Source organism: Grampus griseus (genome assembly GCF_964374135.1).
Source record: "Grampus griseus genome assembly, chromosome: 21".
NCBI lineage: Eukaryota > Metazoa > Chordata > Mammalia > Artiodactyla > Delphinidae > Grampus > Grampus griseus.
The window spans coordinates 28798824-28943002 of record NC_139015.1 but is presented as its reverse complement, the minus strand read 5'-3'; the positions used below and the strand labels follow the sequence as shown (position 1 = coordinate 28943002).

Here is a 144179-nt window from a genome sequence, read left to right as displayed (position 1 = left end):
GAGAGGCGCAGAAGAACACCAGAGTCCCTCTCATTTTAGGCATGTAGCTTACAGGGAAGCAAGGCAGCCACGTGCAAATGTCCTTGCTGGCTTTAGAGAAGGGGCCTGGAGCCTGGGGCAAAGGCAGAGGTGGCCGTGCAGGGCCTCAGCCTAGAGGAGATAGATGGTGCCTGAAGCCAGGAGAACAGATGCTATCTCTGCAGGGAGAAGGAGATTGCAACCCTGAGTCTGTGCAAGTGCAGCTTGAGCTGGGATGGCAAGTAGCATTGCACGCTGCCCTCAGTTCCTTGTTCGGTGATCATCTGAGGGTTTGCTGAGGTTGACCAGCTGCCCGGTGGGTCCTGAGCACAGAGAAGAGTGGAGGATAAAGAAGGGCCAGGGCGGGGCTACTAGCCTTCCCCCAACCCCAAGTGCACGATGAGACCTGTGGCCTTGCCGTCTGTGTGTGGTCCTGTCGGGGACAGGCTGGCTCTGACTCCCCTGGGCTTCAGGGAGGGCCCCTCCTTCCAAGGATCCAGGTGGTGAAGGAGAATTCTCTTTTGGCGGTGGGGGGGGGGGTCTTCTGAGAGCCACCCATCTCCCCTGCAGCTGAGTGGAAGTACCTTGTCTGACCCCAGGGCCAGCCCCATGTAGCGAGGCCTCGGTGATGTCAGACCTGAAAGGCAACCCGCTGGCCCTGTAGGCTCTGGAGCTGACAGGTGTCTGACAGGTATCCCAGCCAGAGCCTGGAGGTGAGGGAGATAGGCCGGTTAAGCTCCTTTCCTCCTGGAGAGGATAATTGCAGTGCAACAGCAGTGCTGTAATTGCTCAATAAAGCCCTGGCCCCCCCATGATAGACTGATGGCTGAAACACTTTATCTGAGCTGAGGATCCGTCATGTGCACGTACATGGGTGTGCGGAGGATAGGAAGGGAGAAAAGGCAGCTCCGAGAACATTTCCAGAGGTGCTCAGGAAATTCCTAGCCCTCCTCCCTTCCCTAAAGTATCATCTAGAAAGTCTTTCCAGAATTCATAGATCTATGGATCGCTTCCAGATATTAGCACAGCATAGACACCTCATGAAATATTTACCTGGGATGATGACAGTGATGATGAAGATGGGGGGGCCTGGAAGGGACTTTGTTTTTGCCAAGTTTAATTAATTCAATTCAGCAAATATTTAACAAGTACGCATTCTTGCCCAGGGCTAGGAAAGCTCTAATTATTATTTTGGGGGAGGAAGGAGGGAAAGGCACTGAAAATATAAATAAAGATGACACAGGCTCTTTTCTCTAGAACCCTGACCTATTTTGAGGGGCCAGGCCATGCACAAACTGGCTGGCTGGGAGTGAGTGCAGGCAGGTGGAGTTGGGACGTAACGACAGATGGTCCAGAGTGTAGCTTGAGGCACACACACCTAGTGGGATCCTTGCTCTGCCTCTTACTGTCTGTAGGATCGTGGGTGAGTTTCTTGTTTTTCGGGTTCCTCAATTTCCTCAGCTCTAAAATGGAGACAGTGATACTCCCCAACTCCCCAGGTTGACATGAAGGTTACATGATTTGGTGACTTAGCACCATCCCCGATCAGTAGCTCAGTAGGAAACATCGCCAGCATGGTTGTGATGGAGAATGGGATCCAGTGACAGAGCCAGGCTGCAGATGACCAGGAACCAAATGACTGTCACCTACTCAGGGCTCTGTGCATGCTGGCTATACCGATGGTTTCAATTTTTTTAAAAATTTAGAACCAGTGCATTTTTATTTTATTTTATTTATTTATTTTGGCCGCTCCGTGTGGCTTGCAGGACCTTAGTTCCCTGACCAGGGATCGAGCCTGTGCCCCCTGCAGGGGAAGCACGGTGTCTTACCACTGGACCGTCAGCGAATTCTCTAGAACCAGTTCATTTTAATAGGTAATATACATCCAAGTGGTTTAAAAGTTAAAAAGAACTGTGCATAGAAAAGGAAAATAGCTGCCTTCCCTGTCCCCTAAGCAGGCTTTTCCCTCTTCCCCGAGGCAACTTCTGTCACCAATTTGTGGGGTGTCAGCATATATTGATGGTGATGATGAACATAGCTAATACTCCTTAGGCTTACCATGTGCCCAGCATTATTTTAAGTGCTTATATTAATACTTCTAATTCATATGCACATTCATATTCATATTTATACATAACATATTGATTCACTTAATCATTACAGGAATGATTTATAAGGTAGGTACCGTTGTTATCACTAGTTGTCGGAACATATAACATATAATTAAATATTTTTACTCTATTTTTTTCCATTTGAGACATTTACTTATATCTTTCCAATCTCAATATATAAGAAAAATTCCCTAAACAACAGTGATAATTAGGGAAGCGGATGGGCCATGGTCATTGGAGAGACTTCATAAAGGAACAGGGCTGGGGAGGATGGTGAGAAAGATAGGTCGTGCTGTCAAACATCTACAGAAAACTTCACAAGAGTCTTGCAGCTCTTACTCCATTTTCCCCAAAACACGGCAGGGTGAGGTAGGGATGACCATCTCCATTTTCACAGATGAGAAGAGAAATCAGAGGAGCTAAGTGACTTGCCCCAAACCTTACAACTGATCCCAAGCTGGCAATTAGCCCTCTCTGGCCTCCTGGTCCTTAGCCTCACATTTTGCCATGGCAACATGGTGGGATGGGGGGATCAAGCATGAGTAGAGGTCGGGGAGTGAGAGAGCACTGCACGCCTTGTGGAGGCCAGACTGTTGAGTAGGAGTTCATGGGCAGGGAGAGTGGGAGAGAGATGGAGGTGAGACAGCGGGGGCTCCAGGGGGCTTCTCTTGAGCTTTAACCTTCTAGTAAGGAGAAGGTCTAAGCAGAGATGCCATCCTCTGGCCTCTTGTCCTTGGGGGTCCCTACCATCCAGACCCAACAGGGACCCAAGCGGGGTGGGAGTGGAGCTTCTCGACACACTTCTCAGATGGGCCTTGAAAGATTTTGGACTTCTTTTGTGGGATAGAGAAATGGTCCCCCCGCCTCACCCCACCGCCGTGTTTGTAAAGGCTACAGAGGAAAGGGCACACCAGGGTTAAAAATTGGAGAACTGCCTGCTTAGATCTGGCGAGCCAACCCCTGTGACACATGGGGTGACCCAAGATGTGTGCATAGAGATTTCACAGCAAAGTCTTCATTTCTGTAGCTATTTATTAAAACCTGCTTCTCAAATTTCCTTCCCTTCTGTGGGTTTCAGTTTCCTCATCCGTGGCATAGAGATAATAACGCTTGCCCGACTCACCTCCCAGGCTGGGGTGTAGGTTTAATGAGAAATCGTGTAAGTGCTTTGCCCTTGTTAGGGGTGGTGACGAAGGTGATGGCTGTTTCTCTCCCCACTCGGTTTGTAGGTACCCATCCCTGGTCTCACTCTGTCTTCAGGAGGAACGAAGGCTCTCCTGGAAACATGGGGGCAGCTGTCATGTGTGGCATCTGGGTCTCGTGCAGAGACCCTGAGTAGAGGCCAGATTTCTCCTATGAGTCTGATTCTCCTCATTAAGGAGAAAGCTCCAAAGCTCCAGCATCCCTTGGGCAGACAGTAAAGCATTTGTGCATCTGTGTCAATTTCCCCGCCGAGTCTTAATTTTTCTAAATTACAAACACAATAGTGTGTTTCATGGAAAAATTAGAAAATACAGACAAAACAAAAGAATTAAAAACTGTATTATTTCTACCATGGTCAACACCAAATGTATAGGTACTCTCGGTTTCTTTTCTTTGTGAGTAGGTGTGTGTATTTTTGCAAAATGAAACCCTGTTGTACATAATGTTTTGTAACCTATTTTTAAGATCGACAACATACCACAAACATCTTTCCATGTTGACCCAAATTCATCTCCATCACGCTGTTTAAGTTAAGACTTTGTTCTCATGGGCAGTTCCAGATACCCCTGGATGTGTGAGAAAAAGGGTTGGCGGAGAAGTGACTTCTCCCCAATGGCCAATGTTTATTCTCAGGTGTGTAGACACCTGGGTCTCCCTGGAGGCAGGTAAGGTTTGGAAAACACTGAACTTGGGGTCAGATAGGCCAGGAGTCCAGCTGCAGCTCTGCCATTTACAAGCTGTAATTGGGAAAGGAAAGGACCCTGGGTGACCAACTTACCATTTCCAGGCCTCCATAAAGGAGTAATGGCAGAATGTAAGTAAAAGAGCTTTGTAAACTGGCAGCAGCTATTAACAAAGTTATGGATGAACAAAGCCTACTTTGTTGCTTCTGCAGGAGAAATTCCAATGTTTTGAGGATCATAAAACACCAGGAACAAATGAGTCTCGCCTGTAGGAAGGAGGAGAGCTTGAGAGAGAAAAATCATATTTTAGTTTTGAGAAATGATTTGGACTTTGAAAACAGACTTCTTGGTAAGTAAAGAGGTGGGGAAGGAGAGAGGAAAAAGATGAATTTTTAGGAAGCCAGAAACAAGGGTTCCTAATAAACAGTAATAGGGATGATGACAATGATGGGGATGATAATGATTATGGTGATGATGATGATGATAATGATTGTGATGATGATGATGGTGGTGATAATGAAGGTGATGATGATGCTTATGGTGATGATGGTGATGATGACGATGGCCATGATGGTGATGATTATGCTTAGGGTGATGATGGTGATGGTGATGATGATGGTGGTGATGATCATAATGATGGTGATGATGATGGTGGTGATGATGATAGTGATGGTGATGATGATGATTGTGGTGATGATGATGGTGATGATGATGATGACCATGATGGTGATGTTTATGGTGATGATGATGGTGGCAGCTAACACAGAGCATGTACTCTGTGTCACTTTACAGAGACAAACTCAGCTGATCCCCTGAACATCCCTATGCGATAAGTATAATTATTGTCCCCATTTTACAGGTGAGGGCAACGAGGCACAGAAAGAAAGATGAACTAACTTAACCAGGTCACATAGCTGGTAAGCGAGAGATCCAGGATCTGAGCCCAAGGTCACAGGTTTCTGTAGACTCAACATACCTGGGACCAGACACGATGGGAAGGGCTGCAGAGCCGGCTCTAGATAGATGGACTTTGAAGACAAATGCTGTATCTATGAGTCATTGTCTATTTGGAGACAAGTTGCAGTGAGTGAGTAGTTTCACTTACAGTCAAGGGGACCAGCTGGAAAGCATTTTAGTCTGTGACAACTTGGGAAGTGGAGGGGTGGGGAAGGAAGGGGGAGGAGCCTGTGTTCATTATTTGTCCAGAGCCCTTGGGAGGTGACCAGTGGGAAGGAGTATCCGCTAGGATGCTGAGCCATGACATTCTTTTTTTTCCTGCTCCCTCCCCCCATGACATTCTTTATTGTCGGCCTCCGCCAGGAGGAACTGAGGTTGGTGAGAACTTCCCCTGTGCTTTTAGATGGACTCTGGTTCTCCTGGGGGTCTGCCCGTGGCTGGCGTCTCTTGGTTCACCCGGAGGCACAGGCTTCCCTTTCCCCTCCTCTCCTGCCCACCCACTCTCCCTCCCAAGCACGGCTTGGTGGGGGCAGCCATGGGATGGAGAGAGCGACCTCTCTGTGGGGTGCTTGGAGGACCCCGAGAGCTGTCCTGAAGCCCTGGAGAAGTTTGGAGGAAGTTCTGTGTTCCTTCCGTGGCATCGTCGACGTGGGGAGGAAAATACAGCAGCCATCGTCAGGGGGCTATTCGTCCGATTCTGCTGCACTCGGAACCTGTCCGGAGGGGCTGACAAGTAAAGGACCCATTGGCTGATGGCGGGCAGGCTGGGCTGTCTGTCAGAGTCACGTGTGCGTACTTGGCAAAAATGGGACCTGAAACCCTCCCAAGCCTCTGAGAAAGCTTAGTAGAGATGCTGGTCTCCTGTGGGTGGCTGGGCCTGAGGGGCTGCATTGCAGGGAAAGCCGCTGCAGGACAGAAGGTGCTGGAAGCGGGAGGGAGGCCTCAGCAGAGTAGCGGTGAGCAGTGCAATCGACGACGTGCTACGTGCTGTGCTGGATGCCTGGGACTGAGGTCCCCACCACACACTGCAGCCCATCCCTCCGAGGGCTGCAGGAGCCGGCAGGTAAATGATGAACTATCATCCCGAATGCTAAGTGTGAGCTGGGCACACGTGGAGAAAGTGGGATGGGCTCTGGGTGGAAGATTCTTCACCGCCGGGGAACCCCTGTGCAGAGAGCTCTGCCCTGTCCACTGATGATCCCTTTTCAGGAAACGGGCCCTTCCCTGGATGCTTGATAATCCATTTAAAAAACCAATAGTGTATCACAGACACCTTTTCATGTTGATCCAAATTCATCCGCATCCCCATTTTTTGGTTAAGACTCTGTTTCAATGCACAGTTCTGGGGATCCCTAAACGTGTGAGATGGGAAGGGTTCACTGGGAAATTACTTCTCCTCTCTGCATGTGGACGCGTGCGGGCATGCGTGCACACACACACACATACTTCATGTGCACACTCACACACACATACTCCTAAAACTTATTTACTTTATGGCTCAATGCATTTTGTTTAAAGAAATTTAGTTTAGAAAATTTCAAATATACACAAGGTTAGAGAGAAGAGCATGGTGAGTCCCCGTGTACTCATCTCCCAGCATCTGCAGTTATCAAAATTTTGCCAATGTTGTTTCCTCCATCTCCCCAGTGCATTATAAAAATAGTCACAATTCCCTGCATTCCATCAATGCTTCAGAATGCATCACCTCATGCCATCCTTATGACAGTCCTACTGAGTTAAGCAGAGTGGTTATTACTATCTTCATTTAAAAAAATATTTATTTATTTTTGGCTGTGTTGGGTCTTTGTTGCTGCGCGCGGGCTTCTCATTGTCGTGGCTTCTCTTGTTGCGGAGCATGGGCTCTAGGCGCACAGACTTCAGTATTTGTGGCACGTGGGCTCAGTAGTCGTAGCTTGAGGGCTCTAGAGCTCAGGCTCAGTAGTTGTGGCGCACGGGCTTAGTTGCTCCGTGGCATGTGGGATCTTCCTGGGCCAGGGCTCGAAACTGTGTCCCCTGCATTGGCAGGCAGATTCTTTACCACTGCGCCACCAGGGAAGCCCCTATCTTCATTTTATAAAGAGAAAACCAAAGCTCAGAGAGGTTAAGGAACTTTTCCAAGGTCACACAGCTAGACAGCCCAGGACTTCTGATGCCTAATCAGGTTCCATCTCATTGGATTATTCCAACTGCATTTTAGGATGCAGGCAGGGCAAGCAGGGGCGTAGCTTAGCTGGTGGAAGGTCTCTGAGACTCTCAGCCTACAGGGTTGCCCAGTCTAAGGCCTTCCTTTTAACCCCTTTGCTAGACCTGCCCCACTGCCTGGAGCAGCTAGAGCAGGGGAGGGCAAATTAAGCTCTCCCAGGTTTTTCACCGGTGGCTTCCTTGGATCGTGGCTGCAGGATGTTTATAATACTCGGAATCAATTTGAGGCGCAGAGATTTTCAATCAGGGAGGCAGGTTGCGCTGATAGGGTCAAAAGGCCTGTCGCCAGCGAGGATCACAGCATCTGACATATTAATTTGAGCTGTCAGAACCAATATGTGTAACGGAGGCGTGGAGACACAGGCCCTGTTTCGGAGAAAGAGTGGGAAAGGAACAAACGGGAGAAAGTACGACCCTGTGACAGACTAACGTTTCACAGACTCCTGTAGACCCAGTCCCGCCGCGGGTAGCCAGCGGGCCGCCCATTCCTGGGGAGGCATACGTGGACGGGAGGACGGGACTTCTCCGCGGGATGCTGGCCGCATCACAGCGGCCAGTTGGCCCTGTAATTAAATTCTCCCCGGCTTTTCCCCGACGCCCACTCGTTGTCTCTTTCCTTGCCTCCACGTCAGTTGAGCTCCAAAGCTCTGAGCCTCAGTGGGAAGTACATTTGTTACTGAGAACCCTTTGACACCTGCAGCTGGAGTCGGCTCCCGGCAAAAAATCACCGTGAGCCCTGCTTCTCCCGAGACTCTCACTCAGCCTGCCTCACGACTGGTACCCTGCCTCTCTCTCCTGCCCTCCCTGTTCCCGTTCTCCTTGTTGTCCCTCTCCATCTCATTCTCCCCACCCCCAGTTCCTTTGGGCAACCCTGCCATCCCCTCAAGACCCCATACCTTTCCCGAGACCTGGGAGCTGATGCTCTCAAATGAACCCTCGTGAACACACAACAGCGCAGGTCTGCACGGGTCCCGGGCGTGCAGGGTACACACTGTGTTCCCGGGGACCCCATCTTATTGGGTTGCACATGTAAACACGGTGGACACAGAAAAGCCCAGTAGTCTCCATGCTTCTTATACCAAGTGATCAGGAAAGAATGGGAACATACAATGTCATGGCCAAGACATCGTAAACTCCATTCCTGGAAGCCCCTGGGCCACGACTGGGGGGGTGGTCTATGTCAAGCAAAGGAAGAGTGATTCCCCATCCAGTGGGAGCAATGAACACAGGCAGACCTCATTTTACTGCACTTTATTGTGTTTCGCAGTTACTGTGTTTTTTACAAACTGGAGGTTTGCAGTAACCCTGTATCGAGCGAGCCTATCAGTGCCACTTTTCCAACGGCATGGGCTCATGTCGTGTCTCGATGTCACATTTTGGTAATTCTCACAATATTTCAAACTTTATTATTATAGTTGTCATGGGGATCTGTGATCAGTGATCTTTGATGTTACTACTACGACTCACTGAAGGCTCAGAGGATAGGCGGCATTTTTTAGCAATCAAGTAATTTTTAATTAAGGTATGTGCATTTTCCCACCAAAACCATGCATTTACATTTATTCTTGTAACTCGATATATGTTTCAAGCCATGAGTTCCCATGGTTATCTCCAGTTCCAATGCAACAACACAGGATTTATCCCAGCTTTTCCCCTTTTGATATTTCGACCTCCTCCTCTGATGAGAAAGCCCCACTGTCTCTATCTTCCTGTACAGACAGTGTTCTCCTTCTTGTGCACTGTTTTTTTTAGACAGAATGCTATTGCACCTTAATAGACTACAGTATAGTGTAAACATAACTTTTATGTGCACTGGGGAGCTAAAAAATTTGGGTGACTCGCTTTATTTGATACTCGCTTAATGGTGAGGGTCTGGAACCGAACCCATGATGTCTCTGAGCTCTGCCTGCACTTATGACGTTAGGCACCGTGGAGAGGTGAGCCTGAGAGGTGGACAGCAGCCCTATGTTAACACACAAGCGAATCCCACACGTCTGTCTGAGATTCCAAAGCTCACGGCCTCCTGGGCATCTCCTCTAGGCAGCGGTGCTGAAGGGGCTCCCTCGGGGACACAGGAGTTGACCCTCCAGCTCCCTTCCCAGACCGGATCACTTCTTCCCCCAACACACCCTCTGCCCCATCCTAAAACCCGTGTAGCACCCGGTGTGAAATATTCAGGAGCTTTTCTCTTTTCAAAACGTTTTGTGCAAAGGGAACAGCTCTTTGAAGAAACTAACAACTCCTGAAAAAAAATCTTTGAGTTGTGTGGAAGAACACAGATGTCCTTGCTCCGAGGGGAGACCCCAATCTTGAAGAGAAAGTAAATGAGGGACAATGATTATCAAAAAGGTGGGTGAGATTTATAGGAAGAGCTGCATTTCTTCTCCTGATCTGTCTTTCCCTCCACCTGTAATGTACAAGTCAAACCAATAAATGGTAGGGGGAGAGAGAGAGAGAGAAAATACACTTGTAAGAATCCTTTTTAGGGCGATAGCTAAAGGATATGGAGTTTCTTCTCGAGATGATGAAAATGTTCTAAAATTGACTGTGTAATGGTGGCACATATCTGAATATATTAAAAACCATTGAATTTTATACTTTAAACGGGTGACTGTATGGTATGTGAATTACATCTCAATAAAGCTGTTAAAAAGAAAAAACAAAGGACACGCTTCCTACTGGGGCCTGGCCTTGGATGTTAACTTGGAAGGGCACGGGTGTTCAATCCCCACCAGCATGGGTCCCAGGAGTGGGGTCACCCACAGAGTCCAGGAGGCAGTGGAAAGGCTGGAAAAGGGCCTCCGTCTCTAAACCCAGCCACGTCACAGGTCCAGTTAGAGACTTGTGGCAATCCGTTTGTAGGATGTCACTGCTGGTAGGAATGTTAGAGGCCACGAGGTTCAATTCCCGTTTCTCAGATGCAGAAACCGAGGCCCAGGAAGGGGAGGGACTTGTCCACAGAACACAGCTCGTTAGAGTCAAATCTGGGACCTGAGCCTCATCTTCTGATGCTTATTCTAACGTCTTTCCTTTTTCCTTCCACAAAGAACGACTGAAATATGTGCTGGGATCTATGTGTTCACAGTCAGCCTTAGAGAGTATAGAGGGGGCTGGCGGTGTGGGGTAAACAGGCCACTACACCACAGTCTGAGGCACTCTGATGGGGGGAGTAGAGGAGGCTATAGGTAGATCTAGAGAGGGACGACAACTGTGTGTGCGTGCGCGTTGCTCAGGGATGGTTTCCTAAAGAAGTTACTTTCCATCTGAGATCGAACTGATGAGTAGGAATCAGGTACAGCTTGGGGACGGGGGGAAGAGGGGGAGTGGGGGTGAGCTGGGGCATCTATGTTATTCAGGAGACATTCAGTCTGATACGGAAGACTGACTGGAGAGTGAGCAGAGAATGTGGAGAATGAGACTGAAGAGGTTCTAGATTCTCTGGGACCTTCTATAACTACCTATGGTGTTTGGGCTTTACCTCGAGGTTAACAAGAGCCCTTGATGAGTTCGCTGCACGTTGCTCTGGCGTCCACATCGTGCTAAGGGAGCTCTCCTCTGGTCCAACACCCCTCGCCGCCAACCCCCGGTTCTTGGGTCAGCTGCATAACAACCCTCTTTTACTGAGCACGTACTACATGGCTGGCTCGGGACTCAAGTGGGTATTTAACGCTGAGGAACTCATTTAATCTCCATGACAACCCAATAAATTATTGACCAAAATGATTCACATTTTATAGATGCTAGTAGCTGACACTTATTTAGATTAACTATGTGCCGGGCGTGTTCTAAGGACTTTACATATATCAACTAACTTATTCTTCATGGAAACCCCGTATGGTAGGTACCAGGATTACCTGCATACGATAAACTAGGAGACTGAAGCACGAGGAAGATAAATAACTTGCTCGACGAGCCGCTCACAGAGAGTCAGCCCCTGCTTGTCTCCATTTCTCTAGACCCCCCAACAGAAGAAAACTAAAAAAAAAGATGTAAAATTTAGAGAAAAATAAAGCATTTCCCCCTTATTGTTAAATTCCTGGCCCTCCTTCAAACAAACAAAGAAACAAACAACCCTCCCAAACTCAAGGTGGGAATCTTCTTGTCCAGGAAAGAGGGGAGGGGTGATAGGCAAAGGGCTAGGACATCACATAGGAAGGGCAGACCACACATCTTGTGGGAGGGGGTACAGGCAGAATTCCAAAACCACCCTATGGCCTTCACCCCCTGGGGTTACCCCCATGACTATGTTATGGGATGTGGCAAAAGGCGTTTTGCAGATGTAATTAAGGTTACTAATCAGATGACCTTAGAATTGGTAGATTATCCAGGGGGACCTAACCCAAACATGTCAGCCCTTTAAGAGCAGAGGATTTTCTCCAGAAAAGGTAGAAAAGGGCATCAAAGAGACCGAAGTGTGAGAAGGCTCTGATGCCAGGGAAGCTCTCTGTTGGTGATCTTTACATTTTATCATTCCTTCTGCACCTATTCATTGGAATCCTTCTGAGAAGGATTCTTTTCCTCATCAACTATGTGGTTGGCTTGATAAAGAGTTCATACAGGAAAGGCAGTGTAAACGTTTGATTTTTTTTCCCCCTTATTTAATCAATTTTCAAAAAAGTTTTTAAAATGCCATTATGCCAATCAAAGGGCTGAAGTCCAGAGAAGGGATAGGTTGCAGAGTGCTAGAGCCCAGATTTGAATTGAGGTTGTCCCAGGGTCCAACTGTGGGCTTAACCACTGCACCTCACTGCCTCCCAGAAGGAGGAAAATGGTCATGAGATAATGTCAAATTAAGCAGGCAGAATATGAGTCTAGTGAGATATTTATAGATGCATAGAAAAGATGGAGGGAAATACGCCAGAATTTTTACAGTGGTTATCCCTGAAAAGTTGAAAAACAAAAAGCACCCAGAACACTTGGGTTCCTCTGTTTCTGGTCCTTTCTCAAAGGCTGCTGAGAACCTATAGAGGGTATTAAGTTCTTTTTGTGCAATGAGCAGGGCACTTTTCTTGTTTATAAAGGTCCCTGTCATTGTCCTCGAATGCTGGCGAGTGTCCCATGGGAGAGCTTGGCAGTGTCTTTCTCTAAGGAGAGAGGGGCTGTATCACTTCAAGGATTCCTAGGCACTTTCTGTGGCTACTGTTGGTGTGGTTTAGTGGGGAAGAGGCTGACCTGGAGTCAGATCATTTAGGCTCACGCTTTGGCTTAGCCACTTCCTAGCTCTGTGACCTTGGGCAAGTTAACCTCTATGTTCCTCAGTTTACTCAACTCTGAAGTGGAGAGGGTCACAGTGCGGACCTCCTAGAGTTTGGGAGGGTTACAGGAGTTAATGCAAATCAGATGCAGGCCTTAAAAAGTACTCAAGGAGCGCTAGTTATTCTTATGCAGGAGAGCCTGGAAGAATCATTGGCTCCAGATAGTTTTGCTGTTACGAGAATGGAAGGTAGGACCGCTTCCCCAGGTGCCAGAAGGCTTGCAGCGAAGCCCAGGCTCTGCTTCTGTGACACACATTTTCCCTATCCAATTTACCTTGGCACAAAAGGATAATTCATTGGTATGTCCACATCCTGGTCCTTGACATACATCTTCCCTGCTCGTGCATGTGGTGACAGCTCCCCAGGTCCCCTGGACTTTCTTCTCTGAGTTTCCCATTAATGTTGTCTACACGAAGGAAGACCTGGTGTTTGCCTTTCCCCAAAACCATCCTTCTTTGGAGAACAGAGGGTAGGGTGAAAGGTGGGGGGCCTGAAGAGGAGGGAGGTGGGAGAAAGATCATCCCAAGACGTCAATGTGACCTTGAGATCCAGCAGCATGGCTTAGAAATACACAGGCCAGCTACCTCCCAGCAAGGCTTGCCGGCGCCAGCCCTGCCCTTCCTGGCAGCCAGGAGAAGGCACGTCTGGAATGAAACTGGTCCTGCCCTGGGGAAGGGGTGAATGGTTACTTGTGAAGCTAGTTCTTGGGTTTGATTTTCTCCTCAAGTACCTCAATTTCTTCCTCTTCACCAGACAAGTGCATGCAGCTTGGCGATTTCCAACCATTCCCAGCCCTAATAATTGACCCGATGGGCTTCTGTAAGTGATTGGGGTCCTGCCGAGGCCTGGATTCTCAGTTGGGATCCCCAGGAGTGAGGACAATCATTCTATTCCTTTCCCAAGTGTTTGGACTTTGGGTCAGAAGCCGCCATGGAAAGGGGAAAAAGAGAAAACACTTCTCGATGAAATGTTCTTCCTTTTGGACACGACTCCAGGCGTGTTAGGAATGGAAGTGACGTTTTCTCATTCATTCATCTCATTCACTTATTTATTCATTCATTGGAGAAATATGTATTGGTTCTTTTAGAGAGTGCTTTTCAGACTTTTGCTTTTAGCAGCAGAACCCCTATTTAATAAAATCTTCATGAAACCCAATATATGAGAGACTGAACTGAGTTCAGAGAGATGCAGGGACTTGCCCAAGGCATCCACACTCTTTAATGGCGGTGCTGGGTGGCATCCAGATATGCTCATTTCTAACCCTTCAGTCAGATATGCCCTTGTTATTTGGAGCATTTATAGACAAGTACAGGCAGTCCTAAACTTACGAGTGAGTTCTGTTCCAAAAGTTCATCAGGAAATCCGCTACCTGGACTTGGAATATATTTCCCTATAGAAACAGAGGTACGGATGGTGGTGAGGTGCCCAGACCGGCCCACAAAAGCAAGTTTAATCCACAATGTGTTGGAATTCTAGAACGAACAGTTCTTCTTTAGCTTTGTGCTTCTAAGAGCCCTGAGGAACTTGTGTACTTGGACAGTAAGACATCCTTTGTGGGGAACATGGCTTGAGTTCCCACCCATGTGGACACAGTAAGGGACTAGGCAGTGAGCAAAAATGGCCTTTGCATGTTTCGAAAGATGCCACTGTTTTCTTTGGTCCCAATAGAATGTCAAGCTCCCAAAGGAAGGGATTTTTGCTTATTTTGTTTCCTACCGTATTCCCAACATATAAGTGCCCATAAGAAGTGCTTGATAAATGCTTGTTGAATGAATAAATGCACTAAACTTTCATAGATTTCTTGAACACACATCTCCAGGAGGCTTGGTTATTTGTTTCCAAGAAACAAATATATTCTAAATATATTATATTTAGAAACAGCAAAGTAAAGGCTGATATAGACAGATCACACCAACAGCAGGGAGAGGTGACCAGCATTCAGGCAGGAGAAAAAAAAAACAACGTAAAAAGCTGATACAGGATCTCCAAAAGCAGAACAGCCTGGGATCATTCAGGTCAGGAACCTTGGGAGTCATTACTGTAAAGTACACATTAATTAATGCTTATAATTTATCACCCTTGTTTAAGGATGGAGGAAAGGTTGTGTGGAAATTGTTGAAATCATAATAAAAAGTTATGTTTCTTAAAGAAACAAACTCTTCTTTTATCTGGAAAAACATTCTAGGATTCCTCAAGTTCCAAGTGCCTAAGTGTTCTAGTCTGTAATATGAGAGAAACGTTGAATGTTACACTTTACAGTAGGGACTATTTGGGGCTTTGGTGGAGTGCTCAGCCTTTTTGGACTGCAAATATAATTGGGTAACAAATGAGAAACTTTGCTTTTAAAGCAAAAACGAAACTGAAAGAGGCATCTTAGCTGCTGCAGACAGCAGTTAATCGCAGGTGGTCCAGGGTGGCCTTCCAGGAGCCCAGGCAGGAGTAGCATTTCTGCAGAGTGTGCATCCTTGGGGGAATTTTGCTTGAAGACAGAGCGTGGGCTTCAGACTAAGACAGAACTTCACTCAGTGTAGGTGCTTCCACTTACTAGCTGTGTTACCTTGGACAACTCATTAACCACTCTGAGCCTTGGTTTTTTTTCTTCCTCCAGAAGGTAATGTCTTCCTTATAGAGTTGTGAGGTTTAACTGAAATAGCGTATTTAAAGGGCCAGGTATGGTGCTGTTACATGAAAGATACTCAACAAATGCAACTTCTTCTCTTACTATTTCCAGGAGATACCCTCCTCTACTTTCTATGATTGAATTTGAGTGAAGGGTGGTGTGTGTGTGTGTGTGTGTGTGTGTGTGTGTGTGTGTGTGTGTGTGTGTGTGTCTGCAAGTGGCTTGCTCACTCAACAAGTCTTCCCTCCAGCAGTTCTCCTCCTTTCTTGCCCTGCTCCATGTCTGGATGGGCTGTTGGGCCAATGACCATAGTCTAAGAACACTTTGCAAAGTTTTGGTAAATATTTGGCCCCTCTAGTTTAGGCAATGATTTGAGTTTGAGAACCAGTGACAGAGCATCATTTCCATGAACAGCTGTGCTTGCAATGGAAAGATGAAAACAAAACACATCCTTCCATCCCCCCACCTCCTTTCCTAAGACCACCGTATCCATGAGGGCAATGGCCTGCATGAGTCAAGATAGTCTGAACACACCTCTCCTTCCTCAAGCGTCAAACCCTGTTGCTTGGGAGTAGAGACCAAGAGTTTTATACAAAGGGTTCATAAACTTTCCTAATTTTGGGAGCGTGGGGTTGTAGTTAAATGTGAGCTGCCCCGATCCCCCCTGGGGACAAAGGCACTGATTTCTCCAGCTGTGGGAAGTGTTGCTGCTCATGTCACTTTGCTTGTCTCTCTCTGGGCATTGCCCCCAACTGAAGGGAGCTCCCTCACCTGAGCTGTGTCCCCTCTCCAGGGGCAGCCCATGTCCAAGGACTGGACAATGTGGTATGGAAAGATCTGGTCCTCTTGTCTCAATGTGGGACATCTCTGAAGGCCTGCCCAGCCACAGAGCTCTCCATGGGATTGGCTAAGGTCTCTGCTACAGCTGCATTGCCACTGAACTTCAGCTTCTGCCCCATCCTGCTTCCTTCACACACTCTCAAGGACACTTCCCAATAAATCACCTGCAGGCAGATCTTGATCTCAAGGCCTGTTTCTGGGGGAGAGGGACCTACAGCACTTGGTGTAAGAAGAGGTGCAAGGAAGCATGTGTTAAAATGGGGCCTGGTGGACTTCAGACTATACTACAAAGCTACAGTAATCAAGACAGTATGGTACCGGCACAAAAACAGAAATTAGATGAATGGAACAGGATAGAAAGCCCAGAGATAAACCCATGCACATATGGTCACCTTATTTTTGATAAAGGAGGCAAGAATATACAATGGAGAAAAGACAGCTTCTTCAATAAGTGGTGTTGGGAATACTGGACAGCTACGTGCAAAATAATGAAATTAGAACACTCCCTGACACCATACACAAAAATAAACTCAAAATGGATTAAAGACCTAAACATAAGGCCAGACACTATAAAAATCTTAGAGGAAAGCATAGGCAGAACCCTCTATGACATAAATCACAACAAGATCCTTTTTGACCCACCTCCTAGAGAAATGGAAGTAAAAACAAAAATAAACAAATGGGACCTAATGAAACTTAAAGTCTTCTGCACAGCAAAGGAAACCATAAACAAGACAAAAAGACAACTCTCAGAATGGGAGAAAATATTTGCAAATGAAGAAACTGACAAAGGATTAATCTCCAAAATTTACAAGCAGCTCATGCAGCTCAATATCAATAAAACAAACAACCCAACCCTAAAATGAGCAGAAGAGTTAAATAGACATTTCTCCAAAGAAGATATACAGACTGCCAACAAACACATGAAAGGATGCTCAACATCACTAATCATTAGAGAAATGCAAATCAAAACTACAATGAGGTATCACCTCACACCAGTCAGAATGGCCATCATCAAAAAATCTACAAACGATAAATGCTGGAGAGGGTGTGGAGAAAAGGGAACCCTCCTGCACTGTTGGTGGGAATGTAAATTGGTTCAGCCACTATGGAGAACAGTATGGAGGTTGCTTAAAAAACTAAAAATAGAACTACCATATGACCCAGCAATCCCACTACTGGGCATATGCCCTGAGAAAACCATAATTCAAAAAGAGTCATGTACCACAATGTTCACTGCAGCTCTATTTACAATAGCCAGGACATGAAGGCAACCTAAGTGTCCATCGACAGATAAATGGATAAAGAAGATGTGGCACATATATACAATGGAATATTACTCAGCTATAAAAAGAAACGAAATTGAGTTATTTGTAGTGAGGTGGATGGACCTAGAGTCTGTCATACAGAGTGAAGTATGTCAGAAAGAGAAAAACAAATATCGTATACTAACACATGTATATGGAATCTAAAAAAAAAAAAAAAAAACAGGTTCTGAAGAACCCTAGGGGCAGGACAGGAATAAAGATGCAGACATAGAGAATGGACTTGAGTACATGGGGAGGGGGAAGGGTAAGCTGGGACAAAGTGAGAGAGTGGCATGGACATATATACACTACCAGATGCAAAATAGATAGCTAGTGGGAAGCAGCTGCATAGCACAGGGAGATCAGCTCGGTGCTTTGTGACCACCTAGAGGGGTGGGATAGGGAGGGTGGGAGGGAGACGCAAGAGGGAGGAGATATGGGGATATATATATAACTGATTCAGTTTGTTATACAGCAGAAATTAACACACCATTGTAAAGCAATTATACTCCAATAAAGATGTTAAAAAAAAAATGGGGCCTGGGAGCTGGAGCACCCACCACCCAACTGGCTATGAGGCCCTGTGTCTGGTGGTAGGTGATGTTTTCATGGAACCTGGCCTGCGGTGGCAGCTCCATTGTCAAACCTTCACTGGCAGGCAGATGAGATTGGACACGGATGGAAGGAAATGTCCTGGCAGGCATAATGCCTCACGTGTTTGAGAGGTTGGGGGCAGCAGTGACTATACGGACTGAGGGAACATAGCTGTTCCTGGGGGCTATTGATGCATTGGGGAGAGACAATGAAGGTTGGGGATAATTAATCACCAAGTTCACACCAAGGACCTCCATATAAAGAGAATCTTATCGCCTGAAGCTAGAGGGCGGATAGTGGGGATTAGGCCTAGAACTAAAGACAGCAGAGCTCCAGAGCAAGGCTCGATCTTCTACCCCAGCCAGGCCGCCCTGCCAAAGTCAGGGTCCTGAGACTTGCGACGGAGACACCTGGGTTGGTACAGTAAGACATTGAATCCCCAGATTCCTCCGACCCCTCTGGGTCAGCAGAAGCAGCCCACTCCTTCCTGTTAAAGCCTAACTGCCCCCCTTCTCCCTCCGTGGCTTGAAGACAGTGGAGGGGGCTCTGCCTTTCAAGACCCCAGGTGTCCCCTCAGGACTCAGCCATTCCTCCCTTCCTGCCACCAGCCTAATAACCAGGGATAAGTCATGACATAATTTGGTCAGAAAAAGCCTGGGCCTGCTAAGGGAAGAAAGGGCCTGCACCCCAAAGGGGGTGCAGATGTATCCAGCAGGTACCTCCCAGACCTGGGAGAGCGTGTGTGAAGCTGCTTTCTCAAGGTGTGGGATTCAGTGGCAAAACATAAGGGAATCGACCGGACGCGCAGGCTCAGCGGCCATGGCTCACGGGCCCAGCCGCTCCGTGGCATGTGGGATCTTCCCTGACCGGGGCACGAACCCGTGTCCCCTGCATCGGCAGGCAGACTCTCAACCACCGCACCACCAGGGAAGCCCAAACAGGGTTTTATATTATATTTGCTTGTTTTTATTTGTCTGCTAGGGGAGCACTCTCCTCTTATTGAGGATTGAACCACACGACGAGGACCCTGGAAGTTAGTGCTAGCACGTGCCGCTAGGGAGACTCTTGGAAACATGGAGAAAGTGCAGGCCCGGACTTAGTGAAGTAGAAATTCCAGAACTGTCGTGGTGGACAGTGGAAGAATGGGTGGATAGGCTTAAAGAAGTGGCCACGTTAGAGTTGATTTAGTAAGGCTGGAAAACTCACACTGACTATTTTCTAAGGGAGCTGAAGGACTCCCCCAACCCAACCCCCATTTCTTTCAATTTTTATCAAAATATAGTTGATTTACAATATTGCGTTAGTTTCGGATGTACAGCAAAGTGATTCAGTTATACATATATGCATATTCTTTTTCAGATTCTTTTCCCTTACATGTTATTACAAGGTATTGAGTAGAGTTCCCTGTGCTATACAGTAGGTCCTTGTTGATTATCTATTTTATATACAGTAGTGTGTACATGTTAATTCCAAACTGCTAATTTATCCCTCTCCCCCCCAACCTTTTCCCCTTTGGTAACCATAAGTCTTTTTTCTATGTCTTTGAGTCAACTTCTGTTTTATAAATAAGTTATTTGTATCATCTTTTTAGATTCCACATATAAGCAATATCATGTGATATTTATCTTTCTCTGTCTGACTTACTTTACTTAGTATGAAAATCTCTAAGTCCATTCATGTTGCTGCAAATGGCATGATTTCATTCTTTTTCATGGCTGAGTAGTATTCCATTATATATATGTACCACATCTTCTTTATCCATTCATCTGTCAATGGACACTTAGCCAACCCCCATTTATGAAAGTAATGAAGACTATTTCCTTCACCAGTGTTGTTGAGAAACTCAGTGGTGGCTGTCCTCTGTAGGCTAGGGCTGACCATCGGAGAGTCTGTGACAGAAATTCACTCCTTTATAGCAATGGGGATGATAGGGTCGCCAAATAAGAGGGGCCAGCTGGTGTTACGGTCGTCAGAAGCAAGGTAGGCACAGTTATCGGGGGAGCAGGGACAGAGTGGTGGTTGGGGGGCCTGACCTGCAGAGAACCATGAACCTAGTTAATAGAATATCACCCCTCGGGGCAAGCAGATGGGCAGCTAACATGGGAATCACTCACGCTATACAACCAAGAGAAATTGATGCTCAGGAAGCTGAGGGTGGCTACCCCCAGTAAAGAGGTGTGATTCCTTGCCTAGTTTCTGGACCTGAGCCAGTGTTTAGACCTGGGACCTATCAACTAAGGGAGAGATCAGGTCTCCAGAGGAGAGGACCCTGTAATGCCACAGCCAATATATAATGATTTCTTTAGTCCTTCCCCAAATGTACAAGTGGCCATTTACTTGGGTAACCATTCCCTGGGGAAGAGGGAAGATGCAGACTTATCAAGGACTTTTGGACACAGGATCTGTGTTGACTCCCAGGAAACTGAAGCTTCAGTATGGTCGCTCTGGCTAAGTCTGACTCACAGTGGGTCCATTCGGTCCTCTGATCCACCCAGTGGTCACTTCCCTGATCCCTGAATGTATAACTGGAATAGACTTCGTAGTTGACAGGACCACATTGGCTCCTTAGCATGTGGGGTAAGAGATATTGGAATAGGAGTGGCTTCTGAATCTTCCCCCACCTCCTGGCCAAAATAGTAAATAAAAACCAATATGGCATCCTGACAGGAGGAAATGTCATAAATCAGTGCCGTTCTTAAAGAACTAAAGGATGCCCAGATGACGGCCCAGATCACATTCTCATTTAACCCACTAATTTAGACTCTACAAAAACCAGATGATCTTGGGGGATGACAGTGAACTAGCACAAACTCAGCCAGGCGGGAGCCCTGATTGCAATTGTTTTGTCAGTTGTAGTATCTGTGCTAGACGGATTGGTGTGGCCTCAGGTACAGGCCACTGATGTGGCGAATGCATTTTTTCCATACCTATCAGGGAGATCAAAGCACTTCACATTCATAGGAGATGGACAACAGTATACCTTTATGTCTTGGCCTAGGGCTACATTCACTCTTCTGCCCTCTGTCATAACAAAGCCTGAAGGGACCTAGGCCTTCCAGACATTCCACAGAATGACATAGTGGTACACTCTATTCATGCCATTTTGGTCATCTTCCTGGGGATTAACAAGCAACAGCAAGTATGTGGAGGCATTGGTAAGACACACGTACTACAGACGGTGGGAAATGAATCAGTTAGCTTTGTACACAGTGCTCTGCCTCAGACTGTTTCCTGGGGAACCTGCCTTATGGTAAGGATGTCTAAATACTGAGTCTCCACCTGGAAGCGGGCTACCTGTATCAGGCTGGACTAAGCAGCCGCACAGGGAGATCAGCTCGGGGCTCTGTGACCGCCTGGAGGGGTGGGATGGGGAGGGTGGGAGGGAGGGAGACGCAAGAGGGAGGAGATATGGGAACATATGTATATGTATAACTGATTCACTTTGTTATAAAGCAGAAACTAACACACCATTGTAAAGCAATGATACTCCAATAAAGATGTAAAACAAAACAAAACAAAACAAACGATGCCAACACCTTGATGGCTTAACACAAAAACAGTGCTTTCATCACTAATGAAAAACCCGATGAGGCTGTTCCTGGTTGGTTGGTTGGTTGGTTGGTTGGTTCCTCGGAGCCCTTGAGGATGGTTGGCACCATTGTCACCACCTGGCAGCCACGGTCTCTGTGGACAGGTCTCCATCCAGGGAGCGCACGGGAGACTTAACCACCTGGGCCTGAACCTGACACAGCCCTTTGGCTCACGTTTATTAGTGAGGAGAGTCCCACGAACTGATGCAGTTGCACAGAGTGGGGAGTGAGCATGGAGTTGAAAATTGTAGACGGGGCAGCAGATCCCCAGAAACAACGCCATGCTGTGTCAAGGGGGGCATGAGCCTTGGGGGTCAGTAGTCATCTCTGCCACACCAACCTAAGCAAAGCTGGGAGATAAGTGAGGTTAGTCTTTTTTTAAAAAAAATTTATTTAATTTTGGCTGCATTGTGTCTTCATTGCCGCATGCAGGCTCTCTCTAGTTGTGGCGAGCAGGGGCTACTCTCTTCGTTGTGGTGCGTGGGCTTCTCACTGTGGTGGCTTCTCTCGTTGCGGAGCACAGTCTTCTCATTGCAGTGGCTCCTCTTGTTGTGGAGCATGGGCTCTAGGCATGTGGGCTTCATCAGTTGTGGCACACGGGCTCAGTAGTTGTGGTTTGCAGGCTCTAGAGCGCAGACTCAGTAGCTGTGGTGCATGGGCTTATTTGCTCCGTGGTATGTGGGATCTTCCCGGGCCAGGGCTCGAACCCGTGTCCCCTCATTTGCAGGCGGATTCTTAACCACTGCGCCACCAGGGAAGCCCCCAAGTGAGGTTAGTCTTGACTCCATCTAACGCACTCCTCCGCAGACTCCCAGTTTTGTGACTCTTTCCCCTTCCCGGCTCTGACCTCTGATTATTCTTTGAAGAATTGCTCTCAGAGCGCCGTTAAGTGACTAAGTTCCTAGCTGACAACCAGACCATCGGCTCAATACCCATCCCTTCCTAGACCTTGAAATTCTCTCCCATCTTCAGCAGGCCCTTCCAGAGCTCTCTGCCTTTGCCAGTGCAGGGACCCCTCTGGAGCACCGTTATCTTCCGGCCGGGAAAGGATGACTTTTCTCGTTCTTCACGATCCAGCTCAGAAATAACATCCTCAGTGTTCCTGACTCCTTGAATATACTTGGATTACAGCATTTATCACACTGGAGCATAAAGAACTGGGTGCCCATGGGTCTTCTGAACGTGGTGTGTGTCCATGTCACGAGAACAGAAGCTGCATGGGGTCAGGATTCTCTCCTACTCTGTGTTCCCCGGAGCCTAGGGCAGCAGTTGGACCAGAGTAGACACTCGTTCAGCGTGTGTTGCATGAACAATCCTTTGTCCCTTTTCTGCCCTGGCACAGTGCCCAGCATGCAGCAGGCCCTCAGTTACCGAAGGATGTCATGTTTGCAAGGTCAGAGTGTTTGCAGTCTCATGTCATCCTTGCTGGTGGTGGGGTTTCAGGTACTGTCTTTGAGGGATGGTTCTGATTCTGGAAAATCCTAGTTCTGGCTGAAATTATTCTACCTAGACACACATAGACACACACACGCACCCCCCCCCCCAGACACACAGACACATGCACACACAGCCCTTTATTCCCAGGTCCTCCCCCCAAGTCCTTTTTGAAGATGGAGGCCCAAGGAAACCAGTTCTTGTAAAACCATTTCGTTATTTTTCTACCCTGTTGAGTCTGCGCCTCCACCCTGCCCACCCCGAGCCCCGGGCCCGTACCTCCAGGGCTGGTTCCTCATCAGACAGAATTGTTCCCACAAAGGCCCAGAACCGGAGACTTAAATTGGATTTGCCTGTGGCTTTGGGCTCCCCGCGTCCTCCCTCTTTTGTTTTTGATTTATCGTTTTAATCAGTTGTAGTCAATCATTCCCTCTCTGTCTTGCTTCACCATAAACACAACTCTTTGCCAAAAAAATTATAACTGTATTAAATGATTTTATGACAGTAAACTGCAGATTGTACAGTGTAAACACAGGTGTTTCTCATCCCCACACCCTCCAGCTCTGCCCGGACCGGCAGGGGTGCCGTGGAGGAAGGGTGCCTTTGGGGCCACGAGAAAGGAGCTGCCCCTGGGAGTCTGAGGATAGCAGGTCGTGTGGTTCAACCCTTCACTAAAGAGGTAAAGAGACAGATTTCTGGGAGGAGAAGCCATCGGGCTCAGGTCGCACAGATGCCTGACGGCAGAGCCAGGATGTGATTGAATTCATCAGATGTCTAAGATCCCTTCCAGGACGCTTCTGCTCTCTCCTCTCCTTCCCCAGGTCCATTTTAGGCACATTTCACTGTAGTACAAGTACTCGTGGAGGGAGGGAATGGGATAATGTGAATATTGTAATTTGTCCGAGGCTGTGTGTCTATATATATATACACACCTTGGGTCTTAATGTTTTTGTCCTACAGTTTGGGTAGATGTGGAACGCAAGACCGACAGCAGGGAGGTCTTCCTGCCCCCTATCATGGCAGGGAAGTGACGCAGACTTCTGATACTCTTGGGATGGCTGTATCAGGCATTGTTCTGGGGACAGGAATGGGGACACAACAGACACAACAAAGGAGGCTTTTCCCGGGGTGAGGCTCTGGGGAAGCTGACCAGCTCAGCGCCCTGAGCAGTGAGGTGAGCTTTTTCCTGTGCTGGCCTGGTTGTTCTGGAAGGCTTGGGAAGTCTGAGATTCCAAAGCAGCTCATCTGAGAGCCTGCAGGGCACGGGGTTGAGTTTCTTTTGGTTCCAGGTACAGAGGAAGAAAGAGTAAGAAGCACTTTGGGGGTAATTTCACCAGGGGAATTACCCCCTATAATTTCCATCCCTAACCATGAAAAAGGCATTTTTCAAACAGGTGATTTATTAGATGGAGGAGAGGATTCCAAAGATAGGGCTATTTGGGACGACCCGTTGATGATGTTGTATCCCCGCTGGGATGTTTCATAGCCTAACCTTTCTGGCCCTTTGGGAATCAGCACATGTGTGTGCGCAAACACACGTGCAGTATGTGTATAATATATATTCATATATGGTTTAGTCTGAACACTGGCTGTTTCCGCTCCTTCCTGTTTGTTTCTTGGTTTTGGCTCACCTGGGCCCCTGCAGGAAACACATCCAATATTTACCAAGCAGCTCCAAAGGTTACATTCGCTTCCCAAAGTTTTTATTCCTCCTTTGTTTGGGTAAGTTTCAGCTCACAAGAGAAGCTGTTTTTGCTGAGCCTGGCCTGCACAAGAGAGGCAGAAACACAGGCCCATCTGGTGAAGATTGGAACATAAATAGCCCCCTTTAAAAATAAATCTCCGCTTTTAACTCTGTAGATAAAAATATCTGAATGAAGGACAATTCTTAATCTCCACCTTCTCCCCTGCTTGACTCAAGCGTTTCTAAGTGGAGTTTTTCCCCCTTCTCCTGTTACAGGTTCCATTTTGGCTTTGATTCTAGCGAGTTTACTGACAGATTACTTCATTTTAACTATATGGCTTTTCTGTCTAGTGGGAGGCATATTTCTAAGTATCATATTTATCAAAAGAGCTCTGCAAAACAAGGGCCAGAATTACTCTTTTGATGGTTCCCCCTCTAACTACAACCACAATAAATTTTGTAAGAAAGAATGCTCAACTGGGGACCTTTTATGTTAAAGCCGAGAAGCGGGGTTCAGACATTGTCACTTTCAAACCTCCATCAGGCGAGCTGTTTCTCCCCCCTCCTCCCGCCCCCTCCCTGGGCAGAAATCTCACATCTGGTCTCACTTGCACGGCTGGTCCTGGGCTCCCAGGGGCTCCATATTTTTTCCCCTATAACTTTAAATCAGAGGAGCATTTCAGTAAATCACAGGGAACACTTATTTATTGGACATAGTTTTGGGTCTCTTAAAGCATGGAAAATAAATTTAATGGAGCATTCAGAGCATTTCTCCAATCTTTGAGGGATTACTTGGGGAATTTGTCATCTGTGCCAAGCCCAGCAGCTTGATCCAGAGAGATGGGGAGGAAATAATGGGAGAATCTTCTCCGAAGGCCTAGGTGGGTCCTAAGTCACCCCCAAGAAAGACGACTAAGAAGGGGCCCAGTCGCCAGCAAGGTGGATGGGCAACACTGCCGTTTAGTTAAAAAACTATCATTTCAGCTGGAGGGTGACTGTAATCTGAATTACATTTTGTTTTTGTCATCTACTCTTGCTGTGTAATTTATGGACGACCATGGCATGCTTCTTAATCTCAAACACCAAAGGAGGGAGGTGAAGATGGGGGCCAGGGGAAGGAACAAAGGAGGACTGTGAACTCAAAGAGGCAAGGGGGCAGCTCTGGGAGACTCAGGGGCAACCTCAAGGGGCGTGGAAGCGCAGGCCAGCGTGGGACCTGGCTGGAGAGGTGAGGGCCCCAGGCACTCATCTCTCAGACCCGGCAAGAGCCCTACCTAGTGGAGCGGCACATCCCTGGGGCGTGGTGTGTACGTTTCAGGGCTGTGGGGATCGGGTTTGGGAATGGCCCGACCTGGGCCGTTACAGCAAGTCCCTGACATATGAACCTTCAAGTTGCGAACTTTCAAAGATGCAAATGTGCAGTCGCGTGTCCAATCACGTGTTAGTTCACCTGTCCGGTGTACATTGTCACGTGAGTGCATCCTCTATAAATGGTTGTGCTTTTGTGTATTTCACTATACAGTGCTGTATAGAGTACAGTAGTACAGTACCTTTATTTCAAGCCCAGGAGGTCCGGAAGCAAGTAAAAGCAGTGGTATATAGCCTGTTGTGTTAGGTGGGTACCTTGGCTAACTTTGCTGGACTTAACGAACGCGCTCTCGGAACTGAACCCGTTCGGTTGTAGGGGACTTACTGTATTCACCATCAAAAGGCGAGGACTTGACTGTGGAGTCTGACTTTCCCAGGATGGATCAGAACTGATGAATGGGTGGAGGACGGTCTCCCCGGGAGAGGTTGTCACCAGGCTGGGTGGGCAAGTCTCACTCCTGCTGTCCTTGAGCGGGAAATGAGGGTAAATGGGGGTGATGCTTCTCCCCGGAGGGAAGACAGTCAGAGGAGCTGTTCTGGGGCTTTAGGAACACGGAGCCTTGAGTTCAGGGTAGTGGGGACGCTTCTTTAGGAGAGGAAGATGGAAGGTGGGGTGCTGAGGGAATCCCCAGGAGGACGTGCTCCCCTGCACACGGGGGCTACGGGAGGCACAAAGGACTTGTTCGCGAGGGCAGCCAGGCTCTCTGTGTTTGGAGGCAGAGTGACAATGACATTGTTGTGTCATTATTAGTATTAGCTGCAACGGCAACCATGCCCACAAGCGTTTTGGGTCTTTGCCTTTTGCGTTGTCCTCATCTCAGTCTCTGTTAAGAAGGAAGAAGGCTGACACTCTTCTTTTTAGGCTCAAATGGGTAAAGTGAGGCATAAAAAGGAACAAAGGTGGGTGGAGATGCTCAGGTCACAGAGGCGGCCCCTTTCCAACTTTCATGCCCTCAGGCTCCCCCCCGCCGCCCCCACCGCTGTGGAGAGAATTCTGTTCCAGGTTTTCTTGGCGTTACTCTGACGTCTTGGGGAGAGAGCTTTTCTCTCTAATTTCCCATCCTCAGCTAGGAGCTCTTTCTGTCCTGAGATGGGCTTCCTCTTCGTTGCCTCTTTATTCTTTGCCTTTTTAACCTCGCGGACCAGCCCTGGCCTGGGACCTAGCAGATGGGGCTGGGGGCTGGGAACTTGCACGGAAGGGGTGGCTGCAGGAACGAGGAGGGGTGATGTCCCCACCCTCCCGGCAGGACAGGCTGAGGGGCAAGTGGACCCTGCAGCAGTTGTGAGTCTGTCCAGACTCAAAGTTGAGCACCAGTTGGGATCACAGCCATCTGTGGGATACATTTAGATGGGTCATTAGGCGTGGGTATAAAGTTTAGAAAATTACTGGTCAGCTGGGGTCGAAGCCCTGACCTTCACGTGACTCCCCCTGGTTATGTGCACACTTTCTCCCCGACTGCTTGAGATCCTCTGTGGCTTCAGCCAGTGTCCAGCCTTGACTCCCCTCCCTTCTCCCCATGTCTAAATGCTTGCCCCTCATGGTCTCGGGAACACACCAGGCTCAAGTTTACCTTTTCTCTTTGGTTTCTGTGGCCCTTCTCTTCCCGTCCATCCATCTGCTCTACACATGCTTTCAGGTCGAGATCAAGTTTTATTTTCTCCTAGTGCATGTCTCCGACCCCTTTACTTTCTCTGACCAGCATGCAGTGGCCACTGCACTCTGCAGCATGAAATTAAATAAGCAACCTAAATGTCCATCAATGGAGGAATGGATAAAGAAGATGTGGGGTGGGCTTCCCTGGTGGTGCAGTTGTTGAGAGTCCGCCTGCCGATGCAGGGGACATGGGTTCGTGCCCCGGTCCGGGAAGATCCCGCATGCCGCGGAGCGGCTGTGCCCGTGAGCCATGGCCGCTGAGGCTGTGCGTCTGGAGCCTGTGCTCCGCAACGGGAGAGGCCACAGCAGTGAGAGGCCCGCGTACTGCCAAAAAAAAAAAAAAAAGATGTGGTATATATATATACACACACACACACACACACACACACACACACGCACACGCACACGCACACACACACACAGTAGAATATTACTCAGCCGTAAAAAAGAATGAAATAATGCCATTTGCAGAGACATGGATGGACCTAGAGAGTCATACTGAGTGAAGTAATTCAGATGGAGAAAGACAAATATCATATGATATCACTTATATGTGGAATCTTAAAAAATGGCCCAAATGAACCTATTTACAAAACAGAAATAGAGTCACAGACGTAGAAAACAAACTTATGATTACCAAGGGGGAAAGGTGGAGGGAGGATTGACATAAACACATTACTATAAATAAAATAAACAACAAAGGCGTACTGTATAGCACAGGGAATGGTACTCAATGTTCTGTAATGACCTATATGGGAAAAGAATCTAAAAAAGAGTGGATATATGTCTATGTATAACTGATTCGCTTAGCTGTTCACCTGAAACTAACATAATATTGTAAATCAACTATACTCCAATAAAAATCAATTTTAAAAAACAGCTATTGCCTGGGAAACACAGTTTGCTTTTAAGAAATTTTCAAAAAAGATCCTATTTTATTTTTACCCCCGTCGATTCGATTCACCGTTTCTCTGAACCGTCCCATCTCCTTACTGGAAAATGAGGGGTTTAGACGGATGATCTCTAAGGTCTTTGGCAGTTATAAAATTCTGTTTATAATTATCTTCTCATCTGGACTGTAAACTCCTCAAACACAAGGACAGTATCTTTTTCTTGCACTGACTGCCTCCATTGTCGAGCCCAGTGCTGGGCCCGGAGTGGGTATTCCCTAAGTTCTATTGTGTCCTTTTTCCTACTGGCAATGGAAGGAATGAGGCATGGCTCAGATGCCCTGGAAGCCTGGTCTTGTAGTCTGGCCCGAAGAGAAATTGTTCCATCATTTGTGGATATGGTGAAAACTGCTGTGACGTCTTAACACTCCATGTGCTCTGTTGCAGGAAATTGACACTGAGGACTCTGCCCAGCACAGGCAGATGTCATTTTAAAGGGGGCCAGCCCCACACCTCCCCACCCCCTGCAGCCTACACGTTTTGTAGCAAAGAAGAAAAAAGTGCTCAGCTTGGTTCGGCTACTTACTACCCACAAGACAGGGGCAAAGCACGTGGCTCGTGTGAGTCTGGGTTGCTCACCCCTACCGTGCCACTGCCCTGTGGTGGGAATACATCCTGTCAATTGTGAAGCCAAGAGTGGTAGATGTGAAGTGGCCGAGGAGGCGTGGTGCTCGGTTTACTTAACATGTCATCATAGAAAGTCAAAAACTCAAACAGAAAAAAACACAACCTAAAAGGAAAGAAGCGAAGTGCTCTCTCTCTCCCGCTTTCATTCTGGGACAAAGAACCACTTCTGTTCTCTGGTTAATACTCTCTAGAGACTCCCCCTTTCCCACCCCTGCCAAAAAAAAAAAAAAGAAGAAGAAGAAATTAAAAGAAAGTCCAGGAGTAAGAGGGAGCAACCTGGTATATTCTGAAAGTTGACTCTGGGAGGAGAGGAAAATGTCAGCAAACAAAAGCTGTCACTCACTGGCAAGCTGCTGCCTCTGGGGAATCATCAGTAGGAAGAAAAACTAAAGCTCTGAACCTTGCCTGGAGCCGGCGCAGAGCTCGCGGCTGAGGCTGGTAGAACAGGACCCTCTGGATGGAACCTTCCTGCTCATTCTTGGGGTTTTAGCAGTTCCGGGGAGTCGCGCTGTTGGTTAAGAGTCTGCCTGCTGCCCCCTGAGTGGGCGCTGTGTCCCATTCTTAAGCATCCCGGCAGCCCTCGTGAACGGGTGTGTATGGTGGGACCAGGCCTCACCGTGGACATCAGTTGGAAACCCACCCACGCCCCTCTTAGCCTGTCTGATGCGCTCATGCCTCTCTTCCCCTTCCCCTGTCCCAACTTCCCCTCTCTTCCCACATCCATCCGCCTTGCCTGTCAATTTCCACCCCACGAATCAGAAGTCAGAGGCCCCTCCACCCCCAAGGCTGGCGACCGGGGCTCCAACCTTCTAGAAACCTGTTTGTGCGCAAACAAAGGCCTTCCCCCCCAACCCCTCTCAACACACCATCACGACTTTCCAAGACGATGATTGAGTTTTTCCCCTGTTCTGCTTGATATTTCTGCCAAAGCAAGAAAAATCCTCGTTGAAGTCTAGCAGGAAATCCAATAAAAATTCTTCAAAAGATGGGCTTGACATTGAAAAACAGCAAAATTATAAAATAGGCCTTAGAAAAGAGAGCAGAGAGTTATTATATCTGGCACCAGGCAAAAGCCCCGAGACCCCGTCCAAATGAGCCATCACAGACTGAAAGCGTTTAGCTTCCCGTTGATTAAATATGGAGAAGGACCCAGGGCTGCCAAGCCTCGGGGATCCAAAGTTTGTTTTCAGTCAGAATGTGTTTTCAGTCAATGGAAAAAATGGTCGGCCTGCGCTGGGCTGTGTAACCGAGAAGCCCCAGGTTTGGGCTGAGATATGGCTGTGAAGCAGAAAACCATGAGGGTAGTTAATCACCCCCCCAGGCCCCTGTAATTTAACTCAGCGGCTCATTCCGCTTGGTAAGCTCCCCCAGCCTCCTTTCTTTCTTCTTCTCTCAGTTCATTTCGTTCAAGGGGGGATAGACGAGTCCTTCGGAGGCTCATTTGAGGCTACGTTTCAGTTGTGAAAACTCCTCACCCCCAAGGCACACCCCTCCCCCGTCGGGTCCCCACCGCCCACTGCTCTGAACACCCTGGGGGTATAACAACAGAGGGAGGAGACCATTCACATGGACGTCCTTCAGGGAAATCTCTTTGTCCCAGGAGCTCCCTGGAATTGGGGCCTGGAAAAATCTCTTCCTTCCCCACTGCCTTTCCAGGGAAGGCTCTTTTTCAGAGGCGTTTACTGCCATTCTTTTAACAGGGTGATCTTATTCGAGACTTATAGTTTCCTTTTTTTCCTGGGTTCTCATCTGCCCCAGTGCATTCCCTTACAATGAAGAGTACAGGATATTACTCAGCCGTTAAGAAAGAGTGAAATGATGCCATTTGCAGCAACATGGATGGACCTAGAGATGATCATACGAAGTGAAATAAATCAGACAGAGAAAGACAAATATCATATGATATCACTTATGTGTGAAATCTAAAAAAAAAAAACGATGCAGATGAACTTAGTTACAAAACAGAAACAGACTCACAGACAGAAAAGAAACTTGTGGTTACAGAAGGGGAAAGGGGAGGGAAGGGATAAATTAGGAGTTTGGGATTAGCAGATACAAACTACTATATATAAAATAGATAAACAACAAGGTCCTACTGTATAGCACAGGGAACTCTATTCAATATCTTGTAATAACCTACAATGGAAAAGAATCTGAAAAAGAAGAGATAAATATACGTATATTTATAACTGAATCGCTTTGCTGTACACCTGAAACTAACACAACGTTGTAAATCAACTACACTTCAATAAAAAAACAAAAAAATTTTAAAAAGTATAGGAAGTCTGCTTTTGGGTATCATTAAGGTCCCATGAATGAGGATCTGAGAGAGAGAGAGAGAGAGAGAGCGAGTCTCTTCAGGCTTGTGGAGCTGGACTTTGAGGTAAGCCAAACCTCCTTCCCTGTCAAATGCAAGCACCTATTCTACTTTTCCACTTCAAGTTTTACACCCGTGAGTAGCCTCAAGGGAGCTGTGATGATGGTGCATTTCTGATCCTGGTGCATTTCTTTTTCTTTTTTTGATTTTTAAAAATTTCCATCATTCCTTCTACTTTAAAAAAAACTATTTTATTTATTTATTCATTCATTTATTTATTTTTACTGAAGTATAGTTGATTTACAATCTTATGCCAATCTCTGCTGTACAGCAAAGTGACTCAGTTATGCACATACAGACATTCTTTTTTCATATCCTTTTCCATTAGGGTTTAGCACAGGGTATTGAGTATAGTTCCCTTTGCTATAAAGTAGGACCTTGTGGTTTATCCATTCTAAATGTAATAGTTTGCATCTATGACGCTGGTACATTTCTGATCCTCTTTCTCGCGCTCCCAGGGCCGTCACTGGCCCTGTGGCTTTCGTCAGCTTCATCTCTCCAATAACTGCTATTCGTGGAACCCCTCGCACTGAAATCTGTGTAAGATCGCAGGGCATGGGTCCAGCTGAGGCTTCGTTTGGCCTTCTGGTTGTTTCAAAGCGGTGGTCGACCCAGCCGCAGCCTCATCTCAAAGTCCAGCCTGTTTGATACCTTTCGGCCGGGCGCCCAAATTCAGTAACAGGAAGTCACTCCTGCCAAATATTTTTTGAGAACTAGGCAAATAAACTCAAGACAATGAATAAATAAATGGTTTGAAAATGGTGATATGGGAAATGCTCAGTGGTTTAATGGAAACAGATTCTTTTGTGAGGACAGCAAGTCTCGGGTGACTCGGCTGTGGAAGACGTGAGCTCAGTCAGCAAATCCCTGGATGACCAAGGGAAGGAGCAAGGAGACAGGTCCATGGGGTTAGGTTGTCCCAGAGAGCAGCCCAAGAAGTTCTGGGCAGGGAGAAGTTTAAGTAAAAAGCCATGGATAGAATGTGGCCTGTGTGTGTGTGTGTGTGTGTGTGTGTGTGTGTGTGTGTGTGTGTGTGTGTGTGTGTGTGTGTGTGTGTGTGTGTGTGTGTGACCATTCCAGGGATGGAGACCAAGGAGGTTGGTTATATTGTAAGAAAAAGAAGGAGGACAGAACAGAGTCACGTTTGTCCTCGTGTCCAGTCCCCTACTTTCACATTCATATAATTCTCCTCTCCAAGGTCATCACTTACTGAGTAATTACAACAGGCCAGCCTTGGGCCAAAAGCCTTATATGTTATCTCAGGCTGTCCTTCCACCAGCTCCCTGGGCCATGTCTTATCTTCTGTCTTCACAATAAGGGATCTGAGATTCGGAGCCTGGGAGAGCAAAAAGCATGAAAGTGGCAGAGTCGGGATTTGAACTCAGGTCTGTCTAGCTTCTCGCCCTGACCCTGCAAAGGCAGTCTACAGGGCAGGCTGTTGGAGATGGTGATTTGGGGGGCCCAGGCTTTTCGACAGAACCCAGTGGGGTCCACTTCAAAGATTCCACTTCACAAGAGGAAGAAAACCAGCAGACCAGTCAGGTCTGCATTTCAAAAGCCATGCAGGCTGCAGAGGGCCTCATGGGCGGCAGCAAGCCCAGGTTGGAAGGGTCAGTGGCAGGTCACTGTCACCATCAATCACCCGCAAGCCTTTTGTCTGTAGAGGTGAGCGGGAAGCAGAGTGGGTGAGCCAAGAGAATTTAAGGAACTCTGCTGGTGGCAGGAGACAGGAAGTGGCATTTAGAATTTTAAGGGGAATCTTCATGGTTTGGGGGAGAAAATGTCTGTTCTGGGTTCTGGAGCTGTGCCGATGAAGGGCATTCCAAGAACAAGTGAGCTCATCCTGATGTTGAGTCAGCTGCAAGTCTAGCCATCCATTTACAGACCTACCCATCCATTTCCGAAAGCCTCCTTGACCCACGTCGCCACAGTTCTAGAAGTTACCAAGAAGCCCAGTATTATACTTGCATTCAGAGAAACTTACGGCTGGGAAAAATATCTACATGAAACATCCTATATATTACGCAGCTATACGTAGTAAATATATACACAGAGGCCGACCTCATTTGGTTGCACTTCATTTTATTGTGCTTTGCAGATACTGTTTTTTTTTACAGTTTGAAGGTTTGTGGCAACCCTGCATCAGGCGAGTCTATTGGTGCCACTTTTCCAATGGCCTCACTTTGTGTCTTGGTGTCACATTTTGGTAATTCTTGCCATATTTCAAACTTTTTCATCATCATTACGTTTGAGTGATCTTTGATGTTGCCACTGTGACTCACTAAAGGCTCAGAGGATGGGTAGTGTTTTTTAGGAATCAAGTATTTTAAAATTAAGGGATGTGCCTTGTTTTCTTAGACATAATGCTATTGACACTTAACAGACTACAGTATAGCGTAATCACGGCTTTTATATGCACTGGGACACCAAAAATTTGTGACTCAGTTTATTGGGATATTTGCTTTATTGCGCTGGAATGGAACCCGCGGAATCCCCGAGGTCTGTCTGTGTATGTATGCAGGCATGGTTTTAAGTATGTGCATGTGTTAGAGGGCATCCTAATCGTGGCTGGCTGAGGTCGGAGCTCCTGTTACACCCACTTTTCATAAGAGACCGAGGCACAGGAAGTCAAGTAGCTTGCCCACGTGGCCAGTGAGAGGTGGGCCAGGATGCAACCCCAGGCTGCCAGGATCCACGGGTGGCTCCCAGACAGAGTGGTCCAGTGTCCATGGCAGGGGGCTGGTGATCCCTTCAAGGGCGGAATGAGGAGCCGTGTGAGCAGGTGTGACTCAGACACGTGGCCTGTGGGAGGTCAGGGAGGGCGGGCAGGGCCCTGTGGGCAGGAAGCTCCGGGGAGAGGGTGGACTTGGCGGGTTGTAGGATGGGGCCTTCAGGAGCAGAGGCCGGGCCAGGCCTGATCCTGGGATTTGCTGGGAAGAGGGTAAGTTGACTGAAGATCAGTCAGTCAGGGTGGTCATCAGGGGGCATTTAAGAGTACCGGCCAGTGGGCAGGCTGTGGGCAGGTGGTCTCGAATGCCCGGTAAAGACTCCGGCCTGTTCCCTCTGAGGAGGTGGTGTTCCCCGGGGGCATTTGGAGCTTTCAGCTGGCCCAGCATAAAGGACAAGGTCCAGGGAGACCTAAATTCCAGGCCTGGCGGTGCCTCTAGGGGTCTTTCCTGCAGGTCACTCAGATGAGTTACCATCTGTCTGCATTCCAGCAATCTCATTTTTTAAGTAAAAGGCTTAGGCTAGATGCATCCCTCTGGCTATAGTCTGTGGTGAACCCCGATGAATCTAGCAGGGCTTTGGAAGAGGATTGGTGGCAGGGCGGGAGGGGCGGGCGGAGGGGGGAAGAAACTGGAGGCGGATGGAAAACTTGGAATCAGAAGATGCAGAATGGGGAGGTTATCTTAGAGACCTCCTCCCCGCTCTGTTTTACAAGTGGGGAAACCGAGGCACAGGAAGGTAAGTGGTTCCCAAGCCAGGCAGCTCATTCCTGTGGAGCCGAGGAGGCCATCCAGCCTCTGCCCCTTACTTAGTCTCCTTTCCCTTTGGGTGGGAGCTGCAGGGGACATTGGCTTGGAGCACGGGTGAGGGGGGAAAGGCAGAGAGGCTCAGCCTGGGGGTGCTGCCCCCCTTCATTCCTGGCCCATTTGGTCAGCACCGGCTGGGCAGCCATCCCCAAAGTGGTCCAGCTCAACAGAGCTCCCAAGGCCCGGGTTCCAGTCGTCGCTCCGCGTGGCAAGGCCCCGACTCTTTGGGGAAACTTTTAGACTATCATCTGTCAGATGGTCAGTTCAGGCTGTGAGCTGAGACCATCGTGTCACGATGCAGGGGCATGCGAAGGGCCAGTGTGGAAGCCGCCCTCCCCCTGCCCTCCCCCCGGGCCTTGGTGCCCCTCTGCTGCTCTGGGCCTGGGAGCTGCTGCAGGGTGGGGGAGGGGGGGTGCTGAGGCTGTGGGAGTCTGCACTGAGCCTCTGACACTTGAGTGAACCTCCCTGCTCCATGTCAAAGGAGTCTGGTAAAAGTTAACAGGCCTCCCTGCCTCGAGCAGATCAGAGGGACTCTGGGGGTCAGGGAGAGGTCGCTGAAACTGATGGCAGTCCCTGGAGCTGACCCCTGTCTATAGGCCTATCCTGCCCCCTCCCCTAATGCAGAACCCAGGGCTCCTTTCAGGGTGGCTGGCCCAAGCCCTCATTTGTCTAAAGGCCCCTTGGAAGATGTCCTGGGCCTTCCTTATAGGGGCCTTCTCTCTGTGGCCCTGCACCTCCCCTAGCCCTGGGCCCAAGTGTGTGTGTGTGTGTGTGTGGAAGGGAGAAGGTATGGGGGAGGGGCAGCCGGATGGTCTGTGGATGAGATGCCAGACTGATCTGGGCCTGGGCTGGGCCTGGCCAGGTGTGACCCTGGTCCCTGACCCCTAGTGGCCCAGAGGGGGAGGAGGGAGGATTGGGGGGTGGGGAGAGGCTGTTGGCTAACATTTACCAGGACCTTTGAAGATGTAAATGCTTCCCCAGGCCCTGCTGGGATGGATGGGGTCAGAGTTCACAGGCATGGTCGCCTGCTTCTCCAAGTGAGCTGGAAATCTTGCAGACAGATGGGTTAGGGTCCCATGTGAAGGACCTTCCCCAGGGCATTTGCTCCTTCTGGGGCTCTCTTGGATCCGGCCCAAGGACTTGGAGGCCTCGGGAGGGGCTGATGGGAGCTGTCTTTTTCAAATACTCACATTTCTCTTGGGTATGTTTTCTGGGTATATTTGGCTCCACTAAGATCAATCACTGGAAGATCTGGGAGAGAGAGCCTCATCTCCTGCCTCTTCCTGTCCTTTTTATCCTGCGAATACTAGATTGCTTGGCGTTTCCTGTTCACACCATGCTCTTTCACGCCTGGTACCCCCCTGTGCTAGTTGCTCTGCAGGCATTCCCTTCCCCACCTTCCTTCTCAGGATGGCTAACTCCTATTCACCATTCTGTATCGCCTCCTCCAGGGAGGCTTCCTGGAGTGGAATCTGCCCCTCTGCTTGGTTCTCCTGTAGCACTGAATCAACTAATATTTATGCAATATGTACCAGGTCCTGTTCTATCGGGAATACATCAATGCGTAAAACAGACCCAAATCCTTCCCTCAGGGAACTTACATTCTTGAGGGTAATAACAGGGAAAAACGACATTACCCTATTTTTTTTTTCTTTTTTTTTTTTTTTGCGGTATGCGGGCCTCTCACTGTTGTGGTCTCTCCCGTCGCGGAGCACAGGCTCCGGACGCGCAGGCTCAGCGGCCATGGCTCACGGGCCTAGCCGCTCTGCAGCATGTGGGATCTTCCCGGACCGGGGCACGAACCCGTGTCCCCTGCATCGGCAGGCGGACTCTCAACTACTGCGCCACCAGGGAAGCCCCGACCTTACCCTATTTTAAACGCTTTACAGGTACTAACAGATTTAACCCTCAGAACATCCCTATGAGTTAGGTCAATTATCCACATTTTACATGTGAGATTACACAACTGATAAGGGGCATATTTAAATTTAATTAAATTTAATTTAATCCTGACAACAGCCCTATGAGATAGATGTGATTTTCTTCATTTTCCAGATGAGGAAACCAAGACTTAGAGGGGTAAGTACTTGGTCCAGGGTCATTCTACCAGTAAGTACCATCCAAAGCAGGATGAGTCTAAGCCTGGGAAGGACCACATTGCCTCCCTATCATAACAGGACCCTGTTTCTGTATTGAAGCCATTTCTCTTTGGATTAAATGGTCCGCTCATCTTCTCCATCATCCTGGGAACTCCCCCAAGGCAGCAACCTTGGCTCATTTTCTGTCTCCTTTGAACTCCCATTGTGTTGGGTGCTTAATTGGCTTCTAACAAATACTTATCTATGGGTTGACAGCTGTATGTGGGCAGAGATGAGCACAAAGCAGCTAATATTTACTGCACATACTCTGTGTTGGGCTGTGCGATGGTCTTTGCTAAGCATGAGCTCTTCTGGTCCTTACAACGTTCTAGGAATTATGTCACTACTCACAGGCTGGTAGCTAGGAGTGCTCAAGGTGGGACTTGAGTCACAGGTTCCTCTGACTTCAAAACTCCTTGTCCTTTCCTCTATGCCACGGGAGGCTGATCAAAGGAAAGGTGGCTCAAGCCTCCTGGCTCTTGGGTTTCTGTCCCCACCTGGCTGGGAGGCCTTAGGGACGGAATTGGGGTGGGCCTTCGATGCTAAGGGTAGCATCCTCCCTAGGCTGCAAGGCAGCTGGAGAAGTTGAGGCTTCGGTTCCAAGATTATTCTCATCTGATAAGATGTTTGAAGTTGTTGAAGGGAGTGACTGGGCACATTGAAGGTGTTCAGTGAATTCTTACTGATCGTTGTGGGTTCATTCCCCGTTCCAGAGAGACAGCCGGATTCAGGCTAAAACAGCGGACACTTTGGGCATTTTGACTTGGGAAGAGGAGGATTATAGCAGAATAGACTTCAGGCCTTAGGTCTGGAGCAGAAACGGGAGCGTTCCTGCTGTATGTATGTTTTGTTCCTTTGTTCTGACATCTGTTTTTGTTTTTTTATTTTTTGCTTTCCCAGTTAGGAGGGGAGAACAGCATCGAATCTTCTGATTCATCTGCCCACAGGGCTTAGCAGACTGGCCGACTGGAGGTATGTACGGGGCGAGGAGGTCACAAGAGATGGATTTGGGGTCGCAACAGCTGAGCAGGGGACCAGCGCCTGCGTCTCGGGACCCCCAGGTTTTCACTCTTGCCGTCAGGTCTCATTTGCCTCTACAAACCCCCTCTCCCACCGTCGATGGGCTTGTTGGATCCGTACCCCTCCCCCCCTTTGGCTAATGCCCTATTTTGCTTGACTAACAGTCAAAATGCAGGACTGCACCCAAACGAACTAAGCTCACTTAAATCACTGGCAGGTAATTTGATAGATGTTGGCCGGCGCCCGCTTTGGGAATTAAGTAAAGCCTGAGCCGCGGAGACGGTGGGAAACAACCTTGTGTAACTGGTAAGCAGGCGGCCTCATTTCACCCGGAGACAGCCCAGGCCCCAGCTCCACAGCTCAGACTGGAAGGCTGGAGTGGGCCAGGTGGACGGTTGACGTTTCTCTCTCAGCCTCTTCCTCCCTCGGTCCTGGCTCTGACTCCCCTGGGGTTGGGAACTTGACTCTTGAGGATCTGCAACATTGTCCCCACCAGCCGAGGTCTCATTTCCTGGAGCTCACCTGGGGAAGACCCAGCAAATGATGTCGTTGGCTAAGCTCACTTGTTTGCTGAGCTAACTCAGATGGGACAAGGGTTTTTCCGCAGATGGGCGTGGTGTCGTACAGATGGGTGTTTTATGGACCGAGCTCAGAAACTGACAGCTTGTGGAAGGCAGCTCCCATCTGCAAAGAGGCCAGTTGCAAGGGAGAAACTTCTAGGTCCTTTCATCACGGTGAGGATCGTTCGTTCCTGCGCTAACTTCAGATAAGCAGAACAAACAAGCCTCGGCCCAAGTGGGAACTGGTTCTGCCCCCTCTCTTTGCTTTTCTAAGTCATCAAAGCCAAGTTCCTAAAGCCTGACTGTCTCACGGTCCTTTCTGATGGTTTCATTGTTTTGTTTATTGTGCTTATGACAAGTGCTAACAGACCGCTTTCAAAGTGTGTTGATATTTCGGTTGTTTTTGAATGGCCCTTCTGTTTTCCTGCATCTGGACAGCATTAGAGCCTGGCCCCAGGGAGCCACTGGGTTCCTATAAAAGTGTACCAGGTCCCCTTTTGCAGAAAACACCAGCCATGGCAAGATCAGACTCCCCATCTGGGCAGGAACAAACACCAAAACCTAGAGCAGAATTAGGAGACAATATTCAGCAGCTGCGGAAGACAGGCCCGGGCTGGGAAGGGGCCAGCAGGCACTGCTAGCTGGATTGTGGGTGTTCCTTCTGCCCATGGACATACTGTGATCTTCCCATGGGAGGACGTTCCCTAGCAGAGGGCCTGGCACTGGGCGATGCCGCTAAACGCTGGTCATCAACAGGTTCACTCTCTGTCTTCTTCTCCAGGCTGCCTGGTCAACACCAGCAGCGGGTCCAAATAAGGGGGTTCCCGGAGATGGGACAAAGAGCAAGAGCTGGAAGATGAAGAAGATCATGGGGTCTGGGAGGACCAGAAGAGGCAGGGCAGCGTGCCCTGCAGCTCCGACCCTCTTCCCTCTACAGCTTTCTTCGGGGATCTTCGGTTTTCACGCCCTTTCCCTTCCTACTTCTCCTGCTCCGTCCCCATCCCCAGGCCCTGCCACATGCTACAGTACAGCCAGCTTCCTCCAGTGTGAGAGAATCTCGGTGCACAGACCAGGCTCAGAGGAAGGGAGCGACATGCACAGTCTCGCTTTATAAATTCAGCACAAACTGGATTTTGTTTCTTCAAGGTCGTCCTTTCCAGCGGGCTGAGGTTTTCTTTAGCACGCGCTTTATCGGCTTGTACACGGTTCTCTCTTGTTTGGTTTCAAGAGTGGCAGAGTCCCTTTCTGACTGCGCCCCAGGTAGCTGTGTGGCTTGGTTTGCGAAGTCCCTGGAACTTGAGTTCAGAGTCAAATGGATTAAGATTGAGTGGGTGACAGGGAGCTTTGGTGCCTCGGAGCTGCAGTTAGAGGGGACCCAGGCAGGCCAGATGGGGGAAAATGTGTGCTCTACCGTTGGTTCTCTGACAGAACCACGTGAGGCTCATAGACCTACAGTCAGTGTGTTCATGCATATGGACACGTTGGGTGGGTGGATGGGGGCTGCATGATGACTGGTCTCCATCCACCAGGCCTCAAAGTTCTTGACATCTTTATGGCCACACTCCATGGCATTTCCTTCTAGACACACACTGTCTTGTCAAAAATTCCCATTTAAGCTGCCTCTCCTGTCCTGGATCTTTTTCCTTAAATTTTTAATATCCGGAGAAATGTATACGTCACTGCACTTACTTTAGCTGAACTGGGATGCCCGATGGAGCGCTCAGTGGTACCATTTTGTTTCTCTAGGACCGGAATTGCATTGGCTCTTGGATCTGACAAGGAGACAAAGAGAGGCTCTGGGTCCAGGGCCCAGCATGTGGTGACGGGCTGGGCTGATTGTCCTCTGAGAAGCTGAACACGCCTGCCACAAAGGCATGAACATTCTATAAGAGGGATACTTCCTGTTTTCCCTCTTATAGAAAACAGTGGGGTTTTCTGGGTAGGCTTGGTAGAGAGCAGTGGTCTTCTGTCTAACACCTCGTGTGTGTGAGTGTGAGTGTGTGAATACTTGTCATATTGAAAAATGTCAAACTTTACATAGCAGTTTCTTTTCTCACCAGGGTCTCTGCTTGTGTGAAACTTTCATTTTATAGCTTTGGCTGCTAATTCATCACAGGCACCACCATCAATAAATATTTATTGGGCTTTCATTGGGCTCAGCGTGTTGAAATAAGAACTATATATTTGACTCAAGAGGAGTCAATAGCAGATGGGGCTAGATTTGGGGAGGGGGGCCGGGAGAAACAATCATTGCCGTCTCTTCCAGCCCTGAGATTTGGTGACTTTATAACTAAAGTGATGGGGTCCACTTGACACCCATTAGGCTGTCAGCTACGAGACGCACGGGCCGTCATGAAGTCACTGTCAGAAAAACCACCCAATGCTGGCGATACACATCTTCAAGCCTCATGTCCATTTTGGGATTCAGGGCTGCAAAGGGATGAAATGAGTCTTCTTGGCTTTTCCCATAGTGCCCGTAAAAACAAATATAGTTGACCCTTGGACAACTCCTAGTTTAGGTCACTGACCCTCCGCACAGTCGAAAATCCACGTATATCTTATAGTCAGCCCGCTGTGTCCGTGGTTCCTTCATTTTCGCGGTTCCGTATCTGCAGATTCAACCAAGCGCAGGTCATGTGGCACTGTAGTATTTACTACTGAAAAAAATACGTGTGTAGGTGGACCCACACAGTACAAACCCCTGTTGTTGAAGGATCCACTGTATTTGCTGATGGAGTGATGGTTGCCGTTTGATTTTGGAGTTTAAGAGGTGCATTGACCTCGGGGAAGACTGTAGCCTGTTGATGCTTTGGCAGGAGAGAAGCCAGTCTACTTTTTTGCAAGTGTGTCTGTGGCAGCCTGAGGGGGGTCAGTCCCCACTTGGTGGGAATCCCGGAGCGGTGTGGGCTGGGAGGCAGGGCTGGGTGCCTCTCATGGAGCCCTAGTTAATCAGACAGGAAACAGCTGGCCTGCCACGGCAGTGACTCAGGCCTCCTGGGGGGGTTTCTTCAACATTACGAAGATGAACATGGCTCTGTGAATTCCCTTTGGACCTGGGCCTCCTGCTAACTGCCTCCATATTTATGGGAAGATGGGCAGACCACAGAGCGAGGCCCTGGAGTGGAGTCTGTGCTCAGGAGAGTGGCCCTGGCCCTAGTGGGAGTTGTGAAAAGGTAGAGCCGAGCCCTACGGGGTCAAGACGTTCTTGCTATGAGGTGGGCAACCTATTATTACTATTACTACTACAGTTTCTGAGTCCAAGCTCGTACTGCTCACCACATGACAGGCCAATAAATTGAAAGACAAGTTGTTGGGCAAGAAATAGTGACTTTATTTGGAAAGCCAGCAGACTGGGAAGATGGAGACTAGTCTCCCAAAGAACCATCTCACCTGAGTTAGAATTCAGGTTTCTTTTATACTAAAAGGGAAGGGGTCCCATTTGTTTATTTTTGTTTTATTTTCATTACTCTAGGAGGTGGGTCAAAAAAGATCTTGCTGTGGTTTATGTCAAAGAGTGTTTTTCCTGTGTTTTCCTCTAAGAGTCTTATGGTGTCCGGTCTTACATTTAGGTCTTCAATCCATTTTGAGTTTATTTTTGTGTATGGTGTCAGGGAGTGTTCTAATTTCATTCTTTTACATGTAGCTGTCCAGTTTTCCCAGCAGCACTTATTGAAGAGGCTGTCTTTTCTCCATTGTATGTTCTTGCCTCCTTTGTCATAAACTAGGTGACCATAGGTGCATGGGTTTATCTCTGGGGTTTCTATCCTGTACCATTGATCTATATTTCTGTTTTTGTGCCAGTACCATACCCTCTTGATTGCTATAGCTTTGTAGTATAGTTTGAAGATGGGGAGCCTGATTCCTCCAGCTCCATTTTTCTTTCTCAAGATTGCCTTGGCTATTCGGGGTCTTGTGTTTCCATACAAATTGTAAAATTTTTTGTTCTAATTCTGTGCAGAATGCCATTGGTAGTTTGATGGGGATTGCATTGAATCTGTAGATTGCTTTGGGTAGTACAGCAGAAACTAACACAGCATTGTAAAGCAATTATACTCCAATAAAAAAAAATAAAAGGGAAAGGGGTGTGGCTGGTTGTTACAAACTTTTTGGTGTAGGAATCGTTTGTTCTTGCAGCTGTCCACATAGGTCTGGTCACAGTGTTCCTGTAAACCTCCAACAAGACAAAGGTTATTGTCTGGCCCACAACTTTTAATCTCTATATGAATGGAAAAGTGTTATACTGTACCTTTAAAGGTCAGGGCCTTGGGAATGGGCTACCCTGTATATTTCAGTCTATAGGCAACATTCTTTTATAAAACGTGCAGAGTCAGCATGACTCAGCACAGGCAAGGGAGCACAAGGGTTAGAGCTAAAGGAATAGATCCAATATGGAGTCAGGCTTGTTCTTCTGTTACATTACTATTCCCTTGGTCCAAAAGAGAAGCTGAAACAGAAACCCGGAGTGGTTTTGTGCCCAAGGTATCACTATCAGAACAGGATCCTAGAGTCGGCGTAAACAGGAGACGAGGAGTCCAGATTGGCTGTCTTTCGGTTCAGATTCTCCACTGCCCCGGGCGGTGGGGTGGGCAGCGGGTGGGCAGTGGAGCAGAGCTGAACATTGTAAAAGATGGTGTTCAGTGTCTCACAAGCTGCTTTTCCCTTGAGGTTGAATTGGTGGTATTAGGGCTAAAGAGAGCTGATAGAGAAGCAAGGAACTGGGGAGTGTTGCCTGGCTCCACATTTACTGCTAGGTTAACTGTGGAGTTACCTTACCTCTCCAAGCCTCAGTTTCCCTAACTGTGAAGTGAACGTATTGGTACCTACCTCATAGTGTTGTTGGCAGCAGCAAATGAAAGAATACATATGAGATTTGCATCATGCCTGAAAGACAAGTTAGCGATTCATAATTCTTAGGTGCCATTATAGGAAGGCAATCTAGTGGTTAAGGGTGCAGGCTCGGAGACTGACTGCCTGAGCCCAGAGAGGTGAAGTGACTGTCCAGGTCACACAGCGGTGAGGACAGTCATGGTGAATTCCCCAGTTGAGTACTCTTTCCAGATCCCTGACCCTTTGAGCAGGGGACCAGGATGGGGTTCTCCAGGCACCAGCGCTGGTCACAGGGGTTGCCTATCTCGGGAGCTGGGGTGATGTGACTTCCCGGTCTCCCCGGACAGCAACCGGGGGAGGGGCAAAGCCCTGGCGGGAGTCCAGGGGACTCCTTGTCTCCGTCCTGAGGCGGCTCGGGGCTAGCCTGAGCAGCTGCCTGTCTACCGACAATCCCGGGGGGCAGCTGCTTCCCGGTAGAGTGGAAGCCACGGGGCCCAGGCAGGGTGCAGGTGCCCCCGGCGCCCCGGGGATCCTGGCGTGGCTTTCTGTCAAGCCTCTGTTGTTGCCTGGTTCCTCCATAAAGCCATTATGTACTGGGAGGATTAATCATGCCGTTAGGTAAGCATTGTGGTACTTTTATGGCAGCTTTGAAGCTAATCTGTCACTAATGCCTGCTGGATTATCATGATTTCTTGCAGTTATGATTCATTAACTCGAGGCCTAATAGTAATTCTATTAAACATCTTCCATCACCGTTTGCCCCAACATGTCCCCACTCTCCATTCTATTGTGCTGCTGCAGTGGCACCATTGGCAACCTGTGTGGTCTCCAGAGAGGGGCCCTGAGGAGATGGTCAGGTCCCCCAGGCAGCTAGCAACTGCCTGACGGTGTGTCCGTCCCCGGCCCGAGCCCAGAGCACGTCTTCTCCTCTCCATCCAGCTGGACTTTTCAGTTGATGCTCGCTCTTCTCCCAGAGGAGGCCTCAGTGCCTTTCCTGAAACGCCCATCACTCAGGCCAGACTGCGTGGAGGTGAAGGTGGGGCTGTGGAAACCGATGAGGCTCGGATGAGACAGGCATCCCACACGTCCACAGGTGACTCAGACCAGCGGCTCCACCTGCGGCAGAAGTGGGTTTGGGGCCAAGAGAGAGAAATAGGAGCGGCTCAGGCGATCTGGCCACACTCGGCCCTTTCTGTCTGGCTCAAAGCTAATGAAACTCAGGGGCGCGGAGGCAGGCGGCGGTGACAGGAAGCGGTGGTGGCACACGGTGACTGCTGGCCTGCCAGCATTAATAAAATTCCTCGGTGAGGTTTTCCAGCGAGAAATGGTTCTCTGAGGCTGGCTGTTCCCTGCCAAAGGTCAGCTTCGGGGCACGGCTTGACTGATGGGCTGTGAGCAGGCAGGAGGAAACAAGTTGGGGAAGAGGGGCCGCTGTGGGGTGGGCTGGGAGGAAGCTGGGAGGACTGCAGCGCAGGCTGGGCCCCAGTGCCAGCATCTTGCCCCTCGTTCTGCACCATCAATCAAGGCCGGCCCTGATATCTCAACAATTTGTAATGCCTCTGCCCCGCTCTGAGCTGCCCAAGTGGGCAAGCCCTGACCCCTCTCGCCCTCATTCAGGCCTCCGCTGCCGCCCGGGTGACGGATGGCCTCTCCTCCCCTGGGCTCGCCTCACCACAGCTGGGGAAACATGGGCAGGTAGAGGGGTCACGCCCGGGGCAGCCACAGCGACCCATTCACCGAGGCCAAGGGCCCCTGCGTTCCCAGCCGCAGCAGGTGATGCAGGGCTAGAGGAACAGAACCGGGAGAGGAAGCGAGGAGAACATTCCAAGTCTATAAGGAGGAAAGGGAAAAAAAACCCCCCAAACCAAAAAAAACCCCTCTGCATCCTGAGGTCTTCCAAGACTTCTAAAAATCTCCAGCGCGGTGCGAAGCCTCCCGCGCACGGCTCCGACGGGCCCTGCTCCGATCCATCTGTGTTTTCTCACGCCTGTGCGCTTGAAGAACCACTGAAATGGAAAACAAGTTAAAAAATACATAGATGTATGTAGCGAGATGGAGAAAAGAGAGGACAGTGCTCTGCAGCCTGGATTCGCTTTTTTTTTTGTCAGTGTTTGTTGTAGGAAAAAGTGTATAAAAACAAACCTCAGACAACTGGAGTGAATATTCTCAACACATCAGCCGGGGAGAAGTCAGGATTCAAAATTTCCCCATTCTGGGCAGAGCTGGGAGGAAAACGAAGGCCTGCTGCCTGTGTTCCAACTTCTAGTGGGTACTCGCTGCTTCCTGTTCAGGGGTGAGACAGTCGAGAACCGTGCTAAGGTGGGGACTGGCCAGCTGGGATATGTGGGGATGCGTCCGTGTGTAGGTATGTACGTGTGTACGTATGCGTGCGTGTGTGTATGCACATGTGTTTGTGTGTGTCTGTGTATGAGTATGTGTATATGCATATGTGTGTATGTGTGAGTATGTATGTCTGTGTATGTCTGTGTGTGTAGGTGTCTGTATGTGTGTGTGTTGGTTTCTCTGTGTCTGTAAGTGTATACACATGTCTGTGTGTGTCTGTATGTGTGTGAGTATGTATATATATGTATGTGTGTGTATCTGTATGTGTCTCTGTGTGTGTCTGTATGTATGTGTGTGTATCTGTATGTGTCTCTGTGTATGTATGTGTCTGTGTGTGTGAGTGCGTATGTGTATGCATGTGTGTGTATGTGTGTATGTGTGCGTCTCGGTTCCTCTGTGTCTGTAAGTGTGTATACATGTCTGTGTGTGTATGTGTGTGTATGTATATGTATATGTATGTATGTGTGTATGTATGTGTCTCTGTGTGTGTCTGTCTGTATGTGTGTGTATCTGTATGTGTCTCTGTGTGTGTATGTCTCTGTGTATGTATGTGTCTGTGTGTGTGAGTGCGTATGTGTATGCATGTGTGTGTATGTGTGTGCGTCGGTTTCTCTGTGTCTGTGTGTATACATGTCTGTGTGTGTCTGTATGTGTGTACGTGTGTGTATGTATGTGTCTGTGTGTGCATGTGTATCTGTATGTGTCTCTGTGTGTGTCTGTGTGTGTATGTGTATGTCTCTCTGTGTGTCTGTATGTGTGTATATGTGTGTGAGTATGTATGTGTATGTATGTGTGCATGTATGTGTATCTGTGTCTCTGTGTGTGTCTGTCTGTCTGTGTGTGTACGTGTATCTGTGTGTGTGTGTGTCTGTGCTTGTGGTACTGGACAGGCCTGTGTCTGCTGCAAAGAGGGGCAGGTGAGAATTCAGTTCCGCATGGATGAACTCATCCTTGGCCTTGAGAGCAGGGGAAACCCGCTCTCCGACCCCCCAGCAGACGCCCCTGATGACTTCCTCTTGGAACTTTTAGGGGCCGAGCAGGAGGGTCCAGGAGAGAGTGTCCAGGCGAGGGAGTCTGGGGACTGTGGATTTTTGAAGGAATCGGACCAAGAGAACAGAGCAGTTGGGGTGTCGGGGAGCTGGGGAGGCAGGGGGCGGGGACGGAGGAGATCAGAAACTGTTAGGTCAGTGGAAGGAGGGAGGAGGGAGAGGAAACAGGCGCTGAGAGGAAGATCCGAGAGAGAGAGAGAGAGAGAGAGAGAGAGAGAGAGAGAGAGAGAGATGGTCACGGGGCAGAGTCAGCAGGGAGAGAGGGAGAGGAAATTTAATGAGGGCAACTTGAAGGCCAGCTTTAACCAACAGCTGGCAGGGGGCCGGGTTTGATCTCCTTGTGAGTCAGGAGTTTGATTAATCGTGGCCTGTGAACGAGGCTGGACACCTGGTCTGCTGCTGAGCCTTTGATCTCCGGGGTTTCTCCGGGCCCGTGGGAGGGGAGCTGCAGGAACGAGAGTCTCCCAGGGCCTTGGACGGCCTCTCTGGGGCCTCCCCGGGAAGGGAGGGCCGCCCTGGGAGTGGGGCTGAGGCCTGGGGAGGCTGGGAGGAAATACAGAGGGACGCCTGGGGCTGTGCATCCTTGTGAGTGGAGCCCCTGAGAGGGGGGCGATGGAGGAGACCTTTGAAGGGGAAGGTCCCCCATAATCTCGGGGGTGATTTTGTGGTGAGGGCTCTCACACCCTCTCTCCCTGCAAGGAAATAGCTGAACCATTTGCAGGAAATTGTGTGCTCTTGCATGTGGCTCGCAGAGCCGGCCAGCTTAACCAAGGAGCCTGCTCTTCTAGGGGTGCAAGGAGAAGGGAGGTGTAGGGCTCCCTGGAATGTCTCCATTTTCTGTATGTCAGATGGAAACAGATTTGAGAAAAGAAAGCGATATATTGCCAAAAAAAAAAAAAAACCACCTCTCAAGAAGAAAGGAAAAAGAACTAAAACCCTAATGCCCTTAAAAAAGAAAACCCGAAAAAAAAAAGGCATATATTATGTCTTTGGACTAAATCCATTGGTGTTCTGCCAATTTCAAATAATAGTGTCACTCGATTAAGAAACTTTACAGGATTTGAAGTCGTTCGTTGGCTTCTCTGACTCTCTCTGACACGTCTCCGTAAGTCACTGTCTACACCAGGCTGATTTGTTCCCAGATTCCTTAATCTTCTGCAAGTTGGTGATGACGTTTATGACTTGGTCGCCATATTTGAAGTGTTCGCGATTTCTTTGGCTCACGACTTCCACCCAGAATTTGGGGGCGACTAGAAACATGACTCTGAATGTGTACTACTGTTGAAAAACTGTGTGTGTGTGTGTGTGTGTGTGTGCGTGTGCACGTGCGCCTATGTGTAAACTCTTCGAGTTTTACCTGCCCCTGCTCTCCTGTTGGCTGGCAAACTCCTGCTCATAGCTGCCTTAGGTCTCAGAGAGGGGCCCACCTGGGTACCACAAACATGTCTCCCTAGAGGTCAGCTGGCACACAGCACATAGGTAGGGCCCCAGAGGCTCTGGTGGCCAGCAGCAAAGGGAATTCCAGAAGTGAAGGAGGGCAAGCTTTCTGGTGGGATTAGAGTTTTGACCAGATGACATTAGTTCACTTTGGAAGGCAGCCATGGGGCAGGGCACTGGGTACCCACCTTGCATCCCAAGGCCCAGCTCCCTGATGCAGTGACTAGCTGAGTGACCTTGGGCCTGCCCTGTCTAATATCCGAGGCTTGTTTCCTCATCTATAAAATGGGATAAGGAAAAATATTTGCCTCCCAGGCTTGTTTTGAGGCTTAAAAGCATTAGTATCTGTGAGAGCTCCCTGTACGTGAGCAAGGCTTCCGTGAACAGTTGGCATTAGAGTTACCGCTTCTATTACAGAAACTCCTTTAAACACTCGTGTTGACAGCAGGGGTGTTTTAATTTCAAACAGGGTTTGTTCATGGAGGGCATTAGAAAATGGGATCCCATGTTACCTGCTCCCCCTGGGGCACCGGCTCTCCTGTAATTATTATTTACTAATAAGCACGTTTTGTTCGCAAAGGTCCCATTAAATCGGGCTGAAATCCTTCACCAGGCTGGCCTGGCTTCTCTGAGTGCACCGAGACAGGAGCTGCTGGGGGTCCCCTCTGGGTGGGGGGGCGCTCCTGATCTGGGGGCTGCTGCACCTACCTTCCCAGGGAGGTCACGGCCAGTGTGACCTATGGGTCTCTGCTGCGCGGTGGCCGCGCTCTCCAATCTGCTCTCCCACCGCAGCCTGCTTGGCTTGCTTGGGAGAGGAACGATGCCTTCCTTGGGCCTGCGCTTCCTGGAACTTCACGGCTGTTCTTCCCCGCTCGTCTCTGGTCCTCAGACGTGTGGTATCACTACCATGGACAGGCTGGCTACATGGTGCTTGGAGCTGAGGCGGGGCTCAAATGGCAGCTCTGGCGTCTGTGGACCAGTAGTCTCTACCCAGGCTGTACACTGAACTTACATGGGATGGTTACAATTCCAAAGCCTGGACCCCACCTCTAGAAATTCTGATTTAATTGGTCTACAGTTAAACCTTAGTATCAAAATCCAGGTGGTTCTAATGTGTAGCCAGGCTTAAGAAATACCAGTGCTTCTCAGATTTAATGTTCATACAGATCTCCTGGGGGATCTTATTAAAACGTAGATTCGGAGTCCATCCATGCGGGGCAGGGGAACCTGGGCATTGCTAATAAGCCTGCCAATGCCGTGCATGGATCACACTTTGGGTAGCAAGGCTCTATCCCTTCCTAATCCTGACAGCTGTGTACCTGGCCATGGCCAGGGATGGCAGATGTGGGAAGCAGGTGGAGGTGAACATAGGAAGAAATCTGTGAGGCAACTCCGGAGGCTTGCTTGAGGGTGTTCCTGTCAGGTACCAACCGTGGAATCTTCAGTTCTCCCCACCACACACACACACACCACACACACACACCCTTCCTTCTGAATCTGGTCTTGAATCCCCACATAAGTAGCAACCAGAAGATGTTTTCCAATATTTGACTATCTTTTCAGGTTTCTTGGTTTATTCTGTGAAGACATCCAAATGAATGAAAACGTTTGCCATAGAACATTAAGGTTCCATGAGTTAAATACCTTTTGGAATACTTAACTGGAAAGTAATCCCTAACCTGGACTTGTAAGTAGTCAGCCCCAAGACTCCTACGGGGCCAAGTGAAATCCCCAGAGGTGACCACGAAATCAGCAAATCCCAGCGAGGCTGCAAGTCAATAGCTGCTCATTCTGGCTCATCTCTGAGAAGGAGACAGAATTGCCCGTGGAATGAAGGCTTTTGAGTTATGGGAGAGGGTCTTCCAGACGGCATTCAGCCTGGAAGACCACACCCCTCCCAATGACAGGTGTGTTTATAAACTATTGCCTTCCCTAACACAGTTGCAGGTGTTTGGGGAGTGTGGAGGCAGGCGATTTTGCAGAGGATATCCACAGAGTAGGTTTTCCATGGGTTAATATCATGTTTACACATTCCGTGATTTTATGAAATAATACATTGAAAAAGGAATACCAGAGTGTATAGTTGATGACTCTCCACGAAAGAGTGAACTTAGAACAACTGAGAGTGAGTTCTTTGCAGTTAGACCGTCGGCTCAGACCCAGGGAGGGATGAGGTGATGTGCAAAGGCCTGGGTCCGGGTGCATCAGCCTGGGGCCCCCCTGGGTGGCATGCATCATCTGACCAGCAGAGGATGAACAATTAGGACCTCTAGGGAAGAAGAAAGCCCTGAGCTGACCCGTGTTGGAAGATTTCACTAGTCGCTCAAAGAAAAGAATTTTACCAGACAGCTGAGGGATAGTGGTTGACACCAGAACCACACAGAAGCCATGTCTGTATTTTTGGTTAAACTGTTCCACTGGGCTTCAGTTAACTGTTCCACAAACAGTGTAGAGTGTTTCTCTAGTTGAAGGTTAAGGTCTCTCGCAGCCCCCTTCTATCGTCTTTCCAAAGCCAGGTGTTGTTGCAGACCTACGTCAGGACACAATGAGCCCAAGCTGCCAATCACTGCTGAGATCCTGGTGTGTCGACTGGGCAGTCAGGGAAGCAGCCCCTTTTAGTGCAAGGTTCCTGAACACAGCTTATTCTTGCCTCGAGGTGCTACCCGTTCCCCAAGATCCGAAGGATGAATCCCTTGCAGGCTTCAGTTGGTTCCTCCGAGCCCATCAGCCTCCAAGAAGCCCGGGGCCTCTTTGCATCAGAAATTGACATGTGCCATTCCAGAAATCTTATTTCTTTGCTCCTCTCACCTCAAACAGTCCCCCACCTCTGCCACCTCCTCTTTCACTCCTCTGGAATCCTCGTCCCAGATGTGACTTTCTCTGTTTCCTTTGGCTGGGAATTTGCCGTTTTCCCATAACCCAGTTGCGTTGCCTGTTAGAGAAACCAAAAAAAAAAAAACCCCTCCAACTTTCTGGGAAGACATGTAATTCAATTCCCAAAGAGGGACAAGGAAAGCCCCCTCTGAAACAGACAGAGAGAACCTCCTAATACATAATCATCCCAGCAGAGAAAGTGCTTGGATAAGCCTGGGGAACTGGTAACGTGGTGTTCTGTTTCTTAATGTCCTCTGCAAAGAAGCTGGCCCTGGGTTTAAAATAGCCCTCTGGTAAAAGCAGCTATTTAAAGAGTATTGGGGTCTGAGAAATGCAAAACAAAGTGTTGTTGATTAAAAACACATGGTTTGTTCTCTAGGCGAGAGTAGCCAGCAAAATCAAATGTGACAGTGTTTTGGCTTTTTCTATCCCACAAGACATGAGGGGAATTTATTAGAGTGATGTCAGTTGCGGTTAAAAAAAGTTTGCTGTGTTGTCTTAATAAAAAGAGGCTTTACCTTGGAGCTGTCAAGCTCCCTCCCTCCTCTGGCTTAAGGCGGTGGCTGCTGGGCCCTTGGCCCTCCTATGGAGGGGAGGGGCTTCTCCCCACAGGGCAAAGCCTCTGCCTTGAGGAAGTCCTTGAGACCACAGGGCACTGACTTCCTCTTGGTAGATATGCAGGATGGCCTTTGAGGGGAGCTGCAGCCCTCTCTTGGTCTGTTGAGTTTTGGAGAGTGGAGATGCCGACCCGGCTTGGAGTAGGAGCCTGGCCTGACCTGGTTGGGTGGTGGGGCCTGGTTGGAGGGGAGAGACCCTAGCCCATGGCCTTCCCCAGATCACAGTGACTTAGGCCTGGGCAGGATGGATAATCTGCTCATAAACAATGAGAAATTGGGCTGCTGGCTGAATAGGAGGAGAGTCTGTTAGTTGGAGCTCTTTGGTTTTATATGGAAGAGAAACCCCTCAGACACATTCAAGTAAACAGGATCTATTGAAGGAGCACAACAGTCCATCTTTCACACAGCTAAGAGGAGACAGGCCATCTGGGGAATGAGGTGGGCAGCAGATGGGAGTGGCTTCCTTCTTCTACCTTCCAAGGAGCCACGCAGTCTCTGATGTGCCTCTGTTTCTGTTCCTGCCCCTCTTAGGGGTTTCCTCCGGGAATGTCTCCGTTTTTACTTCTTCATGGCTTTGACTTGTATCCGCTGTGCCCTGATGCTACAGGAACACTTGTATCAACTTTGCCCTGTTGCTAGAGGACCATATTTTTGTCCAAGTACCATCATCTTTCTTCACTGAGTCTCATTGCCTCAGTTCCAAATTCCTGAGAGAGAAAATCCATTTGGCATACCTGGAGTCCCACTTCCATCTCTGGTCCAGTTGGCAGTAGTTCAGGGAGTTGTCAGCTTCGAGGGGAGCCCCTCCGGGTGGGTGCGGCCAGCAGGTGATGGTACCGGGTCAGCTGTGGAAGGGAGCTGTGCGTTTCACCGGGGCAGTTGAAGGAAGCAATCACTTGTGTGTGTGGGTTTGTCCTAAGGATCTGGGACTTTCTGGCAGTGAGAATTTCGTAGTCACTTCTGAATGCCTCTCCCTCTTTATTCCGTAGGAAGGATAACCCTCCCGCTGGGAAGATGAAATCCCAGCAGACACCCTTAATTCTTTTCTGGAGATACACCCAGGAATTGAGAAGAAGACGTTATTATTTTTTCAATTAATCTATGGATTTTCCCCCTAATTCCAGGAGAAACACATACATGGTCATAGAAAACTTGGAAAACAGAAACCCACAACGATGGGAGGAAAAAGCAGCCGTAATCCGAGACAACTGCTGTTAACATACTGGTGTGTTTCCTTCTATTCTTTTTTCTTGAAGTAGTAGCCCGAGGCTCTGTGAAGGATCTGGGCTGAAGATCTATCTTTGCACTCTAATTACATGTCTTCAGACTCTAAGACTTTAGGATTGCTTTAAATGTGTTCTCGTAATTTTCCTTGAGCTCACAGGGTTGTTTTCCTCTTGCTCTTTGACCTTTTCCTGGAGGTGGCAGCTGAAACAGAATCAACATTGGCTAGTCCCTCTGTGCTGCCACCGCACTTTTGTGCAGATCACCACTGTACCCCCTTCCCGCCTGACCCCCGAAATAGCTTTTTAACTGCTCCTCTCTTGAGTCCTTTCTGCTTCCTTCTCTGGGGATGATCTTTTTAAAGCCCCAAATCTGACCTTACCAGTCTTCGCTGAAGATCCTTTCCTGATGATTCCCTGCACTTAGGATAAGATAGACAAAATCTGTAACATGGACCTCTGGCCCACTCCATCACTGTTTTTTCCACTCACCCTTATGGCAACTCTTGGACTCTCTCAGTCACGTTCCTGCCTCCTAAACGCTGTTCCTACTGTTCTGAAGAGCTTGACTCTACTCTTCAGCCTGAAGGCTGAGTTCCACGTCGCTTCCTCAGAGAAGCCTTTTCTGACAGTGGCCCCTTAGAGGCCCTTAACGTTTCCTTCACAACGAAGATCGCAGTTTGCACTTACGCATTTATTTGTTTGGCTATTACGGAACGTCTGTCTCCTGGATAGAAGTGAATACTCCCTGAGGCAGGGCAAATTTTGGTGGATGCTGTGTCCTACCCTAGCTGTCGTCCCCTCCTCAGCCACCACTCCCACCTCCCCACCCTGTGACAGTGCCTGTTACGGATTAGGGGCTCCGACAATGCTTGTCGAATGAATGAGTGAATTGGTGCTTTTCTGGTGCCCTTCCGCGAGTGAAGGGTCACCACACGGTAGCGTACAGGATCGGGAGGTCTAGGGAGAGCATATGGTTTTCCATAAGCCCTTGGCGTGAGCGGCTTTCACGTTTGCTGTCATGTGTGAGTGCCCCAGATGTGCGCGCACACGGTGATTGGGGATGTGGCGCTGAGCTTGAACCGTGCGTGCTGAGATGCTGTGTGTAGGGCTGGTTCCAGGGCTGCTGGGCGAGGTGGGTGTTCAGGGAAGTATCTGCCCCTTGGTGTGGCCCTACCACTCTCTACTTGCCACATTCTGTGGGGAGACTTCATTCTAGAGCATGAATTCTAGAGAGTTCGCTCTACCAGCCACCAAGGCTCCTGGGATTGGACGCCTCCACACAGCGGGGGTCCCTGCCTCTGAATCGGCCTGGTAGCCCTCTCTGCCTGCACTGTGGATCTTGTCTAAGTTAAAGGCAGATTTAGCTTTCCTAGAACTTTTAACTGTTGATTGCCTTCTGGAGATGTTTCTTCTCTGGAGAAACATCAGTTCATGCGATGGACATTTGTCGAACCCTGGTGGGACGTCATCAGGTGGGGATGCAGGCACTGGGGGTAGACGTTACCGAGTCTAAGCTCGTACTCGCTGCACGACAGGCCAATAAATTGAGAGATGAGTCGTTAGGGCAAGGAATGCTGACTTTATTTGGAAAGCCAGCAGACCAAGATGATGGACTACTGTCCCAAAGAACCATCTTACCAGAGATAGAATTCAGGCTTCTTTTATGCTAAAAGGGGAGGGGAGTGTTTGGTTGTCACAAAATTCTTGGCGTCAGAATCCTTTGTTCTTGCAGCCGTCCACATAGGTCAGGTAACTGATGTTTCTGTAAAACCTCCAACAAGACAAATGTTATTCTCTGTTCTGCAACTTTTTGTCTCTCTATGAATGGAAGTGTTATACCTTTAGAGCTCAGAGCCTTGAGAATGAGCTATCCTGTATACTTCAGGCAATAGGCAACATTCTTGTAGCAAAAGCAGTAGAACACAAAGGTTAAAGTAAAAGAAACAGATCCAATATGGAGTCCGATTTGTTCTTCCCTGTTACATAGAGAGCCGAATAAGACACGAAGGAGAGCTCAGCTCTGGAATGCCTGTTGCAGCTCACCATGTACTCTACATAATTATTTTAATTCCTCACATCAGCCTTATGATGTGCCTGTTATTAGCCCACTTTACAGTTGAGCAAATGGAGGCTCAGAGTTTCCATGACTTGCCTGAAGTCCCAGTTTGCATGGGCAGCAGCTATGGCTCACTCTCCAGTCATCTGACTCCTACTCAGAGTTCATTTTTACTACCTTAACCTGAAAATATGAATGTGCCTCTGCTGCATGCCCCTCCTAGTACATTTGTGGGGTGCTAATGTACTCCCCGAGTTATCTCGTCTCCTGGGAAAACTTGATCCCCCAAAGTGTGATGACACCCAGGGGCGCTTCCTTGGGCTCAATCACTTGGCAATATCCTTGCAAGTTGCAGAAGGTCCTGGCTACTGTACAACGCACTTCCATCTGCAAACATGAGGGTCTGATTCGTGAAAACTAGATTCTGCAGAGGAATCCAGCGTGGTTATTCTCCCTGGACAATGAAGCCAGTTGCTAAGCCCGGGACCTTTTTTGCTGGGGCAATTCAGGAGGTGTTTCCCAGTAAGCACTGCGCCATGAAAGATGATAGATGCACAGATTTCCAGGGCGATGTCTGACACTTGGGGAATCTTTAAATGAAATCCCTTTTAGGGAACCATCTGACTTAAACAGTTCATGATACAGGACACTCATGGCCACCTGAGACATTTCATTCCACCTACAGGCACATGCATTCAATTTTGGGCTCAATATACAAGGAAAACAATTCTGTCTCCTTGCAGCTTCCACCTGCTGGTCTTCCTGAGGCCGGGAGGCACCAGCACAGTGCCTCTCCCACATGGCAGGCTGGCCCTTGGGGAGCCTGCAGGGAGTTGCAGCCTGAGCCCAGGCTGGTCAGGCATGTCTGAGCAGGCCTGGTGAACTGCGGGGTGGATCTGTTCAAAGTCTATTTGCGAGAGAGACTGTGGAACCTCCTGGGAAGGAGCTCGTTTTGGAGGAAGAAGGAACTGAGCACAAACAGTGGCCTGGTAACCAAGCTTTATTGCAGCAGGGCAGGAGGAATTCTGAGCACGGCCTGGCGTGCCCCTCACAGCCGACTCTGGGTGCAACTCAGCTCCCACAGGACTTCTTTCAGCTACTTATGGAGAGCATATAGAGATGGAAAGAGCTGCTTTAAACTAATACATGGTGGTCACCTGGGAACTAGCTTTGGGACTGGTTTTGAGAGTAAAACCCACGATGGGGGAGAACGGCTCTCTCCTCCACCACGTGGCGGAGCCCCGCACACGCTTGGCTCGGGGGGCCTCCAGCACCTCCGCTGTGGCAGGGACAGCAGTGCCCAGCAAGAGACGGCGGGGTCAGTGTCCTGGCAGAGGGCTTGGAGTGGGCCAAGGGGAACCACGTGGTGGGTGACAAGGAAACTGACTGTGCGTGTCTTGGGCATGCATGAGGCACCCCTAGGGATTCTAGAAACACTGGAGGTTAATTACAGAGGGGCAGACATCCTGAGTGACCCAGTGGAAGTTAAGTCATTGTTACTAATGTGATTGGATGCGAAGGGGCTGTTGGCCTGGGAGGACTGTCGTGGCCCCACCCCCAGCTTCTCTTTTCCTGGTTGAACATCCCCAGCATCCTCTGTTGTTCTTCAGAACCCCCCGTTCTGAGTTCCCTGATGCTCTCCTTACTCCCTTTGGGAGCCAGTCCAGGCTGCCGGTGCCAAAACCATTTGCTGAAAGAATTTTAAGAAGTACTAGGATTAATATGGCCTAACATTCTTTTTTTCTTGACCGGGTGAAATGAAGGCTTCCAGAGGCTGGAAGTGAGTTGCCCGAACCATATGTACACAGTCAGGGGAAGAGTCAGGACTCCCCCCGAGTCACCTGGCTCAGAGCCGGGCAGCAGGCTGTTGGCCGTCACTGTTCTCCATGAGGCATGGTGATGGGGATGAAGTGACCCTCAGTTTGCATGAGGTGAACACTAGATGACCCAGGACACATATCTCTTTGATATTCTATAATTTTAAGGACCCAGAAATGATGGTGGAGAAACAAACAATAACTGGGTGTCTTCCAAATACAAGCATTTAGTTACATGGTGGCATCTGTTCTCACAACAGCTGTGTTAGGTAGTCAGGTCAGGCGAGACCCTATTTTACAGATGGGGACATAGAGGCTCAGAGAGGTGAAGTCATTTGCTAAGCCATCCAGCTAGTAAGTGGAGGAACCACCAAACACATCTTGATGTCAGAAGCCCACGCTTTTCCCATGACATCATTTTGTTGAGCGTTACTTGCTGCAACTTACCTTACAAAAGCAGTGATTATTATTTTAAAAATTTTGAAGTAGATCGTAAAGCATGTTTTGCAAACTGCACATTCCTCTCTTCCGCCGTGCCCTTTCTGGGTGAGACGCTCTTCCTTCCCTCCTGCCGTTTTGCCCACAGTTGAGAATCCCTCCATTGATGGTTTAGAATCTTGCTCTGGGTGTGAAACGATTGGAGTCTAAGGATATATTTGTTCAGGAAGAGAGGAGACAGGACAGCCTTTCTGCGTTGCCCATCTCTCTTCCTGGAGCCTCCCCCCTCACCCATTTTCTTCTGCCTGGAGCAGTTATCTCTGGGTCCCCCTTAGTCTGCCCTCTGACGCTGCCCGTCTCCGAAGCAGCAGGCGGGCGGCCCCCGTGTCTGAGCCGGCCATCTCTCAGCGCGATTGCGAGCGCGGTTATCTTTCATTTCTGGCATGTGCTGTAACACAAGAGTGATCTCGACTTCAGAGATTATCACCTCTCATCTTTCATTCTCCCTTTTCTTCTCTCCTTTTTCTTCCTGCAAGATGATGAAATTACCAGACAAAGCCTCCCCTCCTCCAGCCTAGTCAGAGCTCAGAGATATTTACTTCTCGGGTAAACAGCTGTAATCGCCCTCACCAGACTTTATCTCACAGTTAAGTAAGTTAAATTCTTCTGGTCTAATCCCCCATGTGCTGTGGTTTTTGGAGTATAAAGCATTCGCAGTCTTTTGATATAACATGACAACACTGGACCACTGGATGTGATTAGGCAGCCGGCAAAGAGGTTTCAATGTAACCAAACTGGAAAAGAAGGGCTCCCTTGGCAAAACAGCTTTGGGCAGGAAAAAAAAGAAAAAAATGCACGGAAAAGTTCATTTGCTCACGAGAGGAACGGAAGAGGGGCATATGGGTGTTTGCTGGGCCTGGACGGTCCCCAGTTATGCAAATGCTTGGTGGACCGTGAAAATTGAGCCCACCCTTGCGTTTGTGTGATTCCATGCTGTCCCTCATCACGTGACGGCCACCGCGGCCGGGAGAAGACAGGAGAGGCGGATGTCACTGAGCCTGTGCTTGGAGGTCACGTCGTTCCTAGTGAGAGAAACAAGACCTGCTCGCACCTCTAGGAAACAATAGGAGGGCATTTTAAGAACAAAGGCTTAATCAGACTTGGGTCAAATCCTTGAAAGTTCTGGGGCGTGGGAGATGATTAGGTGATAGGATGGTCAGACAGAAAGGTGTCTGAATGTGGATGGAGACCAAAGCCATCCTGGGAGACTGGACAGGTCTTGTGTGGGTGGTTGGTGGTGCCGTGGCGGGGACAGAGGGTAGCGGAGCATCTCCGAATGTCGGCATCAGCAGAAGCCAAGGTTGGGAGACGGAAGGCGCCTGGCGTGCGTGTGTCCGGCGGGCAGGTCTTTGACCGCGGGCCAGGGCTTCGCGCCCAGGGGCGACCGTGGCTGCCGTGAAGATGCTCGGCAGCGCTTCCCGTTTCTATGCATAGATGCCATGCGTTGGCTTTCCTTTCCTGTCGACCTTCCAGTCAGTCCTAAATTCGGTTCCCGTTCTCTGCGTCCCCCTGCCTGCCAGTGCCACCGTGCTCTCCGCCAAGCTGTGACACTTCCCCAAGCACCGCCTGTGCGTTTTTAAAGGCTGAGCCACAATGTGGGGTTCAGCTGCTCCTGCCACCCTCCCTTTGTGTACATGTGTGTGAGAGAGAGAGTGTATTTTTGGCCTTAAAGCCTCATTAAAAAGAAGAAGAAAGGAGACTGCCAGGGCCCAGGTCTGAGAGGCAATTTGCGGAGCTTAAGAAGCTGCCCTATTGTCCCCACAGCAGGTGACACTTGGATGGAGGCAGATCCATCAGTCAGTTAGCTCCCCTCCGAGAGCAGCTCCAACACTCGGGTCGGGGTGCGGCGGGGGACTAAGGTGTCTCCCACCCTGTCCCCTGCTTGGGAGAAGACAGGGCCCCAGGCCACCTCTCCAGGGTCCCCTCTCCCTTCCCTTTGGGTGGCCTTGCCCTGCAGAGCCTTGGGAAGTGTGGTGCTCGTGTTTTCCTCTTCCTGCGCTGTCCCCCTCCCGGCAGCCAGACCTGCTGGGGTCACCGCTGGATGGGGATCATGAACGGATGCCCAGGCCAAGCTGAACCTGGGACTTGCCCCCAAGGGTCCACGTGTCCCGAATATGCTCCTTGTAGCCCCTCTGCTACCTGCCCCAGCTCTTCACTCCTAGAGACTTTGGTCCTAAAATAAATCTCCTTCTCCATGTTTGCCCTGTGCAGGAGTCCCTCACTGCATTTTGTCAGACTATGGGTGTGTACGTATGTACGTACGTAAGTATAAATGAAAGAATGAAAAAAGAAAGAAAGGAAAGAAAGCAGGAAGAAAGAAAGAGAGAAAAGGAAGAAAGAAAGGCAGAAAGAAAGAAAGAAGGAAAGAAAGGAAGGAAGAAAGAAAGAAGAGAAAGGAAGGAAGAAAGGAAGAAAAGAGAGAATCAAATAGAATCAAAGGTAAGGTGTTTGCTTTCAATACCTACCACCAAAATACCAACCCCTCTGCCCCTGCCAACAAAAACATTCATCTCTTCACCTCTTTTCCCCACTGGTCACTTGTGGGGAGCAGGGGGTAGGGCTCTGCCCTACCTCCTGAGTGTTTAATAAGCCATCAGGCATCAATACTCACTGGGGATTGTCATAGTCTCGGGGCAGCCGGTGGGAGCTGAGTCTGATGAGGCTGTGGGAGGAGAAGAGGAGGAAACTGGGGAGACTTGATGGGGAGGCCATGAGCTGTCAAGGGGCCCTGGACACTGGCCTTCCAAGTGACAGAAGGGAAAGCAGGAGGACACGGGAGGACTCAGAGGAGGAGATGGGTCATTGAAGTCCAGTGCGGCCAAGCCTCCAACTCTGGACCTGCTTCCCTGCCTCTTTCCACACTTGTTCTCATGCAACAGACTTGGGCCGGGGCCCGCGGGGCGAGAGGGCAGAGTTTTGGGCAGGGCCCTGATCCTGCTGGGACCAGCCGAGCTGTCAGCAGGGCGAGTCCCATATCCCCATGTTGGGAGGATAAGGTGGCTCGTCTTCCCAAGGCGAGGCTGAGCGTGTCTTACTCTGTGCTGTGGTTGCCTGACCTCCTGCTGGAATTCCTGACCCTGGTTTGGAGCTGCCCTGTCTGCAGCGCATCGTGACAGGATCCCTCACCCTGTACACTGGCTTGAAATGTGGTGAAATAAATGTCATAATTTTAAGACTCTAAGTGTCAACAGTCCCCAACAGACGAGGGTTCGATTTATGATTTTTGGACTTTATGATGGTACCTAGTAATACATATTTAGTAGAAACCGTACTTCAAATTTTGATCTTTTCCCTGCCTAACAATACCCTGTATCTTTTCTTGCGATACTGGGCTATGACAGCCACACCATCTCGGGGGTAAACAGCCAACACACATACAACCATTCTGCACCCGGATGACCAGATGTTTTTCACTTTCAGTACGATAGTCAATCAATGACATGAGATATCCAACACTGTATTCTACAATAGGCTTTGTGTTAGATGCTTTTGTCCAGGCTAATGGAAGTGTTCTGTTTAAGGCAGGCTAGGCTAACTCATGATGTTTGGTAGGCTAGGTGGATTAAATACATTTTCAATTTATGGTATTTTCAACTGACAATGGGTTGACTGGGATGTAACCCCATCGTAAGTCGAGGAAGGTCTGTAGTGAAATGTCGTATCTAGCCATTGAACTGATCCAGAATCAAGTGAAAGAATATTCATGGAGCGTTGGACATGGTGATGCCCGTCATGAGACTATGAATGGGAATAACAGTGGTACTACTGATAGATATTGTTCATTGAGTGCCTTTTAAGTGCCTGGCACGCTCTTGTATAATCCTGACAATAACCCTTTATCGCCAACTGACAGTTAAGGAAATAGAGGTTGAGTAGCTTGCCCAGGGCTATATAACTTGTGAAGAGGCAAAGCTGGGGTTCAGACTCAGCTCCAGGGCCAGACTCCAAAGCCAGGAAATATGTGGGCATAGGAACGAAGTCAGTAGAGAAAGGGGCAGAATCAGATGATCAGACCTGTGGTCCCGCCTATACATCAACAGGAGGCGGTAAGGAAAGAAGGTCCACGAAAGCTCCAGGGGTGACCGAAGTTTCTGGAAGGAGTTGAGACCTACTCTGGATTTAGGTAAGTAGAGGATTAAGGTGTGTGAGTGAGCATGGGGTGTGAGAGTCAGTGAGGAGAACAGGAAAAGAGGATGGGGGGTTGGTTTAGGAAGACACCAGGAGCCGAGGCAGCACATTAATGTGGTTTAATGCTAGCGTCCCCACCCTTTCTCTGCATGAATTTGGGAAAATCAATAAACCCCTCTAAGCCCGGTTGCTCGTCAGTAAAGCGGGGATAACGATGGTAAGGACTGTGAGATAATTCACGCAAAGTATTCAACGTCTGGCACAGGCTAAATGCTTCATAAACGTCGTCTGTAGTTGAAAATGTTCTTCGTCACTTGATCAACTCCTCGGTTTTTGTGTTATCTTAACTCTTCTCCATTCTTTAGGGTCCTCCGGCCACAGAGTCATCAAGTCCAGTTGATTCTCTCTTCATAATATTTGTTCTTTCTTTTCTTTTCTCATGGCCATGACCCTATTCTAGGTCACTGTCATGACATGTCCAACATACGGCAACAGATTCCTGCTGGCTTCCTACCTTCAGTCTTTCTCCACACCAGTCGACCTGGTACTTTAATACCAGATTGTTCCCCCAAACCACTGCTCTCTCTGGCTTCCTTTCCAGCTCAGAACCCTCCAGTGACTCACTCTCGCCTTTTGCTATTCAATCCAGACTTCTTAGCTGAATCACCTACTTTTCCATTTATTTGCCTGTTTCTCAATATGGTTGCTCTTATTGTCTCATAAGCATGCTAGGATTTTTCTTGTCAATGAGCCTTCATTCCTGTTTCCTCCTCCGGGCATATAGCAAGTTCCCTACATACGAAATCTTAAGTTGCAAAATTTCAAAGACGTGAACATGTGTTTGCATATTCAGTCACGTAAGTTAGTTCATGTGTCTGGAGTACATTGTCACGTGCATGCATCTTCTACAAGTGGTTGTGCTTTTGTGTACTTTACTGTACAGCACTGTATAGAGTACAGTACGCAGTATCTTTATTCTAAGCCCAGGATGTCCTAAAGCAACAGTAAAAGCATCAGCATATAGCCGATTGTGTGAGTTGGGTACCTAGGCTAACTTTGCTGGACTTACGAACAAATTGGACTTAGGAACACACTCTTGGAACTGAACTCGTTCGTATGTAGGGGACTTACTCTATCCCTCTTCCTCTCCTCCTAGCCAAGCGCTCATCTTCCAACCTGGCTCCTTTGAAGGCCAGCTCCTGACCAGTCGAGCTCCTGAGATCTCTCTCTTTGGGGGACATCTTTTGCACTCTCCCAGTGCCTTGCTTATGTGGCCAGAAGCTCATAATACACACTCACGAGAAATGGACAGTTTCCCCAGATGGGCTGTAAATCCTCCAGGGAAGGCCATTTCCCTTCCTCTTCTATCCCCTGTGGCTCCCAGCACAGGCCAGGGCTGAGCCTAGACAAGGCACTCCATACATTTAAAAATTAATTTTGTTGAAGAAAGGCAGTAGTGAGAATGCTGATGATGAAGAATAGAAGGTAGGAGAGAAAAGCCTCTTTTCTAGCAAAGTTGGGTGATTTTTGTGATGCAGCAGGAGCTGTGGCTTAGAGTGGCCGGTCACTCATACCCCTGGAAACCAGCCGTTTCTTTCTCTTGTGTGTCGCCCTGGACCATCCTTATTTTTTTCCAGCTTTGCTTTCTGCCCTGGAAGCTGCTCTCTGCCCACATCTCCTCTCCCGGGATTCCTGGTAGAGCTCAAAGCCTTCGCAGAAGGCAAGCTGGGATGGGATTGGCGCTTAGATGTAAGTCCTCTATCGCATACCCCACCCAGGGCCCCACTGGTGGTTCACCATTGGTTGGGAGTGTTTGTTTAATGTCTGAGCAGATGAGTCTAGAGTGTATGAATGAAGAATTGCACATATTGGAATACAGTGTAAACCCTTTCACAATAATATGTGGCCATTTGCTGTATCCTGAATGACAATAACAGCAATAATGGGGATAATCTGATGGGAAAAGCAGAGCGGGATGGATGATGGGTGGGACACCAGGGAACCTATTCTCCGCCCAGGGACTTGGGGTTCAAGCCAGGCTTTCCATTTTTCTGGGTTTGTGCTCCGTACCCAGCTGGCAAGACGCCTCCCTCTGATTCAAAGAGGGGAGAAGAATCCCTCACCCAGGGCTCTTGGGGACGTCAGACCGCTCCTTACGCAACAGCCTCCTAATGAGTTAAGTGTAAATGAATCAGAAGCAGATGGATTGGATTGTTCTGGAAATACACCCGAGGTTTAAAAATTAAGGGAAAAAGCATTTGGCAAAAGGCATTTTGGGGTTTGCCAAGACCCAGAACATTTGAAAAACAGTTCAAGATTTCTTTTGCTTTTTCTTTTCTCCTTAGTTGTGAAACCCACAATGCTGCCTACAGGTGGTAGAAGGAGACGGCCCCCTTCTTCAGACTGATGTTCCTCTTGCCGTGGGGGTGATGGACCCCGGACAGGAGGCAGTGGCTACCGAAGCAGGGCCTGACTGTGTCCAGGGGCAAGGCCCCGCGCCCGCCTCTGTTGGCAGGGGAAGGAGGGCCCTTGGGCTTGCAGCTCCCAGCCTGGGCCTCGCCCTCCGTCCGGGCCTGCTCTGGGCTGCTCTCTATGGCGTGCAATGTGCCTGCTGCCTTTCTAAGACTTGACTCACCTTGTCCAAACATGGGGAAGCTCATTACATAAGGGAAACGGTCTCCAATTTGCTAGGCGAGAAATTCTGGAAGTTAGCAAACGCTAATCCAATAAAATATAAAGTGAAATGTTTATTCTAGAAAAAACCCTTCAAACAATTTTTTTTTATTAGTCACATTTGGCACGGTTGAGCCTTTCCCTGGAGGGACCATCTTGCTGAGGGAAAAGGGAAACAAAGCAACGATCTCAGAGGAAAACTCAACCCAGCAGTTTCTAAATCTGCAACTGGCTGGCTGTGTGATTGCACACAAGACAGCAAATCTCTCCATGTTTTGGTTGCCCAATAACCATCTTGCAAGGGTTTCTTTGATTAAAGGCAAATATATGAATCAAATAGGTCGGGGGATGATTCACGCTGATAACGAATCCTAATGTTCCAGGAGCATTAGGTCTTTGGTGTAATCAACACACGGGAGGGACACTTAGCAAATTCTAGCAAAGTTGTCCCCCGTCCCTCTTTCCCCCAGACACCTACCTGTGAAGCCTGACTCACCTGCACGCCTCTCAGAATTCTGTGCCTTGAAAGCGTTGTGACCTTGGCCCTTCCCCAGGTGGGACGGTGGGAGACACTGGGAGACAGTGGCTCTGTGACCTGGGGTCCTACCCCAAGATTTCTAATTACGTTTCGGGGTCACCCACGTCCAAGAAGAGCTGTCGTCGTGTATGGGCTCTGCCACAACCCTGCCTGGAAAAAGCAATACTGGAGTTTCTCTCTGGTCTTGCTGCTGCTCTCACCCCCCGCTTCTAACTGAGGCCCGGGGCTTTGGCGTGGTGAGAGGCTGGGAGCTGCAGGTCAGGCTGTGGGTGGGTGCTGTTGGCAGAGTGCAGGCAGAGCACGACTGAATTCCGTCCTTCCTCAGAGCCCCACCCAACCTGTCTTTCCATCCGTTTGTTCATTTACCTCCTCATCAGCTGTGTGGGTGCTGGTTCGTAGCCTGACCTCCAGCAAAGATAGGTCTGTTCGCCCCCGTCCACGTTGACAATGACAATCGGCCATTGCATAAGTGGTTACCATTTACAAAGAGCTTTCACATATATAATCTTGCCTCCTCTCAAAAACCCACAGCAAATGCAGGGGCCCTCAGATCATCTGGTCACCATCTCATGACAGAGGGGACGTTCTTCCCAGGGTCCCACAGCCACGCAGAGGCCAGGCTTGGTTTAGAGCCTCTTCACTCCCCAGGCTTGTACTTGAACTCACCTTGTTCTTGATCAGATCTATTTTGTTCTGTGTCCTCCTGTTTACATTACCCCACGTGGACTGTAAACTCCTCTGGGACAGGGGTCATGTTTGGTACGTCTCCATAGCTCGCATGGAGAGGGGCTGAGCAGCGTATGCGGAATCTGCTTAACAAACATCCAATGAACAGTAAAAAGTATTGAACTGGGTAGGACTGGATCACGGCGAACAGATTGGCATTGCGTTGCCTGATCTGAAAGAGCTGCTCCGGGTCTCTGGGAGCCTCCCTGATGGTCACGTGCTCTCCACCCTCACCCCCTTTAGTCCTGACACAGACTCCCTGACACCAGCTGTAGCATTATTACCCTTATTATCACCACTCTCGCAGAGCCAGCTCCCAGCGTGGGCCAAGACATAGGAAAGAAGGTGGGAGCTTCTAGATATCGTTCCAGCCAAGGGAATACGAGGCAGAAGCCCCGGCATTGGAGGGCGGAAGCAGCCCATGTGGGGAGAGAGGGGACAGACCACGTGGTCTTTGAGCTGGAGCCTGGCCCTACCCCGAAGTGCTGGGTGACCTCAGCCCCGCTGCCTCTGGCTGAACGTGAGAACAAAGGTCCTCTCTGTCCTGCCTCCTTGCTTCTTAACTATATGAGTGAGAGGGCAAATGAGATCCCATTTTGAACTCCCAGGAGGAAAGGCAGTAGTAATAACAACGATTATGTAGAGGGTCTGGCTTGTTGAGGCTGCCTTCAAACAGAAACTAGCTCACCCCCCAGGGCAGGTGGAGGCCACCCCTAGGAGCTGGGAGCCATTCTGGCTTTGGGGGTGCGGGAGGTACGGGGAAGGGCAGAGAACGCGGCAAGGGGTTCTCTTTCAGACTCATCACCGTCCTTGGAATTCCTAGGTGTGTGGGAATGCTGGTCAGGCCTCCTGCCTCCCCGGAGTTTCTTCCTCTCAGGGGAGAATTCAGGCTTCCCCATTTCTGACATGATGATTCAGAGCAAAAGTGGACTTGTCAGAGACAGGAAGGAAAGATAAGATAAAAATAAAAAGTTAGCCAGACTTATAAGTTTTTCTGGCCTTAGTTCCCCCTCTTCCTACCGCACAGCATTCACATTCTAGAAAATCAAAATCCCACAGCAAAGCCAGGAAAGGAGGGCAAGGCCACAGGCTCCAGGTCAAGGCCGGAGGGCAGTGGAAGAAGTGATTCAGAGCCCGGGGATGGAGGAGACCGCGGCGGCCAGGATGCAGGGCTCCGGGCGGGGCGTCAGCCTCAGTGCTGCTCGCGCACCCGCCCCCATCCACCCCAGAGGCAGGCAGCCGGGAGCCATGTGATCGATGGGCCCCAGCTTGAATGGAAAGTCCAGATTCCAGGGACACACAGCTTAAGAGGCAGGAGGAAACCCACCTCTCACATCTGCAACAAAATTAAACTAAATACATAAAATTTGTTAGTTTACAAATAGAACTGTTACTTGTTTCTCGGGGTATTAACAATCTCCTTTTTTTGATTAAGAGAATGTATTTTTAATTAAAAAATTTTTTTTCTGGTAATGCCCGTGAAAGACGTTTGTTTCAGTTGCCAGCATTTCTGCAGAACTAATGTGGGTGGATTGTGACAGATATAATTTCTCCATCCTACAGTTTCATCAGCTTGAGTTCTGTTAAACTATACCCGCTGGGCTTAGCTCCTTTTAAAGTTTCCGCTTTGACAGGTAGATTTATTAGTCTTGAAATTTGTACAAATCAGATGTCACTCGTGGCAACTTGTCAAAATGTCAGTCTGGCGAGGCGGCATGAAAGGCTTTCTGGAGAGGGAGACAGCGGTGAGGCAGGCTTTAAAGAGCTCCAGCGCGAGCTGAGGAAGGAATGGGGCCGTGGCAGCTTCTTGATCCTGAGGCTTTACTTTATTGAATATCTCGGGCTGGACAGCGGACGGGCCGTCCGATCCCGGGTCTCTGAGACATCAAGGCTGACAGCCCCCGAATCATGGCTCCTGTCTGTTGCAATGTCAAGTTTCTTTGCTTGTTATGTTCACTTAGTGGGAGAAGGCCAGGGGTGCCGGTGTGGGGAAGGAGAGGGAATCCAGGTCTTTTGGTTTCCAAGAACGCTGGCTGGGTCCGGGTTGATGGAGGGGTGTTCCGGGGTGGGCTCCCCTGGCCAGAGCTCAGCACAGCATCCCGGCTCATCAACCGAGATTCGAGTTCCACTGGGGAGAGGACGCAGCAGGAGGGAGGGGAAGGTCTCAGGTGGGAACTACAGGAGGGGACAACCCCGGCACAGCCGCAGGGGACCCAGGGCCTCCCTTTCCCAGTCTGCTGGCTTCCCACACTGACTTGGTCCCGATCACTTAATCAAAGATCCCACACTCTGGTCACCTCCATCATTATCTTAGTTTGACACAGAGGGAAATGTTATTAATAGTCAGAAACTTATCTGAATATTTTTCCCCTGGGGCAGTGGGCAGGAGTGCTGTAGAAAGAACTCAGCCAGGGAGTCCGGTGGACCGGACATTCAGGGCTCTGAGAAGGTGCCCTCTTGAGGTGAAGGCCAGGGGTGGGGAAGGAGAGTGAATCCAGGTCTTTTGGTTTCCAAGGATGCAGGGCTCGTGCTCCTGCAGTGGAAATATAATTCTGGTGGAGGAAGCTCTTACTGGACGATTGCACTGTTTGCCCATCTGTTGGTCCGTGTGTCTGCCCCGGGATGTCGGAAGACACCCAAGAGAGCTGCAGAGCTCAGTGTTCCTACCACCTCACTCTCCCATTCACCAAGAGGTTCAGGTGGGCTTGACACTGATGTCTTCAGAGACATAGGGCAGCTCTGAGACCCACACCGGATAACTGGGTCTTCCCTTACTCCCAAGCAGCGGGCTGGGGAACTGCCAGGCTGACGTCCTCAGCGTCACCTTCCCATCCACCCCCACCCTTTCTGGTCCCTTGTCTGCCTCTGAACTGTGCCGTCTCAACCTCAGGCCAGGCACGACTTGATTTGAGAAGTGTGAAGTGTGCTCTCTCCCACCCCATCCCCCGCCTTCTCATTTCTTTGCCTGTTGAATTATTGAAGGCCTTTTTCCTTCGTGAGTTCCCAGAAACTCCTGCTCCAATGCAAATGCCTCTTTGAGGGAGGAGACACCTCCTTACTGTGGATGAGGTGACAACACTGCTGAAAGCAAGGAAGTATTCTGTGGGGGCCAAGATCGGGGAAGAAGAAGCATGGAGACCCAAGGGGACCTGCCCAGCTCGTGATATTTTTGAGAGGCCGACCTGCCTGATGCATCCCTGTCCCGTTTCCAGAGCGGGGAGCCAGACTTTTTAAAGAGAGACAGGCAGGCCAGGTAAGGGGAGGCCGGCAGGGAGCCCCGAGGACCCTTCCCGGCCTCTCACCTGTCTTGCTCTCTAGTGAAGGGAAGGGGACTTCCACTTGCCCCTCTGTCCCCTCAACAGCACAGGTATTTGTCAGTGACCGAGTCCTTCTCTGTCAGCAGCGTGGAGTCCGAGGCGTCAGGAGGGGGATTTTCCTCTCGCTGGGCCCAGGAAGGTGTCGGTGTTCTTGCTGAAAAGGACAAGAATCGAGTCCACCGTTTATCTTTTCTCGTTGGTGCCTGGCATGCTGAGGAACTGAGATTATCCCAGGTGAAAAATCTCAGACATTAAGAGGCATGACAATGATCACAGTCGTGACGATATAATAACAGGGGTAGTTATCCTAATAATCCCGTAGGATGTATAGCCTGTCTTTCAAAGCACTCAAAACACTCTCGCGTCTGTGATCTCACATCCTCACAGCCTGCTTCTGGGGGAGAGATGGAGTGGAAGAGGCTCTTGCAGCTACGTGGGGAAACCGAGGCACCTAGCTCATGCCGTTCACTCTGGGCCCTTTAACTCAGCCACGTGACTCCTGGAAAAATGAATCTTTATGTTCGCTATCGCCCAATTATTTTGAGCTGCCATCCTGTCCCTGAGAGCGGAACACACACACACATACATCTGTGGCTTCCAACCCCCAAATGGGCCATTACTGAGAAGCGCTTCAGTTTACAGAGTTGAAAGACTTAATCGCCAGCCTCCACCCCAGCCCTCTTTTCTCCAGTGCTGTGCGCCGGTTCCCTCATCAAAAGGGAACAGGGAAGAGGCAGATCTGAGGGTTTTCACAGGGGAAAACTCTTTAAAAGAATCGCTCTGTGTCATAGTGCAGGGTGGCTTCCTTTCATGTGGCAAATGCATTGTGGCAGCTCCCCGCTCCACATCAGATAGATCATTACAGTGGGGACGGGTGGGATGGGGGGAGTCTTCCCAGCCCCTCCTCCCAGGGCAGCTCGGCCCGTCACAGGGAGGTGGGCTGGGGTCACTTTCAAAGGGCGAGCGTGGGGTCCTGAGGGGCTAATGAGTGGAGAACAGAGAAAAAGCGGTGGGTGCTCGTCGCTCGCGGGAGTCCTGTGATCCTCCGTAGTCAACGTGTCTCTGCTTGGTAATTTTAGGGCAGGCAGCAGGGAGAGAGAACGCGGGCTGGGGGGAAAGATGAGAAGGCGGGGAAAGGCAGGGGAGAAGAAGGAAAAAAAAAAAACACCCCACCAGCCTGTCTGGCGTTAGTTCAGAAAGCTCTCCAACTCACACATCTGGTTCTTATATTTCAAAGTTAATTAGTCATATTGAGGCTGTCTGAAGATAAATTTATCATCCAGAAAAAACACAAACAGTTTGAAAAATGAAAGGAAGTGGGGTGACATGGCTTGACGTTTAAATAAATCATTTTAACATGATTAAAAAACTTGTCCTGTCTGACACCCAGCACTTGGGTACTTTGTAAAGAATTTTTGACAAAGACAAGTCCCTGTTTGGTGTACGAAAGCCCTTGCCATTCAATTACTCAGAATAATCTTTGGCCAGTTACTTTTCTGAACGACTTCTGGTGTGTGTGCCGGGCAGCCACGGCTGGGCCCTACTTTCTGGGGTGGTGGTAGGAAGCGTGGGGTAGCCAGTGGTTATTCCAGTTGAAACAAAACAAAACAAAACAACTCAGACGTGAAGCGGTGGGGTAACTGGAGAGCTTTTCTTTGGAGAGGAGTAAGGGTAAAGTGAAGGCTTAATCCGGGCCTCTCTGATGGCTGTCGGGTTTGAGCCGGAAATCCTTGCCCGGCCCAAAGAGGAAAGATCCTCTTCAAATGTCTAGGCAGAGACTTCCAAGAACCAGATGTGTCCTGTTTCTTACACCTCCCAGGGCTCCGCTGACGGTTTCTGTGACAATGGAATTAGGAATCGGGGCTGTCTCTGGCCTGGCTGTAGGAAGCAGCGGCCAGATGGGGGTGGTAACAGTCTAAATTGTGGTGAGTCTGCTGGTTGGTTTGTTGGAGGAGCAGGTGTAGGTGAGCTGGAGTCTGTACAAGCTGAGACACACCACCGTCCTCCTGTTCTTCCCACCCTGCCCCAGCTGTGCCGGTGAACCCTGTGTACTCAGTAAAGGTCACTGGTTCCTGTTCTCCCGAATGACGGACAGCCCTTCCCAACCCAGCTCAGCAGTGGGGACAGACATCTGGAATGGTGGTGGTAGAGTCCCTGGTGGCATATGTGGGTATTTCTAAATGTGATGGAAGGGAGGGGGCATATCCCAGGGCCTCCCCCAAATCTGTCCAAGGTAAATTGGCTCTTGGGAGATTTCGACGCTCCTTTTCATTTGTCCCTTGGTCGCGTGCTCCGTGCAGTTCAGGAGTGATATAATACAACATGAACGTTCTCTCCTATTAGCAATTTGGTCTCATCGGTTTTGTTAATGGGATAACAAGAGGTGCCGGTTATGGTGCAAAAGTCTCATCATGTTGGTAATTTTCACTGTAACATGTTAGCGATCTGTCACTATTTGTCTCCAGTAATACTGGCAAGAGTCTGCTTACATCAGGGTCTCGAAGGTTCTCTCCACACTCCCAGACTGTTCTTTCTTTCTCTGGCTAGGTAGCTTCCCTCCTCTGATCTGTCTCTGTCCCTCTCACTGCGCCTTTGTTTCTGTCTTCCTGGTACCACCTCCCTCCCCTCTGATAACCGATGACAATGTATGTTTCGGAGGGAAACGCTGTCCCAGGGCAGCCCCTGCAAGGATAGAATTCCAGACCTGTAGGCCCCAAACGATCATAATCCCCATCCTTTCCTCTGTCAGATGGAGAAATCGAGGCCCAGAGAGGAGAAATAAGTTGTCCAAAATATCACCGTCAGTTTATCACAGTCAGAGCAAGGCCAGGCCTACGACCCTGGTTTCAGGATTTCAAATCATGATGCCTTTTACTATGTGATGGACAGTGTCATACGAAAAATCAGTCAACCCCAGAAACCAACTTTCTTGCACATGGGAAACTCATTCCAGTGAAGTTAAGGTCACGGAGAGGAAAAAGTCTCCTTTGCCCTCATAACGGGGCTTTTCTCATCTTGATCAGGATGGGACCTCAAACCACGTAGTTTTCTGACGTGAGTCATCCTACCAGCTGAGATGCCCCAGTCTCAGTGTCCCCCACTCTAAAATCAGGAAGGGAAGGCTCTCCTTAGCGAATCCTGGCCATCAGCTGGGTGGATGAAGCTTCCGGTCCCAGCGCCGGTCACCAGTGGTCCAGCACAGAAGCCCTGGCCACAGATAGCCTTTCCTATGCCGGGTGAGATGCTCCTGCCTACCTCCGGGCCCTGCAGCCCTGCTGCAGCTCTCAGAGACCTTCACCTTGCCCTTGTGCGTCAGCTGGGGAGGGCAGGATGCACTACTGTTGGAAGCGTTCCTTTCCACAGCTGGTGCCTCGAGGCATGGAGGCTGAGAAAAGCCAGAAGCATCACCCTGTCGTGCAAAGATGCCAGATTTCCAGTCAGACGGACTAGGGTTTGAATCATAGCTCTGCTACTTAGTAGCTGCGTGAGCATTCCAGATACAGAAACTGTGTCTCTGTTTCCTTACATGTAACATGAGGAGTCCTAATAGTCTGCCCATAGGTTTGCAGTGAGGAGTAGGGAACGTGTATGTAAAAGACCCAGAACTTTCCAAGGCACCTAGGAAGCCTGCCCCTTACTCACAGTACAGGCAGGTGGCGTGGAGACTTACCTTGACCATCTTCTGAATTTGCTTGTATCAGGCTCACGGTGTCTGGATGTGTGAGGTTCAGCGGCGCTGGACCATTGAGGGACGTGTTCTATTTCCAGGGTCAAGGAGAATTTCGAAAGCAGAGGGATCTAGAGCAGCTGTTGAGAGGAGGGGAGCATGCCAACCGCTGAGTCACCAGGGGTGTCGATGTTGAGAGGAAAGAAGGAATATCTGCGTTTCTGTGGCAGGGAAAGAGGAAAAAGGAAAACAGAGGCTCTTGCTTGGGTGCTAGTGAGAGCTACTGGCTTGTGCACGTTCAGAGCCTTCCCACACATCGTCCAAAGCTTCTAAGGAAACCGCCAGCTGACTTTGAAATCTCAAAACAGTCTCATCACACCCTGTTGAATCATAAACTCTGTCTAGGGTGGGGATGTGGCAGTGCCATGCCGGGAAGGGGGCGTGCGCTCCTCCGAGGGGCGCCTCCCAGGCCTAAAGGGGATCAGAACCCCGGCTGGGCCGCCCTTCCTCCTGCTGTCCTTGAGATGCTCTGGCTATGTGGTCTGCCTGCCTGCCTGCCTGTCTGGTGCTTCCTTAGGAGCTAACAGACTCTGTGTGTATGTGTGCGCGTGTGTGTGCGTGTACAGGCGTATGTGCATGAATTTGCCTTTCCTGTGATCCGGGTCTCTACTTAGAAAATGGGAGGTCAGGGGATTCACAGTGGGATCCGTTTATAAAAAGCTAGGTCTGGGCAGCCAGGCCCTGCAGACCTGCCCCTCTCTGGGGTCTCAGTTTCTCTCCGTAGCTCTAACCCGACCAGCTCAGACTCATCGGGAAGGTCGCATCACGCCTGTCCCCTCCTCGGGGAGGTTCCCTGGAGCACAGTGGACTGTGCCTCTCAGTCCTTACTCTGCTTTTCTTTTTCCTTCTGAGCTTTGATCAGAGTGGTAACCAGCTTGTTATTTATTTTGGGTCCTGTCTGGAGAATGTAAGCCAGGTGAGGGCAGGGCCTTTGCCAGCCTGTTGGCCTCTGTCTTCCTGGTGCTAGAACACCTGGGATCCAAGGCCACACGTGCACGGGTGTACCTGTTGCGTTAATGAGGGAACCTGCACAGCGTGGCCGTTAATGACTTCCTCTACCTGCCTCCCAGGGTTTGCGTAAGGGTCAGAGGACCGGGGCTGTGAAAGTCATTTGAAAAAATTCAGAGAAATATGCCAAGTGTGAACCATTAACATCCGTCTCCTGCAGGAGGTGGACGACATTCCTTTGCCAAAATCTCTCAGCAGCCTTGAGGTGAGCCTGGCAGACCCTAGACACTTTCCAAGAGCCTCACTCCCACCTCCACTGGGGTCCTTGAAGCGAGACCTCAGATCACAGAACAGTCCAGCTCAGCTTTACTCGTGTTCGCCCAGTGCCTGCTGCGTGGTGACGGATGCAGGAGTTCCCCGGGGCATAATTCTGCCTCTGTCCTCCGAAAACTCACAAGCTAATGGGCGAGGCCAACCTGCAAACCAATAAGTCCTCATGCAGGGACACGTGCCGCAGCACAGGCAAGTTGAGGTACCCGTGTCAACGGGGGGAAGCAGTGATTAACCTCAAGGAGATGGGGAGATGATGGCAGGATCCCTCGGAAGACGAGGCCCCGCCCTCTGGGAACTTACACCTTGAGCCCGTGTGTCTTGACTTTGACCTCTCCCTGCCCCATCTCCACCCAGTTTTTCCTGATCACCCCCAACATGAACTTTTTTTTTTTTTTTTTTTTTTTGCGGTACGCGGGCCTCTCACTGTTGTGGCCTCTCCCGTTGCGGAGCACAGGCTCCGGACGCGCAGGCTCAGCGGCCATGGCTCACGGGCCCAGCCACTCCGCGGCATGTGGGATCTTCCCGGACTGGGGCACGATCCCGTGTCCCCTGTATCGGCAGGCGGACTCTCAACACTGCGCCATCAGGGAAGCCCAACTACATGAATTTTTAATCCCACAGATATACAGTGTATCTGTTTAGCCTTTGTAATATCTTAGATGTTTTACACCCCAAGGATGCCTGCAGGGAATGCGTGCTCTTACCGCCCGCCTTTCTGCCCTCCCAGCCCATTCGGCTGACCCCTGTCAACCTCTCCTGCATGCCCTGATGGCGTGGCAAGTCTTCCCTTCTGTTGACAGTCACCAAATATGCAGCCCTGGGACAGACACAGGCCAGAGCTCAGTGCACCACGGGCCTTCCTGGGGGCTTGGTGGCTGGTCTCTAGGTTTAAGGGTGCTCCTGGCTCCTTCACCTCCTCTCCTGTGAGGCCATTTGGGAAGCCTCACCCATCATCACCCTGCCGGCTCCCCAGCATCCTTCTGTGTGGCCCTGACATAGCAGAATACTCTCACTTCTGCCAAATCAATGTGGCCCCCACCCCGGCCTGGCATGCAGGGCTGGGACTCTGCCGTCTCCTCTTAACTGTCCTCTTCCACGTGCCATCCCTCATCTTACCGTTTCGGCATCACTGGCAGCCCGAGGCCACCCAACCGGGCACTGTTTGGCCCAGGACAGATGCCAGGCTGGGCCACGTGCTTCCTGTGTGCAGCTCTGGTCTCCAGACTGTCCGCCTCCTGTGGGTGAGGACTGCTTCCCATTCTTCTCTGCTTCTCCCTCCTCCTGAAGCAGTGGTCCTTGCACACCTGTTGGTTGATGGGCCTACTTTTTCCTTCTCAGTCCAACTAGGGAAAGCAGGAATTTTTCCTCTTGTAAGTCTTCTCATTGAATACGGGGCACTGAGTAGGGACTTAAAGCATGTTTGTTGAATGAATTGAACTAGAGAATGTTTTTGTTTCTTCTGACACCATTTAGACAACATGGTACGCTCAGGTCCTGGTCTCCTGGAACTTGGCTTTGAGTGTCGAGTGGCTCCCAAGGCTTGAATCCATCCCCGGCCTCTCAAAGTCACAATTTCTCAGGAGCTGAGCAGGGTACCAGCCAGGTGTCATTCTGTCATATGGTTGGTTTTCTCCTGGAGGAAGAGCCATCACGTTTCAGCTCCATCATGGAACCAATTGTCATAAAGCAGTGTCTTCTAGATTCTGTCTTAGGTACTCTCGACAATACTCTTCTGGGGGGCTCTTTTTTAGAGCCGCTTTTGGTTGGGTTGGGTTAGCAGAGACATTTAGACATTCTGCTTTGCAAATTCCTGGAGAAATTACATCCCTGTCGTATTTGAACACTCTCAAATAGGAAAGAATTACTTTATTGGGTGTCCCCCCCTCCCTCCTCCTAAATGTTTGAAGCTAACAAAATGTTTTCAAGCAATTTCTCGCCACTGGATTTGGTGAAACTCACTTCAAGTGTCTTTCCAGAGCCTTTCATAGAAAAGTAATTGTGTAATTAGCTATAAATTAGTAAAAATTATGCTAATTACTTCCAGGTGTGACATATTTTGTGCTTAAAAACGAGTAAGAGAAATAAAGGAGCTGTCACTGGGGTTCCCAAGTGAAGCTTGGCCCAGGCAGCTTGGCAGGCTGATGTGCACATTTACTTAATATTATTTTTTTAATTATGTAATTTCTGAATAAGTACAAACAGACCCGAGAACAAAAGTACAACAGACAAAACCCAGGGGTGGTTGTTTTTGTGTGTGTGCTTAATTAAAAGGAGGCTCCGTAGAAGGCTTTCCAGGACTTTTCAAACTTGTAAGGGGGGACTGGAGGTGGTGGGATAGGGGGATGTCGGGGTCAAAGAGGTCTCTGGGGTTCCTGGGCTCTTGAAGCCGGAAGGGGTCTGATGGCCCCCTGGGGGTTTGCCCTCTTCACACCCCCTTCACCCTTTCAGTTCTGATTGTCAAGGTGATGTGTACCATGGCCAAGACATGGCAGCTGTGATGTGCTAATGGCATTGCACATCATTTGCATACGGCTCTTTTTTTAAAAAAACGGAGGTGACATTGATTTATCACTTTATGTAAGTTTCACGTGTACAACATTCTATTTTGACTTCTGAACGCACTACACTGTGCTCACCACCAAAAGTTTAGTTTCCAGCCCTTACTGTGCAGTTGACCCCTTTCACCCATTTTGCCCTCCCCAGCCCCGTTTCCCTCAAGTAACCACTGATCTGCTCTCTGTGTCTACATTTTTGCCTTTGTTTTGGTTGGTTGTTTATTTATTTATTTAATATTCCACGTATGAGTGAAATCATACAGTATTCGTCTTTCTCCGACTTATTTCACTTAGCATAATGCCCTCAAGATCTACTCATGTTGTTGCAGATGGCAAGCTTTCATCTTTTTAATGGCTGAGTAGTATTCCATTGTGTGTGTGTGTGTGTGTGTGTGTGTGTGTGTGTGTGTGCCACATCTTCTTTATCCATTCATCTGTTGATAGGCACTTAGGTCATCATTTCCATGTCTTGGCTATTGTAATTAATGCTGCAATGAATATAGGAGTGCATATATCTTATCAAATTAGTGTTTTTATATTTGGGTAAACACCCAGTAGTGGAATAGCTGGACCGTATGGTGGTTCTATTTTTAGTTTTCTGAACCACCTCAGCACTGTTTTCCATAGTGGCTGCCCCACTTTACATTCCCACCAACAGTGTGCATTCAGCTCTCTTTGTGGCACAGTGCTTTACTGTATTGGTTTTTCTATCCTGTGAGGTATGTAGAACAGGTTTTCATAGCATACACGGAAGTCTGAAGGACCACATTCTCCCGGGATGAAGTAAAGGGAGAAAGGAGAGGGTGGGATCTCTTTCTTTCCTGTTTTTCTTCCAACCTTTTCCTCCTTTCCCTCTTCCTCTTTCTTTTTAAATTCATTCCACTACGATTGGGACCACTCTACTCTGCACCCGCTCGCAACGGTGGCAAGGTGGAAACCAGCCAATCAGTCCATCTGTCAGTCAGACATGCTGGGTTCTGTGGTAGGTGCTGGGCATCCAGAGACCAATGTCATGTCAAAGCTCACTGTTGGAGGAGACAGACATGAGGAAACACTTTGATGGAATACGGGCAGTACTCTGATTACGGTGACCCAAGGGCTTGGGATTTCTAAGGATAAAGCCACTTTCAAATATTCCGTCTCATTGTCTTTCCACGAGTACATTTGTGCTCATGATACGTTGCGTCCCCAGCTTTGAGTTGAAGGACTTGGTCCCCAGGGCTGTAACAGAGGAACGTAGAAAGTGCTCTGGCTGGACGAGAATCAAATCATCCTCCAAGAGGACGGGCACATCAGCTCGGTCTTCAAGGGTAAGCGGAAGTTTTCCAGGCAGAGAAGGAGAGAAAGGGAATTCTTTCTGTAGAGGCGATGGCTGAGAAGGACTTCGAAGGATGACTAAGAACTGGAAGAGGAGATGCTAGTTGGGGGGCTGGGTAGGGCAGGAGGGGCAAAAGCACAAAGGCATCAGACAGTGTGATGTCTTGGGGCAACTACAAGTGTTTTGGTGTCACTGGAGCATTAAGAGTGAGGAGAGGGGTAGGGAAAGGAGGCTGGGCTCAAGGAGAGCCTGGTTGGCTCTACCCTAGAGCACGGACTTTGGAATATAGGGAAGCCACTGTAAGATAAAGTCCAGTTAGTGCGTGCGTGCGTGTGTGTGTGTGTGTGTGTGTGTGTGTGTGTGTGACAGGGACAGAGGGAGATTAGCAGAGCCATGTTCTCTGGCCTTCCCTAAGGAAAGCTGGTTCATATTTTCAAGAAGACAAATTTAAAGACCGATGGGCCAGCTGGGCTTAGAGGCGAAGATCCCCCATTTCTCACTGGAGAGCAGGGACCGCCCCCGGGAGAGACCTTGAAGGGATGTCCTGAGAGAGTGGCTTTCTGACCTGGTCTGCTGGTCACCCTGTGGCCTCCACTCACCGTCACAGGCTGCAGACCGCATCACACCTCCAGCCTTCAGCCGTACGCATTTAAGGCAACAGATTCTCGAGGGGCAGCTGCTCTGGGAGCTTACCAAGGGCACTCATTTAAGAGGAAAAGGAATAAACAGCACATGTGTTTTCTTCAACACTCTTGACGTTCTCACAACCTCCTTCTAAGTTTCTGTCTTTCTGATCTGCAGATTAAACAAAGAAACCTCACTGAAATATCTTTTTAAAACAGAAAGATATTTGGAATTATTATTATTATTTTTTAACATCTTTATTGGAGTATCATTGCTTTACAATGGTGTGTTAGCTTCTGCTTTATAACAAAGTAAATCAGTTATACATATACATATGTCCCCATATCTCTTCCCTCTTGCGTCTCCCTCCCTCCCACCCTCCCTATCCCACCCCTCCAGGCGGTCACAAAGCACCGAGCTGATCTCCCTGTGCTATGCGGCTGCTTCCCACTAGCTAGCTATTTTACATTTGGTAGTGTGTATATGTCCATGCCACTCTCTCACTTTGTCACAGAAAGATAGAGAAATATTAAGGAAGTGTAGGAAAAACAAAGTAAAAAAACCCAAAACAAACAAACAAACAAAAACCCCTGAAACAACAATGACAGCAACAACCACAAACAAAAAGGTGCAGGTCTGGAGGCAGGAAAGCCGGGTCACGTCCTGATTCTGGCCCTCCTCATCCATCTCATGTGACTTGAGTCACTTTCCCATCCAGGCTTCAGATTCTGCATTTTTAAAACAAGAGGATTGAGCTAATTTATCTCAAAGTTCTTCCCAGCTCAGATCTGTAACCTCTGCATTTTTAAATTTTACTTTCAGTAGCAGCATGAGAAAACACCTTTATTTTTCCTTTTATTCTTATCATACAGATGAAGATGGTAGCAGGGCTGAGTATTATGTGGGCTGTCTCACAGTTAGGCTGTGGGACATTTGAAAGTGTTAACCATCAAAAATATTTCCTTTCCTACATTTTCCATTTCCCAGGGTCAAGGTGTTTTCAATGCGGAACCCTAGGTTGTTGGATCAGGAGACACGTTTTGTTTGCTTCCTATAAAAGGCAGCTTGTGTGTTGTCACTAGCCCCGCCCTCGTGTAACCACATTTACAGCATTAATGATGACAAGGATGCTGAGGATGATGGGAACTAGTATCTGTTGAGTGCGTGCCTCTGTGGGTCAGACATTAGTCTAAGAGCTTTGTGTGTACTTCATCCTATGGGGTGGGTATCATTATTATGCCCATTTCACAGATGAGGGCATACACACCCAAGGAAGTTGTCACCAGGACTCCTGTGCTGGGCTTGAGGAAGGCACATACATTCAGAATAGGATTCTTGTGGGTTCGATCCCTGCATTCCTGAGTCATGTCCCTGGCCAGCCACCCAGGGCTCCTGAAGATTCAATGAGACAATCTTTGTGACAAGTACTTTGCAGACTGTGATGTACCATGCGCATGCAGACAGAAACCGACGAGAACCAGCGCCAGGGCAGATGGGACTAATGTGGCCACAGTGGGCCAATCCTCCCCAGCAGGACGGCTGGAGTCCCAGAGAAAGGCAGAGACGCTGAGGCCAGGCTGGGGAGAGGATGTCTTGCAGGCGGAGCTGGGGCCTCTCTGCCTGAGGCTCCCTCCTCCTGGGGCAGGTGGCCTTCCTCCCAGGAGCTCCATCTTGCCCTTTGATTCTTCCTGGCTCCTTTCCTTTTAGAACCAGGCATGGGGTCAATCTGCTTTCTCATTACCCAAGAGGTCAAGTCTAGCCACCTTGGCTGGCACGAAAGCCCTCCCCAGCTGGGCCTGCCCCAGGAACCTGGCCCCATTTCCTGCAGCTCACCCCCAGACACCTCCTTCTGCTCCAGTGGCCACTCTCCTTGGTGTTCCCCGTAGACTAGGCACAGTTGTCCCTTTGGTGTCTTGACTGACGCTGTCCCTTTCCTGAAGTACTGGCTTCTCCCCACTCACCCCCAATGACAGTTGAAGTTCCACCTCCTTTCAAGGTCTTTGCTTCAGGCCTTTCTGTCAAATGTGGGCTCTTAGCGCCCTTTATCTCCATCAGTCTTACTGGCCATCTGGGTGTGGCTCTTCTGGAGGGCAAGGGACTGAAGGAGATTCAGCCTTTTGTAAAAAACACCCTTAAGCTTTGCATTTGGAATTTTGTTCATAGTGCCTTGCCTGAGCCGCTCTTTGTAGGGAGAAAGAGGAACGCTGTGGACAACCTTGGCCTTCCTCTAGATCTGTTTTGTGGCCAGGCTGGTTAAGCCTTCATCCCCCAGGATGGCCTGACTCTGCGGTTAGAAAGGGTTCTGTGCTTGCAGCCCCGGGGAGTGTTTGCAGTGGCACCAAAGCCCTGTTAACTCCAACTAGTGTCCCCAACTCCCCGGTCAGGGAGTCTGGCCTCGGCCAGACGAGAGATCTCTCCATACCTGCTATACAGGCCAACACCTCTTGTGATAACTCCCAGAAGAGAGAATTTGAAAGAAGTCAACTCATGCCAAAAATGCCTTTGTCAGTGTGTCTCTGTAGGGGTGGTCAAGACTGGCTGCATAGTGTAGGCGGCCCGGAGCCAACTGAAAACTGTGGCTCCTTGAATTTCAAGATGGCGATGAGCAGAGCATCAAACCTACACGGGCCTTTCTGACTCGGGAGAGGTTGGGGGTCGTGCGGACATGCAAGGACACCATGAACCGGCTCTGCTGGCTTCTGTGCCTGGTGTGTTGGCTGCTGTCACAGGTGCAGGCGGTGGTGTTGTTGGTGTGTGTTAATTTCTTCTTCTTTTTACTCAGCAATTTCCAAGTTAGATAATAATATTAAGCATCTACCACATGACCGGCAGTGTTTACAACACCATGAAGGGGGAGATTCACAAAATCAGTAGAAGATACTGGCTCTTCCTTGATAGATGTTTACAGTATTATCAGAGACAAGAGATATATGCATTTCATTCCCATTTATCTCCAACGGATGAAGAATCGCAGGCTCAGAGAGGCTAACTGGTTTGCCAAAGTCACACAGCTACTCCAGGGCTCCAGTACTTTCTGTGTAGCCTCACCCACGAAACACTTAAAGAACTGGTCCACTTGGTGCAGAGTCCTAGGAGCTGTGTGAGGTCAGGGAAGCAGGGGCGACCGGTCAGGGTCATGGACTAGTCGGGGCCGACTTGGAGAGGAGGAAGGGTTTTGGTTGGGGGGAGGATGCAGTGAGGGGAGGGCGTTCTGCCATCAGAGAGGTGGGTCTGGCTCCATCGAAGGGGGCTGCGAGGTCAGGGGGTCCTCTTTGCTCACTCCTTTCCTTCCAAATGAGGTACCAGTTCTCTGGGGCCATCTCTCCCTTAATCCCAGTTCAGTGTTTTTCAAGCTTTTTGGACCACAACCCTCAGTAAGAAATTTTCAGGTGTGGCCCAGTACACACACATGTGTACGTGTGTGTGTGTGCTTGTGCTTCCGTGTGTTTACTTACCTTTGTGACTTCTGATGCAAGCGGATGTTTTCTATTATATTCTGTTATGTAATTAAAATCCAGATGATGGTACAGCAAACTGAGGCACTACCCCAACTGGACTTTGACGCCACGCTGCCATAATTACTACATGGACAGTTCTTTTGCCCTCAAAGCCCGCACAGAAGGAAGGGCTATGTCTTCAGCTCTGAGAGCCTGTGGAACTCTCTCTCTCTCTCTCTTTGGATGCCTAAAGCTCGTCCTGCTGGCATTCTGCCCTTCCACCGCCCACCCACTGCCAGGATCTCAGACCCTCCTACCATGGGTTTAATTACATTTTCATGCAATTGCATTTTCTCTTCCCAATATGAGGAAGTACACCTTCCTCACGAGAAAACACCGTCCTAGAGGATGAACAAGACACAGCAGGTGGTAAGGACTCCTGAGCCCATTTCCCCAGCTCCTCCGAAGCCCAGCCCTGTGCCTTTCCTATAGCAGGCGTTCAGCAAGTGTTAAGAGATTGAGAAATTGGTTGAGTATCTCAGAAGGATTTGGAAATTTTCTAAGGAGTTGAACGTGACTTTAGCATTACTGGTTTAAAAGGCCTCTTGGTGGGGCAGGCATTTGACGGTTCCCCTTGCAGGCTCGCAAGGAACGCCCCACCTTCTCAGCTGTTCTCCCTCTTATCATGTTTTTCCTCTGACTCAGCTTTGCTTTCCAGCCTCAGGTACTTCTGGGGCTCATACCCCATTGCTTTTTACTGAGAGAAGCTAAATGTGATGGTGGCGAGTTTGATGAGACCCACGCACTCTGGCTGGCCTGTTCCCTGAGCCAGACAGCAGAAACCCCCCAGCATAACCCGCTCACCTCACCCACAGTGCGGGGAGAACACTGACCTCAGTGTCAGGAAACTTCACGTCGCAGTCCCCTTACCCAGGTGAGTGACATTGGGGCAATGGCTTAGCGTCTCGGTACTTCATTTCTCTTCCCTTGTCATCCTCTTGCTTGTTGAGATGACGGCATTACCTAATACGTGGCAACTTTACCTGTCTGGCAGTTGAATGATACCCACCTGAATTTGTAACCTTCGTTTGCATAACGGCTTCCTGCTCATCTTTGAACTGTGTGAATTGTTTTATGACCGACCCAGTTGACTGGGGAGCTGAGGTTGGGTTATCCAAGATTACTCAGCTAATAAGCAGTGGAGTTAGAATTCAAACTCAGATTTTCTCTTTCCAAATTCTATATTCTTATCCTCATGATTTAATGTAATTATATCAGCCCATTAAGTTAATGCTTATTTCCTCTGGCCCAGCGGCGCTCTGAAAGGAGTGAACTTCTGTTGATGGAGGGAGGGTTGACTCGTGGTGGAGACAGGGAAGCAGTGGTCAGAGGAGGGAGAGGAAAGGAAGGCAGAGGGTGTGAGTGAAGAACCAAGTTTAGGAATCACAGGAGGCTCACGGTTGAAGGCTTCCTGGGTCGTTTCACTGCTGTTTCAACTCCCTGGGTCCCTGGGCAGCAGCCATCAGATACGCCATCAGTGATTTTAATCAACAAACCAATGAACCGACATTTACTTGGGGATTTCGAGGCTGACGCAGAAGTCTCATTGCTGGCGAGCACTTTGCACTGAGGTCATTTTCCATGGCAGCACAGCCCTAGGCCGCCAGCCCTTGAGTTTGGAATCAGAGGGGTGGGTGATGTTCTTTGCAGAGTCCGTGAGCCCCTGGTGGTTTCCATCCCATTGTCACATCAGTGCAGAAGGGGAGCGGGTGGGGTCAGTGTTGGGATGGGGCCATCTTCTCTGATGACTCAGCCTCCTCCATGGGCCGTGTCAGTCAATGACTTCTTTTCCTTTTCTCAGTTTCCAACCTGGTCTTTAAAACGTGATATGACATTCTTTGCTCTAATGAATAAGCCTATGCGGTGGGGCGGGGGGTTGTTTTAGCCCTGCTCTCATTTTATAGATGAGGAAACTTGGGCTCAAAGAGAGACTGGGACACCGCCCCCCCCCCCCACAATGTCCTGAAGCCGGATTTGGATCTAAGTGTGCTGATTTCAGAGTCCACCATCATTGACTTCTCCTCAGGTGCCTCAGCTCTTAGAGAAAGGACCGGGTAAGGGAGGAATGTGAGTTACCCAGGCAGTCACAGGCTCCTACAGAGGACCTCAAATCCTGAGACCCTTGGCTGCTGGAAGACAGGTCTATGTTGAAGCTTTTGGTTTCCTGTTCTCAGTACTTCCTCTGGAGGATTTCTCTCCAACAGGTGTAACTCAGTCACCTGCATAAGTGTTATTAAAAACTCTAAGACAGGGTCTGTAAAAGCAAACCAAATAATTCAGAAGTCTCCCTTTCGCCACCCCCTCTTTACCAGTAGCTACTGTTAATAGTTCTGTGTGCATGTCTTCCAGACGTTTTAAGCGTGGATATGCTTATATGTATGTGTGTGTTATATGTAAAATGCTTTCAAGCATAAGCAGGATCATACTATATATAGAATTCTGCAACTTGCTTTTATGCTGGAGAACGTTTTATGGACGTGCCTTCATGTTAGTATCCACAGTCCTGCCTCATTCTTTTTTTTTGTTTGTTTTTGTTTTTTTGCAGTACGCGGGCCTCTCACTGTTGTGGCCTCTCCCGTTGCGGAGCACAGGCTCCGGACGCGCAGCCTCAGCGGCCATGGCTCACGGGCCCAGCCGCTCTGCGTCATGTGGGATCTTCCCGGGCCGGGGCACGAACCCGTGTCCCCTGCATCGGCAGGCGGACTCTCGACCACTGCGCCACCAGGGAAGCCCCTGCCTCATTCTTTTTAATGCATGCTTGGTGTTAATATTTCATTTTATAGATGAACCAGTTTATTTAACCTGTTACCAATGGGTGGACGCTTAGGTTGATTCCAGCTTTTTTCTATTACAAACAGTGCTTTTGTGAGCATCCTTGTGTAGTTGGAGAAATTCATATAAATGAAATTTCTGGCCTGCAGGATTCGTGCATTTATAATTTTGATCGATATTGCCACATGGCTCTCTGAAGTGGTTGTCCCATTCACAACATCAATCTAAACATTGCTTTCTTTTTTTTTTTTTTTCGTGTGTTCAGTAAATATTGTGGAAATTGGTCCTGACGGTTTAGTCAATTATTATTGGGATTCAACTCTCCTCTCTACTACTCAGGGGTGAGTCCATCCCATTCTGGGGTGCTTGATTGGAATTCCATTTCTGCTTTCACTGGCTGGGGGATTGTGGGAAGTTTGCTTGACAGGATCTGAGCCATGATTTCCTCTTGGAGATAACATGACCTCTCTTGAAGAATGGAGTTAGGGACGTCATAAGTATTTTTTTTTTAAGAATTTTTTTTGACTTTAAAGTCTTTATTGAATTTGTTTCAATATTGTTTCTGGTTTTTTATGGTTTTTGGCCGTGAGGCATGGGACATCTTAACTCCCCAAACAGGGATGGAACCCACACTCTCTGCCCTGAAAGGCAAGGTCTTAACCACTGGACTGCCAGGGAAGTCCCGACATCATGAGGATTTGTTGAGCTTCTTGTCCGAGGTCTGGCACAGAAGAGGTGTTCAAAGCATGCTGTCATTGTCCCCCACAAGCGTGGTCAACACCTGCCATCCCGCCCTAATGAGAGAGGTGGAGTGATTTGCCAAAGGACTCAGGGGGAAACCGAGGCACGGTTGTTAATTGTTTCTCTGTAGTGGCGGCATTAACACGCTTACCTGGTAGACCGCAAGTCTCTGCAGGGCAGGGCCTTTGTTTTCTACTTCTTTGTACTCTCACAAGCCCTGAGCCCAGTGGAGTTCGACATTTGGGGTGGTGGTGAGCGACAGCTGTGACCGGGGACGATGTGTACCAGGAGGAGACCCTGTGGAGGCAGAATCCGTTTTAGAATCCACATCCATTAGGAGACCCAAATGATGCTTCCCACTTTTTCCTATTTAGTGAATTTCAGAAAGGAGCATCAGTGGGAAGTGGAGGAAGGGAAAAAAAAACAAACCAAAAACCAGTCTGGGCCCAGAAAGCCCTTTTAGACATTGTTTTTGGGACATGCTTGTGAAGCTGGGAGGAACCTGGATGCTGTTTGGGAAGATGTGTCGGTAATTTGCACTCAGGAGGCCCCCAAGTGGCCTCGCTGGATGTGCAGTGGGCAGAGCCCTGCTCCCGTTGGGCTGGTACTGGGAGGGCCACTGCTTTGCTCTCCCTGTGACTTTCCACCTACTCGTCTGGACTTTCCTCTCTATTTTTGGAAAGGGCCTTGTGCTTTATTCCCTCCCCATACTGCCTGTCCACTCCAAAGGCATCTGGTGTCAAGAACTCTATCTGAAAAGCTTGATCTGTGGAGGGCTGTCAATCATGCCCCAGAACTGGCTGGCCCCGGTGGGGGAGGGGAGGGAGCACGGCCATGCCCCGGGGTGTGGAGTCAGGTCGGGCTAGGGGGCCAGGTGACTGGAGTTGTGATCTCACTGCATCACATCTCTCCGTGCCTCAGCCTTCCCTTCTGTTAAATGCGGTTAAAGTTGCCCTTGCCTCATCGTGAGGGAGTTACAAGGGCAGCTCAGATGTTTGACACCAGAGCAAGAGAAATCACAGGGAGGAAATTCCTCTGTCAGTAATTCAGGAAAGTGGGGTTGCATTCATGTCGCTCCTGGGTCCTCGGGGATTGAGAAGACGTGCCAAACTTATAATCTTCCATGCAGAGGTTGGAGCCTCCTGCCTGCCTGTGCCTAGTTTAATCACAGAGGGCTGAGTCCTAATTCCTTCCTTGCCTCTACTAGCTGTATGGTCTTGGGCAACTCACTTCAATTCTTTGGGCCAGATTTCCTCGTATATAAAATGGACATAACATTAGCACCCCCTTAGGTTGTGAGAGGATTCGCTATTATTATCTTTGGCTGCACGTGAAAATTCCATTTCAGGGAGATAGATACTTCTTGGCCTTCAGTCAAGTAGGCTATGGATTAGTATGCTACAGACCGTGCTGTATGCTATAGTGTGTTATGCTATATATGCTACAAACAATAAGCTACGCTACTGCATGCTGTGCATCGTGGAAACCCCTTTGTGGGCAGTGGGGAAGCTTCAGGAAAGGAAAGGTGTTTTTGGGTGGCAGGAGGGTTTTCCAAACTATTTTCCATCTGTCCCAGTCCATTGCGTTCCATCCTACGGCGTCAATGCCATTCAATGAGCTTTTACTCAGCATCTAGTGTGCCGAGTGAGGAAATCCAGTGCCTTTCTCTGATTCAGCCTGGATCTGAGGGCAAGAGACAGTGACAGAAAGGGCAAATCAGAATCGAAGTCCTGCTGAAGAGCTTCTAAAGAAAAGAGTAATAACCTCTGAGCTCTGGCTTCTAACCCAGCCCATGTCTGGGCATGGCCCACATGCCTGGGTCCAGAGTTGAAAGAGAAGCCTGGTCTCTTAGCAACATGTTTATGTTGGTTTGGCTTTGAGATGAAAGTGAGGACATGATTTCCACTCCTGGGCAGCTGGGCCCGGAACATTGGAGAGAGATGAGGTTAATTGTTCCCTTTTTTAAATTGGCTAGGGTCCTTTTATTCCTACCTCAACTCTATTAAAAAAAGATATAGGATTATGTATGTGTTACACACACACACACATCACACACACACACACACACACACACACACACCGATCCAGAGAAGAACAAATTAGCAAATTTCCTAACCAGGTCCTATCTGTAGGTCTGTCGTGAAGCAGTGAAGACCCCTGTGGCTTGAATGCCGGTCTCAGCACTACCAAGTGTTGATTGAGTTTTGGTCCCAGTAGTAAAAAGCATGTGTGAAATTCAAATACAGAATTTCAAAGCCTTGAGCACTTCCTGAGAGTCTCAGTGGCTTTAATAAGGGAAGGGCATCTCTTTGGTGGCAAGTGGTTATCCTTCACAGTGCAAGCACAAATTGGATCATAATTAATGAATCTGACATATGTTCCTCCTTGCCATGCAGAGGAGCTCGCATTTCGTTCCTATTTGTCTCCATCTCCATCACTTTATATTCCCCTCTACAAGGGGGGATGTTGCCACATTCAGATGAAAGTTTATACATTGGTAAGTTCTTCTCTAGCTTAGCGACCAGTTTGGAACAGTTTATTTCTCTCTTCTTCCTTCTCTTCCTCCCTTCCTCCTTCCTCCCTTCTAGTACCATTTGCAAATCTGGAAATATATGATGGTGTCCTAGAGCTGCTTAACACTGCTTAAATGCGAGAGTCCCTGGTATGAGGTGGAGAGGAGACTTGCCTTGTCCAAGAGTGTTCTCGCCATTCTTTATTCTTGTTCTCTCCTTCTGTAGCATCTTTCTTCTCTGTTTTCTTCTTTCCTCACAGGGTACCATAGGGGTTCTGGTAGTTGAACTGATGCCTAAAAAGGGCATTATGAATATAGACTTAGTCTTTCCAGTGCTGAGAAGCTGGGAGAGCCACTGTAGAACTTGATTCCTGTCTCTCCTTCATTTAGCAAATGTTTACTGAGTGCTCACCATGGCTGGTCACTACCCCCAACACCAGGACTAGGAAGACCAATAAGATATAGTCCTGGCCCTTTAGGGGTCTTTGCACCTAGCCTCATTTATCATTCTGTATCCTTACCGCATCCTTCGCCAGTGGGGTCCGCTTTCTCTCCTCCACACCTCACATTGACTTTGAGTCATCCCAACTGATTTGCTCATTTGTGGGATGGGCACACGTGCTCCTCTCAGCCTCCTTTGGATGTGGCCAAAGTCACAAATCTGTGCCAGGGAGAGTAGGCTTCTCTCTAAACAGATGCCTCTGGACCAAATGTTTGTGTCCCCTCAAAATTCATGTGTTGAAATCTTAACCCCCAGGATGATGAGATTAGGAGGTGGGGTCTTTGGGAGGTGATTAGGACGTGAGGGCAGAACCCTCATGATTAAGATTAGTGCCCTTCTAAAAGACATCCCTCCTGGGGACTGGTTTGCTATACTATGTATCCTAGGAGCTTTTTCTCTTTGGGAATTTGAGTTAGAATGAAAAAAATCTCAAAATCTAAACTTAAAAAAACAACAACGCATCTTTTGGGAACTAAATAAATTTGAGGTTTATCTTTTATTTTTCCGAGTTTCCATATGAAACTAAGATGACATATAGTAAGGATTTTTGCCTCATCCCATGAGAGCCTAAAAGAGAGCATTAAATACTGTTGACAGACTGATTCTAGGGCTGGGGCAGGGAAACTACAAGATAAGCCTGCAGCACCTTGTAGCAGAAGTAAGGAAATGCTCAAAAAATAAAAAGATGAGACTGAGGAGCCATGACGACCGTATGCCATGTGGACATTAATGGAAAAACTGATGAATAATATCTGGGCTTCGTTAACAGTAATGTACCAACATCAGTTTCTTCATTTTGACAAATGTAGCATGGTGAGGTAGGAGGTTAACAGTAGGGGAAACTGGGTACAGACACTATCCGTACTATCTTTCAACTTTTCTGTAAATCTAAAATGATTCAAAAATAAAATGTTTGGGGGCTTCCCTGGTGGCACAGTGGTTGAGAGTCCACCTGCCAATGCAGGGGACACGGGTTCGAGCCCTGGTCTGGGAGGATCCCACATGCCGCGGAGCAACTAGGCCCGTGAGCCACAACTACTGAGCCTGCGCGTCTGGAGCCTGTGCTCCGCAACAAGAGAGGCCGCGACAGTGAGAGGCCCGCGCACCACGATGAGGAGTGGCCCCCGCTCACCGCAACTAGAAAAAGCCCTCGCACAGAAACGAAGACCCAACACAGCCAAAAACAAATAAATAAATAAATAAAAATTTAAAAAAATAATTAAAAAATTAAAATGTTTATTTACAAAAAGAAAAAAAAAAAGAGACCCCTTCTGCCATGTGAGGATACAGTGAGATGACAGTGGTCTATGAACCAGGAAGCGGGCCCTCACCAGACACCGAATCTGCCAGCACCTTGACCTTGGACTTCCCAGACTCCAATACGGTGCGAAGTTTCTGTTACAGAGTACCACCCAGTCTGTGGTACTCTGTCATAGCTGCCTGAAAGGACTAAGACACACAAGTAAGGAGAAGATAAAGGGCAGAGATGGCTCCTGCGGGTACCAAGTCAACAGTGGCCACGCAGGAGTACTGACTTCCTTCCCCGGGCGTGTGGGGGGCAGGGAAGAGTCAGGGCCGCCACGCTGCCCCACTCCAGGGCCACGATTCACATCACTGTCTGTGCAGAAGGCACCCTTGCTTTAGGAAGGACATGGATGGGTGAGTTTCCTCCACCCATGGGAGGTCTGAAAGCCAGCACCACTCAGCTGTTCAGGCAGGTAAAGTTAAGCTCAGAGGGGCTGGGCGTTCGCCAGGGTAACTGACCAGTGCAAGGGTTTCTAACTCAGATCATGGGACAGGTAGTAGTTATGAAGATGCTCTCAGTCCCAGAGGGCTTGGGTGTCTGCAGGTGGCCTGGCCATGCGAGTTTGGTGCCTGTGCCTGAGTGAGGCCAAGCCAGCAGGAGGAGGTCCGGGGCCTTACCTGCGGGAGCTGAAGCCAGACATCTCCTTATCGGGGATCGCTTGGGGCAGGGGCTGAAACTGTGAGGCACGCCTGGAATGTCAGCCTAGAGCTCTTTTCACAGAGGCAAAGGCGAGGCCGTGGGTGTGTAGTTGGTTGGGCCAGGGAACTCAGTGGTGGTTTGGCTCAGAGAGGCTGGTCAGTCTTCAATGTGCCCATTTCCTATGATTCCCAAATGACTGACACTCAGGTGTCTCCTGGGCCAACTTGGGGTGGGGGGGTCCCTCCGTTACTAATCCCTTCTGGGCATCACTGATGTAGGTGATCAGGGATGAGGAAGGTAGACTCATGGTCACCTCTGGCCCCAGGCTACCCCTGTGGCGGGATGCAGGGGGGCTGCGCTCTCGCTGGGCTGCGGGCACTGCTCACCTCCCAGCTCCTGGGGTGTGTGACAGCCTGTCTGGCGGCTGTGACAGGCCGGGTACCTGCCTGCCGGCCTCCTCCCACGCCCGATGGGCTGCCTGTTAATTGGGGAGGCACGAGGGAAACCAGGCTGAGAGTCCCTGGCTGGGCTCTGAGCTCACACCCTTCATCAGAGTCAGGCTGTGGCCGGCCGCCTGCCACCTCCTCCGACAAGCAGGGGCCTGGCTGTGGGCTTCATGTTTGGACTTTTTATTTCAAAATTTTTCCCCCAAGAAAGGAAGGGCAGAGGAAGGCAGCCTGTAATTGGGCTTGGGAAAGTGATGCTTGTCAGAGGAGGGGGTGGTGGAGGCCTGGGGGAGAAGCAGCCGTTAGCACAAGTGTGTTCCACGGAGCGAGGAAAGGGGCTTTCATCCTTTCCCAGGGCCCTCCCTGGGCAGGGGGACAGCTCCCGGGGATGGAGTGTGTGGGTGCAGCCTGGAGGCTCTGGCTCTGCCTGGGGTGGGGGGCAATCAGGCCCCGGCAGAGGCTACTCTCTGGTCCAGATGGTAGACTCTAGAAAAAGCAGGAGGGGTGAGCGAAAGCAAGCATGTACTGAGGTCTGGGATAGAATGTGTCTTCCCCACTTACTCCCCGCCCCCGCCACATGAGTGTCAGAATCATCGTACGGCAGGGTCAAGGGGTCCCAGGTTCACCCACCACAGCTCTCCAGGGCAACTGGACCAGAGGAGGAAGGGACTTGCTGAGGGTCACACCTCTAGTTAGAAGCAGGGCCTCAGATCTTAATCTCAGGCTCAGGATGATGGCGGGGGTGCTGACGGTGCTTTTGGACTTCTTTCTTTCCCAGCCAATACCGTTTCCAGCCCACAGATGTGACTAAAATCACATCCTTAGAGATTTATTCATTTAGACTCAAGCTTAGCTCACAATTATACAGCAGGTTCTCCAGAGAGGGCTTATATATTAAGCTCCGTCAGTAATTTCTCCCTTAGCAAGAATGATAAGGGTGATAAAGATACTGGATACCGGGGGGCTAGTGTGTGTGTGTGTGTGTGTGTGTGTGTGTGTGTGTGTGTGTGTGTGTGTACGCGAGCTCTGGGGGCAGCTTGGAGGGGAAAAAGACTGATGAGATGAAGAAGAGGGGGCACATCACCGAGGAGCCAAGCGGCCCCTCCACCTAATTTTATCTCCTGTGGGCAGGTGAGGCGTCCACTGCCGGCCACATCCCCACCAAGGCAGCCCAGCCCTCCCGGCGGCTGCTGTCTTCTGGAGTCTGTGTGACAGGATGGGACCCGTGGGGAAAGCAGCTATGGCAGCACCCAGCCCGTTTTGTACTCCGGCAGCTAATTAAAGCCAGGAAGGTAATTTATTGCTGAGGGAGAACGTGTGGGAGGTTTGGCTTAGTTGAAATGGCCCCCAAAGAGTTATGGAAAGCTAAAGTGGGTTTTCAGAAGCAAAAGTTAATTGCTCTTCACTTAGCATTTCAGTGTCATGTGTCTCTGAGTTACACACATGCTGAATGGAAGCCGTTACCTACACAGGGGGCCTGGGGGGAGGACTGGGGGCAGGGATTTCAGGTGGCTGGAGGTCCCCTGGCCGTGGAGCAAGGAGGCCACCCCTCTCCCCACCAGGGATAATGCTTCACCTGCTCTGGAATCTCAGCCCCAGGTTGGGGCACGATGAGTAGACGGGAGAACGGCACTCCCTGAGCCTCAGAAGATGGGGTGAGGGGGTGGGGTCCCCGTCCTTTCCCGACAGCTCTGTGACTTGGCCGAGTGCCTTCCCTGTCTCTGGGTCTCAGTCTGTGCCTTCGGTTTAACCATCACCAGCGCACATGTTTACCTTTGGCATTTGGTCATTTCTTTGATTTCTTCCCTGGCTCTCATCGTGGAGGCCATTCCTGCCATGTGAGCCATTTGGCAGAGGGGAAGACTGAGGGATAGACAGTCCCAACAGAGGATAATGGAGGATGTGGGAGTGACTTGCCTTTTGTCTGAAAACTGATAGATTTGCCACCTAGAAATCAAAGCTTCTGGAGCCCTGAAACGTCTCCTGGACCTATGGGTGATGGCATTTGGGAGAGAGGGTTAAAAAGCATGAATCTGGATCACTTCAGTCAGAAGGGGTGAAAAATTCTTTCGGCGAGAAAGGGGCCAGACAGCAATGTTGCAAAGCTGCCTTGCAGAGAGAGTGTTTGTATCTCAAGGCTGTAATTATCCGATCTGCAGGTATAACTGTGGATTAGATGATAAATATTTTAAATGACTTCTACTGCTTCTGTTTCAGAAGATGAGTTGAGAGGCCCCCACGTGATTTTCTTAGCTCCATTTTGGAGGGGAGGGTATCGGGCAGTGCTGGGGAAGGAGGGGTCCCACACTTAGGTTTTCAGTCTGAGGTGGTTTATAAATAGCAATGAAATACAGAGATATGATGGGGTCATGTCTCAGGTGGGTGTCGAATTCTCAAGTCAGTGGGCGTGGTGAGTCCAGGAAAGTCCAAATTGTTTCTTTCTTTCTTTCTTTTTTTAAAAAAAATATTTATTTATTAGGTTGCACTGGGTCTTAGTTGTGGCAGCGGGCTCCTTGTGGCATGTGAACTCTTAGTTGTGGCATGCGTGTGGGATCTAGTTCCCTGAGCAGGGATAGAACCTGGACCCCTGCATTGGGAGTGCGGGGTCTTAACCACTGCACCACCAGGGAAGTCCCCAAAATTGTTTCTGAAAATTTCTATATGGCGGGTACCTCTCCTGGAAACTCAGAGGTAAAGAATTCTTCTTTTGTTTTTCTTGGCATCCCTACTCCGTCATCCTTTTCCTGGGAGTAAGTAGAGGGTCTAGTCTGGGTGGGAGAATGCAGATAGTGATGGAGTGATTAGAGGAACTCCCCTCTTCTCCGGTATATTCCATTAAAGTCGTGTAGAGTAAACATGTATGTTTCACGGTTCACTCTGCTGTCGGTCACCAGGACCTATAAAACCAGAGAGGAAAGTCTTTGGCCAAAGTGTCTGCAGGTGACATGAGCTCAGTGAGAATTGTTTTGAATAAACGAGTGAACAATAGTTCTTTAAAAAATTTTGTCTCGTGCTCTCACTCCATGTTGTGGACAATGGCGTTGTGTAGTCACATCCTTTGTGGATGTGGTTGAGTACTGTGGTGCCTCTGGCTCAAGAACCGATTGAAAATGATTAACTCCCTGGAGACAAGCTGTGACACCCAACAGGAACGCTTTAGCACCTCCCACATGTAATATTAGGTCTCAGGAAGAAGTTATAGCAGCGTTAATCTGAGAGCATTGGAAATGAGGTTGAATTCCCCTCGCACAATCTATCTAAAATCCCCATATTACTGAGTTTCTTTTAAAGGCTTCCCTCTCTTTTATTCCAAAATGTTTCTGAGTCCAGGAGTGTTGGGTCAAACAGTCTTCACTTCTTTTCGGAATGAGTCGGACAGCTCAGAATGAGGTCAGAATCCCAGTAAAGCTGGGAATGGACTGAACACTCGCCAAGGATGCTACTTAGGTCATGTTCTCATCGGCAAACCCACACTGCCTGGGGAGTCTATTGTTTAGGCGAGGGCCAAATTCCCAGTCTGGTAGAGGCCTGGATAAATGAGCTGAAGTGGCCTTGGATTTGGTGGATGTGTTTTTAGACCACAGACCGCATTTGGGAAAGTACCAAGTGCTAAGGAAACACAAGGTCTTCACTTTCACGCTGAATGATTGTAAGTGGGAGAAGCATTTGCAAAACATGGTTGTCATTCACTCTGCCTGGCTGGGGGATGGGAGAATTCTCTTTTTTTTGGATCAGGTCCCAAAGCTATGCTTCTGGGTGAAACTAGAAGCTGGTGTGGCCAGTGATTCCCCATCTCTCCTGCTCCATGACATACCTAGACCTGTGGGATTTACCAGTAAGGGACACGGGGCGTAGAGGAAGGAGCAGGGTCCTCCTTGGTGGGATGGGGGGTGGGTAGTGCTGGCACATGGATGCCTCTGAAAAGAGTTTGGTTTCTGCCATGATGGAGCTGGGGGGGAAATGACATCATATTCTTGTAGACGCAAATCCTAACACCTTGTTGGGATGGGATGAGAGTGGGAGCGAGAAGCGTTATTTAGATGAAGGGAACAGAAAAGAGGGGAGAGAATTGGAGCTACTGATGGTTGTGCACTCTTAGTGGAAGAAAGTCTGCCATAGGGCAAGGGAAACATTATAAGTTAGCAAAGCTAAGAGTCTTTCAGAAGGAGGGATTTTTTTTTCAGTTTGTCTTAAAAAAATTTTTTTTATTGCGGTATAGTTGATTTACAATGTTGTGTTAGTTTCAGGTATACAGCAAAGTAATTGTTTTATATATATATATATATATATATATATATATACACACACACATATTCTTTTTTAGATTCTTTTCCATTATAAGTTATTACAAGATGTTGAGTTGGGTTCCCTGTGCTATACAGTAGGTCCTTGTTAGTTATAATTTTTTATGTAGTAGTGTGTATATGTTAACCCCAAACTCCTAATTTATGCCCTCCCCGCGCCCAGAAGGAGGGATTTTATTCTCCTGCAACACGGAGATTCCAGTTCAGTCATCCTAAATGATGTGTGACGCTTCTGTCCTTGAAGACTTCTGGGGAGAATGTTCTAGAACCACATCTCTATAAACAATGTCCAGACTCAAAAGATTTTAAAACTTCACTCTACAGATGACTAAATAGAATCCTTTAGCCAGAGAGCAGCCCAGCCAGGAGGGAACCCACCTCACAGTGGTGGCTCTTAAACCTTTTCACTCAGGTAAAGGCAGAGAGGGGCGGATGAGAGGCCCCAGGTATGTGATGGCCTGAAACATCCTAGGGCAAGTGTCAAGTGTTTGAATTTTTGTGTTTGAAATGTCATCCACATTTTGTATGTTATATCAAAATACACCTGTGTTTTAATATGAAAACAATGTTTTAGCTTACCATTAGGAAAAACAGAGGTACAGGCACATTTCTTAGATATTTCTTTTTAAAAAAATATTTATTTATTTATTTTATTTTTTAACTGCATTGGGTCTTAGTTGTGGCACATGGGATCAGGATTCTCTCTAGTTGTGGTGCATGGGCTCAGTAGTTGCAGCGTGTGGGCTTAGTTGCCCTGCAGCATGTGGGATCTTAATTCCCTGACCGGGGATCAAGCCAGCGTCCCCTGCATTGCCAGACGGATTCTTAACCACTGGACCACCAGGGTAGTCCCTCTTAGCTATTTCAATTAAAGGCAGCAACACGTCCGTGCTAAATCCTGTGTTTTGGACACTGAATTAGAAGGGTGGGTGGCGGCCTGTCACTGTCAGTGGCTAGATCATTTTGCTTTCTGAGAATCGATAAAAGTAGTTTCCAAAAAACTCAGAATTAAGGAGTCTCAGCGAGTTTCAAAATGCTATTAGCATTTTTTCCCCTATGATGCTCGTGGTTAGGGGGCTTTGAACATTCCACCCGTGAAATGGCACAAGAGTAGCCGCGGCTGTTCTACCACTGCATTGACAGAGCTGAAGATGGGAATGATGAGGATCCAATCCCTGCTCGACTCTGCAGTGGGATGCTGTCCTACCTTCGACAGGTCCCCATTGCCCCATATTCCTTGGAGCTTGGTTCACTTAATACGTGTCTTCCTAGCTCCATTGTTTCCCCTAGTCTGAGGTTTTACTCTCCCCACCCCTACTTCCCTAACCAGGGTAATCAGAGCAAATAGGGCTCAGACTCTCTACCACAAGGGAAGCCCTCTGTGAGCTGCCGCAGTGGGGGATCTGCAGAGAGTCCATGTTGGGCTGTCATCCATGGGTGGATTTATCTTTGGAGAATGACCTTACCCAGCTTTGAGAAAGACGGCAGCCTGTTACTACCCCACTATGAAAAGACTCTAAGTGCAAGCTCTGCAGCAGCTACTGAGAGGAGCAAGGGATGAAGAGAAGAAGGAAGAAAATCACAGACAGATGCTTCGCCAGTGCCAACGCCCTTGGTACAGGGAAAGAGCTGGCGATGGGTCTAGAAATACAGGCCGGATGTATCTCCCTAACCCAGGGCTCCGGCACACAATGCGGATGGCTTCTTCTTTTCTTCTATTTTTCTTCTTTCTCCCCCTCCCCTCCCCTCCCCCTCCCTCCCCTCCCCCTCCCTCCCCTCCCCTCCCCCTCCCTCCCCTCCCCTCCCCCTCCCTCCCCTCCCCTCCCCCTCCCCCTCCCCTCCCTCCCCTCCCCTCCCTCCCCTCCCCTCCCCTCCCCCTCCCTCCCCTCCCCTCCCCCTCCCTCCCCCTCCCCTCCCCCCTCCCCCTCCTCCCCCTCCCCTTCCCTTCCCTTCTCCCTTCCCTTCCCTCCCTCCTCCTCCTCTTCTCTTCTTCATCTTCTTTTTTAAAAAATTAATTAATTAATTAATTATTTTGGCTGTGTTAGGTCTTCGTTGCCGTGCGCAGGCTTTCTCTAGTTGCACGGAGCGGGGGCTACTCTTTGTTGCTGTGCGCGGGGTTCTTACTGCGGTGGCTTCTCTTGTTGCCAAGCACAGGCTCTAAGTGTGTGGTCTTCAGTAGTCGTGGCACACAGGCTCAGTAGCTGCGGCTCTTGGACTTAGTTGCTCTGCAGCATGTGGGATCTTAGTTCCCCGACGAGGGCTCGAACCCGTGTCCCCTGCATCAGCAGGCGGATTCTTAACCACTGCGTCACCAGGGAAGCCCCTCGTCTTCTTCTTCTTCGTCTTCTTTTTCCTCTTCCTCTTCCTCCTCCTCCTCTCCTTCCTCTCTCTCTCCCTCTGTCTCATTGTCCCAAGTGGCAAAGAGCCCACAAATAACTGAGCTGTACTTTGAAAATGGATCTGATGAGCCTTGTAATAGGAGAGAATCATCATTATATCCCAAGAGTTCACATTCCCATAATATTTTTATTAGCAGCGTCTCTTCTAAATAAAGTTCAGTGGATTGATTTTGGTTGGGTTTTCTCATTTTAAACATTCCCTTAAATTATGACCGTGGATGTAGTCCCGTCATCACCACTGTTATTACTGTTATCAGCATCAGCGGCTCCTTTGTAATATTTATGTCACATTCAGGGAGCTCTCAAAACACTTCAGGTATATTACCTCATTTGTCCTCATAGCATCCTTGGCAGGAAGGGAGGGGACCACATGAGGGCTAACCAGTGAGCACAAACCTCTCTGTGTGGACAACCCCTCTTTGGGGTGTGGCCAGGAGGAAGTGCTCTGCCCCATCTTCTGTATACAGTTGTCCCGGTAACAACGGGGGATTTGTTCCAGGACCCTCCGCAGATAGCAAAATCTGTGGACGCTCAAGTCCCTTATGTAAAGTGGAGGAACGCGGTCGGCCCTCCATAGCCACGGTTCTGTAGATTCAACCAACCGAGGAGGGCTGACTGTGTCCCTGTGCTGCAACCTGGAGCAGAGGGAGATTGCTCCAGGACAGGTTACAGCCACCTGGTTGTAGACCTGAGAAGACCGGATAGCTCGGAGGACCCGGCTCAGGGTGGGACAGAGGGTACTCATTGCGGGGGGCTCTGGAGGAGTGGGGGCAGGACTCTTGGGAATGGCCATGACCGCCTGGCCCTGACTTGCCTTAGCCCTCCTTTGGTATATGGGACAGTGTCTGCGGAGGACCCCAAAAACCCGACATCCTGAGAGTGACACCGTGGAACGGTGGAAAGACACTGGTATGTTGACCAGGAGACCTGAGTTTGAATCCTGGTTCTGCCATTGGTTGATAAGCTTTGCTTCTTGGACCAATCCCTTAACTTCAGGTCCTCATTTATAAATGAAGGGGCATTAGTGTCTCCTTTCTGGATTTTTGTGAGGATTCTATAGGATAACCTATACAGATGTGCTTAGCACGATGGAGGGGGCACAGGGGTGCGAGAGATGTCGATTCCATTTCTTCATTTAAGTTTCTCTCCTGGAAAAATCTAAACTGTTCAGTAGGATTTTGAGAATTAAAAGGGAAAAATAGAGAACATTTGGATAGGTTTATCATTTGAATCAGTGCCTTGTCAGAAATCATGTATTTTCTTACCTACGTTGAGTAAAAGCTAGTAATCGGTAATTAGTGTATTTTGAGGCTGTGTTAGGAAAGCGCTGCGCTGGAGGGCAGCCAGCCTGGGCTTCATCCCCCTCCGCCGCTGACCGGATGGAGGCCCTTGAGCAGAGCTCTTGGCATGGCTGGGTCTGTGTCCTGATCTGGAAAATGGAGAGCTTGGAATAACAGGGCCATGAAGTCACTGACGAGGGTCATAATTCTAGAATTTTACAAGAAGTGATGTTTAGGGAAGGAGCCACAAGATGAGTGTGAGCTTTGTCCCTTCCATCGTCTGTGTCATGGGAAGCCCCACTGGTTCGCCCCAGGGTCATTGTCAAGGAACCCGGGTGATTTGCTGTGGGCCCATAGGCCGGGAGGAAACTAACGACCTTTGGAAGGCTGGTTAGCAAGCTCGGGCTCTAAGAAGGCTGCTGCTGCCTCAGACTCAGCCCTGGCTTGTTGGTAAAGGCCGGCCTCCCTCCTCCCTATCTGCCGGCTTGGTAGTCAGGGGAAGAGAGGCATGCTGGGCCAGGACCGAGGCAGCAAACATTCCCATGCACAGAGGCCCAGCCGCTGGGAGTCCTCGGGGCTTGGGAGGGCTGCCGAGGGTGGATGCACGGCGCAGCGCCCCTGCCACTCTGCTGGCCACACCTCCAGGCAGGCACTGTCCCCTGAAAGTCTGTCATTAGCTGCTGTGCTAATCCCTGCTGGTCCTGTCTCTCAGCAGAACCTTACTTAGGGGCTGCCCAAGGCTAGCGCTCCTTTGGCATCATCTGAAGAAACAGGGAAGAATCTTAGAGGAGGAACAGGTAGGGCATTTTCTCACGCAAGCTTCTCTGCACACAGATGCACCGGGGAAGAGCGTGAAACACACAGAAGACTTGCCCTGGAGTGATTCACCCCGTACCTTATTTTCTTTCTTGGGTTTATAAAACAAAACAAAGCCCAGCTGCCTTTTCTGTTTAATTCAATGATACTTACACGGGCAGCTCATGACACTGGGTGCTGTGAGGCTCTCACGGTGGATATGATTCTGTCTCTACTCCCCAGAGGCTCACTGCTCGGGTGAGGGGTATACAATCTACACGATTATTGAGGATAACGAACAGCTGGCCGGAAGTGCTTTCGTAAAGTCACCAAATATCATGGAAAAAGAATTACAACTGGGAGTGTCAAGTCTTTTGTTGGGAGGTGGGTCTCGATTTGGACCTTAAATGATTGGTTGGGTTACAGTAAAAACCCAGTAGAGGGTGGGGAAAGGCATTTAGGATAGAAGGAATAGTTCTAGGGAAGGCAGGGTGATGGGAAAGGGAATGCCAGGAGCGATTCTTTTATTCACTTTGCAGTCCGTCCTTGAGGACACACACACAGGGAGATGCTACAAAACCAGCGTCCCCGTTCGGGGGTTGGGGTGTATATGCTTCCACGGGGTCTAGCGCCTCTTAGAATTTTCTGTTCTTAATTCAGATGGCTTCCTACTTTATCTGGACCAGGAGCACACAGATTCCTGGATGCACCTTTAATGTAGTTAGGGAAAAAAACCCAAGAAAACAAGAATGGAAAACAAGCTCTCAACTGAAGTATGAATGGAAACTTTAAATGTAAACATCACCCTTTAATCAATTTTAAATACTCTTCCTCCTCTGGCAGTAATATACTTTGAAGTGGAGCTGGAAGAAGTAGCTCTTTCTGACTCTCGATGGCAGTACCCATGCCAGACATCACTAATCAAACCTGGCACACCTTCTCCCTGGGCAGGGCTTCTCCTAAGAGTGCCCTGCTGTTCCAGGCCGCCCCTGCCAATCAGCTGGTTGTACTGCACCAGATGAATCTTATTTGCTTTTTTCTGTTTTAAAGTATTAAAACTTTACTGCTATCTTAAATACTAAGTGCATTCTTATGGAACCCAAGAACTGTCTGAAAGCAGGGAAAAACTTTTATAGCATCTAGTGTAGTAAGAATCCCCAAATATAAATGGAAGTTGCTGATGGGGCTATGAGATCAGGATAAAGATATTTTCTGTCTTTTCTCCCAATCTCCCTGTAATGGTGTTAATATTAAATTCAAAGAGACAGAAAATAGGTGAGAAAGTATAATAAAATATACATAGAAAAATAACCCTTGACTGAGGTCAATGGTTCTCAACCTGGAGGTACATCTGAATCTCTTGCTTATTTATAATGCAGATTCCTGGGCCTCCTTTCAGATTAAATTAGAATTTCTGGTCTTGGAGCCTAGAAATCAGCGTGTCTACCAAACACTTTAAATAATTCTTCTACAGGACGCCTGAGACCATCCCACAAAGCTATGTTTGAGAGCTGGAGACTTAAATGATAGGAATTATTGCCCTTGTCGATGTCATTAGGTGGTTGACAAAAAATACCATATCCATTTTCCATGGCTGAGCTACCTGAAATTCCATGGCATCCCAGGTGCTGAAAACAATAGTCATTTGGAAAATGGAAACGAAGTCTCAGTTTCCAAAGGGGTTGGTCACTTGGATGAGCATGGGTCGTGCTTTATGGAGACAAATTTTTGAGATATATTTGAATTATCACGCATCTATATTATCATTCAGGCTTGGTTTTAAGAGAAATTGGGAGAGAAGACAGTAGTTTATGTTGACCAAGAAGACAGATCATCTTGAAATTTCTAGTTAAGGGGTCAGTGTTTGATTCTACTTGACTTTCTGTTTTTGTTTTTGTTTTTGTTTTTGTTTTTTTGTGGTACACGGGCCTCTCACTGCTGTGGCCTCTCCCGTTGCGGAGCACAGGCTCCGGATGCGCAGGCCCAGCGGCCATGGCTTACGGGCCCAGCCGCTCCGTGGCACGTGGGATCTTCCCAGACCGGGGCACGAACCTGTGTCCCCTGCATCGACAGGCGGACTCTCAACCACTGTGCCACAAGGGAAGCCCCTCTACTTGACTTTCTGAACGTTAGCATCAAAATAACAAATATCATATATTGTCCATCTATTCCGTACTGGACTCTTCACTAGGACTATATACACATTGTTGAATGTAGTCCTTAAAATAATCCTATGAAGAAGTTATTATTGCCCCCAAAAGAGGAAACTGAGGCTCAGAAAAGTTAAACAACTTGCCTTGAGTAATGCAGGATTTGGATGTGAGTCTTGACCCTAAGGCTGTCTAACTCCAAGTCTTTTATTCTTATTTACGACACTCCACCCGCTGTTTCCAAGAAATATCCTGTTCTGTGAGACGCTGAAACACAAACCAAGGGCCCAAAGCTCAGGTCAGAGCTGAGAAGGGCCCTTCTTACTGAACCCAGTAACAGTGGTCTGTTAAACACTGGTATTCTCATTGCTTTGATCAGAAGTCATCAAGTTGAGTCCTAGTTCTTTGCTTTGCCTCTTTTAGTATGAATAAAATTTGTTGAACTGTATTAGGATTGTTCTTATGCTCCAAATTCATATTTATGAAAAGTTCAAAGGCTATTCTTTACCATTGTTATTTAAAAAAAATAAAAGAACCACCAGTGGGTGCACCTTCTGTAGGGTGTGTTCTGGGAAGTGCACGTGGGCAGGACACGCCCAGCGCTGAGTAGACTGACCCGTCATCCAGGGTATGGATCAGTGGTCAAGAGATTTTCTTTCCAGGTGGCTCTGTTACCTTGAGCAGGTCATTTTTTTCCCCCAGTGGTCCTCAGTTTCCATGCAAATCTGTTGGACTAAAGCCCATAAAGGTCTCTTCTCCATTTAAAATGTCATGATTCTGGAGAAAGTGTCAGCCATGTAGCTGACAAAGAGATGGATGGGGCCTTGACAGGGGTGTCATCGTGACTGTCCTCACCGGTCCAGGATGGGCAGAGGGTGGGTAATGCTGGGGACCAGTCTTTGGACTCTTCTCCTGTCCTCCCGACCTCTTTGGCCTGCTCCTTCCCGGGCCTGAAGCTGCCAGGCTCTTCTCTCCTCTTGAGACAGTCCAAGTGGGTTCCAGTGCCATGTTCTTCAATATTTCCTGTTGGGGTGAATTTTTTTTTTTTTTTTTCTGGTACGTGGGCCTCTCACTGTCGTGGCCTCTCCCGTTGCGGAGCACAGGCTCCAGACGCGCAGGCTCAGTGGCCATGGCTCATGGGTCCAGCCTCTCCACGGCATGTGGGATCTTCCCCGACGAGGGCATGAACCCGTGTCCCCTGCATCGGCAGGCGGACTCTCAACCACTGCGCCACCAGGGAAGCCCCCGTTGGGGTGAATTTAAATCCCAGATCTTCCAGCAAAAACTTAAATAGCCCCCTTCATGCGTAATTTCTTGCTCCTGAAAATACTGATCACCCATTCACATCCCGTCCCTCCAATGGGCTTAGAACCACCTTGGGTGCCTGGGTGACAGTGTGCCTATGTTATTCACAGGGATATGAAGCTGATGGGACCCTCTTGAACTTCTAGTCCAACTCTTTTATGTCCTGGATGAGATCAAGGGCCCCAGGAGGGAAAATGACTCCACTCAAGCGCACCTAGCCAGGTAGTGAAGGACTTGAAACCATGTTTTCGAATTTATACTGTGAGTGTCATAATAAAACTGACCCCACAGAGCTTGTGTGAAGGTGTGTAAACGAGATAACACACCCAAAGCAGCTGAGCGTAGTTCTTGGCATAGAGAACCATCTGGTACAAGTTGTTTCCTCCCTTCCTGGGACTCAGATCTCCCGGCGCTCATCATTCTCACGTTCTCATAGATGTCCTGTGTGTCAGACTTTATCATTCCTTTCTTCCCCAGCACACCAAGGCGTGCAGAGGTAAGCTGAGCTGCCCGGTTTAATCGTTGCACTAATGGTGAAATCTGACTTGGCCCATGTTACATACTCAACGAATGTTTGGGATCACTGCCCGCCAGAGCCCATCCCTCCTGACTCCTAATTCAGTGCTCTCTCCATGATGCCTCCCTGACGTACACGCAGGCGGGGACCAGCTAAGTTGAAATGCTATGAACACCAGCCTGGTGACAGACATGTAAGAATACATGAGACCCCAGTAGATCTGAAGTCTGCCAGGGTCATTTTTTTTTATCAAGCATTTATCAAAGCTACTATGTGCCAGGGGCTCTGCTTATGGCTGAGATGAATATAAAGATGGATAGGATACAGGCCCTGCCCTCAAGGACCATTTGATTCGATCACAGGGACAGACTTAGACATAAAGAATTCAAATATAAGGCAGCTAGTAATCATGAGTACTATGTTCTATATATACTGAAAGGAAGAATAGTGATGGGGGCCTCCCTTGTTGACATGGTGGGAGGGGGGTTGACATGGTGGGAGAGCGCCGGGCTCGGATAGGGTGACCCCAAATGTCTCCATCCAGCTGCGTGCACAGGACACCTGGGCAGAGAGACTCGACCACAGGGCCATGCTGTGTGTCACGAGGAAAGTACATGGGGGTCGCCAAAGACTCCAGCCTCTGAGCTCCTTGACCCTGACTGCCGAGGGACCACAGCTGGGTCACCGTCCTGTCTAAGCCTGACTTGAGCAGTCTTGCAAAATGGGAGAATATCTCTTTTCTTGCTCTGAGCTTGATGGGGACTGGAGTGCTCGTTTGGTCTAGACCTCTGCTTCTGGAAGGGACTGCCCTCAACCGTGCAGACAGGGATCTGCGGTCCACACAGAGAACAAGAAAATGCCCTCTTTTCCTCTCCTCTCTGCTTTGGAGGGGGGAGGCGGGGGAGGGGAGGTGGGGCTAGAGGTGGGGGAGGGACGGTGAGGGGACTGGTAGGTCAGTGCTTGGCGAGGGGAGCTGGGTCACCCAGGGAAAATATGGCCTTGCTTTCCACTGGCAGATTCCCAGGGAAGCTCTAGCTGCTCCCCACCTGTCCTGCGCTCCCCTTCCCCCAGCTGCTGTCCCCGTGTGCACGGAGCAGGGAGGCGATGATGAATTTCCCCCAAACGGCATTGCAGACAGTCATAAATAATGCTTTGCTCTTTGGTGACGGTACTTTCCATTAAAGCTGCCTGCGCTGGGCTGTTGTACCCCCAGTCTTCTGCCGGGGACTTGCAGTAAAATTTATCAGCGAGCTTTCTGCACCTAATAAATCTTCCCCTCCGGGAGCCATCTGGCAGATAAGGCCAGAACCCACATGCTCTGCAGAGGTAGAGTTGGAGAGAGAGCCTCTCTCGCTGGGGCCCCAGGCCCTGTGGAGGGGGACTTCCTCCCCACCAAGCCCGGGCCTGTCACTCTTCCTGGCTTTTCTCATCAGACTCAGATTGGCGGCCCTGGTTACTCTGGCTGTTGCAACTCACAGAACTGTCCCCACTCTGGGGACGGGCCCCAGAGTCACCTCCTCTCGGGGCTCTCTACCTGTCCCCCCGACCACGTATTCAGAAGGCCCTGGCATCTGAGTCCAGGCAAGAGCAGGGGTGCCCCAGGGCCAGGCAGGTGCTGGGATGGACGTGACTCTGGCTTAACTGACATCTCGTTGTGATAAGAAACGCAATGTCGCTTGGGCGAAAGACACCTCGAAGCATCTCCTCCTAATTCAGGGTAAACACCCCATGGCTATCCCCAATTTCCCTGAGCAAAACTGCTGTGATATTAGTGCCTTCCTTCAAGTATAGATTCCTTCCATTAATATACAATAAGGGAGTTTCTCAAGCCAGTTGACCTGGAGGTAGAGGCACAGATTAACGATCGCTGTTCTTTCCTTTAGGCGCTTACAGTCCCGTTGCAGAGACTGTTTTATAACCCATCTCAGGCACGGTGGTGGCAGGGCCCGCTCTCACTGGGAGACAGGATGTGATCCTGCAGGTGAGGAATGCGAGAGAGTTTGGCTTTCTGGTGTTGGAGTCCAGTGCCTAGCACGGTGCCTGGCACATGCGTACTGAGTGTACAAGATGGAATGTGGCAGCAGGCAAACTCCCCGACACAGCCACCAACACGAAGTAGACGATGAGAATGAAACAATACACAGCAGCGTGGAAGCGGACGTCTCATGCCCCGCCCCCAGCAGAGGGGACTCTGCTCCTTAGGGACCAAAATCCTGTCCTGGGCCTGATGTAACCTGTGTCCGGTGTCAGCGCGATCAAGGGATGCTCTTCTGAGCCTCAGTGTTCTCATTTATAAATTCGTAGGGAAAGAGGAGGTAATTTTGGGGGGTGTAATTTTTAATATCGTTGCTACGAGAATATTTTCTAATTTTTCCTTTGCCTGATTTTTTGAAAGGCAGGAAGCTGAATGGTAAAACCGGTCAGAACGCCTCTCTCTTCCTGCCCTACTTGACTGCTTCCCAGACAAGTAAGGCCGGTAGATGGGGGCCCCAGGCAGCTAGAGCCCAAATCCCCTGAATCCTTCCCGGGGGCTCCTTCTGCAGGAGGACACCTGTCAGGCTGTCTCTGAACACTGTGGACATACCCCGCGGAAACATTAAGTGGAGTGTCCCAAAGATGCTTAACTTAGCTATGCATTTAATTTGGTGGTAATTGAAGTTTGCCAACAAAGATTTGCGTGTAATCTGTGATTTCATTTTTCAATTAAAATTGTTTCCTTCCTCTGGATGGGAAGCGCTTGGCTTTTCTCCCCATCACGGCACTTTGCAAACACTAATCCCGCACTTCTCTGTGGGCTGGAGTGAGGGGAGGGGGCGGGTAGGACGAGGCCCAGAGGGGAGGTCAGGCCGGAGGGCAGGACCCTGCAGGAGCGGTGATGCTGGGGGCTGGGCTGATGGGAGACCAGGGGAGGGTGCGCCTCCTGCATTCCCAGTGGGCCTGTCCAAGAAGCTCCAGGCCCGGACTTCCGGATCTCGGTTTCTAGGTGCAGACAAGCGTTAGGGGGTGGAAAGAGGTAGGAAGAGCCAACCAGTTCTCCATGGCCAAGGCGCGTGTTAAGGAGCTGGGAACAAGACTGAAGGTACAGGTACTGGGGATCAGGGGGCTGGTTGACCTGAAGGAGATCTTCAGGCTATTTTTATGGCCTTTGATAAAGGCAAAAAAGCAACACAGCTCACTGGAGAAGACAGCTGATAGGCACGTGTGCTTATAGGAGACACAGGCTCCCAGAGACCCCCCAAGGGGGTACGGAGCCTGCAGGCTACGGCTTCTGATGAACAGTTCGCAGGTATGGATTTTTCCTGTGCTGGCTCTGTGGCCTTGGGCTTAATTTCCTTGAGTCCCAGTTACCTCAACCTTCCAATGGGCACATGAATACTTCCCTGAGTGGGGCCCAGAGGGGGCAGCCAGCTGGGGTGTGAGGGTCATCCCAAGGGCCCCATCTTCGTATATGCAGCGCCCTGCACCGTGCCTGACATGTGGTAAGAGGCCAGTAAACTCTGTTACAATGGAAAATCGGCCAAATGAGCTGGTGCGAGCATTTTGTACATCCCGACGCCCCATTTTCGGTTCCCTGATGACCTTATTATTTGTGAAGGTGGGGTTAAGTATTTGACTCCAGGCTGGACTAGTCCTGGGCTGGGCCCTGGGTGGGGAAGGTCCAAGTACAAGTGTTCTCCACGGGGTGCTTCTCTGGGAGCTTGGAGCTCTGGTGGCAATTGGCTGCTGGAGACCCAGGTCCTACAGGTGCCCCCTGTGGGCGAGGGGCTGCTTTCCAGGCCCGGGCCCAGCCCCTCCTTGTCCGGGCCAAGAATCACCAGTCTGCCTCGGGCTGGCAATTTCGAGATGATGGGACAGGACTCGAGAGGGTTTGCCACAACGGGAGCTGGCCCGATGCTCATGAGAGAGACAGCTGGGCTCTCGTAGCCCAGCTGGAGACAGGATTAAGAACCATTTTAAGAATTAGCAGCAATTTGGGCTGCAGCAGGGCACACCGCTTTGGGCAGAATTCTTCTCTCCATCAGTGCAACTCTTTTTTTTTTTTTGGTCTGGTTTCTTTCAAGTAGAGATAATCCCTTCTATCTGGTCAGACAGCTGAACTGTTTTCATTTTTTTTTTGAATTCCGTAATAAATCTGCCAGCCCTGCGGGGCTCCAGCCAAGGGCTCTTGCTAGCTGCATCGACACAGAGGTCTGGTAAAAATGGTGTAAAATGAAAGAGAAAAATGCATATTTCACACTTTGTCTGCTTTGGGTTATGGCGATTCTGAACTCATCCCCGTTCCGAACAACTGACCTTCCCACAGAGTTCAAGTACCTTCTGCTGGTCTGGAGAAACCATATCCCTGTCTCTGTCTCCCACTCTCCCCCCACCTGCCCCAAACAGGCACATTTGCCTGAGAGGCGGCAGGGCTGTTTGTAAGTTCACTACGCTGGTCCAGGGCTTTCCAGGAGGGAGGGGGCGTAAAAGACCCCAGCGTACATGGGTTGGAGAGCGAGCACGCACACGGACTGCGTCCCCCTCTTCCCCACACAGCCATGCATCTACTCCTGCATCGCCTCACTCTCCCGCGATGCAAATTGATGTAGAAGGTATGAACACGGGTTTTCCTTCTACTGAAGCCTGCCTTGTGTCCATTACAGATCATTTTCAACCATGACCAAATCTTAAACATCAGTGTGGTTGCCACTCAACAGAAACAATCAACCTTTCCAACGTTACCCGCCTCTAGTCTCCTGTACAAATCTGCACACTGATCGGAATGGTCACTTTAGGCTCCCCAGACACGCCAAGTTTGTTCCCACCTCCTGGTCTTTACCACACACAATTGTTCCGCATCGATTCTGCTTCTCTCTGTTCTGCCCAGCTCCGTCCTGACTGCCTTCAAAGCCCGCCTCCTCCTTGAAGCCCTTCCTGGAGCACCCCAGCCTGTAGCGCTCCATCTTCATTTGGGACTTGGTCGGTACCTAAAGCTCTTATTACCCTCTGCCTTGGTCATCAGTCATATGCTGCTCCTTTTAGACATTTTTTTTCTACAAAGCTATTGTCATTTTCCTGTATAACCATCATTTTCTTATTTAACATTTTTATTCTCTAATGAGATGATAACATCTTACCTATATTTCTATCTTTTCCAGAGCCAGACACAGAGTAGGTGCCTGGTAAATGCTTGTCAAAAAAAAAAAAAAAAAAAAGAATGAATCAAAGTTCTGACATGGGTTGTGGGTGTGGCTCTGGTGTGATCTTTCTTTTTTTTTTAATTGAAGTTTAGTTGATTTACAATGTTGTGTTACTAGGAGTATGGAATTAAGAGATACAAACTACTATGAATAAAATAAACAATAAGGATATATTGTACAGCACAGGGAAATATAGCCATTTTATTGTAATAACTTTCAGTGGAGTGTAATCTATAAAAAGATTGAACCTCTGTGTTGCACAGTGAAACTAATATAATATTGTAAATCAGATATATTAAATACAAAAAAACCCCCAAAAAACCAAAGAAAGAATGAATGAAATTTCCCACGTGGGGTGTGGGTGTGGCTCTGGTGTGATGGCTTTTCCTTTTTTTTTTTAATTGAAATACAGTTGACTTACAGTGTTGTGTTAATATCTGCTGTACAGCAAAGTGACTCGGTTATACATACATATATATTCTTTTTTATATTCTTTTCCATTATGGTTCATCACAGGATATTGAATATAGTTCCCTGTGCTCTACAGCAGGACCTTGTTGTTTATCCCTCTTATATATAATAGTTTGCTGGCTTTCTCTCTCTTGATCGCAAGACCATTCCCACCTCCAAGGGAAGGGAGAGTCTTGACTTGCGAGGATGCTGCCTATAAGATGTTTCCTCTTGTTTGGACGACGCTGGATATTAGGTAACTGTTGAGTGTCAGTAACAGCTCCAGAGCTCCCTGTACAGACCCTGAGACTCCCATGTCTATGATCACACAGACTATTGAGATTTTTATGGTAGTGAGAAAAACTAGTGCTTCTGACTGTGTGCTCTCCCTCTGTACCTTCCCCTCTCTTTACATCCCTGTATGCACCCCACATGTATTCTGTATTTAATTTAGAGCAGGGAGTTACCTTGATTTTAATTCCGTTTTCTTCTGAATGCGCTGAGCGCCACCATCTTGCCTCCGCTTTGTGCTTCTCACCTCAAGGCCTCTTTGTGAATTTGTCTGACTTGTGGTTGTGGTTTGTAGCTGTCACGGATTTCTTTGTTGTTGTTGTTACCACTGCTGCTACTGTTTCCTTGCAGCTCGATTTTGAGCCGAGCGTTTGAGTAGTAAATATGGTTTACACCAACTCTGTTGGAAATAATGGCGTTTATGTGCTGAAGTTATTTCCAAAACCTATGATATGCGTATACAAATAGATCCACAGCAGGGCCCCTAGACTGGGGAGAACAGACTCAGTCAAACCTTCGTGATGGAGTATAAACAGGTGTCTGAGACTAGGGCTAGGCCAGGCGGTTCCGAACCAAACTACCTTCCACCCCGCTGTTGGCTCTGAGCGGAATCTGAACCGTAAATACTTTGCTTAACGCTGGGGGATGTAGGAGGTATTTTTGTGATCATGTTTATCCGCTAAATGTTCACTTACATTCTTTCATGCACCTCACATTGAACTTCTTTCTCACTTTTCTCTTCACCCACCCTCAATGGTTTTAAACCTTAACTGCCCCGGATTCTGGAATGGAAAAAGATGTCCAGAAACTATGGGCTTCTATATAGTACAACTACTACTTAGTGCTAGCGGCCATCTAATGGTTATGGTTGGGGGGTGGGGGGGTGCACCTACACTGTTAAACTTTTAAATTCCCTTGTGTTTTGCTGCCCAAATCTAAATACTTTTGCTAATAGATAATTGCTCTTTTACTGAGAGATAAGCTTTACCTATAAAAATGTATTTTGAAAACTTATTTTACACAGCAATGGTGTATCCGTTGAAACTAACCTTTTACCAATAAAGCACTATTGTTTAGACATTAAAAAAAAAAAAAGAAACTATGGGCTTGGCCTTTAAAATTGGCGGCCCTCTCTTCTCTTCCAAATGGCTGCTGGGTTGCAGGATCATATGTGGTGAACCGTTCTGAGCACTGCTGCCAAGCTCCGTCTTGGGGTCGGTCGTAGTAATCCTGGTGCAGAGCAGGAACTAGAGACAGAGTTGGGAACATTCAGAGGGGGACGTTGGATTGCTCTTACCAGATGTGCCTCTGGCCTCTGAATTTGTGTGGTGTGGGTTTCCTTGACTCTGCCCTCAGCTCTGGAGCTCTGAGGGCGCCAAGCCCCGCATCTGACATGTGTCCAGAAGTAGAGGCTGCCCACTGACCCCAGCGGAAGGTCTGGATCGCCCAGAGGTCAGGATCCGTGACAGAGACGCCTGGGCTCTCTGAGCTGAAGGCCGTGTGACAAAGGCACGGGGATGGGTGTTACGGGTTGTTCTCCAACTTGTAAATGCCAAGCAGAAATCGTGTTGCAGTTCCTAAATGCCACATTTTGGCGTGTTTATTGCTTCCCCCCGCAACGGGGAAAGATGGTGAATGAACTAATAATTCAGGAGCTGAGAACATGTTTATTTGATTTTTAGAGCTTTAACAAATACAGTGTGTACAAAACCCGGTGCCAACAGCATGCATAATTCCTCCAGGAACAGGCCTGATAGAAACACAGAGCTTGCAGTGCTTCAAAACGGTAACCAATATTTACACATCTGAGTGACTAATTCTCTCCTCTGAGCCGGAGAACAATAGCCTGTAATAGTCAGGTACATTAACGCAGAGCGCACCTGTCTGGTGACTTGGATATTTGACACGTAAACAAAGATGGGGGTGGGGAGAATGTAGGGAGGGAGAAGTGGAGGCTTCTTATCTACCTGTGTAACCATATACCAAACAGCAGGTTACAAATGCGCTCAGAAAATGCTGACCCGCCGCGGTTCTAGGGCCTCCCGTGCAGGATTGGTACGTGATTTGCGGCGCCGCGGGAGTTCTGTCGCTGACCTCATTAGCGGCGCGCTTCCTGGCTTGTTACCATCATATTTGTGTAATTTACAGCACCTTCGTTTTTATGGAATGTGTTTCTTGTAGAGTGTAATGGCAGCAATACATTTAACCGATCATCTTTAGGAATGCTTCTGCTGGAGGCGGCCTGCAGATATAAAGGGGCATTTTCTTCTCTCCTGCGTGGGCCTTTTCTTAAATTTTCGTTTTGGCTCGCTTGGCTGCCACGTGTGTGTGTGTGTGTGTGTGTGTGTGTGTGTGTTTTCCTGTGTGTGCGTATGTACGCACGTATAAATATAGGTGTGCAAACGCCTGGAAGACATTAAAAGGGGGCCCGCAGGTGTGATTCTTTCTTGAAGGATTAACTTGGCTCCCTGGCTGTCTTCAAGGTCGGTGGACTGAGCAGACATTGAAGGAAGGCCTAGATGCCTTGCAATGAGAAGACGAATTTGCAAAATGGAATAGAGGGCCCAGGCAGATTAGCTACTGGGGAACGATTGTTTTTATTTTTTAAATTTATTTAGTTTTTGGCTGTGCCACATGGCATGTGGGATCTTAGTTCCCCGACCAGGGCTCGAACCCATGCCCCCTGCACTGGAAGTGCAGAGTCTTAACCACTTGGACCGCCAGGGAGGTCCCCAGGGAATGATTTTTTTTTCTAGGATGGTATAAAGATGCTAAACTAGGGTGAGTTTTCAAGTCTTCATGACCTCCTGGAGGCTTTTGTATAAATCAACAGGATGGAAAAATGCAAAGTATATGTCATTCAGGGGCAGCTCCTCTCCCAAACGAATTCTTACCTTAGGAAAAATTAAAGCACGTGGGCAGAGATGTGTACCTTCTTTTCTGCCCTGACCTGTGTCAAAAGAGAGAAATGGCTGGGACCAAATGTTTGAACACCAAATGTGTCAACTTGAAGGTTGCTCAGGGGAACCTGGGACCAGGAGCCAGGAGAAGTTACCCCAGTGTCTAACCCGCTGCTAACCATGACCTCAGGCAAACTGCTTTCCCAACTTAGGTCGCAGCCTCCTCTACAAATCAAAGAGATTGGACTGGATCGTCTCTCTCTAGGGTTTGATGTTTCTAGGTTCCCCATCACTTGTCTAGTCTGTTCCTAAAGGCAGATAAAGCCAAGGCTGGGGTTCTCATCAACCAAATCATCCCAGCTATGTTCTCGAGGGTTACCTGCAGTGACCCAGAAAAGGGAAACACAGCCTGCCAGGAACTGTCACTGTGTCCCACTTACGTCTTCTGACAGGGGGCAGACAGGGTGAATAGACTAACAATTCAGAAACCAAGGACATGGTAGGGAGAGTTTGAGAGCTTTAGTGAAAACTGGCGCCAGAGGGTGTCAAGCTGCATATTTCCTTCCCGTAATCACTTCTTGGCCTCAAAGAGAAACTGCCCTCGGGGGCAAGATAAATAGGTAGGCCCTGGACTTTGTCAACCCATGATAGAACCATAAGAAATTAAGTCTATTGATACGACCTGAGGCCCAGGGACAAAGTTTATCCAACTGGTCAGTCAGGTTAGGGTCCTTGGTATTTCCTCCGTCACTCCATGGGCTATACCTCTTCTCACTGATTCGTGAGGATTTGAGTTCTTGATTTTGCTTAATAGATATGTCCCTAAGATACTGGAGTGGCTAGAGTCTGCAGTAATAATAACTCAAAATGTTAAAGGTATTTAGAGGCACCATTTCCATGTAAGTTTCTATTCAAAATTTGAATACACCAGACTTACCGGCTATTTGCAGGTACCTACTGGTGAATCTTTTGGTAAAGAAAAATAATTCTTTTGTAAAGTCTGATTTGAACTTAACTGAATCCTGAAGCAGTCATTGAACACCCATTAAGGACTGAGGATTCAAACAAAAATTGTATAACCTTCCTGCCTTCAAGGGGCTTTTATTCTAACTTTCTAATAGGGATTTGCCTATCTTTTGTATATGCTTACTAATACATACAATAAAATGTAGACACTTTCAACATCCAGCATCCATTCATTAGGGTGGCTTCAAAACTCTGAAAAATTTAGATTATTATAAATGTTTCTTCAAAAACTCTTATTAGTCGCATTTGACTGATTTGGTGACTGGCTTGTCTCATGTGATGATGAAAAGGGATTGTGAACCTGGACTCAGATTAGTGGAACACCTGTGTGGTCGCAGCAAATCTTTCCCTTCTGTTAAAAGAGAAGCCACATGTTCGTCCTTTTCTCTGCCTTCAGTTCTGCCACATTCTCCAGCTCATCCCAGCATTTCTCACTTTCTTGTGGTGTAGAACCGTGACTTACACTCATGCTTTCCTTTACCTTCAGCATTTACGCATGTCCAAATCTCTTCCATCTTAAAAAATGCTGCCTCTGCCATCATCTCTAGATTGGCTACCTCTTTCTTTCACTTTCTAGCCACAACTTTCTGAACGTCCATGGTATGTACAGTCATCACTTCCGTGGCCTTTCAGTCCACTTGGGTATGGCTTCTGCTCTCCTCCATGCCCTTGAAGCTTCTTCCCAAGGTCACCATTGAGCTCCAAGACACTCAGTCAAACAGATGCTTACCTCGAGTGCTTCCCCCCACCCACCCCAGCATTGCCCACACTCCCTCCGGAACATCACAATCTCCTGGGGGCTGCTCACCTTTCTGGCTGCTTTATCACCTTGGGTTTTGGGTATCTGACTCTCCTGTTGGGGTCCTTAGAGTTTTGACCAAGTCTCTGCTTTCTCACCCTGTTTTCTCTCTTTGCCACAGCTTCAACGGACTTTTATGTTCTGAGGACTCTCCAGCTCTTCTGAGACTCTATCCAACTTTCTACCAGACACAGCTCCACTCGGCTACACGGCTGTAACACACAGAATCTACAGTCCAGTGGCTCAAGTAAGATTGAAATTTATTTCTCTTTCACATCATAGTCCAGAGTTGGCGGCCATTCCAGGGAGGGCAGGGGGTTCCATGATGTTGACTTAGTTGTCTTTCTATCCTGGGACTTCACCGTAGAGGGTAACTGTCCTCTTCCACAGGGTGACAATGTCTCCAAAGCACTGTGACCCAGCAGGCAGAAAGGAGAAAGAGGAAGCAGAGGGCAACCAGCTTCCTTTTCAGAAAGTGAGACAGTGGTTGTACACGGCACTGACACACCTAACCCACGTGGCCATGCCTCGTTGCAAGCTAAGCTAAGGAATGTGGTTCTCCATCCACCCACCATAGAATGATAAGAAATGAAGCAAATCAATTCACATGACCCGAGGCACAAGGACCAAGTTTATCCAAGTGACTGGTCAGATCAAGCTTCTTTGCACCTTCACCTCCCTCACCCCCAACCACCCGAGTGACTATTGGGAGGACAGTTAGCAATGTCTGCCACAGGGACCTCAAAGCTAACATCTCCAGAAGTCACCTTGTCACCTTCCCCTCACACCTGCTCCTCCTGCAATTTCCTCTCTCGGAAAGTATCATGGTCCGACCCAGTTGCTCCAACCAGAAACCAGGAATCATTCTTGAGTTCCCTCTTCTCTCGTTGCCACACATCTAATCTTTAACTCTAGTCCTTTCTGTCTCTTAAATATGTTAGATCCGGACACTTCTGTTTATCCCATTGCCACCAGCTTAGTGCAACAGACCATGATCTCTTTCTTGGACCATTGCGATAGGCTCTTAACTGGTCTTCAGATCTATTTCCCATTCCACGTCAACGTTACATATGAAAACGGAAATATGATAATATTACTCCCGCTGAAAATCCTTCAGTAGCTTTTCATGAACCCTAATTTGTAATGTGCTCTAAGAGATCAAGCATGATGGACCTCTGTCAGTGTCACCAGGCTGATCTCATGCTTCTCTGGTCTTGGTTCTCTCCAGTTCTGATATAGGGATTTGTTTCAGCTCCTGAAATCAGCTATGCTATCCCTTGATTCTGGTCTTTCTGACGTACTACTCTCTTTGTTGGAGCACTCCTCCTGCTTCCTTCCATGCTTGGCTGACTATTTCTCCTTGGAGCTCAGTTTGGGGATGATTTCCTCAGTGGGGCCCTTCCTCCTTTCTGCTCGGACCCTCTCCTTGTTCTGGGGTCCCATGGCACCTTGTAATTCTTCTTTCCTAACACTAACCAAACCAATAATTAAATGGCTAGTATCTGGGTTTGTGATTATTTTGTAAGCTCCAAGAAGGCTGGGCTACCTTTATTGGATGAGTAAAACTAATGAAAGTATTCGTCAAAAACATGCTATCTTCAAATATTTCCTTGACTCCTTCACCCACTACTCCTCTGTGCAAAGCCTTTGTGTAAGGAAGTCCTGCACATTGCCTATTGCAATAATGGCAACAGCAGCTTCTGCCTATGAAAATTATTAGCAGTGTAAAGTGAAGGAGACAAATTGCAATAAATATAAAGGATACCAAATATTTAATTATAATAGCATTAGCTTACATTTAGATACTATTTTATAATTTTAACGCTTTTGTTTATGTAACTTCATTTGAACCCTGCAAGATCCTGTTAGAGATGTCAGGTAAATTGTCCCCACTTTACAGGTGTGCAAATTGAGATTCTGTGAAGTTAAATGATTTAACTAGGGTCTTCCATTTAGAAAATAAAGGAGGCAGAGCTTGAGTCCAGATCCCTGACTGCAGAGCCGGGGGCCCTGTCTGCTGTATCAGGCTGTGATGGAGATCATGAAACATAACTATGCATATCTCTAATTTCTTTGTCTGCATAAGCAGGCATTTGGAAATTGTTTGTTGAACAGATAGATGCATGAGTAGATATACCAGTAGGTCTGGCAATGTGGCTAAGATTTAACACCAACATATAGGTCAAACATTATGGGGTAATAAATAGGAACAATAGAACACGTTGTGCTGTACAGGAGAAAAGTGGAGTCTGACTGAGAGACTAGATAATTGCTTTTAAGTGAATTCAACGATCACTTTGAATAACTATGTGGGTGTGGGAGGTCTGTATGTACTCCTCACGAATCTTAAACCAACTAATGACAGGCTTGAAAAAGGAAATTTTATTGTAGCTCAGAATTTGATTGAAATGCAAGATATAAAATGTATGAATAATACCCAGCTTGACTCTCTCCTCGGCACAATAGGGACCAGAGGGCTGTTGGCTCTGTCACTGGCTTGAGGGAGCTCTAAATATTCCTCTGTCCAGGTTCCATTCTCTCCCCCACCCCTCTGAGCCATCTAAATGTATTCTTGGATTGATAAATCGTAATGGAAAAGAATATAAAAAAAGAATTGTATATGTATGTATAATTGAGTCACTTTGCTGTACACCAGGAACTCACACAACATTGTAAATCAACTATACTTCAATTAAAAAAAATGTATTCTTGTGGGCTTCCCTGGTGGCGCAGTGGTTGAGAATCTGCCTGCCGATGCGGGGGACATGGGTTCGTGTCCCGGTCCGGGAAGATCCCACATGCCGCGGAGCGGCTGGACCCGTGACCCATGGCCGCTGAGCCTGCGCGTCCGGAGCCTGTGCTCCGCAACGGGGAGGCCACAACAGTGAGAGGCCCGCGTACCGCAAAAAAAAAAAGTATTCTTGGACCAAGTGGGTACCAGGTAGCTATTTACAGAACGTGTGCTCTAGGAGAACAGCTGGTGTGTCTTTCTCTGGCATTTTTGGATGGACGGCAGCTCCATTAGGGGGAGGTACTTTTCCTAAGGGAAGACCTTAACTCTTGGCTAGTAAGAACTATCTTCAAGACCTATAATTCTGATGATTCCATAAGGGGAAGCATTTGCCTGATCTGAGGGTCTTGTATTATCTTTTGATTAGTTTTGGGGTTATCTCTAGGTATGTAAAACACCTAGGATAGTTCTTGGACATAATAGGTACTCAATAATTGGTTGTTATTGTGGAGATAAAGCAGCCAACTGCAAAGAAAGTAAAGAGACATGATGTTAAAACCCAGTGATGACACTTATTAGGTGGCAAAATAACTTTCTGATGGTGAGCAAGTTATTGAAACTTTCTGAGCTTAAGTTTCTCCTCTGTAAAAAGAATAGTAGCTACTATGAGCCAGGTATTCCTTATCATCATGACAAGTTTGAATGCTCAGTTTATGGGTAAGTTAACTGAGGCTCGTAGACATTAGGCAATTTGCACTGGGATGTGGTCATTTAGCCTGTGTCAAAGTGAACATTCAGACCCAGGCGTATCTAACACCTGATTATTTTTCCACTTCGTAACACTGCTCATGTAAAATAGACATGCCAAAACCAGGAATCCTTGTAAAATTAGAGCCAGTGCACGGCATAAATTTGGTACTCAAAATAGTGTCTATTATTATTAATTACACCTCAGGTGATCAGAATAACCCTATAATATGTTCACATTAATCAGAGTTGGAAGAGCTTTGACATGTACTAACCATTAAGAGCCCTGGTTGAAATTCCCTGTTTGGCAGACGGTGGATGCCCAATAAATGCTTGTTGACATATTAAAGATCCAGTAATGTCTGCATTTATAGTTGAATTCTGTTCCTTCCTCATCCCCACCACAAACACTCCTGTTTCACCTTTGAAAGTTTGGGGAAGTTCTGTGAAATGCAGTACGACAAGGAACTACGAGGGTAGCTTTATTGAAACAGCTGGCTTTTTCCTCCTCTCAAAATACATTGGGAGAGTTCTACCCCTGGTATGGCCAAGTAGGCTTCTATCAGACTAACCTTCTACAAACAGACAATAGCCATAAACCTTGGACAAAAACCAAAACGACAACAACAACAAAACTAGTCTCCTGAAGGTACAATTGACACTTGGAAGTAGCGAATAGTATGGGCTAAGCCTCCCACTTATGGCCGTTGGTTGCAGTCAGCGTCACGTGGGGCAACTAAAGCACCTACAGAAAACCTGAAGTCTTTGTGGCCTAAAGAACTAGATGACAGAGTTTTGGGCAACCACAGCAGCTAAATATAAACTCCACTCAGAACTCTGGGTCAAGCACGCATGGGGTAGAATCCAAGCAGCTCAGCTAAAAATAGTAGAACTGAACTGAGATTTGAGCTGCCACCCAAGAGATAGAATTTGCCATTTGAGTCCAACCAATTTTATTGCCTTAATTGTTATTAGAACAGCAACAATAATAGCAATTTACCACTCTTCAGTAGAATGTAACAAAATTCAGAGTGCCCACAACAAGACATTCACAATATCCAGGATATAATCTGAAACCACTCAGCACAGAAAGAGCTATAACAATGTGGCCGATTTTCAAGAGAAAAATGCCATCAATGAAGACAGACATCTACTTGACCCAAATGTTGGAATTAGTAGATAAGGATTTTAAAGTAGTTATTATAACTATACTCATTACCTGAGAGAAAATATGCTTGAAATAAAAGAAAAAATATAAAATATCAGTGGAAAAATTTAGAAAATTTAGAAAAAAAATTTAGAAAATTAAAAAAATAAATAAATAAAATTTAAAATTAAAAAAAAATAGAAGTAAAAAGTAAAATATCTGAAGTCAAATTCACGGAATAGACTTAAAAACAGAATGGAGATAGACAGAGAGTCAGTGAATTTGAAGACAGATCAATATAAATTATTCAATCTTAAGAACAGAGAGGAAAAAACAAACCAAAAGAGTGGGACTTCAGGTACCTGTGTTTTTTTTTTTTTTGCAGTACGCGGGCCTCTCACTGTTGTGGCCTCTCCCGTTGCGGAGCACAGGCTCCAGATGTGCAGGCTCAGCGGCCATGGCTCACGGGCCCAGCTGCTCCGCGGCATGTGGGATCTTTGCGGACTGGGGCACGAACCCGTGTCCCCTGCATCGGCAGGCGGACTTTCAACCACTGCGCCACCAGGGAAGCCCACTAACTTATTTTTGATTAGAGTTTCAAAAGAGGAGAGAGAACAGTGCAGAAGAAATATCTGAAGCAATAATGAGCAAATATATTCCAAATTCAATGAAAGACACATTGATACATTCAAAAATCTCAGCAAACCCCAAACAGGATAAACATGAAGAAAACCATGCCTTGGTCCATCATAGTCAAATTATGAAAAATCAAAGGATTAAGAGAAAATCTTGAAAGCAGATAGAGAAAGAGGACTCATCATATACAGGGAGACAGTGACTTGGTGAAGGCAAGAAAATAATGGAAGATCATCTCTAGAGTGGTTAAAAAACCCAGCAAAATCCTGTCCACCCAAATTTATATTCAGTGGCAATACCTTCCAAGAATGAAAGCAAAACAAAGGCATTTTTAGCTAAATGAGAATTAGGTGAGTTCATCACCTGCCGACCCACACTATACCAAATGCTTAAGGAAGTTCTTTAGATTGAAAGGAAATAATACCAGATGGAAAAGTGAATCTTCAGGAAGGAATGAAGGGCATAAAATGGTAAATAGCCGTCCAGCTAGGACCAAGCAGTTGCATGTGGAGTGCATCTCTGATCGGTTCTCATCCATTCGATGTGTGCAGAAGCCCTGCAATGTGCTTCCAGAACTGGCCCATAAGAAAACCTCCCATGGATAAGCCTCCATGTTTTTTCCCTTTAAGACCTGATGCAGAAGAGTACAGGGAGTTAGAAGCCATGTATTGAAGGTGGTGGAGCCACAAGATGGAAGGATGCTGGGTCCCTCAATCACTGCTTGGAGGAGCAGGACCCCACACAATAGGGAGGCCATCCTAGACTTAGTCTAAGTGAGAAACAGACTTCTATTGTGTTGGGGCTATCATACATTTTGGGGTTTATTTTTACAGCATTACCTTAATTCATTTAGAAAGCTCGAGTTACACAAAGCGTCTCATCTATGTTACCTGTCATATGGTAGTGTTAAATAAATAAATGTGCCCTTCTGCTTGACAAAAATATTTTTATCAGGTTGGATGAGACGAGTCAACATCATTCTTGCTTATGCTGTATTTTTGTCACCTATTCATGTGACTCTGCTTTTCTAAAGAAGCCAAGCTGTTAGTAATACTAACCTCCCCCTCTGCAGTCACTGAGGAATAAGGAAGTTCTAAGCAGTAATGGGAAAGCATCTGGCTAAGGGCAGTGCAGAACTATTAGATGATAACTGGATAGGTAGGTGAAACTAAATTAAACTCAAAGCCAAATCTTCCTTTAAAGCAGCAAATGTTCTTGGGCCGTGATCAGACAAAGTGCCCAGCATGTTTGTGGAGCTGCTCTTTTCCCTGAGAAGTCTTCCAGGTAAGTGTCCTCATCACTGTCTATGAGGGAGGTCTGTCAGTCATTTGACAAGGAAGGATGGTCTTTGGCCTTTGGCCGTGATGTCAGTGCAGACTTAGAACTGGGGGTGGAGGACCACATGGCACAGTCTCAAAACCCAAACCCAGCAATCCCTTTGGTGTGGGGACTCGGGCCAGGAAGAAACAGCAGCCTCTGCAGCCCATCCAGGCCGAGGCTCAAGTGTGGTGTGTGGATGGGATGTTTCCACACTCACCGCTGTCTTTCTGGATGCTGGCATGACCCTGGCCAGCCCCCCACTGACCCTCTCTCCCCTGGACATACCAGAGTGGGTTCTACGGTCCCTGGAACTAGACCTGCTCCTACCCCACCATACAAGGTGCTCAGGGCCAGGCCTTTGAGAACTTGGAATCCAACCTGGCAGAAGCCAGATGACGGCCAGGCTCTGAGTGGATCCTGGAGCGGGCGCAGGTTGAGAAGAGGAACAGAGAAGTGGAGATCTCTCTGGTACAAGAAGACCCAAGTGCTAGGCATGAGAGAAAGAAGGGGAAGGAGGAATGGACTGCTGAGGATGGTGCAGGGGACGAATCTATCTGGGGTGAAGGGTGGGGATGAGGAACATGGGGCCTGTGATGGCCAAGGCACGGGGAGCCAGTGCAGAGGTCCTGGCAGAGAAGTTCCACATCAGACAAGGGATGGGGATGCTTCCCACGCCCGGCCCGGGAAGAGCACCTCTTAGCTTCTTTCCCAGCTGGACCAACTCCCACCTCCCGAGGGACGCTGGGGGTGGAGCCCCACTGAGTGGTCCCTGGCTCCAGCCCCGCTTCCTGGAGCCTGGTCCAGCAGGTCAACACCTCCCAAGGATGGCCAGCGTAGCCTGGCCTTCTAGTCAGCTCGGCACACTTTCCTCCAGCTTCACTCAGCTCATCTTCCCCTTCAGTTCAGCTCAGCCGGTCTCCCAGTCCCTCCTCTGCTTACAGGCCAGCAGAGACCATCTCCCCAGGCAGGAAGGAGGTTGGGGTTCAGGGGCAGAGAGCCCCTGTTTCCCAGCAGAGCACTGCCTCTCCTGCTTCCAGTCCTCGGAATAGAGCCTGTCCAGCCTCCCCCATCTCTCCCATTATTGGACCAGCCCATTACACACCCGGTAACCGTCTCCCGTTCCAATGGTCCCATTAGTTCAGTCCTGACCAAGAGAACTCAGAGCTTCATCCACGCCTCCTTGTTCCAGCTCACTTCTGCTCCACCACCTTGCTTTTGTTACCCAAAGTCTCTCTCTCTCTCTATTTCCCCTTACAAATGGCTTTGCAGCAGCCCTGGGAGTGCATGGCAGCACCGATAATGTCTCCATGGTTCCTTGTTAGCTGCACTCTAAGCAGGAAAGTGACTTGGCTTGACAATGTAATTTACATCGCTGTATAAAACTATCTGTGGAAGCCAAGCTAATTTGTGCCAGATTAGGCTATTTGTCTCAGCCACTGTCTAGCCGCACAATCTATCAGAGGGCTGTTTTCAAATATCGCTCTTCAAGCGTGCCCTTGAGAGGCAGAAATTGATTGGGATCTTAGAGAGCAAAATTACAGCAATAACTTAAAAGAAACAATAATTACTGAATCATACCAGTGTCAGCACTCTGCAAAACACGAAATAGCCATCAAACCCCAATCCAATATATTCCGAAGCGAATTTATTGAATGGAAAAAGCAGTTGAGTGAGGGTTTTTCGGCGCCCCCTCCCCTTCCCCTGTACATATGGTTATCTCAAAACCGCAAATGAACGAGTCGATAACTCTTGTCATTGACTGCTCCATTTTCTCCGAGTCAGGGGCGATCCATTAGCTGCCTCTGCTGCACCCTCTCCCTCGCCTCCTCTCTCCTTTTCCATCGCCTCTATTCATTTGCTGGTCTCTGCTCTTCAAGCAAACAAACATGTATAACTAATCATTTGTTAAAATGCAGAGGGCCCCTCATAAATCTCTACAGCTGAAATACTTTAATGGGTAATTAATTGATCCTGTTCCAGAGGAGTAATAAGATAATAAATTAGACAATATTTCACTCAGTCGTGTCAGGCTCCTAGCTAATGGCACTGTAGGGCTCAGCTGAAGGATAATATATTAGCCAGAAATTAACTGCTAAGAGCTTTCTGCAGAGAAATCGGCTGACAAGTGAGTCACGCCGGACTGGGGTGGTGGCGAGCTCAGTGAAAGTGAACCTGGGCTTGGGGGGCGGGGAAGGGGCGGGGTTATGTTCCAGACCCAAGAGAGCCTGACGTGTAGTGCTGTGAGCATGCCCACTGACCTATGACCCTTTCTTGGCACTCCTGGTGGGTTCCTAGGAAGTTGTCAACTCATGTCCTTGTGAGCTCTTAAATAGTTTTCACCCATGAGTCACTGGACTCGTTGAGTTTTCATGGGTTTTGCCCACTCTTGACCAGTATGGCCACAGAACACCCATAACCACCGGCTCCATCAGCTGCTGCCTAAGCAAGTGTGCAGGTACAGAATGAACCTCTGTGGGAAAGAGACCCACACTCTGTCGCAAACAAGGGTTCCACAAAAATTAAGAAGGAAAAAGAGTAGGGAGAGAAGGTGTGAATTCCATGTTTTAATGGGTAGGAAATATTTCTTCCAGGGTGCGATGGAGAACAGCTCTTGGTTTTATTAAGGAAGTCAGGGAAGGTGATGACAATTAATAGCTAAGATAAGAACTTAGACTTGGAAGGTTGGGTGGGCCTTTGCTGGAGGACATGGGAAGTCAGTTTCCCCATATAGGAAGGGCATGGAGTAGGAGTGGGTGGTTGGAGGGGAACTCAGTATACAGTGAAGCACTGGGGCTATAAGGTCATTTGAACGACTCGCCTGCTCTTTACTAGCTGTGTGACCTTGTCTAGGTTACTTCACTACTCTGAGCTTTGGTTTGCTCACCAGTAAAGCAGTGGTAGGATGAATAAGTGAAGTATGCATGAGAAGCTTCTAGTTCTGTATCTCAACCCCAGGAGGTGCTGCCTTAATGTTGGTTATGATATGGTGGGCAGCAGGGAAGGTTACTATTGACAAGTGAAGCAGATGGCAGCCAAGGAAATGAGAGGAGTTGGCAGTGGGAGACAGTGGGCTGCTCCTCTGAGTCCAGAATAAGGACCATATTACCCCCACCCTAAGGAGGGTCCAAACTGGTGTGTGCTCACTTTCTGCCAGACCACTCCTGATTGCTATGGGAAATGTGGGTGGGTCCATCTTCTGAGTCATGGTGAATATGGCAGTGTGGGTTGAAGGCATAACAGAGCTTGATTATTTAAATGAGAAAATGCAGGCAAAACACGCAGCCAGTGCTGGTCATCGTGATCAGTGGTGGTGTTATTGAGTCCAAGCTTGTACTGCTCACTGCACGACAGGACAATAAATGGAGAGATGAGTCGTTAGGGCAAGGAACAGTGGCTTTATTTCAGGAAGCAGGCTGACCAAGAAGATGGTGGACTAGTGTCCCAAAGAACCATCCTACTTGAGTTAGAATTCAGGCTTCTTTTATGCAAAAAGGGAAGGAGGTGTGGTTGTTTGTTGCAGACTTCTTGGTGTCAGAATCCTTTGTTCTTGCAGCTGTCCCAGTAGGTTGGGTCACTGAAGTTCTTGTAAACCTCCAAAAACATATTCTCTGTTCTGCAACTTTTTATCTCTCTATGAATGGAAAAGTGTTATATCTTTAAAGGTCAGAGCCTTGAGAATGGGCTATCTTGTATATTTCAGGTTATTAGCAACATTCTTGTAGCAAAAGCAATAGAACACACAGGTTAAAGTAAAAGAAACAGGTCCAGTATGGAGTCAGATTTGTTCTTCCTTATTACAGGAGTGGTATTTGTATCCCTTGCCTGGGTCTCCCTGTACTGCATCTTCCTGGATGGTGACCAGCATGGGGAAGTGCTCAGAAGACAAGGCCTTGCATGGTCCCTGATGGGCTCAGGGCAGCTGGAACCACCTTGGGCAGCCCCTGTGCTGTTCACCTTTGGAGGGAGGCATTGGGCCTCTCCCAGGACCTAGAGCTTGGAGGGACACAGGCAGAACAGGTTTGGCTGGAAACTGCACTCTGTGTAAAAGCAGGCGTTTCCCCAAGTAGAAATGGCAGACTAAGTCAGCTCACATGGCGAGAGTCCATTAACTGACATTTATTTTAAAAATAAACATGTGCTCATTCATCCTCTGTTCCTTTATGTGGAATGGCTTCCTGGCTTCTGGCAGCCTGTGCTCCACCCAGTTCCCTACCAAGGCCTAGTTCTTTGTACCTTTGACCTCAAGAGCTGGAAGAGAAGTTGATGTCACCTGGTCCACCCTCTGTTCCAGATTACTCATGCTCGGTCTGGGATTGCACGGGCCCAGGGAATGGCTGAACTTATTTCTGGGCTCATTGGGACAGCATTTTAGATCCTTGGTGACCTTTATATGACCCTTAAGCCTTCTCTCTTTTTCAGGCCAAACTTGCCCAGTTCTGTGGACCATTATGTGTGTGCCATTTCCCCTTGTTTTTATTGAGAAATAGAGCAAGTAAAAAAAGAAGTACCCTGCACATACATTCAGCTTGATTAATAGTTATCAAGCGAACACCCACAGGTGGCTGAAACTTGGGTTACTGTCCCTGGTGCCACCACCCTAATCAGAACTTGCTCTCCCTCTGGAGTAACTACCCTGACTTCTGTGAAAACCATCTCCTCCCTTTTCGTCATAGAATTATAATTTATTCATTTATTTATTCCCAAACCCTAGGGTTTAGTTTTGCCAACTTGAAATCTTGACATGGAGGAAATCAGACTGTATGTACTCTTTTTTTTTTTTTTTTTTTTTGCGGTATGCGGGCCTCTCACTGTTGTGGCCTCTCCCGTTGCGGAGCACAGGCTCCGGACGCGCAGGCTCAGCGGCCATGGCTCACGGGCCCAGCCGCTCCACGGCATGCGGGATCCTCCCGGACCGGGGCACGAACCCACGTCCCCTGCATCGGCAGGTGGACTCTCAACCACTGCGCCACCAGGGAAGCCCTGTATGTACTCTTTTTCGCCTTCATTATGTCGATGAGATTCACCCATGTGAATCTTGTTGCCATAGCTTGTTCATTTTTCTTGATATGTAGGCTGTATACATTTTATTTGTATCTATGGATATAATTTTATTGATCTACAATCATTTACTGATGATGCCAGTATATGGATATACTGTAATTTACTTGTTTGTTCTGTCAAGGACAGACTTTTGAGTTGTTTCTGGTTTGGGGCCATGACAAACAGGGCAGCAATGGGCATTCATCTCAGGACAGACGGGTGTGTGTGTCACTGACCTAGAAGTGAAATGCTGCATCGCAGGGTGGGCACATCTCCAACATTACCCAACTAGTGTCCACAGTGATCGTCTTAGGTCACAACACAATCAAGAGGTGCGCTTGTTCCTGTGGGGGACTCAAAGGTGGGTTGCAGGCATCCCTCTTCCAGAAATTCTTTCTGCCCAGCTCAGCCATTTTGGGGTCGGCCCCACATAGAACTGTCCTTGCCCTAGAACACACCCTCCCGGGACCACCCGGATCTGACGACCATTGGGTGGGGACCAAAGGTGTGGCCAGGCTGATGGGCTCCACAGCCCTGTGTTAGAGGCTGGTCCCTCATAAACTCCTGCCACACCAGGCTCCAGCTCAGAGCAGCTTCCGGAGCACCCCATCCGTGTGTGCGCCTACAGCTCTTCCTCCTTGCCAGCATCTCCTATCGGCAGACTTAAAATTTTGCCAATCTGGTCGCTTAAGGATCTTTCATTGTGCTTGTGGCGTACGTTTCCTCTGTTAAATTTCAGAAATCAGATCTATTGAGGTGTAATCTACATACAATAAAGTTCCTCCCTGTGAAGTGTGCAGTTGGATGAGTGTTGACAACTGTATACCGTCATGTATTCACAATCAAGATGTAGAGCATTTCCACCACTCCAAAGGCCCCTCTGTGGTCAGTTCTTTACCCCATCACCCACCCCATCGCTCATCTATTTCTGTCATTATAGGTTTGCCTTTTCCAGATACTCAGTACATGGAATCATCCGGAAAAGACTCTTTTTGTGTCTGGCTTCGTTTACTTAGCAGAATGCTTTTGAGACACATTGCGCTGTTGGATATATCAGTAGTTTGTTCCTTTTTACTGCTGCATAGTATTCTGTTGTACGAATATATCCCAATTGATCCATTCTCCTGTGGAAGAGCATTTGGAAAGTTTCTGGTTTTGGGCAATTACAAATAAAGCTCTTGAGATGTATTAGTACAAGTCTTTTTGTGGATGTAGGCTTTTATTTCTCTTGGGCAAATATGTAGGAGTGGCACTGCTGGGTCGTAGGGTAGGTGTAACTTTGACTTTAGAAGAAACCACCGAGGAGTTTTGCAAAGTGGTTTTTCCATTATACACTTTACATACCAGGGGTCTGTGAGAGTTCCGGTTGCTTCCCACCCTCGCCAACACTTGGTATATTCTGTCCTTGTAATCTGAGCTATTCTAGTGTGTGTGATGATATCGTATTTTAATTTATATTTCCATGGTCGCCAATGGTGTTGAGCATCTTTTAACATGCTTATTGGTCATTTCTATGTTGACTTTGGTAAAGCTTCTGTTTAAATCTTTTACCTATTAAAAAATTTAGTTGTTTTCTTACAATGGAGTTGTTAAGTGTTGTTTGTATATTCTGGACAGATTCTTAACAGATATGTGTTTTGCAAATACTTTCTCCCAGTCCATGGCTAATATTTTATTTTCTTAAGAGTATCTTTTGGAGAGAAGCTTTTCATTTTGATGAAGTCCAGTTTATCAATTTTTTAATAGTTTGAGCTTTCTGTACCCTATCTAAAATATTTTTTTGCCTACCCGAAATCACAAATATTTTTCTTATGTTTTCTTCTCGAGGTTTTATAGCTTTATCTTCTCATTGTGCATTAGTTTGTATTTTGCTGATTTTTAGTGAGAATAAGCACTTTTTCATAAGTTTGTTTGCCATGTGACTTTCCTATTTCGTGAATAGCCTTTTGCCTATTTTTCTATAAAGTTGTCTTTATCTTATTGATCTGTAGGAATTTTTATATATTCTGAAGAGTGTCTTTTGTTAGGTTTATTCATTATTTATATCTCCCCCCACTCTGTGACCTGCCTTTTCAGTATCTTTATGGTGTCATTTGATGAATAGAAGTCCTTAATATTAAGGCATTTGAATTTATGTTTTATTTCCTTTATGATTAGTGCTTTATGGCTCCCACTTAAGAAATTCTTTTCTACTCTGAGGTCACATTTTATTCTATATCAGAAGTTCTGAACTTTCTCAGTTCATGGTTCATTTTAATGTCTCAGTTATTTTTTCATGGTATGCTTAAGTCAAAAGAACACCCAACACTCCCGTTTATTAGGTAGTTAGGTCCAAACAACTTACCAAGCGTTTATATTCTAGCTACTTTGTAGTCATTTGAAAAGATAGTACACATATAAAGAAAAAATAATGTATTTTTCATTTTTAAATAATTGCAATCACTTACTAAGGGGATATGTGAGCCTGTTGGGCATTGCACAACGTCTCAAACCTCGGAATAAGGTTTCCTGTTTCATATTGATTTTTAGGGAGCATTTGCTTTTAATTACGGCAACTGCTGACAACCCAGATTGGCAAAGATATGATGCCACTGAAGGGACTGTAGCTTGATCTAATGTTGAAACCATCCAGAGCTGGTCATTTGTACAGTGTTAAGTATACCTGTGTTTCCCTCAAAAATGTAAATATCCCAAGGCACCACCGTGAGTCTGATGCAGTGTCCTAGGGCGCCTTTTTGAGTAGTTTGGGATCCACGGTTCCATATCCTGTTTGAAAATCTCTATTGTTTTGCTTTTCATAGTTAGGTCTTTAGTCCCTCCTGATTCGGTTTCTGTGTATGGTGTGAGTTAGAGATCCAATTCAACTCTTTCCAAATGGATACACAGTTACCTCACATCATCTGTTGACAAATCCTGCCCAATGCTCTGCAGCGGCACCTCTGTCTTAGGTCAAGCATCCATATACACGGAGGTCTCTTCTGTGGCATTATTGTATTATCTTAATTACTACAGATTTATAATGTCTTTCTGTCTGGTAGAGCTGGTTCTCCTACCTTTTATTCCTCTACTAGAGTATTTTGCTTAATCTTGGCCTTTTGCATCACCATATGAATTTTAGAATCAACTTATCAAGTTCCAAAAATATCCTCTTGGAGGTTTTATTTCAATAGCACCAATCTACAAAAAACAAAAACAAAAACACCCCCCCACACACAGAAACAAACAAACAAAAGCCCACAAAAAACTTTGGGGAGTATTTAAAACTTTACAATAGTGAGTCTTATAGTTAATGAATATTGTATAACTCTGTTTATTTAGGTCTTCTTTGATGTCTTTTAACAAAGTTTTATAATTCTCCCCATAAAGACTTATTTTTAGGTATTTTGTTGTAAATTGTATCTTTTAAAATCTGTCTATTTAAATTTCTTCTTAATTTTTAATTAATTTTTTTATTGAGGTATAGTTGATTTACAATATTATGTTAGTTTCAGGTGTAAAACAAAGTGATCTGGTTATGCATATATATGTATATACCTATATTCCTTTTTTCTTTTTTATCTTTTGTTGAAGTATAGTTGATTTACAGTGTTGTATTACTTTCTGCTGTACAGCAGAGTGATTCAGTTATACATGTATATATATTCTTTTTCATATTCTTTTTCTTCTTGATTATGTTTTTCAATTAGTATTTCTTGGAAGCGTATAAACTCTCATTCTTTTCAATGATTGCATTATACCTATCATCAAAGGTATATATTAACTTCTCTTTTCTTGGCTAACATTTAGGTTATTTCTAGTTTTTTTTTAAAATTTTTTGTTTGTTGTATTTACCATTAAGGAGCCATGTTTCAAAACACATTCTTGTTCACAAACATTTGCATCACACGAATGTGTATATTTAGGACAAATCCTTAGAAATGGGATTTCAGCTACTGATGGGTAATGCCAGATTGCCCTCCATTGAGTCCATACCTACATTCACTAACAATGTATGATGCACCTGTATTCACCGCTTGTTATAGTTTGAGCTGTTTTTTTTTTTTTTTAAATTGGGGTATAGTTGCTTTACAATGTTGTGTTACTTTCTGCTATATAGCAAAGTGAATCAGCTCTATGTATACACATATCCCCTCTTTTTTGGATTTCCTTCCCATTTAGGTCACCACAGAGCACTGAGTAGAGTTCCCTGTGCTCTACAGCAGGTTCTCACTAGTTATGTATTTTATACATAGTAGTGTATATATGTCAATCCCAATCTCCCAATTCATCCCACCCTCCCCGTTGGTGTCCATATGTTTGTTCTCTATCTCTATTCTTTATTTCTTTCTTTATTTGCGGTACACTGGCCTTTCACCACCGCGGCCCCTCCCGTTGCAGAGCACAGGCTCCAGACGCGCAGGCTCAGCCGCTCCGAGGCATGTGGGATCCTCCCAGACCGGGGCACGAACCCGTGTCCCCTGCATCGGCAGGCGGACTCTCAACCACTGTGCCACCAGGGAAGCCCCTCTATTCTTTTTTGATTCTTTTCCATTATAGTTATTACAAGATATTGAATATAGTTCCCTGTGCTATACAGTAAATCCTTGTTGCTTATCTATTTTATATATGGTATCAAAAATTTGTTTTTATAATTTCAAACTTACAGACAAGTTGTAAGAACTGCCATATATCTTTAAACCAGATTCCCCATTATTTACATTTTGCCCTGTTTGCTTTATCAAATAAAATACACACATATTTTAAAATATGTATGTGTGTGTGTATATATATACATATACATATAGTCAAAAATTATTGCATTAAGTTACAATCCAATGATAGTGTATTCACATTCTTGTGGTAGACATGAAAGTATGCTGCATAGATCCCCCTATCATTTTTTGAAGTGTATTGAGCCTTGATTTTTGGCCCTGTATATAGTCTATTTTGGTGAATGTTTTGTGTGGCCTTTGAAATATTATGCTGTCATTGAGTGGAGTGTTCTATAAATGAAAATTAGGTGAAGATGTTTGATAGTGTCGTTCAAATCTTCCATATTTTTATTATTTTGTTTAGTTGTTCTACAGTTAAGGAATGGTATGAACCTTCAGTTATCATGACTATGTCTACTTCTTTCTTTATTTTGTCAGTCTTCACTTCATGTAGCTTGAAATTCTGTATTAAGTGCATAGGGATTTATGATTGCCATGTCTTCCTGGTGATTTATCTTTTAGTCTTTGTGAAAAATCACTCTATTTCTGCTAATGCTTCTTCTCTTGAAATCCATTCGTTTGTTATTACTATAGCCTTTTCAGCTTCCTTATGATTAGTGTTTGCAATGGTATACCTTTTTCTGTCATCTTACTTTCAACCCATCTGTGTCTTTTGATTTAAAGTACATCTCTTATGCACAGCAGATAGTAGGATCTTGCTTTTAAAATCCAGTCTGACAATCTCTGCTTTTTAATTGGAGTGTTTAGTCAATTAACATGTAATGTAATTATTGATATGGTTTGATTTAGATCTACCATTTTGACACTTGTTTTCTATTTATTCCTTCTGCCTTTTCTTTCCTTTATTTCTCCTTTTTTGCTTTCCTTTGTGAAAATCAGTCAGATCTCCCTTCCTTCCTCCCTTCTTCCCTTCCTTCCTTCCTTCCTTCCTTCTTCCCTCCCTCTCTCCCTCCCTTATTCCTTTCCTCCTTCCCTTTCTTCCTGACTCCCTCCCCCAGCTTTATTTCTTTTGGATTCTTAAGATATACCATTTGCATTATTTTTTAGAGGTTTCTCTAAGGATTAAAAAATGCCTCCTCAACTTATCAGAGTATCTTTAGAATTAATATTTTATCACTTCACATAAAATTTAAGGATCTTGCAAGAATACAGGTCTACTAACTCTATCTCCTGAATCCTTTGTGCTATTGATGTTTTATATATTACATCTATATATGTTAAGAATTTTACAATACAGTGTCATAATTTTTCTGAAACAATTATATGCCTTCAAAAGAAATTGAAAGAGAGAAACAAAATATAGTCTTTTATATTTGCCCACAGTAAACCACTCAGTGCTTTTTATTCTTTCTTTCCAGTAAATCCAAATTTCCATCTGTTATCATTTCCCTCCAATCTGAAGAACTTCTTTTTGCATTTTTGTAGTTCAGGTTCATTGCTGATTAATTCTTTTTCAGTTTTTTTTTTGTTGTTGTTCTAAAAATGTCTGTATATCACCATCACTTTCAAAAATATATTTTCATTTGTTATAGAACTTTGGGATAATTTTTTTTTCATTTTGAACCTTTAAAGATGTTTTTCCATGGTCTTCTGGCTTTCAGTGTTTTTTATTTGAGACTCAGCCATAAGTCCTATTGTAGTTCTCTGTATGTCATATATATGTGTGTGTGTGTATATATATATATATATATATATACACACACACACATATATATGAAATTTATTTTATTATTTTAGTTTTTGGCTGCATAGGGTCTTAGTTGCAGCACGCAGGATCTTTGCTGAGGCATGAGGGAGCTTGTGGTGCACGGACTCTTTATTGTGGCACATGGGCTTCTCTCTAGTTGTGGTGTGCAGGCTCCAGAGCACGTGGGCTCTGTAGTTTATGGCATGCAGCCTCTCTAGTTGAGGCCTGAGAGCTCAGTAGTTGTGGTGCGCAGGCTTAGTTGCCCTGCGGCATATGGGATCTTAGTTCCCCGACCAAGGATCGAACCTGTGTCCCCTGCATTGTAAGGCAGATTGTTTACCACTGGACCACCAGGGAAGTCCCTCTGTATGTAATATATTATTTTCTTTTGATTATTTTCAAGATTATCTATTTATCACCAGTTTTCAACATTTTTACTGTAATTTACCTCTGTGTAATTTTTCACTCTATTTATCCTTCCTAGGATTTGCTGACCTCTTTAGGTGTACAGGTTTGTTTTTCATGTGAATTTGGAAATTTTTTAACTGTATGTCTCTAAATATTTATTCTTCCCCAGTCTTTCTCTCCTTGCCTTCTGAGACACTAATTACATGTATATTAGATGTCTTGATATTGTCCTGAAGGTTATTGAGGTTCTGTTCCTTTCTCAAAAACATTTTCATTTTTTCCCTTCAGATTGGATGCTTTCTAACGATTTATCACTAAGCTCACTGGCCATATCTTCTCCTGTCTCCAGTATGCTGTTAAGGCTATCTAGTCATCTTTTCATTTCCGATACTGTAATTTTTTTTTTTTTTTTTTTTTTGTGGTACGCGGGCCTCTCACTGCTGTGGCCTCTCCTGTTGCGGAGCACAGGCTCTGGACGCGCAGGCTCAGCGGCCATGGCTCACGGGCCCAGCCACTCCGTGGCATGTGGGATCTTCCCGGACTGGGGCACGAACCTGTGTCCCCTGCATCGGCAGGCGGACTCTCAACCACCGCGCCACCAGGGAAGCCCCTATAATGGTTTCTTTAAGTTCTTGTCTGCTAATGCTAACATCTGGGTCATCTAGACATTGGTTTATATAGACAATATTTTTCTTCCTTGACTCTAGGTCACATTTTTTTGTTTGTTTATTCTCACCCCCCCATCTAATAATTAAAAAAAATTGTAAACTAGACTTTGTTGATGATACATTGTAAAGACTTTGGATTCTGTTATCTTCCTTTGAAGAATGTTTATTTTTGTCCTAGCAAGTAGTTTACTTGGGCTGGGCTCAAAATCCAAACTATTTCACCCAGAGCAGGCAAGAGTTGAAATCTTGGCTCATTCTTTCAGCCTGACAGCTATTGTTTCCCATTGGTTTTCTTAGAATCGCTCCCATACATGTGCCATTCAAGGGTTGGTCAAGGATTTGGGTGGAATTATATGTAGATTTGGAGGATCTCCTTATACCTTACTTTTTCTTTTTTAAGATTTCTCCTCTTACTATTCAGCTCCTCTGAAAGTCCATTTCCTGACTCCTGAAGCCAGTAAGTCAGAAGCTTTCTGTTTGACATCCAGATGTCTCATGCATTGTGGAAATAGAGTATCCCTGGGCAAAAACAGACCCAAGGGAGTTCCCTTCCTTCAAGATTTGACTCTTTCGGGGCTTCCCTGGTGGCACAGTGGTTAAAAATCCACCTGCCAATGCAGGGGACACGGTTTTGAGCCCTGGTCTGGAAAGATCCCACATGCTGCGGGGTAACTAAGTCCATGTGCCACAACTACTGAGCCTGTGCTCTAGAGCTCGTGAGCCACAACTACTGAAGCCTGCGTGCCACAACTACTGAAGCCTGTGCACCTAGAGCCTGTGCTGCGCAAGAAGAGAAGCCACTGCAATGAGAAGCCCGCACACCACAACAAAGAGTAGCCACCACTCGCCGCAAATAGAGAAAAACCCACACACAGCAACGAAGACCCAACGCAGCCAAAAATAAATGAAGTAAAATAAATTTATTAAAAAAAAAAGATTTGACTCTTTTAAGCAGACTCACAGATTTAGAGAAAAAACTAGTGGTTACCAGTGGAGGCAGGGAGGGGCAAGATTGGAGTGGGGGAGTGGGAGGTACAAACTATTGGGTATAAGATAGGCTCAACGATGTACTGTACAACATGTGGAATAGAGCCAATATTTTGTAATAACTGTAAATGGAAAGTAACTTAAAAAAATCATATATATATATAAAAAATTTGACTATCAGCTTCTAAGTGTTTTGGGTTGCCCTCTAGTACCCTCAAGTAGTTGGTTTAAAAAATATTGTATAAATATTATCTGTGAGAGTGTTAGTCCAATACAAATGGCTGTCTAATCTCAGAGTGGTTTTTACGATTGATTTTTGTATGTTGATCATATAGAGAAAGATTAAAATTTTTTAAAATTAATTCTAAGAATTCACCTGTAGATTCTTCTAGATTTTTTATGTACACAATTATTAGCTGCATATAGTGACACTACAGTTTCTTCTTTTCCATTCAATATCCCTTTTATTTCCATGTTTTGCCTTACTGTATTGGCTGGCACCTCTAGTACAATGTTGAAAAAAAATAGTTATGGAAGAGTCCTTTATTTGGTTCCTATCTCAAAGGGAAAGTTTTCAAAGTCCAACCCTTAAGTACTATATTACATTATTTATATTTCTAAATAGATAAACTCTTTAAATAAATTACCTCTATTCCTTATGAATGGACATTAAATTTTATCAAGTACTTTTTTCTCTGTCTATTGAGATGTCTGAATGTTGTTTTCTTTAATACGTTAATGTGTTGAATTACACTAATTGGTTTTCTAACATTTAATCAACTTTGCATCCTTGGAATAAATCCAGTTTGGTAAGATTTATTATCCTTTTTAATATATTGCTTGATTCATTATACCTTTGTTAGAATGTTTGTATTCTAAACAAAATTCGTTTAGTATTTTGTTTAGAATGTTTGCATCTATGTGCATGAATGCAATAGAAGGATAATTTTTCTTGTGTGCTATCTTGCTGAGTTTGATATAAAGGTTATGCTAGCTTCATATAATGAGTTAGGAAGAGGTTGTGTATGATTGGAATTATTTTTTCCTTGACTAATTGGTTAAACCTGCTGATGAGACCTTCTGGGATTTTAGGCTACTTTGTAGAAAGATTTTTGACTTCTGCGTAAATTTATTTAATCGTCAGAACATACAGGTTTTCTATTTTTCTTGCATCCATTTTAGTAAGCTCTATTTGTACTGGTTATTAAGCTGCTGCCTTTTCTTTCCAAGACACCCTTGTAGTTTCTGCTCTGTGATGCCAGTGCTAGGACTTGATTCTGCAAACAACCTTCCCCCTTTGTCATCTGGGTTCCTGTTAAGTTCTGCAGTAGGGAATTCTGGAAGGAGATTGAGGTACAGGAGGAAAGAAGGGACTTCCACTTTCTTATTTACTTCTGTACTATAAGCAGAGCTCAGAAAGAGCATCTTACCTTGAAGGCAGCCTCACTGTGACCCTGCAGAGGTACCACCAGCAGCTGAGCAAGGTCAGCAGCCAACCTCTCCTGAGGTCTAAGTCCCAGATGTCTGAGTTCCTCTTACGAATGCAGGAGGAACCAGCAGCATCCAAGTACGCCCTCTGCTCAGTAGCATGAGCCCCAGCTTCTTGCGGGTCCTACTTTAAGCTTCTAGTTCTGAAAACCTCAGCCTCTTTCCTCTTCTCCAGCCTTAGCTGTGTTAGCTGCTTCCTTCAGTTATTATCAATGTTTTCTTTTTTCCTTTATCGCCCTCCAGTACTTGCACGATCAATTAATTTCTTTCTGTTGATATATCTACTGTAGGCTATTTTCCTGACTGGACACTGGCTGGTATGATATTTGGTAATGGAAGTGGTCACAGGACGCTTAAAAATGTCTGGGCCTGGTTTGTTTTTTTTCCTAGCCTTGAACACAATGCTGAAGTCCTTGCCAATGGCAAATGGGTTACTACTCATCCAGAGCACGCAGTGGTAATATGATAAAATTGTCACCTATGGCTAGTTGTGATAAAGCACTTACTGCACCAGTGCCTTGGGGATTAAGTAGCTACTAGGCTTGATTAATATGGTGATAATGGTAACTACAAGAACCCGGATGTGGAATAGCTGCTTCCAAGAGCACTGGAGAACTCACACATAGACAGTGACAAAGTCAGACTCTCAGCTCAAATGTTCAGAAAACCATCCTGCTTTTACAAACACCCTAGAAGAATCTCTTACCGTGTACAGGGTGAATCTTGATGAAAATTAGACTTGGAATTTAGTTGTGTGGGCTGTAGAATTATAATGTAAGATGAAGTCGTGGATCCACCGAGTTTCTACCTGGGTTGACTTGTTTGAAACTGAGATTTGAATTTCCAAGTCTCTTTAAGCCTGCCTTGTTACAGGAAGCAGCCTGCTCTTCTAGGGCCAACAAGATCAGCTTTCCCTTTATTTCTAAGACCGGATCATAACCTCACCTAGAGCGGGTGCCTTGCAAAAGATGCTTATTCTTCTCAAGTCTCCCAGCCCCCATCTCTGTTGTCTCTGTCTGACCTGAAAAAAAATAGTTCGTACTCCAAAGTAAATGCAAGGTGTTGCTAATTTATATCAGCATAAATCTGGGTGGAACATGTATGCGATGGACAAGGAGAATGGAATATAAAACTGGATCAAATCAAATTCATTATATAGGTGCACTTACCAGAGATGATGGATCTAATGTTAGAAGTGGCTCTGAAAATCAGTTTACTTGATCGGTGGCTGAAATTTTGAATGGCCTATATTCAGAGATGTTGAAGCATCATGTGGAAGATTGACTCTAAATATTTGATGAGATAGGAATATGGGAATGGATTTATCAGATGGAACTGCAGACCCTTCCTCCCCACTCCCACTCTGTCCTGCAAGAGACCCTAGACGTTGCCTTTATTTCTTCCCTTTATTAAGGAGAGAAGTTGGGAAACGTATTAGTGGTTTGAGCACCAACATATCTGAAAAGTATTATGATGGCTTCTTCTATACACATGAGGAGAATCAGCTACTAGATGTGCTGTCTGGTTTCCATGGAGATCCTGGAAAATGAGTGGCCAAGGAGTAGCTTTTAACTGCTAGAGACAAGGTAGACACAACTACTGTAAAGGGCAGGAGGGACAAAGGGGTAAACAGAATGACCTTCTGGGCTCTTTGGCCATGTCTAATTGATTACTGTGTTCTTAGGAATGAAGTAGATGGGAAGCCTACTAAAATACTACTTTCTCAATGTAACAAAAACGCTCTAGATCTGATGTCCAGGAACTTAATTTGACTGGACACAGTGGACAGGCTTAGTGTCTTACCTAGTGTTGAGGCCTAAGCCAGGTCACAGAGCCTGAGCCCCTTGGTTGATGGGGAGGCTGGTCCCCTTGAAGATGTGCAACCTGGCTGTACGCATACTCAGCTATGGGCAACCCTGCTGCAACCACATTCTGTAAATATTCCTCCAAACCTTCCCCAAAGGGGCCTTTGGCCACTTACTAAGTTTACTGTGCACTGCGGGGAAAGAAAATCTTCCGACGTTTCAGGGGCTTACTAGAAACTGAATTGGCTCTGAATTGACACTAGTAACTGGGTCCCCAGATGCTACTGTGATCCATTTGTCAAAGTGGGAACTCCTGGTGATCAGGTGATAAAGGAAGTTTTGGCATAAATCCATCTTACAGAGGGCTCAGAGGGCCCATGGACCCTCTGTAGTTTTCCTCTCTGTTCCTGAATATATACACGGAAGAGACATACTCAGGAATTTGGCTGAAATCCTGCATCGGCTCCCCAACCCTTGGAATGAGGGTTATTGTTTGCTGACTCTTTCCCAGTGGTTTAGTCTTGTCTCCCCAAATGAATTGTAACTTCTGAATATAGTAAATCTCACTTGGTTGGCTCGGTACCCCCAAATACTTGGGAGAGTGCTTTAGTATCAGGTACTCAATATGAACGCATCGATGGTAGTTTTGTGAAATCCAGTCAACATCTTGAAGTATTTAGGAGGTATATGGTTAACTTGTGGGGTGGACAGAAGAGAATATTCTAGAAAGAGGGGGAAATATTAGCTTTAGGAAAGGAAGGTAAGAGTTTTTGTTCTGATATTTGCTCTTCTAGGGTCTGAGTCAGGTTCAAGAAAACCATTTGTAGACACCTGCTCTAATATGAGACATGCTGTTTGTATTTACAGTTTAAAATCTCATTTAATCTTTATGACATCACTGTGAAGTGGATTCTGCTATCTCCCGTTTTTAGAGTTGAGGAAACTGAGGCGCAGGAAGGTTAAGTAGCTGGTTCTGGGTCACTCCGGCAGTGGCAGGACAGGGGTCCAAACCCAGGTTTTCTGACTTGAAATATTAGGTGTTTTCCATTGTACACCAGTTGTTTCTTTGGCAGGCAATTTTGTCTTATTTTTCTTACACTACAGAATATCACCTTTCTTGGGAAAAGTAAATACTTCTTGTCTCCTCAGCAATAGTAATTTCAACAACTACCTGGACCTGGGGGGATGGGAAGGAGGAAGAAGCAACTACTGTTACTTTACACCCTGGGCCAAGTATTGACCTGAGACCATTCCCTTTATACTGTAAAGCCCACAAAGATAAGTAAGGAACATTTAAGCAGGACTTATGAAAGGAGTGAGTATAATAAAAGGGAGATAAATGTAGAAATGGATAGGAAATTTGGTAATCTGCCTTGCAAGAAGTGGTTTGCCATTTGTTGCTTCAGGCTTTGCTCTTAGAATTTTTCCTTCATGCCTTTTGGCCTTTCTTCATGAGACGCTGGCAGCCTGCTCTCATCACCTGGGAAGCTCATGCAAAGTCAAGAAAACAATCAGGGACTTTTGGGTTCAGAAGGGCCTATGGAAGCCCAGAAGACCTGTGTCCCAGCTGCTGTTACCTGACTGAAGTCTTCCCTATTCCTGGATGATCTCTTGGGGGTGTGACCTTGAAGGCCCCATTCAGAAAAGCTATCTCAATATGACATGAGAAGTCCCACAACTCATGTGAAATCTACATGCACTCTGCAAAGGATGCAGCATTTTTTTTTTTTTTTGGTACTTTGCCGCACTCTTCGTCCTGGTATTGTATAAGGGGAACTCTGTCATTTCTTAGGATCAAGAGTATTGAAATGGCATAGTTTGACCAGATTCTTCTAGAGCATAAACTATTTCCTAAGACACCTTGGGAGCTGTATTGACTTTTCAGGCCCATTAGCAATCCATTTCTGGCTTTGAAGCTTTAATATAATAGATTCAAAGTCAGGCTACTCTTTGACTTTATAGCACATCAGTGGAACTCAGTGATGACCTTCCTTCAATGCCCCCTGCAGCCGCAAGGAACAGGCAAGGGAATGGGAAAAAGAAAAATACGGAAAATGGACTGTGAGAAAGATGAAGGGAAAAAAAGAGAGAAATAATAGGAATAAATAAATGACTAGCACTTAGTATAGCACAGGGATGTGTTCTTATTCTGGTTCTTACTCTGGCAAGCTCAGTAAAGACAGAATTACAAGGGATATGAAAAGCACTGCAATAGGAAAAACAGAAAGTGAGGGGTGGGGCAGTGGCTGGTGGGTAAGGAAGATTTTTCTCGAAGTGTCATGTCAGTTGGGTCTCAAAGAAAGGGAGAGTCATGTAAAAAGGGCAGAAGAACCTCCAGTCAGGTGCAAAGGTGCAAAAATGCAAAGGCATGAGATCCTCATTTAATCTGGGATCCACATGTGGGTGACCTCCCACATCCATGTCCATGTATGGTAGCATTCTGCACTTCGGCAGAGACTATTGGTGGCCCACCCAAGCATCTATTTTCCACTTACTCCTTAATAAGGGGTTCTCATATTGAACCAGGCACATTTTTGTCTCTCCTGCAGTTATGTGTGGGCTTGTGACTAAGTGTTAGTCAGTGGGATGTAAACAGAGGTATTTGTGGGACTTCTGAGAAGGCATCTTGAAAAGAGCTGACTCACTTGGAGGGTCCCCTTTTTGTTCTTCTGCCTTTCCTCCTTCTGGCCTGTAACACAGATGTGATGGCTAGAACCCCAAAGCCATCTGAGACCCTGGGATGGTCTTGAGGATGGAAGTCATTAGCTAGGATAGTGAAGCAGAAAGACTGAAACTTCTGTTTTGCTGAACATGGTATGCATTGAGCCAGAGCTGAATTTCTTGGGATAACAGGGCTTTAAAAGGCTGTATGAGACAGAGAAACAGAAAGCCCTTAGAAAACAGTTTGGGACCATCCACTGTTACTCCAGAATTCCCCTAGGAGGTCTCATGAAGTGGCTAACAGAATAAAATACTCAAGAAAACCAGATCTTTCCCTGGGAATATGGAATAGGTAGAGAAGATTGTACAGTGAAGAAAAAGAAATTAAGGAAACTAAGCCGAAAAGCAAGTTCCTATAAAACACAGAGCTGAGATTTGAACACAGGTTTGACTCCAAAACCCATACTTTCCATAGAAGATACTGGAGGAAGCCCACATTGCTTTGGAGGATGGGTAAGAAGTAGGATATCACAGTCACATCAGTGTCTCAAGTCTTCCTAAATGGCATCAGAGGGACCTGGCTAAATTTCAGAAACTGATTAATCTCTGGGAATTACAAGCTCATTGCATAGGTCTATCCTGCATGGCTTTTGTTTGTGTGTTTTAGTGGTAGGATTTCACATTGGTTGTGTTCAAATAGCTCTTCCCTCAACCTCCTAATGAAGTTCTTTGGCCTTGATAGATTGACCCCTAAGTAATCTGGTGGAATCACAGAAGTCCTAAGAGTTTGCCTCAAAGCTTCCAAAAGCAGTAAAAGAGTGTCTTGTTAAAACTGTTAGGAACTGATGTGTGGGCATGTGTTCACACGTGTGAGTGTGTATCTGTGTGTGATATCTATAAGAGAGAGAAAGGAGCAAAGGGATTTAAAGGTCTGCTATGAAAATGGGAAGCCCTGGTCTGTAGTTTACTTCTTTAGAGGCAGGATTTGCTGGCTGCCACCCCAGCTTGCTAATGTCAGGTCCCACCAGCCCTGTGACTTCTCTGCCTTGGAGGAGAGCCTTGCCAGCACTCTGTCCTCATTATCTTCCTGGTTCAAGGAAAAGACCAAGGAATCAGATCTGGAAGGCTATCCAAGAGCTACTGGCAACTCACTTTGCATTCATTCTTTCATTATTCCTGCTTCCATTCTCAGGGTGCTGGTGTTTAAATGTCCCCTTCTCAGGGAAACTTTCTTTGTCCGCCCTGAGATTTCCACCCTGACCTCCTGACACTGCTAACACCCTCTGTCTATATTCTTCTCCGTAGCATGTGTCAACATTTGGCATAAACATATGGGACGTACTTACTTTATTGTCAAGATTCCCTTAACTCAAATGTTCCTACAGCTGAGGAAAATGCCTGTCACATAGTAGGCACTCAATAAACATTTGTGGAATGAATAAATGGATGAATGAATGAACATCCCAATAGATAGTTCTCAGCTATCTATTGGCAGAGGTATTGGTTAATTGCTATTTTATCAGGAACCTCTTTATGAGGCTTCAGAAGAGAAAAGAACTCGTGAATTCTACAAGAACATCAATGAGCATGTTGGAGAGTGAGAAGAGCCTGGAATCAGCGTCAAGAGACTTAGGTTTGTGTTCTGATCATGTAGAGAACTAGTTGAGGACCTTGAGTGCCTAATTTAATTCAGTGTTCCCTTGGCATTCACAGATTTATTGTTCATGGGCAATCTTGAAGGTCGATGGTGTGTGGTCATTTGAAATTTTTGTTGAAGGATGAACCTAAGTTTTCCTGAGTCTTGGACACACATTTCTGAATGAGGGCTGTTAAGCTAAAAGCTAACAGGAACCAAATAGAACAAGTTTAAATATAAAAGTTGTTTAAGGAGAAAAGGGGTGTGTGACAGGTTACAACTGGATCTCAGGAAGACTAGTGAACGAAGGACAGAAAAGTTTTCCAGGTTTTCAAACAAAATCTGTTCCATGAGAATTAAGAATTGATTCCATGCTATCTTTTCTTCAGTGCAGGTTGACTGAGTGCGTTTTATGAGTTCAGTGCTCCCCAAGAGCACTGAACTGCTGTAGTGAGTTATAAAAGGAAACATCAGACTCTGTCTTTGCTCTCAAGGAGTTCTCTGGCTAATTAAGAGACAAGACTTCCCCTCACACTGAACACCAAGAACATGTGGCAGACGGAGTTCATTGGTTCTGGAACTATTTCACATGACTGAGAGATCCCTGTGTCCTGGGATAAACTCAAGAAGGCTTCATATAGGAGAAAATTCTTTATTTCTTTTTTTCTTCCAGGAAGTGTAGAGTTTGCATCATAGATAGAAGGAAAGATGAGGAGGACAGAATGAACAAAGTCTTGGAGACATAAATTATCTGGTAGTGGCAGTAAAGAATAGAAGGAGGGCAATGAGGAATTCTCACTAGAGGAAAAATCCCACTTTGGGCAGGAGTGAGAGAGAGGTTGTAGCCAGCTGAGGAAGGGCTTAAAAATGCCAGGCTGATCAGTTTACTCTTAATGGAGCAATACAGAGCCACTGTAGATCCTTTAAAATTTAAAAAAACTTTTAATGAAGTATTTCATTTATATAAACACACACACATGGTATAAAGGTGCTATATTATATAAGGTATAAAGAATGACACAAAACCTGTGTACCCTTTATTCCACTTAAGAATTAGAACACAACCAATACCCTTGATCCCTTCTGTGTTCTCTTTCCCTGTAGTTACCTTCGGTATTCCCCAAGAGTGATCATTATTTGGAATTTTATATTAATTATTCTCCTTGCCTTTGGGTTTAATTTTATTGCATATATATTAAGGTTCATCTGATTTTTAACTTATCTATCTATCTAAACTTCTACTTTGTCATTTTGTGCTATTAATCTCACTTTTTCTATGTTCCTCTCCCACTGCCTCTTTATTCCTTGCCTTCTTTTGGATTGTTTGTTCTTAACTTTGTTTTCCCTCTACTAGTTTTGGAAATTACTCACTCTATATTCATTTAAAGGTTAGCCTTTAAATTTTATTTTGTGCACTTAACAATCAAAAATATATTAGCATCTTAACCCCACTTTCTTCAAGAATGAGAATCTTGGAATGTTTTATCTCTCATCAACCCCACCCTCTCCAGGATTGCCCACATATTTTAGTTCTTTTTTTTAAGCACAAAAAATTATTACTTTTATTTTATTTGTATAGCTTTATATACATGCTATCATTTTCATTACTCACAATTCCTTTTTACATTGCAGGCTTTTCCCCTAGGATTATTTTACTTCTTAAAGTAAGTCCTTTAGTGAGGATATCTTGGCAGTAAAAATACTTCTTTTTTTTTTTTATCTGAAAGCAACTTGAGATACAAATTTTCTGGATACTCTGTCCAAGGTTAACAGTTATTTTCTCCCAGCATAGTGAAGATATTATTCCATTATATGCTGACCTCCATTGTCACAAGTGAGGAGTCTGCTGCTGGTCTAATTCTTTCTTTCTCTCTTTCTTTCTTTCTTCTTTCTTTATGTATGTATTTCCAGTTTTTGGTGATTAGTCTTTTCTTTTGGATATTTAAAAAGATGTTTTCATTTTCTTTGCTGTTCTGCAGTTTCACTACAAGATGTATAGGCATGCATTTTATTTTATTTATGCAGCTTTGTAAAGTTGTACTTCCTTTATGTATAGATTTATATCTTTCACAAATTCTGGAAAATTCTTAGTCATTATCTCTTTGAATATTGTCTCTCTTCCATTTTCTGTTTCTATAACGTTAATTACACATGCTCTATGCCTTCTAATTTCATCCTTCATGTTTCTTGACCTCTCTTTCATTCATATTTTCCATCTCCTATCTCTCTATGCTAGGTTCTGCATAATTCATCAGCTCTCTTTCATTTCATTAATTTATTCTTCAGAGGTGTCTAATATGATGTTAAAACTTTCCTTTGAGCTTTTAGTTTCAGTGATTGCA

At 47.4% G+C, this 144179-nt stretch overlaps 1 long non-coding RNA gene across 1 annotated transcript; it reads left to right on the top strand.

Annotated features, from left to right (window-relative positions):
• Window positions 1–38053: 38053 nt before the first annotated feature.
• Window positions 38054–133685, top strand: LOC309838935. Its single transcript, XR_014298428.1, has 5 exons — window positions 38054–38117; window positions 59681–59908; window positions 82512–82727; window positions 114286–114411; window positions 133661–133685. It is a non-coding gene; the product is annotated as an uncharacterized lncRNA (long non-coding RNA).
• The last annotated feature ends 10494 nt before the right edge of the window (window positions 133686–144179 follow it).